Source organism: Triturus cristatus, chromosome 4_2, assembly GCF_964204655.1.
Source record: "Triturus cristatus chromosome 4_2, aTriCri1.1, whole genome shotgun sequence".
NCBI classification, from domain to species: Eukaryota; Metazoa; Chordata; class Amphibia; order Caudata; family Salamandridae; genus Triturus; species Triturus cristatus.
The window spans coordinates 626,761,009-626,877,190 of NC_140586.1; the positions used below are offsets into that span (position 1 = coordinate 626,761,009).

At 46.7% G+C, this 116,182-nt stretch overlaps 1 protein-coding gene and 1 pseudogene across 1 annotated transcript; both read left to right on the plus strand.

Moving 5' to 3' along the window:
• The first annotated feature begins 28,299 nt into the window (after nucleotides 1–28,299).
• LOC146834767 (uncharacterized) lies at nucleotides 28,300–44,467 on the plus strand. The gene is made up of 3 exons (XM_085599944.1): nucleotides 28,300–28,409; nucleotides 32,789–38,480; nucleotides 44,396–44,467. The coding sequence occupies exons 2-3, from the start codon at nucleotides 32,832–32,834 to the stop codon at nucleotides 44,465–44,467; spliced, it is 5,721 nt and encodes a 1,906-aa protein (XP_085456070.1). The 5' UTR covers nucleotides 28,300–28,409; nucleotides 32,789–32,831.
• A 1,943-nt stretch (nucleotides 44,468–46,410) lies between these two features.
• On the plus strand, nucleotides 46,411–65,425 carry LOC146834768 (palmitoyltransferase ZDHHC11-like; annotated as a pseudogene).
• Nucleotides 65,426–116,182: the final 50,757 nt, after the last annotated feature.

Consider the following 116,182-nt stretch of genomic DNA (forward strand, 5'->3'; position numbering starts at 1 on the left):
TACCTCCGGCTTCCTAACATACCCGTTAGCCGGGTCGAAAATATCACCGGTTCATCGGTAAGTCTCTACACGCCTTTTGCTCACGTTACATTTACCTTTTACATTTTCTCTCTGTTTACTGCTTATAGTTTGGTCTGTGCCGACTAGCTTATTTAGTACGATTTTTCATGTCTCCTCTCCCATCTTTAGATTTTCGCATAAACGCTTCATTCAGGTACATTCTACCCCCCTTTTCTCTCTCCACCTGACCTCCCCTTTTCGTGCATGTCGTGTCCCACACTGTTCGTTCCAGCCCCCTGCCCTGCTAGCCCTCCCCGCACGCCTCCTTTGTTCTCGCCTACTGTGAAGCATTGTTGCCACACCATGTTCAGTCCTAGCATCGCTCACAATTTTACTTGCACTTAAGAAAACTTGTGCATGATTTATAACTTTTAATCAGTTTTAATTATATTTTGATCGCATATTATGTCTTGCTACCTTGGGAGGCCATGTTTCAATAGCCGCACTGCTTTTGTGGCACTTGTGTTTATTTTCTCTAACGTAATTTGGAACATTTTACTTGTTGTCATTACTCTTATTCTCTGTTCTTGTGTTTTTATAAGCTATGTCATTCTAACGTGCCCGCATTCACAATTCTTTCACTCCCTCACACTCGCTTTAACGTTTTCGCTTTCTGGTGTTATCATCTCGTTTGATGCGATACATGCGTGCTCTACCTATTATGTTGACCCTTTTCTCCTCTTGGCAAATTTATTTGTTATTTTGTTCTCTCCTAGACCAAGTTTGCTTAGGGTTTCCACTGTTAGTTTGGGTGTTGTGTGATGTTACCGCACTAGTTTCACTGATTGAACATTACATACATGTTTACATTATTATTTTCGTATTTGTCGCGACAAATGCGCATGTGCGGGCAGCCGCGCATGCGCATTTGTGAGGAAGTCGTCGGCGAGAGAAGGAAGAGGGAGCCCCAGGGTGCCGCAGCTCAGGTAAGTTATTTAATTTACTTAAACCTTGTTTTTTAAAAGTTTAACATTATTCTTAATGTATTTTAAAAGCGGGCGTAAGGGAGGTGGGTGTCGCGTAGTGGGGCTACGCGGAGTGTGTGGGTGGGCATAGATTTGCCCCCACTCCGTGATGCTCCGCGTAGCCTCACTACGCCCACTACGCCCAGCCTTAGTTCTTGGTCTCCAATGTGAAAGGTGTCAGTCTGACTCTTTGTATTCCTCCCATGAAGAAGAAGTAGATAAAGTTGAGTGCGGGTTCTTGTTTGCCATGGAGTCTTCTGATGAGTGTGCTGTGGGAGGCTGTATTGAATGCTGAAGAGAGATCAAGCAGAATGAAGGCCGCTGTTTCTTCTCAGTCCAGGTTGGTCCAGATATTGTTGGTGGCTGCGATGAGTCCTGTTTTGGTGCTATTGTTTGTGTATCCTGATTGAGTGTTGTTCAGCAGATGGTGTATTTTGAGATGGCTTGTGAGTTGGTTGTTGATGGCCTTCTCTATCACTTTGGCTGGGTAGGCGAGCAGGGATACTGGACAGAAGTTACTTAGTTAGTTCGAGTCTGCTGACGGTTTCTTGAGAATGGCATTGAATGCTGCATGCTTGCTTCCAGTCTTCAGCTTCAGGAAATGTAGCAGATGTGATGGAGGTGTGAAAAAGTTGTTTATGATTGAAAAGACCTCATTGCAGCTGTTGGCACTCCATTTGATGCATTTAGCTAGCACTTTTATCTTGTTGTCTTTCAGATGCTGGTGGTAGCAGCTGAGTGAAACCGTGTAGTTGGTTCTATCAGTGGTTTTGTGGATGGCTTCTCCCTTTTCAGTCCAGCAGTTTGTTGCCCTGAGAAGAGTTTCGAAGGTCCTCTGTGTACCAACTGGCTTGCTGGTTGTTGTTTTTTTTGCTTGTTGTCATATTTTCAACTTGAACAATATTGCATCGTCTGGTATTGATATTGTTAAGAGTAACATGTCAACACTATATCATGGGCAGATCTATTATGTAGTTTACCTGGATGCTTCAAACACTAAAAAATGGACGTGTTCCTTAGCATTACTTGAATTGCAGTGATTTGTTTCTGCCTTTTAATTTAACACATAAACACAGTTGATGGCCATGAAAGAAGTGACATATACAATGCTGCATTTAGAAAAATTAGAACAGTTCCCATTCACTTTAACTGAAATGCCTTTGGCGGTGTGGTTATTACACAGAGTTATTTCACTGCCTATTTCGACATTTTAATTCATAACTTGCATGAAATATTTTCACTGGTGAAGAATGTGACTCTACTTTCGGACACTCACTTGTTTGTAAACACGTTAAAGTTCATGGCATATGCAATACTTCAGCACCTAATTTGACTTGTTATTTAAAAGGAATTCCATGTCCCACAATTCCCCCTGTCATTACGGTACTCTCTAACGGGAGTAATTTCATTCTTAGTGATCAAGACTTTTGCAGAATGCGGGCTGGAGTCCCATATATTTTGTCCATTTCCCAATTAGTCACTTGTTGCAACAACATCTTGTTTCCCCCTCTGTATGGGACTGTAGATAGCTCATTGTGGCCTTCCATTCCAATTTGAAGGAAGATTTCAAAAATCTAAGCAGTGTCAAATCATTATTGTTTCAGCAAGAAGTAGCTCTTACATCTACTCATGAGACCTTCGAATTGCAGGTGGCTAGAACGTCTAGTGAAATATAGTCATTGTTAAATACTAAACTTTTTCTGCATTCTGGGGGAATTAGTGCCTTAAATCTTTAATGCCTTTAGTATGGCCAGCCTTGCCAGATTTTTTAAGGTTGTAGGCTCCCACCTCGTTAGTTCCTTTCAGACCATCTTTGGAGTAATCCTGACTTTTATCCACTCTATTTTCTCAAGTGTATTCGGCAGATTCCAATTGCTGTTATTCCTCATTTGTGGCATTCTCATCTTGTTCCTGCTTCTCTGCAATGGATGCTTGTTTTGTGGGTGCTCTGGGACTGGCAACGCTCCAACACTACAGTGAGCGTAAGTTTCATATCTTTGAAATTCTTCTATCAAAGGAACTAGATTTTGATTGGTCTTTGACATTTCAGCCTGCCTGGTTTACCTGCATACACCCCATGTTCCACTGCATCTGGTGTCCTTCCTAATGGGCACTGGACATATTCCTGGCTTCGTAGAAATCCGCTGCCTTGGACTTTGGACTGCTAATGCATCTCCTGGCAACCTGTTTTCAGAACTTTCCTTTGGGCTTGTAACTTCTTGAAAATGCGAGGTTTGAGCCTTTGGCCTACGAGGAACAGTGTGCATCAGCACATGGATCACAAGATAAGTGCTCTGGTAACACGGATGCAGGTTGCTTGGTAACTGTCTCAACATTGGCTGAGACCAGAGAGCATGTTTATTCTTTAGAGCTCGTGAATTGGTATGTTGACCAATCAAAATGAGTGGAGTTGGATTCCTTCACAGAGTCTTTGGCCTATGAAATGGCGAGTGACACAATGGATTCCTCTGAAGCACTTTAATTTGATCATTTTTTCCAAATTGAAATTTCTTTCAAATTTTAGGTTTTAGTCATTCACATTTCTGAAATAAGGTGTTGAGTATGTTTACTTTCAAATTACATTCATCATATCTAGTATCTTTCTTTCCAAGTGCTATCATCCTGACAAAATGGAGGGTGTTGTGTGTTTCCTGCATGGTCCATTGTAGTTTTCCTGATGTTAGCCTAACTGTGCACATTACTATATAACATGCTTGCTTTTGTGCCACCTTATACTTTCACACGGAACCTGCATATGCTTCTGCATTATGTTCCTTTCCTGGGGTTTAGTGTGAACACCACCTACAAGGTCAAACAACATTATCCTTTGTTACTTTTTCTGGCCGGGCACTAGCACCTAGACATAACACGAGAATGCAGCTGTTGTTTATGTGCACACATGCCTTGTCATTAAGAAAAGCACATGAGCCAAAAACACACAAATGGAATGAGAGTTCTGAGACAAGAGCGCTGTGTCAACTGAGATGCAGAGCGTCCATCTGTGAATTATAAGGTACGGGGTCTGCCAGTAATCTCAGAGATCTTAGATATATAATTAATTAGCACCAGTAGTTTGGGAGGGAGGTTTAGATTACTCTGTCCTATAAAATGACAGGGCTTTTCATTATTATTATTATTAGACATTTGTACAGCACCCAACGGCCATCTTTGTGCTGGCAACTTATCAGTAAAGGGGACATATAGCTATTAAATGTCACAGAGTCACTCTAATTTAACCATCTAATTCCAGGGAAAGAGTCAAGTTCTTAGGTTCTTCCTGAAGCTCTATATCAATCAAAAAAGGAGACACTGTTCCAAAGAAGTAGAGAAAAAAGGAAACTAAAAAAGCGTAAGAAAAGAGTGTCCTAGGCTAAATAAGACCCAAGGGTTGGAAGGTGGAAGCAGAGCTTATTTTCTCTTGTTGCCCTCACACACCCCGGAAGGTGTCATGCTTCATCATCGGGCGTTTTGCTCCTCGTCGGGCCGGCGATGCTATGCCCTACGGGTCCCCCAAAGGGTCACTTTAGTGGAGATCTTTTTAGAGAAAACGCCGTTTGGTGCATGCGGGTGTTTGGTTCGGGTCCTAAAACTAGTAGTGGTGCAGTCGTGTGTGTGACGTGATAGATTAAAATTGTCTAAGGGTTGCTCAAAAGGTATTGTTTAATAAAGACAAGGGAATGGCACCCTTGACAAGCTAAAAAACCCGTAGGTTGGGTGTTACCCTAGTGGGGTTAATGTCCCATCCGGTAACTACAATGTGGTCAATGTGGTCGACATGTTTCGCGCCCCTGCGGTCCAAACGGATCCGTGGCACTTCCTCAGGACCAACTAAGAAGTGAAGTGTGCATAAAAGTGATCTGGGGGATAGTACCCGCAGTGTATATCCGGGCGTACAAGGACACAATGGCCCTGCTATCTGTTCTGTCAGATTGAAAGTCGCTCCTGGATATAAGCCTAGGTAAACATGAAAAACAAAAGAAAAGAAAAAAGAGAGATATGTCAAGGTTTAGGGTAATTTTGCCCCAAATCTGTCCTTAAACTGAACACAAATAGATAAAGACTGAGTACAAGATGGCGGTGTACATGAAACACAAATTCCACTCACGAGTGACTGGGAAAGTGGGGTCTCAACGGTAAGCGAACCGGATGACCATCCACAGGATAGGCATCCTGGTGTGGATGGCCTCCCGCCGGCGATCGGAGTCACCCACTCATCCCAAAAGTCTCCCGTGGAAGGTCTGATAATATCCAGAGCACTCAACATTGTTATACAGGTGAATATTCAACGGCGATAGAGTGGGGGTGATGACAGCTCATCTCCCATTGATATCTGAGCCACACTACAGAAACCGCACAAGTACATATCACACCACTCACCTAAGTTTAAAGAGTAAGTTGCTCCATAGACTAGGGGACGAGCATTCACACCTTCTTGTGCTGAGAGAGGAATAAATGGAAGCCCCAGTGAGTCATGGCATATTGATAGATTTAGACCCTGTGGTCTAAATATAGGTAAAGTCAGCGACTAGTGCCCTAGATAAGCCTTGAGTATAGTGTTACTTACAGTTTTGCTCTGATGTGGCCTCTGATGAACCTACCCCAACCTTCCTCCTGTCTGGAATGGACCCGCATCTTGATGCAGACTCCATTTGTAGTCCCGGCATGTATTGTTAAGGCGGTACCTGTATCCGGTCAAAATCTGTAACAGGTGTGTGTCCGGGTGTCTTTTGATGATGCGCATGCGCGAAGACCAGACAAGCGGTCTTCGCGCATGCGTGGCCAGTGTGTAACTACGTGATCTCTCGTCTGCCTCTTTAAGAAAGTATGGTTACTCAGTAAATTCAAAATACAATAAAGTGATGGGATTTCCATGAGGGGAGTAGTTCTTAAACAGATGTAGGGAGTCATGTCAATCTAATTTGGGACATATTTTCTGCATGTATAGAAACCTCCCGATTGTGCGCATGTGTAGTGCCTCGGTAGCTGATTCAAAGCACATGCGCGGTAGACGCACGTGTGTATGTGCCCTTGTTTACTAAAATCAAAGTTGCATATTCCAAGCCACATGCCACGTTGGGATTGGGTATGCGGAGAACAATACGAGGAGGGGGAGAGGAAGATGTAAGAGTGGGGCAAATGTGTGTTGTGGTTTGAAACACAATATCTAATTGTGTACAATGCTGCCGGTCATCTAATGCTAGTAGATCTAGATGACCTTGCTCCACGAGCGGGGTCAGGTTGTATTGATAGTCTTTAAAGGTACATGATAATCAGACTAATAATCACGATGAGGTGGTCACCCCGTCTCATGAAGTACTCATGTATAGTGATGAGCTTGTATGTGAAATCCTCGGGGAAATAGCATGATATGACGTTATCTTCCACCCGATCACCAATGTACACAAGACAAAGATCATAAACGGTTAGCCCGCGAACAAAAATGTATGCACCCAGACTCTCATTGTTGAGTATGCCATTATGAAAACTCACATCCAGGGGTGTATCCAAGAAGGGGTAAAAGGAGACCTAGTGTGTTATTCAAGAGGGGGGAATGTGGCTTGTATGTGTGTGGCCAGAGATGTATATAGCTGGCATATCGGCTGAGTGATGTCTTAAGATTGTAATAGATTTACAGTTCAGTCCATGGTATCTCATCATTGAGACCTTGTTCATTTGTTCGGAGGCGGTTTACCCATCGTTGTTCTCGGCGTAGTAAAGAAGTACTACTCCACAGCTGGTTACTCTCCAGTATTGTCCATCTGATGTCATCACATGAGTGGCCTTTCTCGATGTAATGATTAGTTAGTCTCGTGGCCGTTCTGCCCCGCCTGATTGTGCTTCTGTGTTCACTGATCCTCATTTTAACCTGTCGTATAGTCATCCCAACATAGCGGAGTGCGCACGGACAGCTAATGAGGTAAACACAATTCTTGGTGTTACAGTTTGTGTGTTTCCGTTGATCCCATGTGAATTCGTCAAGATTGAGGGATGTGGTGTGTTTGGTGAAAGGGCACACACTACACATCCCGCAGGGGTAGTGGCCCTTCACAGCAGGGAGATCCCATAAGGTAGGTTCCTGTCGGTTAGTCTTGGATCGTGGCCTGGTGTTGATCAATTGGTCACTTAAGTTTATGGTTCTCCTGAACGCAAATCTCGGGCGTTCTATCGTGAGACCACCCGTATTGAGAATCCTCCAGTTGCGATTCACAATGTTCTTGATTTTGTTCGATAGTGGTGTGAAAGTTGTCACGCATGTGATGATGTTATCGGGTTCCTTGGTCCTGTCCTCCAACAATGCTTGGCGATTATTATTCCTGGCTCGTTTACGTGCTTGCTTCACAATCGTCTCCGGGTAGTTCCTCTGTTCGAGGTTCTTCGTCAGGGTGTTGGCCTGGGTTTCATATTCGCGGATGTTACTACAGTTCTGGCGGATTCTAAGAAATTGTCCATAGGGTAAGTTTTCCCTCAGTGCTTTGGGATGATGGCTATGGAAACTCAACAGGCTATTGCGGTCAGTTGCCTTTCTGTAGGTGGTGGTGTGGAGCTTTCCTTCCTCCAAGGAGATGAGGAGATCCAGGAAAGGAATTTCTTTCTCACTCTCTGTTTTACTGAAGCGTAAGTGGGGGTTCAGATTGTTTATCCACTCGTAAAAATCTTGGCAGGTGTCAACATCCCCTTTCCACAGGATGAGCACATCATTGATGTACCGTTTCCAGGTAACCAACAGGTCAGAATTGAGTCTCAAGAAGAGTGGGAGATCATTCTGTAGTAGAGCACCTTTAACCTGGAAGGTTCTGCCTCCAAGTCGTATCTTTTGCAAAAGAGGGAACAGATATTAAGCCGGCATGGGATGATCTTACGGTTCGTGCGGGCCTATAGAGCTCAATTTTCTGTTGATGAGCTTTGAGTCCTCTGTCATTTACTGCCCTATGTAGCATGCACAAAGCTTTAAAGAAGTCCTTCCTTTTCCTGGCAACCAGTGACGTTTTCTGTTGTGTCTCCATTGCAGAGTCTCATCTTCCTTTGTTTAGTGCAAATTTGGCAACCAACACCTGGAGCCTCTGGAACCGTTTGAGCATATATTCTGGGCTACCTAGTATCAGAGAGTTACAATATTCTAGTCTGCTTAATATTGTGGCCTGTACTACAAGTTTCCTATAAGGTTGGGTGAGTAAATGGACTACTTTCTTCAGATTTCTTAGGAGTCCATGGCACACTGCTATCGATTTATTAATGTGAGTTTCCATTGAGAGTCTATTGTCAATTTGGATTTCCAAATTTCGTACTGAGTGTGTTGTGTCATTATCCGAATCTCTTGGCCAAGGGCAAGAATTGGCTGGGAGTTGCGGTTTTATATCTGTCACATTTTAGCACCCCGAAACCGGTCCTAGGATGCTTGGTTCCAGCCCAGGGAGGACCTGGCTTGGCAGTTCGGGCTGGACTGTTCCCATGAGGCACAGGGTCAAGACTGATTTGCATATGGCTGGGTTCAAACTGGAATGGCATGGTGAGCAAAAAAACTATGGATTTAGGCCCAGATCTCTGTACTGGGGTGAATGTATGACATTGTTCTGCATTCTGTCCATCAACTGTTGTTTTTGCATCTGTCACCCCGAGTGGGACGAGTATGCTCAGACGTGAGTCCCGTGCTCTCCATGCCACTGGAATCAAGCTATCCTGGCTGAAGATGGGTGAAATCCCGAAACCGGTCCTCGGATGCTTGGTTCCAGTCCAGGGAGGACCTGGATTGGCAGTTCGGGCTGGACTGTTCTCATGAGGCACAGGGTCAAGACTGATTTGCATATGGCTAGATTCAAACTGGAATGGCATGGTGAGCAAAAAAACTATTGATTTAGGCCCGGATCTCTGTACTGGGGTGAATGTATGACATTGTTCTGCATTCTGTCCATCAACTGTTGTTTTTACATTTTAGCATGTCATCATCCAGCCGCTGGGTCATCACTTTCAAACAGGCGTAAAAGTTGTTTAGTTGGTTAGGGTCTGATTTGTACAGAGATATTATTAATTGCATATCAGCTGCATATTTTACAAACAATATCCTAAAGGATTTAATGAGGGTTAACAGGAGTCTTAAATAGACATTGAACAAATGGGGCTGAGGGCAGAGCCTTGGGGCACCCCATGTTAATTTCCTTTGTATTCTGATGTGAATGGGGAAATGGTTATTGATTGTCGTCTCCTGAAAGATAGTAATCAAACCATTTGAGGTGTGTGCCTCTCACCCAATGTCCTTCAGAAGTGCAAGTAGGATTTTGTGGTTGACGGTGTCAAATGCGGAAGATAGGTCCAACAGGATCAGTACCGTCGTTCGATCACTGTCAACTAGGATCCTTACTTTATTGGTGGCTAAAGTCAATGGGGTCTCTGTTTCATGGGTCTGCTAAAGTCCATGTGTTCTAGTTTCAGCAGATTATTATCCTAAATAATGTCTTCCAGGATCTTACAAAGATACTTTTGAAGTATCTTGACTGGGAAAGGGAGTACTGAGATTGGGCGATAGTTGCTAGGCTCTTGAATGTCAGCCAGGTTTTTTTTTAAAGTGGAGTTACCAAAGTCTTCCAGGCTATTGGAACCAACCCAGTGCCATGAGATTGATTACAAATTAATCATAAGGTGGCAAGGAGTTTGTTCGATCTATATTTCCATATTCCTGTCGCAATGGGGTTTTAGGGGGGAACCCTGATAAGATCGATGAGACAAGAGTCCCGAATTCTGCCACACCCAGCAGATCAACTTTCTCTAGGGTTGTCACATTGGCCTGTTCTTGGCTTAGACGTAGCATTTTGGCCTGGTTGCCAGGGTCATTCTTTTGATTAAGTTTAACCTTGTTTTGTATATCTGCTATGATCTGTTCAATTTTATCATGAAAATATTCAGAGAAGTTATTACATAGAGTGTAAAATATTTTGTTTTATACAGTCAGGAGTGGTTAATTCTTTTACCAAATCAAAGACTTTCTTTATTTATTAGTCGCTATGAGGAAGGTAGCTGAGAATAAAAAGGCTCTAGCCTTCTTTATTTCTATTTTATAATTCTTGTAGGCCAGTTCTAATAGGGCTTTATTATTATCTGTGTAGAATTTCCGCCATTGCCTCTCAAGCTTTCAGCACTTAGATTTTAGATCTTTCAGGGTTTCTGTGAACCATGGTGCTGATTTTCTAGATTTATGTCTGATTGCTTTTAGTGGAACTACCTTATCTAGTCTGTCTACAATAGTCTTTTCATCATTTAAATAGTTTATCTCTACTGTGTTAGAATCTTGAAAAAAGGTGGCAGTGTCGAAAACTGTTTCCCCATTGAGTTTTTTTAATTTAGCCCAGGGTCTTTTCAGCGCTGGATTTCTTATACATTTATCATCATTTTTCTCCTATTGGGTCTTTTAAAGTTGAAAGTGACCATATAATGGTCTGACCAGCTGATGAGGTTAGGGGTTCTAACTGTTACCATATCTGAGGAGGTCCAGAGTGTGCCCGCCCTCATTAGTAGGCCCTTTAACCTGCTGTGTAAAGCTGATACTTTTGTAGGATTTAAAGAAATCCATAGTTTGATTTTGATGAATATCTTCGGCCCCTTTTCATGGTATATGGATTATTAGAACATTGGAATGTTGAGTGCTCCATTGAAGACAATGGAGTGCTCTATGCCTTTATTGGCTGGTAAGAGCCCAGCGTAGCAACATTCCACTGTTCGTTCACAGCTGTTGCTATGAACACATGCCTTACGAAGCCCGAGGGGATTTCAACCCCCTTGGGCTCCATAAGGCCTTTGTTTTACAAATTAGAACATTCTGCCCACTAGAGGCAGAATGTTGTAATAGCCTGAGGGCTCTCCGAAGGGGGCTTTACTGTCCATTAAATGCCCGTTCCCTTTTTACGCTGAAGCAGGCCTTTAGTGGCCAGTAGAGCCTGCTACGTCGCGGGCTCTAGGGCTATATTAAATACACAAGGAGCAACCAGACAACTTACTGCTGTTGAGACCTTCGTCCGTATATTTGAGGGCTCTAAGGGCCTAATTTTTTGCACTTACGCTGTATTATAACACTCACAGCGGCTTTCACCACACACATATCAAACGCTATGGTGTTTGGACCTGGGCAAGGAAGTCTCCCCAGAAAGCTGGGATCGGCTATGGCAAGACATCCCGTTAATATAGGGAATCTGCATATAAGCTTATGACGCGATGGTATTTTACCCAGGTCAAGTACAACAGATGGAACCCAATTTTCCCCCGACATATTGGAGATGTCAGGGTGCTAGAGGGGATTTTATCCATATTTGGTGGTCTTGCCCCAGTCTAACGAAATTCTGGAAAGAAATTCTCAGTCATTTCAAGGACACGGTGGGATTCCCTATTCCTTCTGCTTCAATTGTAACTTTGCTAGGCATTAGAGCCTCAACACTGACTGCTATGACACATTCGGACTGGTGCTTGATATTACAAATGTTGGGAGCAGCGCAACAGTCCATACGCTTATTCTGGAAGAAACCTAACCCTCCCCCTATAGCTGCTTGGTTTCTTCACCTATGGCATGTTTTAGCCCTTGAACTACTTTCCGCATGCATCAACCATACTGATGTCAAATTTACTTGCACCTGGCAGCCACTAATTCAATATTACTCCAAGATGGAACACCTCTGACTGGTCCCCCCTCGTTTACGAGCTCGCAACTATTTGATGACCCCCTTGAACCCTAGTCTAGAGGCCGACAGCCGGTATCTCCAACTTCATCTGAACAGTAGACAAGTCTTTTATCTCCCCCTCCAAGAGACCCCAACCCCCCCACTTCAAGGTGCTTCAAGGACACCATCCCTCCCTCTCTTTCCCTTTTTGGTGTGTTGTTTTACACTTTATTTGTTGAAAGTTTATGATATACTCCTTTTTCTCTCCAGTTTTGATATCAAGAACTTTCAGAGATGAATACAGGCATACCTTTTTTGATGGACATAACTGAACATTAATCACCCAGTCTTCTTATTAGTGACAGACCCACTTGCAGTGGGGCTTCTTCAGCAGAGGCAATATTTTATTACATTCATACCAGCACATATCTTGCTTTCCCTTTTCAGTCTCTTTGCACCTTTAGATTTGGGTTACACTGTATTGTTTATGTTTGGCAGAATTTCAATGCCGTATGCTGCTCCCTGTGACGGACTTTAGTTTTAATTTTTGGGCTGTATATCTCCTACTTGTTTGATTTCTAAATTTTCATTATATTCAATAAACAGATTTGAAAATAAGGCTATATTAACTATGATAACAGTATTTTTGGTATGCATTTGTTTTCTAATTGTGGGATGTATACTGCATTTCAGAGCACAATATTTAAACAAATATTCTAAACTTTCTTCATGTCTCCTAGTTATTTGATTGTGGACAAGTACGAGTGAGAGAGCAAAAGGGTGTATTCTGTAACTGCGATTCCTGAGCGGGTCGAGAATGTTGTGTTCTGGGGTGCCAATTCACTTGTTTCTCTGGTAAGGTTAGGATGGCCCTTGAGGCACTATAGCTAGTCGGACCCAGACTCATAGATAGTGAGGTGACATGGTGACTCAGTCCCTACATACTGATCTTCCATGGTTGCATTCAGAGTTCTGTTCTAGAGCAAAATCCCTGCAACAAAGCCATTGCTGAAACTATTAGTTTATCAAAAACAACCTCTGAGAGAACTTTAGTATGCATTTCAATGCAACCCAAATGTTTTGAATTGCCCTCTTCCTTCTTGAATACTTGAAGAAAAGGACTAGTAACTTTAGACTAAAGATTTTGAAGCATAGACTCCATAGACCTCAGACTTCATTAATAACTTCCACCCAACATAGGCCCTTTTTCATGCTCTCTCTGCTCACTTTTCCACTGGGTCAGACATAATAATTTCCTCCATCAGAAGGGAAAGTTGAACCATTAGTTACACCTGAAAACTGAGAGCTATCAGACACATCAGAAGGAGAAGCACATGACACCCACTCATCATGGAAGACACATGCATTCTACCATCACTCCTAGGGTCTACCAAATGGAAGTGCTCAGAAAGACTAATCCCTAGCTCCTTCTAGCAATAGGCCTAATTGAAATCGAATGGAAGCATTGCTTCCTCTATCTCCACTTTCATGTCTAGGTCTTCTGTCTCCAGCTTTAGGAATGTCAGCAACACACTTCCACTATCTGGTAACATAACCTTATCTCCATTTTGTGCACAAGAACATGCCAGGCGCTTCTAAAATGGAACCCACAAGCCTTCATGACTCTGGTTGACTCATACACACTATGTATAAATCACATAGGCCGTACACATACATACATGCAGAGATGCACTGGATTATTAGCTCTAGGACCTGGGTTAACATGTAACAGCAGAACCCTACACAAGTGGCAGGTAGGCCTCCACTCACATGACTCAGATAAAAAGGTCTAGTTACCAGCACAAATTCATGAAACATGCCTTGCTGCCTCCGCCACCAACGTCATACTAAATCCATTACAGAGCCAATAGTCCACTATCTAACCACTGAAAGCATGCTTTGTGCACCCCTCCAAGTCCAGGATATGTCCAGGACTTCTCTCATGTCCAGGGACCAACCTAATCTTTTGCAAAAACATTAGAATAAAAAAGGCCGACTAGGGCCAAAATCAAAATATGAACACGAGATACTCGCAGTTGGACTCTCAAGGAAGGGAAGCATTACTTTAAAACATGCAGGGGACATTACCATGCCTATATATCATCATATCGGCTCACCTCAGACTTTTTCTAGAGCAATTTTGCCCAGAACAAACACATATACCACAATCATACAGATAAAAACTAAACCCAGAAATGAGTGCCAAATATATTAGTTTGCCATTTATACTGAAAACTTGCTCCGACTAAATTAACATGAATGCACAGACCAGCTTCAACCTCAGGTCTCTTCTGCCAAGCATCCTTTAGGTATAAACAATCGACCATTGGTATTTCATTTGATGCTGCAGTGATGCCTGGAGTTTATCTGTTGAGTCCCTATTTATAAGCACAATGCAACCTTAATTTTCCAAAAAGTGTGCTTTAAAAACTGATGTCCTAAAATGTCACCAAGAATAGAGGCCGGATGATGTGACCTCTTCTACACATATGGTTTTGATGCAATTACATCACTAAATTCAGCCAGCTTAATAATAAACACCTTAAGGTGGAAGGACAGTGTATTCCTCTTGCACAATTCCTGCCTTCTTGCAGCCACAGGTAATTAAAGTTAGAGATTCACAGAACTATGGAGAATGACATCTGGTTCGAAGTCATCTGTAAAGGTTACTAAATGTTCCTCAAACCATGTTTCCATAATCCATATGTACCCAATTTTATTTTAATTAGGTTAAGGATGTCTAATGAATGTTGTTTTGCCCAAGTCATTAAAGGGGATGCATAATCAATTTAGTGTGTGGTTCTGAACATGGTTGATTGTTCAGGCTGGCCCCATGCACCTAACTGTACCGTCCCCAAATAGTGACCAATTCTGTTAGATTAAATATAACAAATATAATGTCAGTTATCAACGATGATAGCATATGTCGGAGGAATGTATGCTTGAAGCACATACATATAAACATAGTCATTCAGGACGTCCTTCTGCAGGTCACAGCTAAAGTACATAATGGGAAAATCACACAGACACTTAAAGAGAATCAATATAATGATAAATCTGGTATGACCTGTATGCTTATACTCATATTCCATCAGTCATGAAATTTCCTCCTCAAAACATTTTTAAGCTCTATATTGTTCATAGTATACCTTATTCCAAGATGATCTATGATATATTGTATCAAAGGATGACGGAATGTATGTATACACAGATATATGGGAAACTCTCATTGAGTACGGTATGTAATTTGTATGCAACTGTTCATAGAAAGCCAAATAAATTAATGCCATTCTAAAACTTATGCCCTACTACAGACAGCGTTATTTGTATCAGACCCCTGAAACACACCAAACCTACATTAAGAAATGAAGTTGGTGGAGGTGGCAACAACAGGAGCTGCTTCCTTGGGATGAAAGTGAAGGATGGGACTGAGGGAAGGAGGGGGGAGTTATGGAGCTAATCAGCTAGCGAGCGGGACTGGACATGAAGGCCTACACATTGGGTGGCATAGCACTATTGCATTGAAGATAACGGGAGTCCCCCTGGGGAAGAGATCAACCGAGGGAAAAAGTATTGCTGTTTCCCTTGCAATTTATCAAAACTGAGGATAATGGTAAAGCAAAGCGACTGTACCATTACATGTTACTGTTATTGTTCTGGCTGTTGTTCTTTCATTACGTGATCGTGATCCATGTATAAATGTATGCCATTGATTCGCTATTTAGTATGCCCACTTGTTGGGCAACTCACTGACCAGTGTTTACTATATAGACAGTGTTAATTCTATACCACACTGTTTGCAACCAGTGAAAATCTCATGAGAAATACACTAGACATTATTCAAAAGATTCGATTAAAAACAGTGAATATTCTTTGCAACAGTGGACAAAAAAGAGACAATTTGCTCAAAATAACCAAGATCTGAAGGTGCTAAAGATCATACTACCTGTCCTCTTCATACTGTGGTTAAAACTTTCAGACAGCCCTTCTTCTGAAGCAAAACATGAATGTGTACATATGTTAGTACCTGGTGCACAAACTCTTTCATGTATAGTATAAATTACCAAGCTGGAACGAGTCTCTCTAATAACTCAAGGCTTTAAAACATAAAAGTTTGCATCTTCTACATAGAATCTTTCTTTTGTTGGACACTTTCTCTGTAGATAAAAAAAATTGTCTAAAGCATAATGAACATAAGTCAACTGTCACCTGCACACAGAGTCACTCTTGAATAGGAAAATGTATAGCACGTTCAGTACCTCTACACAGCTATGGTGCATTACGAGCACATGCATTTTGTAAACACTTACACGCATTAGCTGAGTCCAAGATGTACATAATTATGTAAAAAAGTATATGACAGCTACCCACCACTATGTAAACTATTCAATAAACTAGCACACTCATTGTGCTAGCTAAGGGGTCCATTAGGATGTCGGTCGGAAAACCACCTCGACCACCATGGTAGCGGAAACCAACCATCCGCTGGTACCGCGGAAATACCGGTGGCCCGATTAGGACCACCCCATGAAATTCCTGACCGCGGTGGAACGATGCCACTAAAGACCGCTGGTAGCGGGCGGAGCTGGGGAAAATCCATCCGCGGTGGTCGGAGCCGCAGCGGAAACACACAAAACCGCCACGAGGCCAATGGAGTCATTGCACATAAAATTAGGATTCCATTGAGGTGACAGCGGGACGCTCCTCTGTTTCCAACCGCTGCGATCGCAAACAGTGATGAATGGGAGAGCCGGCTAAGGGCTGTTGCATAGCCACCGCCGCGGATGCTCCGTGACAAATATGGCGGTAGTCGAAAAAAAACACACAAGTCAACCAAGTGCACACATCAAACTAGCTCTGCCCCCAAAAACACCTAACACACCCCAATGAAACACCCCCATGGCAACTAAAAAAATACAAATCCCAGGACAACCCACACAACACACTTGACAGCAATAATCCATTTTGACACACCCACATAGCTGAGTATAAAACCAGCCCCTTCCCCGACCAGAATCCTTTGCACTACTCCAGCCCTGAAGGAACCAAACCCTGCAACACATTGGATAGGCAAAACACCACACATCTCACCAGCACAACAACACACACACACCTCCTACAACACCCCCACCACACTCACTACTGCACCTCAAACCATTTGGACATCACACACCATGGCACAAAATTCAATTCAATTCAATTCAAAATCTTTATTCAGATACAATAAATATCCATAAAAGCACAAATACAGAATCTCACATATCAAATTTTTAGATAAAACAAAATACGGCAATTTCATCATATGTACAAATACAGTAAAAAGAACTCGACAAGAGCTGTCAATAATATATACATATACATTTTACAAGAGGTAAGGATCAATGCGTACACATGGAGTAACAGGCATGTACTGCCACTTTCAAAAAGGATCCTACCCGGAATGTTAGCTCCTCATCTTCCAAAGTGACGATGTGCCCATATGCTGCCTTATAATTAATAATCAGGATAGTCTTAAAAAATGGTATTAAAAACTGTTTTGTATATTTTAAATAAAAACTACGGAAGAATAAAAAATGCGTCATTGTTTGTTTACATTGAGCATTGCAAGGGCAGGGGAGTTGGTCAAGATTGGAGTAGAACCCCAGAGGAAAGCAAAGCAGAAATTTCACAGTATCAACCCTTAGTCTAAAGAGCAGGCTCCTCTCCCATCCACCAATTGGTCTTGAGAGATAACTACAGGGTAGGTGGGTTCTATTCTCAATCGTCATGTATCGGGCTACTAAGGGTTTTTGTGCCTCTATTTCATGCCTGGTTTTGCTGTAAGCCGCGTAAAGTGCCTTCATTAGGCTTTTTTAGGTCTCGTTGAGCCAGCGCATGCGCTGCTCTGCGAGAAATTTTGTGTGTGGGATTTCAAAGTGCTGCCACAGGCTTTTGGTGGCCTAGCGCTGGTGTTCACATGAGCGTGCACGCACGCAGCCACCATCTTTCTTTGATCGCGATCACTTTCACTTTCGCGGGCCGCGCGGCTGTGTCACTTTCACAGCCACGCGGCCTATGCTTGTTACTTTACATTTTGGAGGCGAGAGATAGATGCATACAGCTCCGAGCATTAGCTGAGTGAGCGCTCTAGGGTTTGGATGGTCACATGTTTGATTGGAAATGGCAGCGTTAGGATTTTTCTCAATGTAGTAGTCCTAAGTCTAAACTTAGGACTACTAAATTGAGAAAAATCCTTATTTTAAGACTTTCGGTATTCACAGAAGGCATTTAGGAGTCCTAAAGTTAGGAGTCCTAACTATACTACTACTAAACTGAGAAAAATCCTAATTTTAAGACTTTCGGTATTCACAGAAGGCATTTAGGAGTCCTAAAGTTAGGAGTCCTAACTATACTACTACTAAACTGAGAAAAATCCTAATTTTAAGACTTTCGGTATTCACAGAAGGCATTTAGGAGTCCTAAACTTAGGAGTCCTAAACTTAGGACTACTAAATTGAGAAAAATCCTAATTTTAAGACTTTCGGTATTCACAGAAGGCATTTAGGAGTCCTAAAGTTAGGAGTCCTAACTATACTACTACTAAACTGAGAAAAATCCTAATTTTAAGTCTTTCGGTATTCACAGAAGGCATTTAGGAGTCCTAAAGTTAGGACTCCTAACTTCTGTGAATACCGAAATGAGTAAGTGCCTTCTGTGAATACCAAAATGAGTAAGTGCCTTCTGTGAATACCAAAATGGTAGTAAGTTTAGTATTTTGTCTTAAGTTAGTTCTGTGAATCGGGCCCCTAGTGTTTGGCTGGTCACATATTTGATTGAAACAGTCCAGCCCGAACTGCCAAGCCAGGTCCTCTTTGGACTGGAAACAATCATCCTAGGACAAGTTTCGGGCTGGACTGTTCCAATGGGGCACAGGGTCAAGACTGATTTGCAAATGGCTGGGTCCAAACTGGAATGGCATGGTGAGCAAAAAAATGATGGATTTAGGCCCAGATCGCTGTACTCGGGTGAATGTATGACATTGTTCTGCATTCTGTCCATCAACTGTTGTTTATGCATTTATAGAGAAAGGTGCGGGACGTCGGCTTGCAAAGGCATACGGGGCATATTATCAAGAACGGTGTTAAAATGATCACCGCTTTAGCGGCAGGAAACTGCCACTAAAGCGGCGATAATGGGCTTGATAATATGCCCTTCTGAATTCCAATAGAAGCCCATGTTCTGGTGTGAACATGGGCTTCTATTGGAATTCTCAAGGGCATATTATCAAGCCCCTTATCGCCGCTTTAGCGGCAGTTTCCTGACGCTAAAGCGTGATAATTTTAACGCCTTCTTGATAATATGCCCCTAGGTGCGGGACAGTGATGTGGAGAGAGGAAGCTTAAAGGTGGTATCTCCTAGACAAACAGCTGCGCTATGTTTCCAGTTTTTGCTTCAGAGGTACAACTGCAAGCTGACTCGCAGAGAATGAGCTGCGAGCCCACAGTGCTTCACAGAGGGACACCTACGAGCCAGCGGGCTGGCTCGTACAGGAACATCTGAGAGCCCACTAGCTGGCTCATACAGAGAGAGCTGCGGCCTGGCTCACAGAGGAACAGTTGCGAGACAGCCGGATGGCTCGAAGAGGAAGACCTACGAGCCGTCTGCCTGGCTTGTAGAGGGAGAACTGCTGACCAGCTCACAGACAAATAGTAGTGGGTTGGCGAGCTGGCACTTAGAGAAACACCTATGAACGGACTGACTGGCTCGTCGAGGGATACCTGAGGGCCGGATCACAGAGGAACAGTTGCGGACCGGATCACACAGGAACAGCTATGGGCCGACTAGTATAAGAACAGTTGCAGACCGTCCACTTATAGAGGGATAGGTGCGGGACGGTGATGTTGGGAGAGGGAATGTGAAGTGGGTATCTCATACAGAGACTGCTCCTATATATTCCTACTGTTCGCTTGCAGAGATACAACACTGACCTGGCTCGTAGACCAACAACTGCGAGCCGACTGGTAGTTTGCAGAGGCACAACTGGAAGCCGGTGGGCTTGCTCGTACAGGAAGACCTGTGAGCCGACTGGCTGGCTCATAGACAGACAGCTGCGGGCCGCCTCACACAGGAACAGCCAGGGGCTGACTAGTATAGGGAGAGGTGCGGGCCGTCCACTTGTAAAGGGATAGTTGCGGGACAGTGATGTGGGGAGAGGGCTTACAGAGGGACAGGTATTCCGAAAACCATGTAATCTTTTAAACATATGTCACGTCCCTTTTGTACCATTCAAACTCATTACGACCTTCTCTGTACACTACAGATCCCACCAACTCCCCAATAAAAGTATAAGTGCTATTTTTATTCTATATAAAGCTCTATAACTTAATTTTTATAAACACTACTGTTGAGTGCACAAAATGGAGAAGGTGAGATGAGAAGAGTAAACGGAGGTGTAATTCCTAAACTTTTATTGTACCATTCCTTTAATATACATATATTCATGGCTTTAAGTGGGATAAAAAAATGACGGTTGTCTGAAAGCGGTAGCAGTATTTAGCAGCACCGGTAGGACCCGGCCCACTTAAAGGCCTGTGTATGTTCAGCACAGAGACAAAACCTAACAATTTCCATCACTTATAATAACAGTTACTTTCCTACTGTGAACAAATCTAACAGAAAATTTACTAAAACTTTTTTTTTCTTTTTTATCTCTCACACATTGATAAAATATCTCTTGTAAAGAAACGCCCCTCTCCACCTTTATTTCGTAGCAGTATCTAGTCAAATACAAACACGGTGCGGTATGCCCAATTGTACAGCACAAACAGTATTTAGATTTTATCTTAAAGCATCATCAAATGATTCTAATCATGCAGACATACAGAAAGCAACATGCACATTTGCTTTGTCTATTTACTTTCCATGTAATCTGTGCACATTTTCAACAGGTTCCCAGTATAATACCTGTCTTCACTTATATTCAAATGTACCTCACAGTGTAAAATATAACATCACAATCTATACATATCTAATATTTCCAACATAACACAGTGCAGTTTTATACCAATGAAACTGATTGCACCACTCTCTATATAGTACAAATTATCCACATAACATTTCTGTTTTTTGTTCCATCTCTGTTAAGTTAATAACATATACATTTTCTACTATAACCCCTTCCCCACTATTTCCAGACTAAGAATAATTTGGAAACGTGTGACATTTTGTTTATCTCATCACAATACATTTACAAATCCAAATAAACGCTACATATTTTTAAAACCATACAGTCTTTTACAGAAGATAAGTTACAGTTTTTTTATCTGAAAAACTCCTAAACATATATAAAGTAATTCTTTAACAATTAGTCACACTTTATACATGTTTTAAAACCAATGTGAAACACCACACTTCACTAACACTGTTAATTAGAAATAAAAAATACTTTCAAAGTTAAATATAACACCTCAAATATTAACCACTACTACACAACACATAACACACCTTCTTAATTTCTAACTTACGTTCGTAGTTGGTATGCATATTCCAAATGCAATTCTTTCTTTGTCACACAGTACATATAATGCACCGCTCTCGTCAAGAATGGAAACAGTAATGGCAGAATTTCCCTGTTGCTCCACACATAAATACATGTAAAGAACAAATCAGAAAGGTTCCTTGATTTTTTCTAATTGCAAAACTTCTCTCTATTGGTTATTTTTTAACTTCCCATATAATCTTTTTTTTTTTAAATCTAAGGACACATACGGGTGAGAAGTTTAACGTATTCTATCAACACTTTAGAACATTCTACGGCACGTGCAGGTTAAAAGTTAATCCTTTTTTTTAAACCTAACGATATTTGTTTGCAACATTTTATCGAACATGTAACGGCACATGCAGGTTAAAAGTTCACCATTGCTTTACATTCAAACAGTGCTTTCCATATACAAGTAGCAGTTGTGGTTGAACTGAGCACATTTTATCCTATCATGTGAACTCCACGTTAAAACTGCTTTTTATTAACCAATGACAAAGATGCTTTTCCACAAACTAATGTGCACCCTACTTTTTAGAAAACAATGGTTTTGAATGAGAAAAAAAAGTATTAACCCCATCTTTAAACATATTTCTTATTCTACAAATGGACTGCATGAGCTAAATACATCTATCCATACTTCCCTGCCATACCTTCAAAATGCTAGTGTGGATCGTAGGACATAGATATGTTTTCTGGTACAAGAGGTATGCAGAACATAGACGTATTGAATTAGACCTAGGTTTACAAAATGTGGACAATAAATGGTTTGGACAGAGAGGATTGAAGTGGCCCCAATAGTTGCCTTTAGTTAAAACCTGTTTGTATCTCCAACACCCTGACCTCATGATTGTGCACTGTGGTGGAAACGGCCTAGGCACATTCACTGGTGTAGGTTTGCAATTGCTAATGAAGTACACCTTTCGACAACTGATGTTGCTTTTGCCTCAAACTGTCTTTGTATATTCCAATATATGCCAAAGACAGAAGTGGAAATGGTCAAACCAATTTTGTCCTTAGATTGATAAATCTAGGAAGAATGTCAACAAAGCTGTGTCTGCATACCTCAGAGACCATAGAATGGGGTCGATCTACAACAACAACATACATTTTGATATGGCTGATATCTACAGAAGTAATGGAGTACACTTCACAGATCAGGGAAATCGAGTTTTTGTGAATAACCTGAAGCTGTGCATCCTGCACTTATATGTAGCTCCAACTAATAAACACAAGGGCTCTTTTTAGAGCCGCCTTATATTCCCAATATCGGTTCGCAGATTGACAGCTGTGATCCGGATAGCACAGGGAGACCTGCGGGCTGTCGGGCAGGCTCGCAGACGGAGAGCTGTGGCTCGTGGGCTCGGCTCGCACAGGGAGAGCTACAGGCCGTCGGCTCGCAAACGCACACCAACGTGCTGGCTCGCAGAGGGAGAGCTCGGGTCTGACTCGCAAAGGGACACCAACGAGCCAACGGCCCTGCTAGCAGAGACACATCTATCACCTAATGGACTGGCTCGCACATGTACAGCTAGGGACACGACGGCTCGCAGACGCAGACCTGCGAGCCAATGGACTGGCACTCTTTTAAGCTTTATAGTAGTACAGTGGTGTTTGTGTACTGTAGGGGGTTGTGCTGCGGGTACTGTTTTAGGATTTAGAGTACTGCAGTGTGTTTGTGTAGTGTTTGGAGGTTTGTGCTGGGAATAGTGTTTTAGGGTTTTGAATAGCGCAGTGGTGTTTGTGTAGTGTAGGGGGTCATGCTGGGGTAGTGATTTAGGGTTTAGGGTACTACAGTGGTGTTTTGGTAGTATAGGGGGTTTTAGAGTTTACGACAATGCAGTAGTGTTTGGGTAGTGTAGGGGGTCATGCTGGGAGTAGTGTTTTAGGGTTTACGGCAATGCAGTAGTGTTTGTGTAGTGTAGGGGTTGTGCTGAGAGTAGTGTTTTAGGATTTAGGGTAGCACTGTGGTGTTTGTGTAGTGTAGGAAGTCATGCAGGGAGTGCTGTTTTAGGATTTAGAGTAGTGCAGTGGTGTTTTTGTAGTGTTTGGAGGTTTGTGCTGGGGGTAGCGCTTTAGGGTTTAAGGTAATGCAGTGGTGTTTTTGTAGTGTTTGGAGGTTCGTGCTGGGGTAGTGATTTAGAGTTTACGACAATGCAGTGATGTTTGGGTAGTGTAAGGGATAATGCTGGGATTAGTGTTTTGGGGTTTAGGGTAGTGCAGTGGTGTTTATGTAGTTGAGGGGGTCGTCCTCGGAGTGGTGTTTTAGTGTTTACGGTACTGCAGTAGCGTTTGTGTAGTGTAGGGGGTCATGCTGGGGGTAATCTTTTAGGGTTTGGGTAGATCAGTGGGGTTTGGGTAGTGTAGGGGGTCGTGCTGGGGGTAGGGTTTCAGGGTTTAGGGTAGTGCAGTGGTGTTTGTGTAGTGTAAGGGGTCATGCTGGGGATAGTGTTTAAAGGTTTAGGGTAGTGCAGTGGTGTTTGCGTAGTGTAGGGGTTCCTGCTAGGGGTAGCGTTTTAGAGATTACCACAGTGCAGTGGTGTTTGGGTAGTGTAGGAGATCGTGCTGGGGGTAGTGTTATGGAGTTTACGACACTGCAGTGGTGTTTGGGTAGTGTAGGAGATCGTGTTGGGGTAGTGTTTTAGAGTTTACGACACTGCAGTGGTGTTTGGGTAGTCTTTGGGTAGTGTAGGGGATTGTACCGACAGACTAACTCACAGAGCTCCCAGCCGACGGATGGGCTTCTAAAGGCATAGCCACGACCTTGTGATATGAGGAGAGGCAGCGTTAAAGGCATATCTCAAACAGACACAGATGCCAGTGTTGACTACGAACCTGATGGCTTCTACATGGAGAGATGCGAGCTGATGGAGTAAATTACAAAATGGCTGCCAACACTTCCTGGCTTCAACTGGTCACAGCCAATGAGCCACAAGCTCGTGCTCGTAAACCCTCAGCCAATCAGATGTCAGAATTCTCAAATATCGATATCGTAAAATTTGATATTTCTCAAAAACTACTGAATGGATTTACACCATTTAAACAAAAGCGTGCTTTCTGGACCATCACCTTTCTCCCTGTCAAATTTGGCGTATTCCATTCAGCAGTTTCACCTGTAGTCTTCTGTAAAGTCTTGTATGGAAATTGCATGGAGAAAACACGTTTTGGGACCCCCTTTTTTCTCAGCCCCTCCAACACCATTCACCACCAAACATTCAATACAGGAGCTAATCAAAAAAAGAGAAACTTTTTGGATGATTTCATAAAGATTCGTTAAACGACACCAAAGTTATAAGCACATAGAGGGGTCCAGGAGGGGGGCCACGCAATCCCCCTCCCAACATGAATGAAGCCCCGGGGCTGCGTGGAACCCAGCAGGCCCCCGCAATCACTGCAAGTCCCTGCTATTATTTTTTAAGAAATGCCCCCGGAACCTAGCCAACCCAAAGCCCTCATTAAAATAAAACGCGGGAACCCACGACCCTAGCGCAAATTGCGACGATTTCTTTTAAAAAAAAATGATTTTTGGTGCCCTGGGGGTCCTTCTGTGACCCCCTGAGCAGGTCTAGGGGGTCAGGATTTTTCTACCCTGCCCCCTTCTCTTGTTTTATACCTATGTTTCTCTGTTTTCAGGTGACTCGCTTCTACCGAGCCACAAGATGGCTGCCAACACTTCCTGGTTTGGACTACTAGCAGCCAATCACAGTGAAGATCGCGCACGCGACTTAGGCTCCGCCCAGATATCGAAACTTTTATTTTTCTAATCTCTCAGCAACTACTGTACGGATTTACACCATTTAAAAAAAAGGTCACTTTCTGATCCAAGCACTACAGTTCTGCCAAATTTGGGGTAATTCCGTTCAGCAGTTCGGGCTGTAGCTCGTCGCAAAATTTCCTATGGAAATTACCATGGGGAAAACAAGTTTTGGGACCCCCCTTTTTTCTCAGCCCCCGCTTGACGATTACCCCCAAACTTTCTATATATATATATATATATATGCCAAGGTGTATTGAAGAATGAGTGGGTGTATGTGTCTGAATAGATGATTTAGTAGGTATGTGACTGACTGTATAAGTGAGTGATTAATAGTGTCTTACTGAATGCATGGGTTAGTGACTAAACTGTGTGACTGTCTGTATTAGTCTATCAGTTGGTATGTAAGCAGCTGCATGGGTTCATGAGTAGCTACATGAGTGTCTATATGGGTTATTGATTGGTTGTCTGAGTTTCTGTATGATTGCCTGAGTGTCTCTGTGGGTGGGTGGGGGTTAGTTTGACTCTGTGCATAGATGTGTGAGTAGGTGATTCACTGGGTGTATGGGTTCAAGAGTGCATCTGTGAAGGGCTGTATGGGTGGGTGTGTGTGTGTATGGGTGTGTTGGGGAGTGAATGGATGTCGCAGTGGTACATGTGTGAGTAACTACATATGTGAAAGGGAGTATATGTGAGTGTTTGAGTATATAAATGACTATATATGAGAGTGTTTAATCGTGAGAGTGGCTGTGTGGATGAGTGTGTGCTTGTGTCAGTAATTGTAGAAGAGAGTAAGTATGTGTTAGTATCTGTATGAATAAGTGAAGTGGTGTGTGTATAACTGTATATGTGAGTAAATGGGAGTGTGATTGATTCTTTGCATGACTGACTAGGGGTGTGAGTAACTCTATGGGTGAGTGGTGGTGTGTGGGTGTCTGTATTGATGTATGAATGCATATGATAGTGCTGTATTGATGAGTGCCTGCATGTATGAGTAACTGTATGGATAAATGAGTGGACATGTGTGTAGACCTAGGAATCAGTGAGTGGGTATGTAGTAACTGCTATTGGTGTGTGTATGGTTTAAAAAATGGTAGTCTGCATTTTAAAGTGAGTGTATCAAAGGTTATATTAGGGTGTGAGGAGGTGCATCAGAATATCACGTGGATGATGTCATCAGTGATATCATCAGTGATGTCATTTGAAAAGTCATCAGTGATGTCATCAGTGATGTGACTGACCATGTCATGAATGATGTAATATGTGATGTCATCAGCAGTGTATTGCGGGGCGCGAGTCATAGTTAGCTCAACTAACAATAACTGGCGAATTTCTCTTTTTTGTACTAGTCAAATGACCAACTAACTATAACATCCCTGAAACCTATGTTTTTTTCAGTGAATTACTATGGTTTTTTAAAGGCTAATTTCTAACTATAACATCCCTGAAACCTATAGTTTTTTCAGTGAATATTACCTACTGGCGGTCGCCAGTAGGTAGTTATAGTTAGGACCACGTTTCCATAGGAAAACCTCAACATTCTATTTTGAATAACTTTGGCGCCGGTCGACGAATCCTCGCGAATTTCTCAAAATAGGTGGGGCGCTACGCTCCGCTCCTACCCTGAAAGTCTCGGGGGGATCCGTCAAGCGGGGGCTGAGATAAAAGGGGGGTCCCAAAACGCGTTTTTCCCATGCATTTTTCCATAGGACCTTTAGACAGGGCTACAGCCCGAACGGCTGAACAGAATTACTAGAAATTTGGCAGAGAGGTAGTCCGTAGGTCAAGGAAGTGCCTTTTGTAGGTTTGGTGTAAATCAGTTCAGTTGATTTTGAGAAAATAGCCTTTAAATCAATATATATATCTGAGCCAGCTTACGGTACGCTTACCGTACGCTTACGGTAAGCGTACGGTGGCGTGCGCGAGCGCGATTCTGATTGGCTCTTAGATCTTAGTAAACATTCGAATCGGCCGAAACCAGGAAGCGGCGGCCGCCATTTTGTGTATTTCACTCTGAAAAAAAAGAGTGAAAACAAGGAAAGGGGGCAATGAGGAGAGTTACAGACCCCCTAACAATTGTAAGGGGGTCAAAGAAGGACAGAAAAGTACAAAAAAAACATTTATTGATTTTAAAAAAAATCACGGGGTACGCGTACGGTAAGCTCACGGTAAGCGTACGGTAAAAAAAATAAAAATAAATAAATGAAAATCAGATTTAAGAGTTTAGAAATTAGGGAGCTCTAAAAAGAGCTGTTGTGTTTATGGAGTCATTTTTTTAGTGGTACCTACAAGTAAGTACCGATGCAGAGTCTAAGGTTCAAGAGGAAGACTCTGTTCCCTTCATCATTGAAGTGCACACCATCTCCTCTATAAATGTCTTGCATGTCGTAACGCAAGTTGTTGTGGTAAATGGCACCCATACCATAGTCACGGAGGAAAGCAGAAACAGATTTGTTGACGTGCTTTCTTGCTTTGTCAATCTGTGGACAGAAATGATTGGACCAGTTCCATTTTTGCCTTTGGCATATGTTGGAAAACACAAAGGCAGTTTTAGGGAAAAGTGTAAACAGTTGTGCAAAGGTGTCCTTCATAAGCATTTCCAGACCTACCCCAGTCAAAGTGCCTAGGTCATTGCCACCACAGTGCACTATTATGAGGTCAGGGTGTTGGATTTGCATGAAGGATTTCACCAATGGCATCAATTGGTGCCACTTTAACCCTCTCTGACCAATCCATTTAATGTCTACATTTGGCAAAGCAAGGTCTCTCACCATATCTGTTTTCTCTGCAAACTTTTCACTCCAGAAGACATAGCTGTGCCCTACAATCCACACTGTGAACATCTTCAAAGGAGAACTGGATGCACTCAGGAGGTGTCTTTCAGTAGAATGGCAATATGAAAAGAAAGACAGTTTGGAAATGGAGGCATACATATTTTTTACAAAACAAAAAGAACTGATTGGCTGTTTCATACCATTCTAGAAAAAAAACTAGGCTGTATGTGAAAATTAATAGAAGCATGTTTTGTATTGGTACAAAAAAATGTGTAACCAAAGAACAGTACTATGGATTTGCAGTTAGGTTTGAAAAGTCAAGCACTCTTGCTCTGTGGAATTGAAACATTGTGTGTCGAACTTCTGACCTAACTGCACACAGCAGTGTTCCATGAGCTGTTGCTATGGTAGCAGGCAGAAGTCAAGTTGGGGGAAGGGTACTAGGCAGAAGTCAAGTTGGGGGCAGGGTACTTTTGGAAAAGGGTTGGTTTTCAACCAATAGAAATGTGTCATTACATTTGAAAAAAAGGGGGAAGCACTGAGATTTGAAACTTACATGTATATGTGTGGAAAAATAGAGGGAAAGTTTGCCATTATCTGGTTCTGCTGAGAGGAGAGAGGTGTACAGAACAGAGATCCTGGCTCTGATAATCTGCTGTTTGAGTGACACATTTCTTTCACAACTAACTAATTTTAAAGGTGAGTTTACAGTTTGAGAGGGGATGTATGTGGTAACTTAAGAAATGAATAATAGAAATGGGAATTGTTTTTGTTGTAGTTACACATGGTGGATTCATAATGTGTCAGTCTGTAAAAGAGATTTTCACTTGGCCCGAAAAAAAAAGAGCAGTAAGTGTGCTTTCAAATTGGCAAAGAAATTTCGTTTTGGCACTAATGTGAAAACATGACTGTGTGTGCATAGAAGAATTATAGGCAGAAATGTATTGCGTCTTGCTCTGGTGATTTCACAGTTGCAGTAGATGGAAAAGAGGAGCGAATTTTTGGGGGAAGAAGCAGAGGTTTAGCACACACCCATGTGCTTGCCATGTATAGTCATGCACAGTAATTAGAAGCGAGTGGGGTTTTCAGGTTTAAGTCTGTAATGCAAATACATTCAGCATCACTAAGGCTGGTTGCCCCTGCTGGAGTGTAGGCAGTCACAGAGAATGCACACGGTGGTGGTCTGAAAAAAAAACAGCTTGGACATGTGCATTTAAATAAATTTAAAAAAAAAGGTTTCAGAATGTGTCAGTCTGTAAAAGTGATTTCAAAGTGTAAAAAGAGATTTTCACTTGGCCCGAAAAAAAAAGAGCAGTAAGTGTGCTTTCAAATTGGCAAAGAAATTTCGTTTTGGCACTAATGTGAAAACATGACTCTGTGTGCATAGAAGAATTATAGGCAGAAATGTATTGCGTCTTGCTCTGGTGATTTCACAGTTGCAGTAGATGGAAAAGAGGAGCGAATTTTTGGGGGAAGAAGCAGAGGTTTAGCACACACCCATGTGCTTGCCATGTATAGTCATGCACAGTAATTAGAAGCGAGTGGGGTTTTCAGGTTTAAGTCTGTAATGCAAATACATTCAGCATCACTAAGGCTGGTTGCCCCTGCTGGAGTGTAGGCAGTCACAGAGAATACACACGGTGGTGGTCTGAAAAAAAAACAGCTTGGACATGTGCATTTAAATAAATTTAAAAAAAAAGGTTTCAGAATGTGTCAGTCTGTAAAAGTGATTTCAAAGTGTAAAAAGAGATTTTCACTTGGCCCGAAAAAAAAAGAGCAGTAAGTGTGCTTTCAAATTGGCAAAGAAATTTCGTTTTGGCACTAATGTGAAAACATGACTCTGTGTGCATAGAAGAATTATAGGCAGAAATGTATTGCGTCTTGCTCTGGTGATTTCACAGTTGCAGTAGATGGAAAAGTGGAGCGAATTTTTGGGGGAAGAAGCAGAGGTTTAGCACACACCCATGTGCTTGCCATGTATAGTCATGCACAGTAATTAGAAGCGAGTGGGGTTTTCAGGTTTAAGTCTGTAATGCAAATACATTCAGCATCACTAAGGCTGGTTGCCCCTGCTGGAGTGTAGGCAGTCACAGAGAATACACACGGTGGTGGTCTGAAAAAAAAACAGCTTGGACATGTGCATTTAAATAAATTTAAAAAAAAGGTTTCAGAATGTGTCAGTCTGTAAAAGTGATTTCAAAGTGTAAAAAGAGATTTTCACTTGGCCCGAAAAAAAAAGAGCAGTAAGTGTGCTTTCAAATTGGCAAAGAAATTTCGTTTTGGCACTAATGTGAAAACATGACTCTGTGTGCATAGAAGAATTATAGGCAGAAATGTATTGCGTCTTGCTCTGGTGATTTCACAGTTGCAGTAGATGGAAAAGAGGAGCGAATTTTTGGGGGAAGAAGCAGAGGTTTAGCACACACCCATGTGCTTGCCATGTATAGTCATGCACAGTAATTAGAAGCGAGTGGGGTTTTCAGGTTTAAGTCTGTAATGCAAATACATTCAGCATCACTAAGGCTGGTTGCCCCTGCTGGAGTGTAGGCAGTCACAGAGAATACACACGGTGGTGGTCTGAAAAAAAAACAGCTTGGACATGTGCATTTAAATAAATTTAAAAAAAAGGTTTCAGAATGTGTCAGTCTGTAAAAGTGATTTCAAAGTGTAAAAAGAGATTTTCACTTGGCCCGAAAAAAAAAGAGCAGTAAGTGTGCTTTCAAATTGGCAAAGAAATTTCGTTTTGGCACTAATGTGAAAACATGACTCTGTGTGCATAGAAGAATTATAGGCAGAAATGTATTGCGTCTTGCTCTGGTGATTTCACAGTTGCAGTAGATGGAAAAGAGGAGCGAATTTTTGGGGGAAGAAGCAGAGGTTTAGCACACACCCATGTGCTTGCCATGTATAGTCATGCACAGTAATTAGAAGCGAGTGGGGTTTTCAGGTTTAAGTCTGTAATGCAAATACATTCAGCATCACTAAGGCTGGTTGCCCCTGCTGGAGTGTAGGCAGTCACAGAGAATACACACGGTGGTGGTCTGAAAAAAAAACAGCTTGGACATGTGCATTTAAATAAATTTAAAAAAAAAGGTTTCAGAATGTGTCAGTCTGTAAAAGTGATTTCAAATTGAAAAAAGAGATATACACTTGCCCCCGAAAAAAAAAGAGCAGTAAGTGTGCTTTCAAATTGGCAAAGAAATTTCGTTTTGGGACTAATGTGAAAACATGACTCTGTGTGCATAGAAGAATTATAGGCAGAAATGTATTGCGTCTTGCTCTGGTGATTTCACAGTTGCAGTAGATGGAAAAGAGGAGCGAATTTTTGGGGGAAGAAGCAGAGGTTTAGCACACACCCATGTGCTTGCCATGTATAGTCATGCACAGTAATTAGAAGCGAGTGGGGTTTTCAGGTTTAAGTCTGTAATGCAAATACATTCAGCATCACTAAGGCTGTTTGCCCCTGCTGGAGTGTAGGCAGTCACAGAGAATGCACACGGTGGTGGTCTGAAAAAAAAACTGCTTGGACATGTGCATTTAAATAAATTAAAAAAAAAGGTTTCAGAATGTGTCAGTCTGTAAAAGTGATTTCAAAGTGTAAAAAGAGATTTTCACTTGGCCCCGAAAAAAAAAGAGCAGTAAGTGTGCTTTCAAATTGGCAAAGAAATTTCGTTTTGGCACTAATGTGAAAACATGACTCTGTGTGCATAGAAGAATTATAGGCAGAAATGTATTGCGTCTTGCTCTGGTGATTTCACAGTTGCAGTAGATGGAAAAGAGGAGCGAATTTTTGGGGGAAGAAGCAGAGGTTTAGCACACACCCATGTGCTTGCCATGTATAGTCATGCACAGTAATTAGAAGCGAGTGGGGTTTTCAGGTTTAAGACTGTAATGCAAATACATTCAGCATCACTAAGGCTGGTTGCCCCTGCTGGAGTGTAGGCAGTCACAGAGAATGCACACGGTGGTGGTCTGAAAAAAAAACTGCTTGGACATGTGCATTTAAATAAATTTAAAAAAAAGGTTTCAGAATGTGTCAGTCTGTAAAAGTGATTTCAAATTGAAAAAAGAGATATACACTTGCCCCCGAAAAAAAAAGAGCAGTAAGTGTGCTTTCAAATTGGCAAAGAAATTTCGTTTTGGCACTAATGTGAAAACATGACTCTGTGTGCATAGAAGAATTATAGGCAGAAATGTATTGCGTCTTGCTCTGGTGATTTCACAGTTGCAGTAGATGGAAAAGAGGAGCGAATTTTTGGGGGAAGAAGCAGAGGTTTAGCACACACCCATGTGCTTGCCATGTATAGTCATGCACAGTAATTAGAAGCGAGTGGGGTTTTCAGGTTTAAGTCTGTAATGCAAATACATTCAGCATCACTAAGGCTGGTTGCCCCTGCTGGAGTGTAGGCAGTCACAGAGAATACACACGGTGGTGGTCTGAAAAAAAAACAGCTTGGACATGTGCATTTAAATAAATTTAAAAAAAAAGGTTTCAGAATGTGTCAGTCTGTAAAAGTGATTTCAAAGTGTAAAAAGAGATTTTCACTTGGCCCGAAAAAAAAAGAGCAGTAAGTGTGCTTTCAAATTGGCAAAGAAATTTCGTTTTGGCACTAATGTGAAAACATGACTCTGTGTGCATAGAAGAATTATAGGCAGAAATGTATTGCGTCTTGCTCTGGTGATTTCACAGTTGCAGTAGATGGAAAAGAGGAGCGAATTTTTGGGGGAAGAAGCAGAGGTTTAGCACACACCCATGTGCTTGCCATGTATAGTCATGCACAGTAATTAGAAGCGAGTGGGGTTTTCAGGTTTAAGTCTGTAATGCAAATACATTCAGCATCACTAAGGCTGGTTGCCCCTGCTGGAGTGTAGGCAGTCACAGAGAATACACACGGTGGTGGTCTGAAAAAAAAACAGCTTGGTTTCATAATGTGACAGTTTGTTATACAGATTTTCACTTGCCCCAAAAAAAAGAGGAGTTTGTGTGCATTCAAATTGGCAAAGAAATTTCGTTTTGTGACTATTGTGAAAAGAAATGTAGTAATATATTTAAATTCAATAAAGAATTTTTTTTTTAGTTTTTTTGCAGGTATTGCTGAAGAACAGTGAACAAAATTTAAGATGCCTACAAAATCTCGAGTTCAAAAAACGCTAAAAAAAAAACTATATTTGAGGACAACTGGAGGACCAAAGTTAGTAGAAGATGCTGATGTTGGGAAAAAGAAAAAATCTTCTGGTAAGCAAAAAAGACAATTCCTAAACAAAATATTGAAAACAAACAAAAATGTACAAAATGTCTGTTCTCGGAAAAATGTAACAAAACCTACAGAACAGCAAAAAATTGAGGATTTAGTTAATGCAAATATACCTTCTGCAATTGAAAAGTTTAACATAAACAGAAAAACAGCATTTAAAGAGATACGTAGAAAAATGTTTCAGAGAAGAGTTATGTCCAATTTGATAAAGGATATAAAGAAATATAAGCAAAAGGCTAAATATTATAAGAGAAAAAAAGAAATTGAAGCCATTGCAGCAAAGGCATTAGAATTAAAAAGGAAACTATTCATATTAATTTTGAATAGGATGCGTACATTAGATAAAATGGTTAATGTACTGAAATCACAAAGCAAAAGCAAAAGAGTAGTGAACAGAACAAATTTTTGTAAAGTGTTTTTAGGAAAGTGGATGCATAGCTCAAGTAGTGAACCTTTTTTTAATGAAGAGAGCTATTTTCAAAGTAATAGTTTGCTGCATGCAGTTGACACCAGAGGTCGTTCATACGAAGTAAAAAATGGTTGCATAATGGAGAAGGAGATAATGGTTCCAAGAGATGAGGTACAAGTGATGGCAGATGAGGCAATGGGGAGACGTCCTAAAGCCCCAGTGTACACTTGGAATTGTAGTAGTATTTGCACTGTGCGTCAGGAATCTATTGACAGATTTCGAGAGTTTCTAAGAGAATATAGTAAAAAAAGTGTAAAACAAAAGATTAAGGTGCTTCAAAGTCTGGATCCATGCAGAGTGAGAGAGAATACTGGTTTGCAGGGTCATTCTCTTGCTTGTCTATCTAGAAAAGTGTGCAATAGTGTTTTCCATCATTTTAGGATGCTGGCTGTTCATCATACTGAAATGAGAAAGTTTGTGAGACGGTTGTATTTTGCCAAAAGTCCAGCAATAAAGTTAAATGAATTGAATAGGGCTCTGTTCCGAGGAACGGTATCAGATGTAGAGAAGGTTGTTGATGAAATTCAGTTTTGTTACTTTGGTCCTGAACAAAACAGTGCAGAGAAGGACACAGTAAATGAGGCAGAAGTGGAAGAGAATGTAGAACCTTGTGTAAGTAAGACATTTAATGATCACATAACAAAATTTGCAATAGTCTCTAATGAAAGACCAAATGTTACTTGTATTTGTTGCCGCAGAACTCATTATAGAAAACAAACTAGGAATGTTGATCTCTACAGAAAGAGTGAAAATGAAGATAATTATAAGTGGATGGATTTTGCAACATATATATTTCTTGAAAATTGTTTTGAATTGGGTGAAGATCAGCGTATTTGTAAATACTGCTACAACAAGTTAGAGGAAAATAGAATGCCGACCAGAGCTGTACATAATAATTTAGAATTGGATGCTATTCCTGCTGAACTTTCTGAATTAAATACATATGAGTCTATACTCATTCAATGTGTTCATCCGTTCCAGACCATAGTACGTATGGAGCCCAAAACTGGTAAATTACCTCCTTCAGATTTAGTGAGAGGTTTAAAAGGTAGAGTGGTGTATTTGCCCTTGGATTTGAAAAAAAATATGGAAACTATTGATGCGGATACTTTGGAAACTGAACCATTAATTATTCTGGTTAATGGTGTACCTACAAAGAATAAGAAGATTTGGCAGGAGCTGGTAGATGTGCGGAAAGTACAAAGAGCAAATTTGTATTTGAAAAAAAATAACAAATGGTATGAATCAATTTATATAGTAGAAGAAGAAGAAGAAGAAGATTTACAAGGAGATACAGAAACACCAAGTGGACAAATTGAAAAAGTGGACAAGTCAAAGGAAGAAGAAATTTATGAACATTTTAGCATACATCCTCTCCATTCGAAAGAAGTTATGGGAGACAATATTGATCTCTTTCAGATGAAGAAAGCAAAAGGAAATCCCGTGAGTGTATGGGAGGAGAGCTTGGAAGCTCGATGTTTTCCCCAGCTGTTTCCTAAAGGAAAAGGAGGACGATACGATGAACGTCCGGAACAGATTCCAGCTTCTGAGTATCGGACTACAAGACTATATGCTGAAGATCCCAGATTTCGACAAAGTATCCCTTATTTGTTCCATCTTTTATTTGAAAGCGACTTGTCTGCACTGTCTTATGCAGTAAATCACATTTTAAAAAGTGGAGTACATTTACAAAATGTGTCTGCTAAGGATTTTATGGAGAAAGTGCAGCACCGAGATGATCATTTGGAAACACAACTGATCAATCTGATGGCTTGTCAGCGTGGGACAAATGAATATTGGTACCGACGCCATGGTGAACTAAAATGCATGTTACGCAATTTAGGAACACCAACATGGTTCCTTACCCTAAGCTGCGCCGAGTACGCTTGGGATGATTTACTGGATTTTCTACGAGAGGCCAATTCAAACATTGAAAACATCGAATACAAGACAGCAGGAGAACTGTGCTCATTGGATCCGGTTAATGTTTGCAGATATTTCAATCATAGATTTGAGGCTATGATGTCCTTCATCTGCAATAAAAAAAATCCACCCCTTGGAGAAGTAGTGGATTTCTTTTGGAGAAAAGAGTACCAGGCAAGAGGTGCTCCTCATATTCATATGCTGCTGTGGATCAAGGATGCCCCAAAGTTTGGAACAGATACTGATGAAGCAGTGTTATCTTACATTGAAGAATATGCAACATGTGCTATACCTAAAAGCACAGAAGAGTACAAGTTAAAGGAGCAAGTTCTACGTTTCCAAAGTCATCGGTGTGGAAAATACTGTCGACGGAAATACAAGAGCAAAGAAAAATACTACACTAAATGTCGATTTGGATTTCCTAGACCTGTTCTTACAAATGGAAGAGTCAACAGTTTTATGTCAGCTGTGAGACATACTATCACAAGAAAATCACCTAAGAATACCTACAACCTTAAAAGAAAAGAAGAATCAAAAAATATAAATGACTACAACCCAGTCATTTTATCCATGTGGAACGCTAACATGGATATACAGTATGTTGCTGACAATTCCATTGCTGTTGCTCGATATGTAACGTCTTACATTACGAAATCAGAAAAAACAGAATTGAAGGAAATGTGGGAAGAGATTTCTCACGAGAAGACTGTCAGTAAGAAGCTGTACAGTTTCAGTTTGAAGATGTTATCGCATCGAGAAATTGGATCCTACGAATGTTCAGATAGATTATCTTCTGCAAGTCTCTACTCGAAGTCAAGAAGAATAATTTGGGCAAGTTTAGGCCTTGCAGCAATGAGAAATCGGGTACTGAAATCTGTTGGAGAAATTGAATATTTGGCACAGTTCGAACCTGAAAGTACAGATATATTGAAAACAAACATGTTGGACACATATTATCCCAAGAGAAGTCATCATCTGGAGAACATGTGTCTCTATGAAGTGCTGCAGAACTACATTTATTCACGGAAAGCTGCAGAAGACATCAATAATGGAAAATATAAAGTCGTTGGTGAAGAAGGATGTTTGGTGAAGCAAACCAAAGGAAGTTTGATAAATCACCGGAAGCTGAGTTGCGACACTACCGACAAGAAAGAATTTTACTACTTGGCTCTTTTACAGTTGTTTAAACCATGGCGTTCAGAGGATGAACTACTGGGAGAATTCCAGAGCTATGAAGATTCTTTTAATGCTTGCAAAGACAGCATACAATGCAGTACATTCTCAACTTATCTGCAAATGTTAAATGAAGAAATTGAACAGGAAACTACAATTGCAGCAGAAATTGCTAGAGACAGTTCTCAGGACAGCCAAAGTTCAGGAACATACAGTCAAGATCCCCTAGGACAACCAATCGTTGAAAATGAAGCATCAATAGCCATGAATGAAGTGGAAACGGCTATGAATCAAGCTCAAGAAGAATTTATAGACTTAGAAAATTTGGAAAGACAACTGAATCAAGAGCAGCAACAAATTTATGAAGAGATCAAAAACAAAATTGAACACGGATTTCTACATGAAAAAAAAGAGTGCTCATGCACATCATTTCATCCAATCAGGATGTATGTAAGCGGACAAGCTGGCACTGGAAAAAGTTTCCTAATTAAAGTCATCAGAAGCTACCTAAAGCAAAAAACAGATTCTACTTTGTCTTGTGTGGTTACTGCTCCAACTGGGTTAGCAGCATATAACATAAAAGGAATCACCTTACATCGTTTGCTAATGTTACCAGTGGAGCATGAGAACAAAATACAATTCAACAAGCTAACTGGAGAAGCATGCTTGGAAGTTTCAAGAGTATTGAAGAAGATGCAAGTTCTCATTATTGATGAGGTGAGCATGGTATCAAACTTAATGCTTGCCTTTGTGCATTTAAGAATGCAGCAAATTTTGAAGACAGACTATGACGTGTTATTTGGTGGAAAACACGTCATCGTTTTTGGGGATCTTTTGCAACTTACTCCGGTTAAAGGACAACCAGTGTTTAATACTGTGACACATGAAGACACGAAGAAGTCATTGGGAAGCATCGGTAATACAAATATTTGGTCCTTCTTTGAGTACAAGGAACTTACAACTAATATGAGGCAAGCAAACGATGAAGAATATGGAAGTATTCTGAAAGATATCAGGATTGGACTACTCACAGAAGCTGGCAAAAAAGCATTACAGACTCGGCTGCTACATAATTTATTTCCAAAGGAAGAAATAGTTGCAGAGAAGATATACAAGAACATTGCAGAAAACAAAAGTGTCATCTGCTTAATGCCAACTCTACGTGAATGCTCAATATTCAATGAGGAGCTTTTGAAATTGGAAAAGGAAGAGATCATGAAATTGGAAGCAGTGGACAAAATTGAGGATGGAAGAATTACTGTCACAGTAACAGGCAAACTGAAAAATAAATTGGACTCACTAGAGAAGAACATCTCCAAAACAGCAGGATTAGAAAAAAATCTATATGTTTGCATGAACTGTAGAGTGTTTTTAAGGAGAAATTTGGATGTTGAAAAAGGCTTAGTAAATGGAGCGATGGGAAGAGTTGTGGGTTTTATTAATTATCAGAAAAAAGATGGAATTGAATGGTTAAAAATAAAATTTGATCAGATAGAGGAAGTTAAAGACATTTGTCGTTGTTCAGTTCGTTTCATGCTTGTGAAAGACTTATATGTACGTAGGAAGCAGTTTCCGTTTTCTCTAGCATATGCTGTAACTATTCACAAGTCTCAAGGATTGACTGTAGATTGTGCATTTGTGAACATTGGATCTAGTGTGTTCAAAGAAGGTATGGCATATGTTGCTTTGTCACGAGTCAAAACATTATCAGGTTTATTCATGATAGACTTCGATGACTCAAAAGTTAGTGCTGATACAAACTGTGTAAAGGAGTATAATAGATTAAGAAGAAGCTATGCTCCTCATTTAGGTCAGTATCCTGTGTTGGAGAAACGTGTAGTTTCTCGTAAAAGGAGAAATGAGAATATCTGTAATGAAGATGTAGAGAAGAGGAAAAAAAAGAGGAGTGATGTAATTGCAAGCAAAAAGAATAAGGAAAATGAAGAACAGGTTGTAGGATGTCATTTTGAAAATAGCTCTGGTGTCAACTGCTACGCAAATGTAGTGCTGAATGTTGCTTTTTATCTGGAAAGTTTGCAAGAGCAGATAATAATAAATCAGGGAAAAAGATTCTGTTCAGAGCTCAGTCTCCTTTTTCAAAAGCTGAGTAAAGATAAAACTCAAATAGAAAGTGCTACTGATATTAGAAAACTTTTAGATGTATGTTCAGGACGAACACAGTTTTCTCAAAATGAACAGCAAGATGCTCACGAATTTTTGATGTATTTTCTTCAGGTAGTGGAAGAAGAAGGAGTTCCCATTGACATTTTTTTTGGTCTCTCTTATAAATGGGAACATAGTTGTGATAATTGTTATAATATAAGTGGTTCTATTGTTGATAATGAAAGGTTTATTTATTTGACATTGCCAGAGAGTAAAACAGTCACTTTTGCAAACTTAGTTAAAGATGCTAATCATAGCATGAAATGTGGTGAGTGTAATTCTGACATGTTATCAACATTAATTTTAAGGGAATACGGACAGTATGTAATTTTAATGATGCAACGATGTAGAGCTGATGGATCAAAATTGGATACTTTAATAAAGAAGTTTACAGGACAGCAATTATCAATTTCAGGAAAAACTTTTGTAACTGTTGCAATAATTTTCCATGATGGACCTACTGTTACTTCTGGACATTACACAGTTTATCTAAAATGTGAAAAAGGATGGACACTGTGTAATGATTCCCAATTGATTTTCAAACAACGTTTGCCTTTTGATTTAGCAAATTCCTATCTAATCTTCCTGAAACCTAAATTTTAGAGAGACTTGGCAAGATCTGGACAAAATAATTTTACCATTTTACAGGATTACCATTGCAATTTTGTTGAAAAAAGATTTTTAAAATTATCATTTGGCCTAAAGGAAAGATAACCAATTGTAATGTGGACTTTTTAAATTTTTAATGCAATTTTGAAAAACCAATAATTTAGAGATTATCGGTAACTTCTGCACATTTTAAATTTTGGAATGTTATTGGACTGCCACTGGAAATTTTTTCAAAAATAATTTCAAAAATTACTATTTGGCCATGTGGAAAAGTAAGCAATTCTATTGTGGACTAAATAAATTATTCGAAAAATTTTCGTGAACCAAAATGTTACAGAGAATCGGTGAGATCTGGACAGATTAAACTTTAGAATTTTAATGGTTTTCCCTTGGAAATTTATTCCAGGGAAAGAATAAAAAATACTATTTGGCCTAAAGGAAATAAAATCAGATGTATTTTGGAGTTATTTGAGATATATTATTGTGAATGTACTTCTGAAACAAAAATATCAGACGGTATTTTAAAGAAAAAAGTATTGTTTTTAGATGACATTTTTTAAGAATAATATGCATTTCTGTAATGATAAGTTTAAGTGAGAAGAGATTCTGGGCTTTTTTAATACAATCTTTGAGATTGTTATTTTTTTTTGCCCGCTGTAAAATGATGAATGCAATTGCTTTCACAATTTATAGTGAAATGCAATATATTCTGAAAACAGCAAAAATAAGGCAAAAATATTTTTTGGGAAAAAATGTAAATATGTGTACTGTATTATAAAATGTTTTAAAAATATTAATACTTTTTTCTTTTTTTTCAGATCGATATAGAAAATTTTCGTAAACTACAACCATTTTAAAAACTATTTTTTAAAAAAACAAATGAATAAATATTTTTTTCAGTGAGTATGGTAAGTCAATAGTAATAATTGTAGTCTTTCAAGGACCTTGTAATGTGAAAAATGATTTTTAGTGTTTTTTTTAAAAAATAAAAAAAAAGGTACGCTTACCGTACGCGTACGGTAAAAAAAAAAAGTTTTTTAAAAAAAATGTAAAAAAAAGATGAAAGATAAGGTTGGCTCTTAAAAGAACCGTTGTGTTCATGCAGGGACAGAGGAAAGGAACCATGGGAAAATCATTCAAAGCTACAAATGTGCTGATCTATTTTGTTATTCACTAGGGAAACACTGGTCTCCCTATAACAAATTAGAGCTTTACAAAATGTGCAATGAATATCAACCTTCCGAAATCGAGGGTTCATTTCCAGAGGGCCAGCAAAAGGAGATTCTCCCCCCACAGATGAAGGGCTCACCTGAGCTGCAGAAGAAGGAGTAAGCTCTGCAGGTGATGGTCCAGGCTGAGCTGCTGTGGATGTACTGGCTCGTCTTTCTGAAGAGTTACCTCCAAAAAGTTGAGCATGTGTCCTTTTGTGTACATCCTTGAGGTGCCTCATCATGGTGTGATTCCAAAAAGAATACTTCCTGTCAGGATTACCTCTAGAAAGTACACGCTGACACAGCTTGCAAGTAACTAAGGGTGCATTCACCTTTTGCTGGCCTTCTGGAAAAGTAAAATAATCCCAAACATAAGAAGGTTTTACTTTCCTCGCTCTCTGCCTCAAGACAGTGCTGCTGGTGCTAGCCTCACTCTCAGAAGAGCTCTGCTGTTCTGCCATCGTATCCCAAAGACAAACCAGCTCCTTCTCCCAAGGGATCACAAGCAGAAATGAGGGGAATGGGTGTGGTGTAGGAGAGTTCTAGAACTGAAAGTAGTTTCAACCAATCAAAAGTTGTGTTTCAAGATCACATGACCTACCGTACGCTTACGGTACGCTTACGGTGCGCTTACGGCAAAAAGTACGCGTGCGCGTAAAAAAGACACGCGCTTGCGCACATGCGCATAACAGTCATTTCCCGGCACTTCCGCGTAACGTGCGCGTGTTGCGTAAGCGCGCACGCGTCCCACGCGCAGTACGCGCGGCTACGCAAAGTGCGTAACTATACGCAAGCAGCGTAGATAGATTACGGACGTTGCGTAAACCGTACGCTTACCGTGAGCTTACGGTACGCGTACTATAAAAAAAAAAAAAAAAAAATCTGGAAATAAATTTTACATGTTTATTTTAAAAAATATATATAAAAAAAATATTTAAGGATTTTAAAAATTAAAGCATAGTCTTTATAAAAGATAAGAAAATTAAAATAAAAATATGTTTGAAAAAAATGAAGAATATAAAAAAAAAATAGCATTTAAAAAACCTTGCAAATTCACTGAAAAAACCATGGGTTTCACACACGTTATAGTTAGGAATTAGCATTTAAAAAACCTTGCAAATTCAATGAAAAAACCATGGGTTTCACACACGTTATAGTTAGGAATTAGCATTTAAAAAACCTTAGAAATTCACTGAAAAAACCATAGGTTTCACACACGTTATAGTTAGGAATTAGCATTTAAAAAACCTTAGAAATTCAGTGAAAAAACCATAGGTTTCACACATGTTATAGTTAGCTGGACATTTTACTCGTAAAAAACCAATGAAATTGCCCCGTTATAGTTAGTTCAGCTAACTATAACTCGCGCGCCCGCAATGCACTGCTGATGACGTCACATATTACATCACTCATGACATGGTCAGTGACATCACTCATGACATCACTGATGACATCTCAAATGACATCACTGATGACATCACTGATGACATCATCTAGTGAATGTGTGTTATTCTGAAAATTAAATATGTTTTATATATGTATATCTCATGGTCGATGGAAGAATAAATGGGTATATAAGTGTCTAAATGGATGATTTGTTTTTGAAAAATTGATTGTGTAACTGACTGATTAAGTGTATCATAGTGAATACATGGCTTAGTGAATAATGTTTAAATATGTAAATATCTGTATCAGTCTCTCACTTTGTGTATAAGTGGCTGCATGGGTTGGTGAGTAGCTACATGGGTGCCTATTTAGGTTATTAGTTGTTTTTTTGAGTATCAGTCTGAGTGTCTGCATGGTTCGGTGGGGGGTATTACGTAGTGCATCGGTGCATGAATGAGTGACTCACTGTTTGTATGTGTTGAACACAGCATGTGTGCAGGACTGTATGGGTGGATGAGTGTGTGTATGGGTGTGTTAGTGAGTGAATGACTGTCTCAATAGTGTCTTCAGGAGTAACTACATACGTTTTAAACTAGTATATGTGACTATTGGTGTATATATGTGAGTATATGTGAAAGTGAGAGATTGAAAGAGTTCCTGTATGAATAAGTATGTGTTTCTATAAGTGATTGTTTAAAAGACTAAGTATGTGTAAGTTTCCGTAGAAGTAAGTGTGGTGGTGTGTGTATAACTGTATATGCAAGTAAATGTATGTTTGATTCTTTATTAGCATGAGTGACTATGTGTGTGAGTAACTCTATGGATGAGTGGCATTGTGTAACAGGATGTATAGATGTATGAGTACATATGATGAGTGAGTACATGTATGAGTGACTGTATAGGACTGTTGGTGAATGAGTGGATGTGTATGTGGATCTTAGAATTACTGAAGAGGTTGTTGTAACTGGTATTGGTATGTCCATTGTTTTGAAATTTTTAGTCTCTATTTTTGAATGTGTGTATCAAAGCTTATATTAAGGTGAGAGGAGGTCTGCCACTCTATCACAAGGATGATGTCATCAGTGATGTCATCAGTGATGTCATTTGAGATGTCATCAGTGATGTCATGAGTGATGTCACTGACCATGTCATGAGTGATGTAATATGTGACGTCATCAGCAGTGCATTGCGGGCGCGCGAGTTATAGTTAGCTGAACTAACTATAACGGGGCAATTTCATTGGTTTTTTACGAGTAAAATGTCCAGCTAACTATAACATGTGTGAAACCTATGGTTTTTTCACTGAATTTCTAAGGTTTTTTAAATGCTAATTCCTAACTATAACGTGTGTGAAACCTATGGTTTTTTCAGTGAATATATATATGAATATACATATCAATAACACTCCGATGAATGCATGTCGGCTATAAGCCTTTGTCAATGTCAGGTAAATCGGCATTCAAAAGATATTTATCCTATGTTTGCCATTTCGATTGGTTTACTCAGCGCCAATAGTTCACATCCCCGTAATTTACAGTATATCCTATGGGGAGTTGCTGCGTGCTAAACGCAATTGCAGCACCGAATTGACATTTAGAGCTGAAAAAGAGGTTATGTGTAAACGCTTCAGTGAGTGGGGTACAGCCAGAAAACCATCACTGAAGCCAGCAGAAGAGTGGAAGAGGTTAGTAGAAATGAGCTATTACACCCAGTGAGACGAGAGGATGAGTCAGAGACTATGAGATTTATAACTACTTTCTCTGGTCAGGCACAGGAGGTGTGTAAAATACTGAACAAACACTGTCATGTTTTAATGACAGATGATAACCTGAAGAGAAATTTAAACAGCAATCCTCAGCTTACTTTCAAGAAAAGTTGTTCACTGAGTGACAAAATGAGTCACAATTTAATAACTAGGTGTGAGAGGGTAAGCAATGTTGGCCGCCCGGGATTCCGTTGTTCTAAAAACTGCAAAGCTTGCAGTAACAGTATTGGATGCACTAAGCTGGTAATATTAAATTCAAACAGGGAATTCGTGATTAAGAAACCCCTAACTGCAACACCATGTACTGCGTGTACGCTCTAATTTGTCCCTGTAATAAGTTATATATAGAGAGCACGATACATCGTGTGCAAAAAAGAGTGTTAGAGCATGTTCGTGCCATGCGACACAATAATAGGCGATATCCTGTAGCACGCCATTTTTATGATTGCCACTTTCAGAATGAGAAGTTATTGAGAATGGTTGTAATTGATGCAGTATTACCTAATGTGAGGGGTGGCAATCACGAACTCCTATTGCGCAAGCTGAAATCAAGATATATTATTGATTTTGAGACTTTGGTACCTAATGATTTGAATTCGAGTGAAGAATTGGCTATCCATTTGAACGGTTGAATTCACTGTTTGTTGTAATATATAGTGCGGAATCGTTTGTTGGTGATCTTCCTTTTTTAACTGGATTTTAAAAATGTAATATTTTCTATTTTTTTGTAGGTGCAGGCCCTTTTTCCTTCTACAATGGCAGCAACTTATGTGGAAATGTTCTTTGAAATGTGTTTTTCATAACTTGCTTTGACCATTTAGCTGATTCTCTGACAATGTTCTGTAGCTTATGCCCACTAGGGCAGGATTGCTATAATAGGCATGAGTGTCACTCATATATGATAATCTTGACGTGTGAAACACAATATGGCATTCCCATACGGTATTATCGTGCAACTAGATCACCCACTGGGACTTGACAACTACCCATAGTTTTCGTGCACTTGCGCGCTATTGAATATTGTGCTTCAAGATTATCAGGAGCTAATTTCAATGAATTTGTATTGAGAAATGTGATGTTGCATTATTGTTATTTTGCTTGACCATTAACACATTGGATGAATTTTTACAATGCGTTGTGGTTGCTACAGAATCATTATACCAGAACGAAGAATTGCTAAATTATTAGGCTTATTCATATGCAATCTGCTTTCGGTCATGCTCTTATATCAATTTTGGGCATTAAAAATGGTCATTTGTGAGTTTTTATACCACTATACATAATGTTGGGTATACATACCATGAATTTTACAATATGTTAAAATGGCCGCCATAGTATATATTGTTTTGAACACACTACATGGGGGATTATTTTTCTGTGCAAACTGGCTTTGAAAAAGACCTTGAGGTCGAAACGCATTGCCGTTGAATCAATAAGAAGATCCTGGAGTGCAAGTCTTTCTTTGTTGATGAAAGGTGATACGAAGATTTTCTCAAATACACACATCGGGTCCAGACACCCAATCCTTGCACCGGTCCTGAGTGGAGGAAGTGGTCAGACACTGTCGGAGTCCTTCTTCTCAAGCACGGAATACTGACTCCTGCCGCCGACCCCATCCCACGTCCTGGTGATCACGGAAATGCAGAAGTAGTAGAGCAGATTATGAGCGGCAAACGGGTGAGTGCAGACAGAGGCGTGTGCGATAAAGCTGCCCACCGCCTGAGACGCCATCGCCTTGAGGGATTGTTTTACAAGGATTTGGCAGGGACACTGAACTAGCTAAGGATAGCAGCTTTGCGGACAGGTTCGAGTACATTTTATTTGCATAACCAAGGACCCGGGAGGTGCGCGGGTGCCTCTGTGGTCTGACCGACACCCGGAGTTGAACTATGAAGAGAGCAGGGAGACCAGAGGCGGCAAAATCTTCCTTTTGCGAAACGGATAATGATGAGGGCAGTGAGGAGTGCACAGGGTGTCAACAGGCTCAGGGCAACAGCAGAAAACTGAAACAAATGTTGGCACAGTATGAAAGACTGCTGTGTAAGGAAATACATTGGTGGTGGGAAGTGTCCTCCCTGGACAATTATGTAGAAGCAGGGAGAGTGCCCTGTGGTTTACGGATCTTTAATTACTCCTACATATCAGAACCCTAACCCCAAACTGTTGGAGGAGTAGTCTGTCCTGATGGTGGTGACCTGCAAAACAATGTGGGAATTACTTTCAAAAAACGCCGGGCTGGAACAGGAAGTAACTTACAAGGAGATTGAAAAATTAAAAGGGGAACTGGACAAACATCAGTCACAGGAAGAAATCAAGGAAGCTTTAAAACAGATGGAGATACACCTGGATAAGTACGAGGAGGAAATAAAACAGAAGAAACGGCGGAAGGTCTTGCGGGACAAGCAGGACTATGCCTGTTGAAGAATTCTAACATTTGGTAGAAGATACGATGGTGCAATAAGGCAGTTCAGGCAGGTGGGAGCCCTGAGAAACACAAGAGCTGGTGACATTGGAATCTGGCTCAGAGACCTACTCAGATCTGGAGGATGCAACATGGAACACATCAAGGGATATACTACCATTCACTCCCCTAGAGGAATATCATTTTTTACAGTCAAACAAGACTCTGAGACCGAAACCACCAGATGCAGGAAGAGGTAGATCAAACAACGCAAGAGGAGGAAAACAAGGAGGGGAGCACGCACATGCCCAAGACACAGTGCTGCATGGGAGAACAACACGGCAAATGAAGAGGAAGTATTGGGTAAGGAAAACCTCACTGTAGTGAACTTATCCTCGCATGAAGTGACGGAAGCAGAACAATCACTTCTTGAACTAGGCTTCAATTTTTGCCCAGCATCTAACTTTGACAATAGTAGGACTAGAATTGATGGGTTTTTTTTTTTGTAAGAAAGCTCAAGCTTTTCAAAATGTTCCTTTTAAAGAAAAAAAAGACTAGGAATCAGTTGAATGTTGCTAGCAATACTGTTGATGTTGAGCATCTATGAGATATTGATCTCCTTAGGTAGTAGAATGGGAGAGGGAAGATGACCTATTAAAACAGCTGGGGTTTGATACAGGAGGGACAGTAACCCCTAATTCGAAGCCGAAATCCCGATTTAACCCGAACATGCCACATGACAATCTAGATACTTACCATGAGATTACTGTATGTGAGCTCATGGGAATCTGGATCAATACAAAGAACAGGCATGCACAGAACCTTACACCAACACAAAGAGAAGCCCTGGGTACCCTCAATAAGGACTTGAGTTCTTTTTATCAAGCCGTCCGACAACGGGGGAAATTTTGTATTATGGGACATCAGTAAGTACAAACATGAGGCCAACAGACAATTGATCTTGTCGGGGAGCTGCATACAATCATACAAGGGTGCATTTGACAGAGAAACGGATAGCTTTTACTCCAAACTATTGGACTGGAGGAGAAGAGATTTGTTAACGGAGGATGAGTTCCGTTTTCTCCAAGGGAAAAAACCAGTGGCACCATGTTTTTACATGTTGCCTAAAATTCACAAGGATAGGCTAGACCCACCTGGCAGGCCTATTGTCTTGGCCAATAGAAGCCGCCTTGAACATGCATCAATATTTTTAGATTCTTTCCTGTTTCCATATATTCATAATCTCCCGTCATACTGCAGAGACAGCACTGATTTTATAAATAAAATTGAGGGAATACATTGGCAGGGTAACTTTGTACTGGTAATCATTGATGTGGTTGCATTATATACATGTATTGAACACGCTAAGGAAATTGCAGCCTGTAGACACTTCTTAAGAGACAAATCAATTCTCTTATATGATCATTCAATGATGTTGTTAGAAATGCTCACATTCTGTTTAGAAAATAATTTATTTCTATTCGAGGACAAATGGTTCAAACAGGAGCTTTTTACTGCGATGGGAAGCTGCATCACACCCAGCTATGCATGTATGTTCATGGGTTGGTGGGAGCAGCAGGTAGTGTGGATTGAGGAAATGATGACCTGACAAAGAATATTATGTTTTGGACCTGCTTTATTGACGATATATTCATGATCTGGAGTGGCACCAGATCAGATCTGGAGAGTTTCTTTAAACATATAGCGGACAATGACGTCAATTTAAAATTCACCCCCAAGTGTGACCAGGTGCGAATAGAATTGTTGTATGTGTGTGTGCAGATTGAGCACAGTGTAATTGTTACTGCCTTGTATAGGAAGGAAACAGCTGGTAACAGCATATTACATGCCTCCAGTTACCACCCACCCAAACTGAAGTGGAGTATTCCCTACGGTGAGCTTATAAGGGCAAAACGTAATGGTAGTACCTCTGAAACCTATGAGAAAGAAAGGAGAGATTGTTTGAAAGGTTCAGGATAAGGGGTTATCCCATGAAAGTTTAAAAAAAAGCTGGGAGGAAGGTGGCAGTCTTGAATAGGGCCAATCTAGTTTTAAAAAGAACCAAAGAAACACAAGAGGTGCATACCTTTAACACTGAGTCAGTTGCCATTAGAAAAACCCTCACCAAACAATGGCACATATTGAAAGGAGATCCAGTAGTGGGATCGTATGTATCACCGCATCCTATGGTGACCTGTAGACGAGCACGATCCTTGAAGGACATGTTTGTACATAGCTATATGGGTAATACAAGAGAGCAATGTTGGATTAAACAATAAAGAGGGTTCTTCAAGTGTGGTCGGTGCAAGGCCTGCGTAGGGAGTAGAAATAGGAAGACATTCCCCCTGCCTACAGGTAAACGAGGGACATCAAGAGATTTATGAATTGTAATTCGGATTTCTGTGTATATGTGGTGGTCTGCCCATGTGAGAAATTGTATGAGCATGCTACCTTTGTACAGAATAGGAGTGCAACCAAACACTGTTTGGTCGCATCCTAATTGGTCAGTCGGGACCACTGACAGGAGGTCGGCGGTCCCACGACCGAGATAATGTCGGGCGGACATTGTAATTAGACTCCAAGTGTTCTTGAAATTATGGACTTCTTCTCTCTTCATTCATGGTACAGGTTTAGAGATGAATGGAAAGCAATTTGGATAAGAGTGGGAGTTTCAGGACCTCATAATTCCTGAAGGTATTTTTAATTTTCATCTATCACTCTTTCCTCGCCTTAAGACAGCATTACTCTTTTTGTGTATATAAATATGTAAGGTGTTGCACTAATGATCCCACAATACCTGGGCATAATACAAGCAAACAAAAAATACGGCTTATTGTTGGAAAAGATCGCATATAAGGGGGTGATTATGATGGCGGGCAGGAATCACTGACACAATATCGAGAGTCAGAATATCAACCTACAGAAATATTGATGCAAAAATATCGTAGTCATGATTATCGACATCCTATCTACATTATGGTAAGTACAAAAATATTGAAAAAATAATATTGATGTAAAAATGTCGTTGTTAACAATATCGGTTTATTTTAAGTTACAAAATAAAGTAAATAATACATATAATAAAAATAAAAAAATATTGTAACATGTTTAAAAATTCTAACTAATATATATAATGTACAAATAAATTAAACATATACATATAGGTGCCGATTCCGATCCTGTAAAACCCGGGTACGAATGGTCGGACGGAGCTTTTTTTTCTGTCCGACTGGTACCCGGGAAAAACACCTTACAAACTCGCAAGTACGATTTGCACAGAAATACCATTACCGCCCGAGTCGGAAAAAACACCGACCGGCAAAAATTTACATACAAATCTCTTTCGGGATGGCGCACATGCGACGTCCGGATGGAGTCAGGCAGCGTTACATGGACCAGCAAGTACGATTTATGCCGACGACACTCCGCACGCAGCAGTTTTTACGGGAGCCAAATACTGCCGGGAAATTGAGGACGACACGAACAAGGAGCCCCGGCACGCCAGGGACAGCGATGGACCCCAACCTACGCGTCATCCCGGCCCTCATAGCCTACCACCTCGTATACAGAAACCGACGCAGATGCCGCAGAAGGTCAGAACAACCCCCAGGGGCAAAGGGGGGGTGTGTGTGTGCAAGGGTCAGGAAGCATAACCCACACCCCACAAATAACTACAACATCATGCACAGTAATTACAACCATGGACTGGTCACTTCGGGGGGCGTGTCCACCAATCCCACGTCCCACCACAACGGAAGTAGACGTGGACGCGTACCCGTCACTACCACAATGGTGGTACGGCACATACCACGCCCCACCCCTACGTCACACCAACAATGGCGGTACGGCCTGTACCCACGTCCCAAAGGCATGGGTACGGGCCGCACACCCAAAGTTGGGGTGCCCTAGGGGTACGGGCCCCACCCAGGCCATCAGCGCGTGTGTACGGCACATACCACGCCCACCCCTACGTCACACCAACTACGTCGGTACGGCCTGTACCCACGTCCCAAAGGCATGGGTACGGGCCGCACCCCCAAAGTTGGGGTGCCCTAGGGGTACGGGCCCCACCCAGGCCATCAGCGCATGGGTACGGCTCGTACCACGACAGTGGACAGATACATAGGGGTGTGTGCCTATCACTCCCAGCAGTGCCCAGACATATGAGGGGTGGGTGCCCATCACTCCCAGCAGTGCCCAGACATATGAGGGGTGGGTGCAGAGGACTCCCAGCAGTGCCCAGACATATGAGGGGTGGGTGCCTATCACTCCCAGCAGTGCCCAGACATATGAGGGGTGGGTGCAGAGGACTCCCAGCAGTGGCCAGACATTTGAGGGGGGGTGCCTATCACTCCCAGCAGTGCCCAGACATATGAGGGGTGGGTGTGCATCACTCCCAGCAGTGCCCAGACATATGAGGGGTGGGTGCAGAGGACCCCCAGCAGTGGACAGAGACATGGGGAGGTGTACATCATTATCAGATGACCACAGCTCCATGGGTGAATGTACGTATCCCTAAATTAGGACAATGATGATAGTGCCATAACAACACATCACTGACAGCAGTGTCCCACTCCCATGAGGATGGACGTCCTTCCCCCACTTCATGACACACCACATGTGGGTGTGAGGACAAATTACACATGCATACCCACCCCTGGCGGAGGCAGCACAATACACACACTGAGATCATGCCACAAGACTGCACCCTCATGTCAAACACCACTAAACAAAGAGCGCCAAAGGGAACACACACTGTCACCCACATTCCAGGAATGATAGGAATGTACAGGTGCCGGGGCAGCCAACAAGTCGTTGCCTCCCATGGAAGTAAAAGGGTGGAGTACACACAGATACAATGCCCACAATTGTCATGCAGGTGCCCAAATACCCTGCAGAACATGTAACACATGTGTGTGAGGCAGGGAGTACACACATGCAAAGTGCGGAAAAGGGAAAATGTCCACATGAAGTCATGTCAATATATTCCATACACAAGTACAGTGTCCACCAAGGATGCCACAAACGATGCAGGTGGAGACATTGCAGAGCATGCATGGCCAAAGTCGAAGGGATGTGTCACACACCGAGGAAATGTTGACACAGCTCAGCACAACAATTGGGAAACACCCTGCAGGGAAGATGACAGGTGCCACAGAGGAAGGAACACACCTTGGGACAATGTCACCATGCAGTAAGAGCTAACATGACCTGCGAATATATGCAGACACCTTGTGACGGCATGCAGATACCAGGGTCCACCCCATGAGCAGGACACAACAACATTTACCAGACACCCAACACATCATCACCACCCCAACTCAGGGAGCAGCAGCACCAGCAGCAATACCAGGATAGAAATAGTGTGCAAGCGATAAAATAACAACCACATTCAGCATCTCGAAGAAAAGTAGCTACAGTACACCATTCAACAAGCTCATAGGCCACGCCAGATGCGAGGTCCTGGGGAGGGACACGTTGGGACGCGTCTCCCCAAGCTCGCCTGCACAGTACACTGTACCATATCATCCACAGATGGGGGGGCATCATGTGGGGGGGAAGAACCAGGCACCGCAGGGACAGGAGGGGCACGGGGAGGTGTCGTGGGTGCAGCGACGGACGACTCCCCCACAGGGGGTGGTGCAGCACCAAAGGAGGAGGGCAGTATGGCGCTGCACACGGCCGCAAGCTCTTCCAGTGTCTCCCCTGCACCCGAAGGCACCACAGGCCCCAAGGAGGGGGGGGGGTCGGAAGGATGGGCCGCAGGGCAACTGGGGGAGGGTGTGGACAGGGGGGGACTCAACTACCCTGCCCGGGGAATCCCTCAAACGCTTGCGGGGTGGTGTCACACTGGGGCTGAGGGACGGACTGGCCATGAAGGAGAGTCTGTCCGACTGTTGGGCAAGAGAGCCAAGGGGAGTGGTATTGGAGGTGGTGGGTCATGAGGAATGCGGACTCCTACTGTGACAGTGTGGCTGCTGTTTGCCCCCCGACCCAGTGCCTGTGCCTTCTCCCCCTGTATGTGCGTGACAGGAGGTGTGCGCTTGGCCTTCCATGGTTGTGTGCTGCCTGTGTCCGGTGGGGTGCGTGCATGGGGACGTCTGGGTGTGCATGGGACAGGCATGGGAGTGGGAAGTGCGGATGGTGCCGGGGTAGGGGGGTGGACGGAGCGCTGCAGGAGACCCACCGCTGCCGTCAGTGACGAGTCCATGGACCTCAGCAACATCCGGTGGTCAGACATTGCTGATGACATGCCCTCCATGTACGACACCATCCGTGTCAGCAGTCTGGTGTGGCCATGGAGGACACGCAGCAGCGATGTCCGAGCACCCTGCAACTGGCGCTGAATGTCCACAGACTCTGCATTGATGGCAGCAGGGGAGACAGGGGCAGGGGGTGCGGTGCCTGGCACGAAGGAGACATGTTTGGTGTACCACAAACTCCCCTCAGAACCCAGAACCCCTCATCCGACTAGCTAAGTGTCCCATTCGTTAGCCGAGGTTGAGCTCGGCGGTCCCAATGTATAGACAACCCAGAACAAGTGACTTACAACATTCTCAGGAATGGTGGGAATCAGACATACCTGTTCGTAATTATTCTCAGATCAGTCCACAACAGAATAGACACAGACAAGGTAAAGTTGAAAGAGTTCATTCAATGAACCTCCCGTCCTTAGATGCAGGACTGTGGCTAACATAGGCAGACAAATGGTTAAGGTCAGAAGCATCAGCATTGTAGCAATATCATAGACAATGAAAGGAGCAATCATAAGAAACTGATAGTGGAAACAGCAACCTTCCTGTCACCAGGAAACTAATAGTAGTATCAGTCGACTAATAGAAGGTCTCTAAGCTTGAACGGGGGACCCCCCACCGTACAGATCAGCTCAGTGGAATCACATCACAGGATCAAGCTTGTCCCATCTCCTGCTAAAGTCCTCCATCACAATGAAACGAAAACGTGCTGCACTGCAATATGGCAAGCACTCGTCCATCAGGTATCTGCAGCTGCGTGCATGTCATTGCTAAATAGTGGGACGATCAACCTGCACACAACAACATGCACCGTCTAGTCACCCAGACTGTGTGTGTACACAATGTACAGTACAAGCTCACTGCTCACTGTGAAGGATGTCAATCAACAGACAGTCCTCATGTGAAGTAAACTCGAGTAGGCATTTCAAAAGTAATAACACGAAACTACAGTGTCGCGTGCAAAAGCAGCAAAATTGGCAAGATGGCGTACTAACAACTAACGCGGTGGTGCCAACTTAGCATTGTACATAGGGAGATAGGAATCGTCACTACACCCCCCCCCTTGTTCGTACCACTAACCACTAGGGGCGCAAATTCGAGAACGCAGAGTTCACGTGTGATAGAACGGAACCAAGGGCATGAACTGGAAGTCCATAGAAGAGAAGCGAAAAAGTCAGGAAAGAAATGTCAATTATGAACGATGTTGAAGGGCAATTACCCATGTAAAAGGGGAAAAATATCACATCGACGGATGCACCATGAAATGAGCAGGGCTTAAGTCAATCCATCAAGGTATAAGCACAATAAGTTGCAACATCTTCCAAGAGGAAATCATCTGAACGTTCAGCAAAATTGTCTGCCATCCAGTTCAGCAGGGGGAAAGAACACACGTGTTCCTCAACAATCGGGGCATCCAGCACAATTTGTGGACAGCAGGTGGGGACATCAAGATAACTTCTGGATGAGAATTCATTTGCAGCCGTTCCGATGTCCCAATTGCCTAGGACTCCATGTGCAGCAGCACAGGCCATGATGCTGACGCCAGAACAGTCCAACTCATGAGCCACTAAGGGGCTCATCAGTCGATCAAAATCCGGGTCAGGAGCCACCGAGTTAGACAGGCACAAATCCAGAGCCCATTCGAATGGACAATCTAGGCAATGAAAGACAGGTTGCACGCAGGTAAAGAACGGAAACCGGAAGGACAATCCATAGGCACTGCTTAAGGTTGCCAGCGGCAAAGTGCCGTAGCATTCAAGCATCTTGTTCCGAAGATGGAGCAGCCAGTGCATGCTGTCTTGTAACGCAAGTTGTGAAGCCACAGCGTAGTACGCAGATCAATTATGGTACCCCAGCTACGAGGGCGAGAAGCAAAGGGACACCTCCGAAGACGCTAGACAAAATCGAATGATGAAATACGGGGATCACACCAAACCGAGTTTGGAAGGAGGTCACGAGGCCGGAGACCACAATGTAGAAAAAAACAGCCAGGCCACCTGTTGACGAGGCATGAAAGATAGTCTGAATCCGAGTCCAAAATATGTAGTGGGAGATCAGTGTTAAAAAGCGCTTGCACCTCTTTGCACGTGTGAGCTACGTGAAGGACAAATGTTTCTCGGGATGAAGTCAACACGACTTGTTTTTGAGACAATGGAGGCCTTATTCTGCTCATCTTTTCGGACTCTGCTTTCAAGGTTGGAATGGAAGGCCAGATGGATACATCCAGCCAGCCATGCGGGGGTGGAAAACGACGGAATGACAGAAAACCGATGTCAGGAATTCCCGGAAGCATCCCACAGCAAGCTTCATCATTGAATAGCACATAATTACCGTTAGCAAGCAGCGTACAAGACGGGGTCATGACTGGCACACGAATCCCTTTCAGAATACAAGCCACATCATGAGCGTGCATGTAACAAGCACCATGCAATTGAATGTGCCTACACACCACAGAATGATCCGGAGTGGAAGTGCACCCTTCACTCTTAAATACACCTCCTTGCCGTCTCTCACGCACCTGTTGTCGCCTAGCACGGACACAAGGGACCCGAGCAACTGGGAGGGCAGTGATGAGAATGGAGGGTGCGGCGACAGATGGAGTGCTGCTTTCAGCTCTGGGAGCAGCCTCCGCCCCCTCTGGGAGCTCAGCCTCGGACCCGTCAGCGTCATAGTCGGTGTTGGGACTGGACAGGTCCTCCGCCTGACTCCCCTCGGCCTCCGTGCCACTTGCTGCGCCACACTCCCCAGCACTGGTGGCCCCGGTGCTGGCTACCTCCCCCACGTCCGTGCCAGTGTCTCTCTCGGTTTCCCCCGACGATGCTGTGGCCAAGGTGAAGAGAGAGGAAATGACCAGACACCTGTATACATATGACACATGAGTCCAAACTACATAGGACACAGCGCATAGCATGACCAGCAACATGAGTGACATCTACAATACTACAAACATATGTAGGCCCTGCACCACACAGTTGGTTTACCCACCATGCCACTGGGAAACAATGGGGAGCATGATACAACAGCAAATTACTTGTTCTAAATCGATACAGAGGAGCTACTCACTGGGGACAGTCGAGCACTGCATCACTGGCATGGCACAGTCACCTACACCCGCAACTGTCCCCCGATGCCAGGGACACGGATAATGACACCTCACATGTAACTACTGGCGTTGCATGTTGTGACTATGTCATGTGAGTGTCATGTGTTCCCATGAGCTAGCTGTATTTGTTCTGTAACATGCATCTGCATTTGCTGCATCCAACATGTGTGTGCGTGTCGATGGGCATGGCACACTATTACGCACACCAGGCCACATGTGGAATTAGACGTAACGGGTGTATGTATGCATTGCACATGGACTTGCGAGACAAGGACATATCTGCGTAGTCTCAATGTATGTGTCATCATTCCTGACATGTACCCCTTCATGGCAAGGTGTGTGGACTGTCCTGTTTCAAGAACATGCGACCTGTGCCTCTAGTGTCCCGCAACCGGTCTGTGTGATAATACACCCTTCTTATGCACATATGTGGATGTCTGTCACTCCTGTAATGCGTCAGCCTCTTCACTTACACTGGCCCACAGCTAGTTCCATGGCATGTCATGTTGACCTTGTGCACCCACGTGTGTAGCTGACTGTTGTTAGGGGTGTTACCTGGCTGGCATACGGTTCCTGGATGCATTGCACAGTACAGACTCTGTATGTAGCATATGTGTAGTAGCTGTTGAACATTTGCTCAGTCCATTGACAGTGGTGTAGTGCTGTACTCAATCTTCGTTATTCCTTCCAAATTTCTGCAGGGCACAGCCTCTCCCCCAACCAATGCCAGACTTGGCTGCCATGAGGGAACGTGACTGTATACGCCGCTACCGCTTCTCCCAACCGTTGATTGACAACTTGACCACTAGGCTTGAGCCACACCTCCAACCGCTACACAGGTATCCTACTGCACTGACCCCCAAGATGAAGGTGATGGCAGCCCTACATTTCTTTGCCAAGGGTACGTTTCAATTGACCATAGCTGATGTAGGTGGCATGTCCCAGACCATGTTCAGCCGTGTCCTGCATGATGTGTTAGAGGCCATGTTGTTACACCTGGATGAATTCATAACTTTTCCAACTCGCGAGCAGTTGACAGGTGTCATGGGTGAGTTCTATGCCCTGGGAGGGATGCCCCATGTCATTGGGGCCATTGATGGGACACATGTGGCTTTGGTGCCACCACACGCACAGGAGGTAGCCTTCCGTAACCGCAAGCATTACCACTCCATCAATGCCCTTGTGGTATGTCTTGCTAACATGATGATATCCCATGTCTGTGACCGTTTTCCAGGATCAGCACACAATGCCTACATCATGAATCGTAGCAGGGTGCCTGAAATGATGCTGCAGCTGCGTAACGAACGTGCATGTCTTGTTGGTGGGTATACTCTGTTAGTCCTGTATTTAGCAGTTTCTTCATATCTTACTGCTTCTCCTGACCCACTTCTGTCCATGATGTTTCCATGTAGGGGACGCTGGCTATCCCAACATGCCATGGCTGATGACGCCTCTCCGCAACCCCAGAACAGCCGCAGAACACCAGTACAACGACACCCATGGGCAGATGAGGCGCATGATTGAGAGGGCGTTTGGACTCCTGAAGAGCAGATTCCGGTGCCTCCACAAGACCGGCGGCGCCTTCCCATATGCCCCGGTGAAGGTCTGCAAAATTTTCCTTGTGTGCTGCATGCTGCACAACATGGCAGTGGAGAAGGCCGTGCCACTCATCCTGGATCCTGATGAGCAAGATCATCCACCCGTGGAGGATGAAGGGCTTGGGCACAGGGCAAGTGAGGATGAGGATGAGGACATCCGGAGTCAGCTGATCCGCAACTTCTTCTCATGATGGTGAGTCCCTGTGTCTGAGTGTGCACGCTTAGTGCCTTGTGTGGCATGTGTTGCAATGTGTGTGTCGAGCTGACTGCGTGCCAAGTGACTTGGAGGTGTGTTCTGATGTGTCATACAAGTGAGAATGTCATTCCCCATATTTGTGCAGGAACACAAAAATCATTATTTCCATGGTGACAACATCAATCCTGTAGAGTGCATGTACATGTCTGCGGATTACTAGCTCCTCGCTTACTTGTTGTGTGTCTGTCCTCCCCAGGTTCCTGCGGCTGTCGTCTGTTCATGTCATCATTGCACTCCTGCTATTCCTCATGAGTATTGCAACGTGTGCTGGATCAGAGTTACATGCACAGAGATGGTGAAAAGTCTTTTTGGGTAAGGAGTGCAGCAAGGCGTTTTGTGGGTGGTACGTGTTTGTGATATGTGGGGACTGCTCCTGTGCATGTTGTGTTACCATGCATACATGTCGACTCACCATGGGCCACGTGACGTGTTGCATGGCTCCCATGAATTGATAGTCACCCTTCCTGACAGTCATCTGTCATGGATTGTGGATTCTGATGAAGGCATCAATGTGTGTATAACGTCCCTCAGGAACATACGGGATGGTCATGGTGGACATGGTGTGGGACATCTCCATATGAGGCTCAATGTGGAATTGTAGACTCGCCGTGTGCAGCAAGGGGTGTGAGGCTCAACCCCTTCACTTGTGTTTCAGCTCAGTAGGATTTACCACATCTGTGTGTTGCAGGGCGTGTCCAGTGTAGGTCACACATGTTCAGCCGAATGACCTGTGATTCTGTTCCAATGGATGCAATTCCATTAGTGTGAGGATGAGTAATAAAGGTGTTCGTCATACTCCAAGGTGCCTCGTCTCTGTCAATGCTGGTCTCTTGCCACTTGGCATGCGGCATCTCTGGCATACTTGCTGTAGATAATGCATAGGAGTCCATGTGTAGTTTAGCGACATGGATGCAGTTGATCATGGATTAGGCTCCCTATTGGGCATGTAGTACATGGTCGTGTATGTTTTTTGGCGAGGTCAACCACACAATGGGCCATCACCAGTTGCTGAGGGTGTGTCTCCAGTGCGCAGGTCGGCCTTCAGTTTCCTGATCCGGTGTAATGGTTCTTTGGTGATTGTGCATGCATTGTCTCTGGGTGTGCCATGTGACACTGGACACTCCTCACTTTACACACGCGCCTGTTGCAGTTGTCCTACTGACATCCTAGTCTTTGTGTGCAAGATGGGCCATTTGGCAGGGAGATGGTGCCTGCTGCTGCAGGCCCTGCACAAGCACCCAGTGGCCACACACACAAGATGTTGTGCATCATGTTTGGCTCGCTCACATATGCCATGCTAGTCCACTGCATCTGTACCTCATGCTGCAACGCCCTCTGCATCATGCACATGATCCACAGATAGATCCACTCCAAGTTACGACAGACCATCCCCCAGGTCCATGACGACATCCATCTCATATATTGCCCTGCCCTCTATGGAGCAAGTACATCCAAACTCCAAGGACACTGGTCCACTTCCAGGGGGCATCTGCACACCTCAGCTACTACACCCTGCGCCCCAGTCACCTCACCGTCCACCATAGATAGCTGCAATGGATCACTGTCTGCTGCAGGATGTCCTCCACACACCCCACCCACACTCAGGAGGCAGTCCACAAACCCAACCCCACACCAACCTTGTACGTCTGTCTTCCTAGATCACGTTGGTCCATCTCCGTGCATCCAACCTTGCCCTGGCCACCGTTCTTCACATCCACCGTACTCCAGCATACAGGACATAGTTCTCCCACCTGGCCAAAAATACCTGGGACTCCCTCCCTGGGTACCTCCACATAGGCCATGGCCTCTACGCCTTGATGATGATCTCCCAAATAGGTCTGTCCGCACAGTTTAGCAAGCACCCCCTCAGCAGCCAGAGGCCATCACAGGTGAGTGTTGTGCTCCATGCCTACATTGAATGATACTTGTGACCCATGTGTGTCCTGTACCAGACTCTGTTCCCAGGGGATGGATGGCTGGAGTTGGTTCAACACTCAGGCATAGTTAGACATTTCCACACACATGTCGTAGAATAATGCAAAATGACAGCAACATCTCCTGTGCAGAACAATGTGAATTTATTTTTGGTGGGGTGAGTCTTTTGGTACATTTGCTAAGGTGCTCAATCGGGGGAATAGAATCCAAAGTTCACTGGGGGAGTTGGCATCCTTGGAATTGGAAGGCATCAGAGTCCAGACCACAGTGTTGGTCATCATTGGTCAGACTGTGACCAGCAAGTCCATGTGGCAGAGAATGTCATTGGGTGAGGTGCTGCTGTTGCGCCAGAGGGCCAGGTGCCAGGCCAGGTGACCTGGGAGATGGGGATGGTCTGCTGACTCTCACGGTCTTTTACGTGGACGACCCACCTTCCTCCGGGGACCCTCAGATGCAGGCCTTGACGATGCTGGGGACGCTCCATCAGATGATTCCTCCTCCTCCTCCCTCCCTGTGTCTGGTGCTGGTCTACGCCTGGTGGCACAGGGAGGGTTTGCCAGACTTTGGGCGATCTGACGGAGTGATTGGCTCACATACCTGTGCACCGCCAGGAGCTCAGCCAGTCTTGCCTCCATCCGTCCTTGGTGTTGTTGGTGACTGGCATGATGCTCGACCTGCAGGTTCTTTATCTCATTGAGGGTCCCCTGCATCCTGGAAAGTCTGGACACGACCTGGTCCATGCCTCTGGTGTCACACTGGTATGAGTCCAGGATGTTGCGTATGTGTGACATACCGGGGTCCTGAGCTGGCTGGTCAGGTTCGCGCCTCCACCTGCCTCCACTCCCACCACCCCTGCCCACACGAGCCTGGCCTGCCGTTGTGGGCACATCGGGTCTACGGGACCCCTGAGGGATGGCATTGGCAGGGTTGTCTGCCTCCTCCTGGGTGCCCGCAGAACCTTGTCCCTCCTGGTCAGACTGGCTGTGTTGTTCAGTGCGATCAGGGATCCTGGGTTTGTCCTGGGATGTGGCGGGAATGGGGGTGGTGGTTGGCACAGATGTACCTGACGCAGGTGCTGCAGGTGCTTTTACACCAGAGGAGCCAGGTTGGTCGGGGTCATCCACGGAGTGGTGAGAGTCGTCGCTGCTGGTGGGATCTTCTACACGCGGTGCCTGGGACTGTGATTCTTCCCCCCCAGTGTTGGGGGAGATCGTCGACGTTGCCCTGTGTGTGAGAGAGAGACAATGTTAATGCTGTTTCATGCCACATCCATGTTTCATACATATTCAAGTTGACACAGTTCCCCCAGGTAGTTGGATGTCCCTGGCATTCCTCTCAGTGTCCACTTGGGGATGGGTATGTTGCGGGGGACAGATTGGGATGTTCTCCTGAGTGTGTGACCTGTAGATAGTTGGCTCTGATCAGGCGCGCAACACCCATTGGGCTCACCGGGCTTCTGCCCCCCCGTCATGTGTGTCAGCCCGGCTAAGACAGCCTCGCGGGCTGGCGTCCGTCTAATTGCAGCCAGACCCGAGTACTTCACAGGTGTATGGTAGACCATTTACTCGTTAATGAGGCTTTTGTTGTGTTTTCACCCCTTCTTACAGCCACTCTGCCTGTGGCTGGAAGATTTAGCCCCCCCAAAATCTTTTTCTGCCCCCCCGGAAATTGGCTCTAGTTGCCCGCCTGGCTCTGATGCTTACTTGGCTCCGGATTGGTCTTGTTGTGTCACATGTCCATTGTGGGAGTGGGTGTATCCGCTGCCTGCCCCGGGGGTGTGTGCTTGTGTTGGTGGGGGTGTGACCGGGCGTGCTGCTGTGTGTTGTGTGAGTTGTAATTGGGTCTCCCAGGTGATGTGTGTGTCCCCTCATGGTGTATGCTGGCATGACAGTGTGCGTGAGTTCCTGTGCTAGATGCCTGTGCTTGTGGAGTTGGTGTTTGAGTGTACAGTGGTCCCAGGAGGGCCTTGTGCTGCATACAGCAGGGCCCAGTGTCAGCGACCTTGTTAGTAGTTTGCCAGTCCCTGTGCATTGTGCATGGGTATGTCCCTATGCCATATGGGCTGAGGACATTGGTGTCTGCGTCTCATTTTCACGATGTGTTGTGTGGGGCCCACCCTCCCGGACATCCAGTCTTGTGTTTGTGGTTGTTGTAGCCTTGGACATGGCCTTGCCTTGATTTGTGAAGGGTGAATGGTGACGTTCGTGGCATGGGCGTAGTTATTGAGTGTGGTTGTGTGCGGTGAGTGCTTGGGGGTAGGTGCGTGCATTTGTTGTTGTTGGGGTGTGGATGCCATTCCCCCCATGTTACGTGAGTTGTTTGTGTACTCACCAGGCTCTGCGACTCCTTCCACTCCGTGTAGTCCCACCGGCGGTAGCATGGCCATCACCTTCTCCTCCCAGGGATGGTAGTGTACGGGTCTGCGGGCGGCCCACCTCCAGTGATGTTGGTCTGGGCATGTTCTTCATTCATCTTCCTCTTGACCGCCCTGCGTAGATCGTACCACCTGGCTTGGCATTCATGCCTGGTCCTTCGAACGGGCGCAACAGCATTCACCTTGTCGACGATCCTCTGCCACATGGCAGATTTTTCAGATATGCTGGTCTGTCTGACCATTGTTCCAAACAGCTGTGGCTCAACTCTGATGACTTCGTTGACGAGGAGCTCCAGCTCCACCGTAGTGAACTTTGGATTCTTGTCTGTGGGCATGGTGTGGGGTGTGGGCGGTTGTGGGTGTGTGGGTGTGAATGTGTGTGTGTGAATGTGAAGAGGTGGATGTTTGTGGGGGAGGTTGTGTGAAGGTGTGTGAGTGGAGGTGTAGCTAAGGTATGAGTTATGTGGGGTGGTTTGTGTGTGAGCTCTGTCCGCAGTAGGTATGTTGCAAAGGCTCATGGTTTGTGTGTGTGGGCCCTTTTTATTGGTCAATTTGTGGGTGTGGCTGTGTTTGAATTTTGGTGGGTGTGTTATAAGAGGTGGTTGTGTTTGGGGCATCTGTTGGCCAGTTTGGATGTGGCAGGTCAGTCATTGAGTTGTATTTTGTCGTGTAGACGTGTTTTGTGTTTTTGTGCGAGTCGCTTTGGCCCTCCTTGTGCTGTTTTACACTGTCCTGGTTCTGTATGTGTCTTTTTCGCGTAGGTACGATCCGTACATTCGCGATGCTGTGTGAGGGTGCTGGGGTACGGTGTTGGTGTGCGGCAAGTAAATGCGGTGGGGGGCTGGGGGTACAGTGCGAACAGGGTGGTGTACGGTGCAGACATATTTGGGGGTGGGGGGGCTGTACGGCTCGTACACGGGCATGAGTTTACCCGTGTACATGTCTGCTCCAGCGTTGGCTCCGTACGGGCCTTTTTACGTGCGATTGTGTATTCGGACGGATGGTCGGGATCGTACTTGCGCGCTCGGACTTGTGTTTTACGATTTGCACGTAAAAATGTCCGGATCACTTCCGTACACTTTTCCCGACGATATTCGGACGTGAAAACTTTCCGATGCACTCTCGTAGACTTTTCCCGACGCTATTCGTAGATATTTTTCACAAACGAATCGTACTTGGCTGTTTGTACGGTGCTTCTACGACTCGTACGTAAAAAAATACGGATACGAGTTGTACGCAAATTATTTTTAACGGATCGGAATCGGCACCATAATGTATAATATATATACTTACTTAATATGTTTTAATAATTATTTTAATAACTTATAAATTGTTTAAAAATATCTTATAAATTACAAATACATCTCTATACATAAAACAATAGTATGAATAAAATTAAATAAATATATATAACAAATTAAAAAAATGACAATTATTTTTAATATTTTTAAAATTAATTATATATAGGCTTTCCTGTTTTCAGTTTCTATTTTTGGTAAATTCTGGTGGTGTTTTTTCAGTGTTTTCCAGTGATTTCCATACCTGAAAAAAACAGTGCTTTTCAGTGTTTACTCATTTTCGCGCCATAGGAAACAAATGAAACAGTGTTTTGCCGGTGTTTATGGAATGCTTTGCTTTTATGATTGATTTTTCCATTTTTCTTCAGAAATTGTATATTGCTCTACATTTCAGAAGCTTAATACAGTCATTAAAAAATTTCCATTGTCCTTTGATTCTGTAGCTCAGATTTAACAAGCATTTGCAATGCAATAGGTCTCACATTTATGCGAGTTTAAGCTATTGGCATTGTAAATGACAAAGCCTTTTATTTATGTTTTAAAAACAAAAACAAAAATAAAAGGCATTGTTATTTGCAATGTCAATAGCGTAAATGCAAGACCTATTGCAGATGCTTGTTTAAAATGAAAGCGTGAATTGGTCACTCAGCAAGTGTTTGTCAATAAATATACGTAGAGAACTTTTTTTTAATGCTATTATGAAATTGCAGTCTCCCTGCTGAATCCGCTGCCAGGAACGCAGCTCACAAGACACTAGTGTGGGCTCTGCATACATACCTCTGCTGCTTCATGGGTGTAAGGATGCAGCCTATGTGGTCACTGGGATACTCTTCGCTGGACACTTTGTCACACAACTTGTCGCCATCACGGTGGACCCCGCAGACCCCAATGTCCTGGCCAAGAAAAGTTACAGCCGCCCCATGCCGGTGAAGAACCAGAACCAATTGGGCCTGGCGGCGCAGGGTACGCCTTAATCTCCTGGGTTTTCCTGCTTAGCTACACAGAGACACGGGGACACTCTGTCGGCGTAAAAGATCGGATTTATTAGCTGCAGCTAGTACAGTTGTCCTAGAAGTACACACGGTATGTTCTCAGGAGACTGCCACTTCACTCCGTGGCGCACAATCTTATATAATACATAGGTGACATATACATTAACCAAAAACACACCTAAAACATATAAAAAGAGCCAATAAGAAAGGTTGGAAAACAGAACAGAACCAATAGGAAAGGTTTGAATATAAAGTATCGAGTAACTCGAAGAAGCCTCTCCTCCAACTGTGTTTGTCACCCCTCCCCACGAACTAATTCATTAACAGGTTTGTAACCGACTCGCAGGTGGCGAGATATGTTAGTGTGTTTTGGAGGACAGTTGTGAAACGAGAGAATACGAGCAGAGGACAGCGAAGGCCAGACGATAAGATTAAGTCAGAAGAGAATAGTGTGAACCAACAGATAGTAAAGACAGGGATTAGAAAAACCAGACAGGGATTAGTGTATTCGGCCAGCTTTGTAAACAGAGGCACAAGGCTATTTCGACACAATATTGCAGGAAAAGCAGAAAAGACTTCGATCGTCGTGCTGCCTGAGTGAGGGCAACACAAAATGGCGGCGGAGCACAAAATGGCGGGTCGATTCGATCACGATCGAAAATCGAAGTTCCTCACCGGTTCTGGACCGCTCCAAGCACAAGCACGTCATTCAAAACCTTCACTGCTACCTGTGCCAAGTCGACGTGGCGCTGTAGCGCCTGCAACAAGTGCATCTCCGACTTCGACCACCACTGCTGAATAATTGTGTGGGAGGAAAGAACTACTGTTTTTTCTTCGGCGCGGTGGGGTCTGCCGTCCTAGGAGTCTTTCTCTTGACGATGGTTGTGAACCCGGCGGACCTCCGCACAGCGCCGCAGTTTGAGGGAGTGACCTCAAACACTACTTGGTTAGTCTTTCTTCCGGCTGCTCCAGTTGAGACGACTGCAGCAGGAATTCTGGCCATAGCAGTTATCACTGTGATATTGGGCATCATACCTATTTTGCTGCTTGGACACTTGCTGGTATTCCATCCAGAGGCGCAAACTAGAGGCAAATTTCGGGGGGGCTAGGAAAAAAATTCGGGGGGGGTTGATTATTCAAGCAAAAGGCAGAGTGGAGCTGCAGGGGCTCTAAGCAGGGGTGAAAACCATAAAAGCCTCATTAACAAGCCAAAGGTCTTTTAAAGACCTGAGAAGTACTCGGGTGCGGCTGTGTGTGCGCCGGGAAGCTGTCTCATCCCGGGCTGCCAAACACGACGGGGGGGCTGAAGCACCTACGACTATATGGTGCACCAGCGAAACAACCAGAGCATCAGAGACAGGAAGAACATCGAGGAGGCGCAAGTGACGTCAGATGGAACATTGGCTGATACAGTAGGCACCCCCAAAGAAACAGACCTCCCTCTGTTCGCTAGATCAAGAGGCCTTCTGTATCATGATAGCGGACTTATTTCTCTTGGGCAACCGGATGGAATATGTACAGATGTCGTTGATGCCACGTCTCTCGCCTGAACCTAGACCTGCAGATGCTGCAAACCAGGAGTGAACCCAGCAAATGTGAAAGTTCAGGAACAAAGCAGTACAATAACGACATTTGTTTGATTATGGCTTAATCCCACATTTGAATTTTATAGAGGAATTCCCTTTATGTTTAATCTAACCGCCTAGAGATTTTATTTGGATGTGTCCGGCATGTACAGAAGTTGTTGTATCCTGCCCGAAAGCCATTAGGTGCCTCCGTAGAAGATAGTAGTTGACACTGTAGGGCTAACTAGGGCAAACCGCCATTCCCAAAGCGGGGATCTCGATATGTATCGAAAATCAATACAGTAAAGTTATTTCCGGATTCATTGAGCGTTCCAATAGGTCGCTACTGGCATAGTCACTGGATCGATGTTCCGACCTACCAGGGAGTTATATTCCATTTGTTCCTATAAGCAATGACTGTATTGTATTGCTTTGGCTCTCTCAAGTGGCCAAAAGGTGCAAATGGCCAATCCAATCCAATTTGAAAAATTCAGCGATACTCGGTTTAAACCGGGTCTGCTGATTTGCAATCGGTAGGGTAATCTCGGGCAGAGTCGGTTTTAACCGAAAACCGAAAACCGGACAGCCTAATTATATACTACATTAACTAAAATAATACAAAAAATATTAGATAGCAGAGGGAATAAAATTACTATTCCAACTCCAAACAGTGCAACAGTAGGGAAAGTGTTGGATAGCGTAGGGTTAAAAATCACTATTCCAACTCCAGTGAGTGCAACAGTAGGGAAAGTGTTGGATAGCATAGTGGTTAAAATTACTATTCCCTCTCCAGTGAGTTCAACAGTAGGGAAAGTGTTGGATAGCGTAGGGGTAAAAATTACTAATCCCACTCCAGTGAGTACAACAGTAGGGAAAGTGTTGGATAGCGTAGGGGGAAAATTACTATTCCCACTCCAGTGAGTGCAACAGTAGGGAAAGTGTTGGATAGCGTAGGGGTTAAAATTACTATTCCCACTCCAGTGAGAGCAACAGTAGAGAAAGTGTTGGATAGCGTAGGGGTTAAAATTACTATTTCCACTCCAGTGAGTGCAACAGTAGGGAAAGTGTTGGATAGCATAGGGGTTACATTAAAATACTTATTAAATAAATAACATATTAATAATTAATTAGCAAACAAATTAATAATAATACCAATAAAATTAAATAAATATTTACTTCAATAACATTAAATTACTTCCCACCCTATTGCCCTCTAAATGCACAACCCGCTATACATAAAACATAACACAATTAATTACATTATCAATTAATCAATCAATAAAAATTATTTACAAAATAATAATTAAATAACAATAAATTAATAATCAATATCAATTAATAAAAATTAAAATGTACTTAATTATAATAAATTACTTCCCACCCGATTCCCCTATAAACTCACAGCCGGCTAAACATACAAAATAACACAATTATATTAATTATCAATTAATAAAAAATTATTACCAATTAATAATTAATTGGCAATAAATTATTAATCAATACCAATTAATAAAAATTCAAATGTACTTAATTATAATAAATCTCTTCCCACCCTATTCCCCTATAAACCCACAACCCGCTACACATAAAAAATAACACTTTTAAGTTGATTATCAATTAATTGATAAAAATGAATTACCAATTAATAATTAACAATACATTAATTAAAAATAACAATATAAAATAGTAATAAAGTTATCATAATTAATATGATTATAAATGAATCAATTAATATAAATTAATTACCAATTAATAATGAACAATAAATTAATAATCAATACAAATAAATATTAATTGATTAATTATAATTAAATTACTTCCCACCCAATTCCCCTATGAACCCACAAACCGTTCTGATACTAAAACGCAAAACTAATTTATAAACATTGAATACATACATTTAAAAATAATTTAAAAACATTACAAAAAATGTTAAACACATACATATAAAATACATACTAATATAAATAACACTATTATAAATAGTGATATTATTAACCCCTTCAGCGCTGGGCGAATTCCGCCGCGGTGCTGAAGGGTTCGAGCGCGGGCGGGCTCATGACGGAACGGTTCCGTCATGAGCACAGCTCAACCGTGGCTCATGACGGAACCGTTCCGTCATGAGCATGGAAGGGGTTAACAATGATATTTTTGCTAATAATATTACTTACTTCGATATTACTTACTTCGATATAAAAAAAAACGATATTACTTACCTTAAGGTCGATATTCTGGTCTACGATATTCTTGACTTCGATATTCTGTCCCTACGATATTTAAAACTCGAAATTAGTGTAGGTCGATAATAAAAACTCGATATTATGTCTGCATACCGGCGGGCAGACTTGCATCCGCCACCACCCTATCGGAAAATCGAACCGCCCATCAGGGTGTCGGCGGTCCTGAAATAGGCATTACAATGCGACTACCACCACGCCAGTCGCAATGCCTACATTTTGTATTGCTAGGTATGAACAGAAACAGTGCTTCTTGAGGAATAATATGGCAATCTTTGATTAATTATTTGTGCAATCGCAATGAGAATGGGTTAAGTTGATATCAAAGGGAGAAGAAAGCATATACACCTCTGTTTATAGCAATCATAGTTTATATATGAAAGAATATACATTTTTTCAAAACAACAAGATAGTAGTGCATAGTGTCCCCAGTGAACATGGAACCTAAAACATTAGTGACATATTAGTGGTATATATACATGTGGTTTCCAATACTTCATAAAATCGACCATCATAAATAATGATAAATGTAACAACGTCCTTTTAGAATAATAGGCGCTGATTGACGGTTCGCTTTAGTTTATGTCGACGGCGTTTCCACCCTATGTTTAATAAAGGATCTCTTCAGGACCTGTAGATGTAGGCACATCTAAAATTAAGTAAATGGAAACTATAAGTGTTTGACCTGAATATTGGCAGTGTTGATGAAAAGTGGAGCGTCAGTTGGGGCCTATACCTGAGGAGGTGGTTGTACAGCAGCGTGATGAACGTGTGCCACAAGGAAGTGAAAAGGAGAGGGGTGCTCACATGGAACCCAGCCGGGCACTGCGCATGTAAAGGAAGAAAAGTACAGAAAAGTAGAGGAACACTCCAGAATTAGGCATACATGATGTTATGTTATGTTATCCGGATTTGTAGAGCGCACAGCTGCCCCAGCAAAGGGGCGTCCCGGCGCTAAGAGGACAAAATACCGGACACAGGCGATATCAAAGCACAAGCACAACAATACACCGTGGTACAGTAAAGTCTATTGATGAGAAGACTTACCCCAATGTGAGGGTAGGGAAGCTGACAATGATGGATGGCACTGATTGAGAAATCTGGTATAGTGTGCTCAAGTATTTCAAGGAAGCACAACAGTCTGTGTATCCTTATGGGTTCTCTGTGAAAGTGAATCGTTTTTGAGCAGTGCGCATAGTAATGGTGATGACATATTCTCTGGGAGTAGGATGTGAGAATCTTACCAGGAACATGAAGCATGCCTCAGGAGGTGCGGTCGCTACGACCTGCGGTGGGTGACTGATCCAAGACATACAGTCAATTAGTCTTAACATTACGTGTTTTTAGAATAACCAAAAACATGGAGAGAATGAAGCACTTAAAAAGTGTCTGGTCTGTGTGACCTGGGCGTTGTGAGGAAGGGGAAGGATGATGGTCTCTTACCTGATTAATGGACGTTCTCTGACACCACAAGGCGCGTGCAGCCGCTAGGTGCTTGTGTAGATCTGCTCCAGTCTGTCTACACTGGTCAAGTGACAGGGGATCAGGAATCACATCCCCATTAAGTGCTTTGTGATCCCGCTGAAACCGGAATGGGAGGCAGGCATCACTATCGATTAACGCCATGGATTGGAATCCAGTTATCTGTTGTCCGGAAAAGAAATAGTGGAAAGACCATAGGGGGATAGAGCAGGAATGAAGAAGAAATAGAGAACAGAATATTGAGACAGTGTGTGTCAAGCCTCAGGGGGCTAACACTAAGGCATACTTTGTGTATCAGGCATGGCGGGAATTGCAGTTAGGGCGAGGGATATGTGGCGTGTGTACAAAGCAGCGGGGATCTATTCATGTTTTATCACTTTTATTTGTACACAGCTATCACATCATTGGAACTTATGGTATAGACACCATGGGGCCGATTCCAATCCTGGAAAAAGGTCGTATGAATCGTCGTACGGAGAGTTTTCTCCGTACGACTTGTACCCTGTAAACTTTCCGTACAACCTAGGAAGTACGATTCATACAGAAAGCCTATTTCCGTACGTTTCGTACAAAAGACCGTACTTGTCAAAAAAACCTACGATTCTGATCCGGAACAGCCAGTACGCGACGTCCGTACGTATTTAAGCAGCGTTTTACGGCCCAGCAAGTACGATTCGTCCCTACATCACTCCGTACTGCTCTTTTTTTATGGGAGCCAATAACAGCCGTAAAAGCTGAGTCCCCAGGGGTACGAGTCGTACAGGCATACACCCCCGTGCGTTGTGTATGTACGGTGCATACCCCCAGCGTGTATGTACGGTGCGTGCCCCAGCACGTATGTACGGTGCATACATACGCGCTGGGGGTACGCACCGTACATACACGTTGGGGGTACGCACCGTACATACGCGATGTTGTTGTAAGGTGCGTACATATGCATGGGTGGCCTGTACGACTCGCCCCCCGTCAACAACTTTTCCCGGGATACGAGTCGTAAAAAACTTCGCTTCGTAGCGGGTAAAGTCATTCCCCGTGTACGGGACGTTTTCCGTACGAATCGTAAATCGGAAAGCCGGTCCGGATCGTACTTGTACGCTCCGCCTGTATTTTTACGATTCGTACGGAAATGTGTCCGGGTCCGTCTCGTACAACTTTTCCCGATACAATTCGTACGGATCGGGCCGATCCGTATGTATTTTTCCCATGCGAATCGTACTTCACGGGTCGGACGTGACTTGTACGATTCGTACAGAAAAAAATACAGATACGAGTCGTACGGACACAAAAAAATACAGGATCGGAATCGACCCCCATGTGTGTGAATGCTAGAACACAACATAATGGACAGATGAGTGCTGTTGTTATTTATAGTTAGGTGGACATAATACATATTATCCAACCACATCGGAGAACAAAACGGCCAATATTATTGAACATAAGTGGACATAGTGCATATTATCCAACCACATCAGAGAGCAAAACAGCCAGTATTATCAAAAATAGGTGTACATGATACATATTATTCAACCACATCAGAGAAAAAAACGGTCAGTATTAATGAACAAACATAGGATCTATTTGGTGAATAGGAACGAGGTACAAATTATCCAACCACAGCAGAGAGTAGTACAGCCTGTATTATTAAACAAACATGTAGTCCATTCTGTGGATAAGAACAATGTACAATGAATGTTAACAGTATGTATATGACGACCATTGGATCAACATATAGACTTATACATTGTATATCTGAATAAACAATGGAATGTGGTGAATGCTGTAATTTTGGCCATGGCATATTTGTGAGCAGGTGCTGTGGTTATTATCATGAATACAAAACAATTCTTGTGCATAAAGGGCAGATAATACAGTGCACTAGGACCAATGGACATGTGATCTTAGGTGATCACAGTGTGTCAGAAGTTATTCAGTGTGAGATTGTCAGTTTTTCAATGAGGTCACAGCACACGACGCAAGACAAAAAGGGGTGACTGCACATATTCCTGCACTACGTGACAGGCACCATGTGGTGCCTGCCACATGGTGCAGGGATCTGTAGGGGGCACCATAGGTGCCCCCCTGTGCCCACTGATTAGGGCCAGGGGTTAAGGGCGGCCCGCTACGGGCCTCCAAAGTCCTTTTCTGCCCGTCTTTTCATGGCAGGTTAACCGCCATGAAAAGGCCGGTGGGAAAAGAATCCCACCGGCACCACCACCATGGTAAGGACTACAACCCTCTCCGGTGCACCAGCGACTTCAAGGAGCCCGCCGGATGCGTGGTGGTCGGTCTTTCAGACCGCCACCCCTCTGCCCGCCATCCTAATGTGGTGGGTGTTGAAAATGGTTCTGATGGTGGTGAGACAACCACCGACAGCATGTCGGTGGCAGTCTCACCGCCATCGTAGTCAGGCCCTAAGTTATTTACACAATAAAAACTTAAACTGGTCACTAGTATTTGTGTCTGATTTCAAATTAGGTAGCATATTTTGCTTTTTACCTGAGTAACAATCTTCTCTCTTGGTAAAGGTACCTGGAATGTCTTTTTTCTATGTATATAAAACTAATCAACATTTAAAAACACATATAAACAAAAAAGGTGAGAAGAAAAAGTACAAGTGATCACTGATCTTTTATACAATGACATGAATGTCACAAGAAAATAATTTTAGTCTTCCAGTTGGTTAAAATGAAGTGGCTCTCTTCCTTATTTAGCTGCTGTTCCCAAGGGAGTTAGTCCTTTGAAATGGCATCACGTAAGATAACAATCATGTCCTCTGTAGCTTTAATGGGTGTCCCGCTTGTAGTTTGGGGGATTTAAGGTTGGGTGGCTCCTCCGAGGAAAATGTTGACGCGTTCCGCCCCTTGTAACTGTGGCCCTCTTCAGGACAGTGGGGCCTGGTTTGTACTATGCAGTTGAGATATCCAAAAGAGTCTGATTGCTGGACCTGGAGGGTGGATAGAGGTTGAGGTTTTGAGGCTGTGATGTTTGTCCACAACCGAGATGTTACAGCAGCTTTACTTCAATGGAAGAATCAGCTGGGTGCACCGCGGGGGCATTGCAGTGGCACGGAGGATGCGATTATGACTTTGTAATATTACTTCTGTGGCCGAATCCTCGAGCCAGGAAAGCAATCGCCGGCGAGGCGTGGGCTGCATGGGCGAGTCACATAGCCTTGCCGTGTCTGTGGCTAGAGTACTATTTTTGTGTGACACCACTTTAGTCTGTCTTTTTAACATGTTTCTCATCTTAAGCAATCTCCTTGAGCCCCGTCACTATCATTCCTTGGCACTTGTGTCTTTCTAACTATTTTCTTTTTCTATCTCATCTCTTTTTAACCCTGTCTCCTATCACCTTGCTTTCAGCTATGTTATCTTTCCATCTCACATTAAGCAGTCTCCTTGAGCCCTCTCACTATCATTCCTTGGCACTTGTCTCTTTATCTATTCCTGAAAGCCGCCATGGGAAGGCTAACGGGGAGTTGCTTTGGGGGCCTGTTGCAGGTCCCCTGGGGGATAGGGTAGGTGGGGGGTACCCATAGTACCTCCCTCCATTTCCATGCACGGAGAGGCAGGCACCGCGCGGTGCCTGCCACGTTGTTCATAGAAATGCACAACATGGCAATTTGACATTGCGGCAGGTGCTGCTGTAAGCAGCACCCGCCGCAATGTTGAACTGCCGAATGTGTCCGCCAGGGTGGCGTTCGCATCCTAATTCGTGGTGAGGGACCGCCGCATGTCTGGTGGCTGGTCCCAACACAGCGAGGATGGCGGGCGGACTCAGGTCCTTCCGCCATCCTAATCGACCCCTCTGTTCCATTCTACTCTCTTACCATCTCTTTATCGGCCTATTTTTTCTCTCACCCATGCAATGTGCCTCTTCCCTCAACCGAGCAGTATCTCAGTGTCCCAGTGAGTCCACCCTTTTATATTTTTCTTCAGTCTTTGGCAAACTTCCTACTTTTTTTACTAGCTACTCCATATGTCTGTCTTTCCCTTTCCACCTGGCATTCTCTCTCCATTTCCTATTTTTCTAGCCCCTCTTCCTTTCTAGCACTTCATCTCGCTTCCCATGTGTTTTTCTTTTCTTGCCCAGTTCTTTCTCATTCTCTCTACCTCGCTCTCCAGCATCCATCACTAGTCACTGTCTGTCTTTCTGTCTCTTTCCCTGTTTTTTAATTTCTATCCCAATTCATCTGTGTTTCCCAATAAATATGCTGATTTTTCATATATTGTGTCTATGCACTATCATAGTCTTTTGCTCTGACCTTTCATAACCTATTCTAGGTTGTCTTCCTTTCTTCTCTCTAAATGGTTAGACCCATTTATTTAGGTCTCCCCTTTTTCATCTTGTTATTTCAGCTCTCTTCCTGGCAGCTTGTTTGATTTACCGTCTCTATTTCTGTGTCCTAGCTCTCTCTCACCCTCTGCCTATCACACACGTGTTTGGCTAATAGTCTCAGAGTCACTGAATTCAATCTGCCTGCCTTCTTATTGCTAGGACAGTGATGGTAGGAAACCAGTGAACAGTGGTGGTTTAGAATAGGGCTTGGAGACATTAGGCTGCAGGTGAAGGGCAAGGCTGTGGTCTGGATGGGAGGTGCTCAAGCTAGATGGAATGACTTCCCTTGATGCTGGCACACACCAGGGTGGGGACTAAAGGGAGTAGTAGGGCAATGGATCTGCGCTGACTAGATACATAGGCATGAGGCCTGGTTATCAGTGCCAGATAAGATGTAACTCTGTCCTGAAATAGTTATTTGCAGGCTGCATTTCAAGAATTGCTTTTGCTTCAGGAAGACACCAGAGAATTGTTCTAGGATCAAACTGTGGGTTGGAAACGTCTCTAACTAGTTGCATGGGTGAAATCCCCAATGTTCTTGTGGGAAACTATAACAGGCCCATGGAACAGGTTATTGTGCTAGAAAACTGGTGCATAGGCTAAGCTGGCAAGTTTGCAGATGCTGCATGTTGGCACTTAGAGAGCCAGGTATAATGGAATGGATCTCTGGGTTGGAGCTGTGGTGTGCAGTGGGTGGATCGATACAGGGCATTAATCAACAGGCAGTGGGAGAGAGACTGTACTATATGCCTGCCTTTAAAAAAAGGACATGCGGGTTGGAAAAATGACCAATGTGGGAATGTGTGCAAGCCATTTAGGAAGGACATGCGGGTTGGTCAGGGGAAACACTTTGGTGCCAATTACGATCCGGTAAAATAATTCCCCGTGCGACTCGCATCCGGTCTTTTTACCGTACGAATCGTACAAGTGCCGTACGAACTGGCAATCACGATTCGCATGGTAAAAAGTCCATACGAACCGCATCGGGAATGGTTTCCCACACGTCCTCGGGTCGGAAAATGTGTCCGACACGTCCTTGGACGATTTACCGTCCAAATGTGAAAGGTGAAGTCCGACCGAGGAATCACGATCCATCCCGTGCGTCCGATGTTACAACCGTATGGAAAAAACACAGTCCGCACCGAACTCCCATAGCAACCATGGAGACATGTGTCCGCATACGCGCCCAACACACCCCCCGCCCCCGTACGTCCGAGACGTACCCCCCGTGTATGTACACCCCCACCCGTGTATGTACACCCCTGTACGTCCGAGTCGTACCCCCACCCCTGTACGTGTCGTACCACCGTCTATGGACACCCCAGTACGTTCGAGTCCTACCCCCACCCCTGTACGTGTCTGACCCCCATGTATGTACACCCCAGTATGTTCGAGTCCTACCCCCACCCCTGTACGTGTCCGACCCCCATGTATGTATACCCCAGTACGTTCGAGTCGTACCCCCACCCCTGTACGTGTCGTACCACCGTCTATGTACACCCCAGTACGTTCCAGTCGTACCCCCACCCCTGGACGTGTCGTACCACCGTCTATGGACACCCCAGTACGTTCCAGTCGTACCCCCACCCCTGTACGTGTCGTACCACCATCAATGTACAGCCCAGTACGTTCGAGTCCTACCCCCACCCCTGTACGTGTCCGACCCCATGTATGTACACCCCAGTACGTTCCAGTCGTACCCCCACCCCTGGATGTGTCGTACCACCATCAATGTACACCCCAGTACATTCCAGTCGTACCCCCACCCCTGTACGTGTCCGACCCCCATGTATGTACACCCCAGTACATTCGAGTCGTACCCCCACCCCTGTACATGTCCGACCCCCATGTATGTACACCCCAGTACGTTCGAGTCGTACCCCCACCCCTGTACGTGTCGTACCACCGTCAATGTACACCCCAGTACGTTCCAGTCCTACCCCCACCCCTGTACGTGTCGTACCACCGTCAATGTACACCCCAGTACGTTCCAGTCCTACCCCCACCCCTGTACGTGTCGTACCACCGTCAATGTACACCCCAGTACGTTCCAGTCGTACCCCCACCCCTGGACGTGTCGTACCACCGTCAATGTACACCCCAGTACGTTCCAGTCATACCCCCACCCCTGGACGTGTCGTACCACCGTCAATGTACACCCCAGTACGTTCCAGTCGTACCCCCACCCCTGTACGTGTCGTACCACCGTCAATGTACACCCCAGTACGTTCCAGTCGTACCCCCACCCCTGTACGTGTCTGACCCCATGTATGTACACCCCAGTACATTCGAGTCGTACCCCCACCCCTGTACGTGTCCGACCCCCATGTATGTACACCCCAGTACGTTCGAGTCATACCCCCACCCCTGTACGTGTCGTACCACCGTCTATGTACACCCCAGTATGTTCCAGTCCTACCCCCACCCCTGGACGTGTCGTACCACCGTCAATGTACACCCCAGTACGTTCCAGTCATACCCCCACCCCTGGACGTGTCGTACCACCGTCAATGTACACCCCAGTACGTTCCAGTCCTACCCCCACCCCTGGACGTGTCGTACCACCGTCAATGTACACCCCAGTACGTTCGAGTCCTACCCCCACCCCTGTACGTGTCCGACCCCCATGTATGTACACCCCAGTACGTTCGAGTCGTACCCCCACCCCTGTACGTGTCGTACCACCGTCAATGTACACCCTAGTACGTTCCAGTCGTACCCCCACCCCTGTACGTGTCGTACCTCCGTCAATGTACACCCCAGTACGTTCGAGTCCTACCCCCACCCCTGTACGTGTCCGACCCCCATGTATGTACACCCCAGTACGTTCGAGTCGTACCCCCACCCCTGTACGTGTCGTACCACCGTCAATGTACACCCCAGTACGTTCCAGTCGTACCCCCACCCCTGTACTTGTCCGACCCCCATGTATGTACACCCCAGTACGTTTGAGTGGTACCCCCACCCCTGTACGTGTCGTACCACCGTCAATGTACACCCCAGTACGTTCGAGTCCTACCCCCACCCCTGTACGTGTCGTACCACCGTCAATGTACACCCCAGTACGTTCGAGTCCTACCCCCACCCCTGTACGTGTCCGACCCCCATGTATGTACACCCCAGTACGTTCCAGTCGTACCCCCACCCCTGTACGTGTCGTACCACCGTCTATGTACACCCCAGTACGTTCCAGTCGTACCCCCACCCCTGTACGTTCTCTGACACCACAAGGCGCGTGCAGCCGCTAGGTGCTTGTGTAGATCTGCTCCAGTCTGTCTACACTGGTCAAGTGACAGGGGAGCAGGAATCACATCCCCATTAAGTGCTTTGTGATCCCGCTGAAACCGGAATGGGAGGCAGGCATCACTATCGATTAACGCCATGGATTGGAATCCAGTTATCTGTTGTCCGGAAAAGAAATAGTGGAAAGACCATAGGGGGATAGAGCAGGAATGAAGAAGAAATAGAGAACAGAATATTGAGACAGTGTGTGTCAAGCCTCAGGGGGCTAACACTAAGGTATACTTTGTGTATCAGGCATGGCGGGAATTGCAGTTAGGGCGAGGGATATGTGGCGTGTGTACAAAGCAGCGGGGATCTATTCATGTTTTATCACTTTTATTTGTACACAGCTATCACATCATTGGAACTTATGGTATAGACACCATGGGGCCGATTCCAATCCTGGAAAAAGGTCGTATGAATCGTCGTACGGAGAGTTTTCTCCGTACGACTTGTACCCTGTAAACTTTCCGTACAACCTAGGAAGTACGATTCATACAGAAAGCCTATTTCCGTACGTTTCGTACAAAAGACCGTACTTGTCAAAAAAACCTACGATTCTGATCCGGAACAGCCAGTACGCGACGTCCGTACGTATTTAAGCAGCGTTTTACGGCCCAGCAAGTACGATTCGTCCCTACATCACTCCGTACTGCTCTTTTTTTATGGGAGCCAATAACAGCCGTAAAAGCTGAGTCCCCAGGGGTACGAGTCGTACAGGCATACACCCCCGTGCGTTGTGTATGTACGGTGCATACCCCCAGCGTGTATGTACGGTGCGTGCCCCAGCACGTATGTACGGTGCATACATACGCGCTGGGGGTACGCACCGTACATACACGTTGGGGGTACGCACCGTACATACGCGATGTTGTTGTAAGGTGCGTACATATGCATGGGTGGCCTGTACGACTCGCCCCCCGTCAACAACTTTTCCCGGGATACGAGTCGTACAAACTTCGCTTCGTAGCGGGTAAAGTCATTCCCCGTGTACGGGACGTTTTCCGTACGAATCGTAAATCGGAAAGCCGGTCCGGATCGTACTTGTACGCTCCGCCTGTATTTTTACGATTCGTACGGAAATGTGTCCGGGTCCGTCTCGTACAACTTTTCCCGATACAATTCGTACGGATCGGGCCGATCCGTATGTATTTTTCCCATACGAATCGTACTTCACGGGTCGGACGTGACTTGTACGATTCGTACAGAAAAAAATACAGATGCGAGTCGTACGGACACAAAAAAATACAGGATCGGAATCGACCCCCATGTGTGTGAATGCTAGAACACAACATAATGGACAGATGAGTGCTGTTGTTATTTATAGTTAGGTGGACATAATACATATTATCCAACCACATCAGAGAACAAAACGGCCAATATTATTGAACATAAGTGGACATAGTGCATATTATCCAACCACATCAGAGAGCAAAACAGCCAGTATTATCAAAAATAGGTGTACATGATACATATTATTCAACCACATCAGAGAAAAAAACGGTCAGTATTAATGAACAAACATAGGATCTATTTGGTGAATAGGAACGAGGTACAAATTATCCAACCACAGCAGAGAGTAGTACAGCCTGTATTATTAAACAAACATGTAGTCCATTCTGTGGATAAGAACAATGTACAATGAATGTTAACAGTATGTATATGACGACCATTGGATCAACATATAGACTTATACATTGTATATCTGAATAAACAATGGAATGTGGTGAATGCTGTAATTTTGGCCATGGCATATTTGTGAGCAGGTGCTGTGGTTATTATCATGAATACAAAACAATTCTTGTGCATAAAGGGCAGATAATACAGTGCACTAGGACCAATGGACATGTGATCTTAGGTGATCACAGTGTGTCAGAAGTTATTCAGTGTGAGATTGTCAGTTTTTCAATGAGGTCACAGCACACGACGCAAGACAAAAAGGGGTGACTGCACATATTCCTGCACTACGTGACAGGCACCATGTGGTGCCTGCCACATGGTGCAGGGATCTGTAGGGGGCACCATAGGTGCCCCCCTGTGCCCACTGATTAGGGCCAGGGGTTAAGGGCGGCCCGCTACGGGCCTCCAAAGTCCTTTTCTGCCCGTCTTTTCATGGCAGGTTAACCGCCATGAAAAGGCCGGTGGGAAAAGAATCCCACCGGCACCACCACCATGGTAAGGACTACAACCCTCTCCGGTGCACCAGCGACTTCAAGGAGCCCGCCGGATGCGTGGTGGTCGGTCTTTCAGACCGCCACACCTCTGCCCGCCATCCTAATGTGGTGGGTGTTGAAAATGGTTCTGATGGTGGTGAGACAACCACCGACAGCATGTCGGTGGCAGTCTCACCGCCATCGTAGTCAGGCCCTAAGTTATTTACACAATAAAAACTTAAACTGGTCACTAGTATTTGTGTCTGATTTCAAATTAGGTAGCATATTTTGCTTTTTACCTGAGTAACAATCTTCTCTCTTGGTAAAGGTACCTGGAATGTCTTTTTTCTATGTATATAAAACTAATCAACATTTAAAAACACATATAAACAAAAAAGGTGAGAAGAAAAAGTACAAGTGATCACTGATCTTTTATACAATGACATGAATGTCACAAGAAAATAATTTTAGTCTTCCAGTTGGTTAAAATGAAGTGGCTCTCTTCCTTATTTAGCTGCTGTTCCCAAGGGAGTTAGTCCTTTGAAATGGCATCACGTAAGATAACAATCATGTCCTCTGTAGCTTTAATGGGTGTCCCGCTTGTAGTTTGGGGGATTTAAGGTTGGGTGGCTCCTCCGAGGAAAATGTTGACGCGTTCCGCCCCTTGTAACTGTGGCCCTCTTCAGGACAGTGGGGCCTGGTTTGTACTATGCAGTTGAGATATCCAAAAGAGTCTGATTGCTGGACCTGGAGGGTGGATAGAGGTTGAGGTTTTGAGGCTGTGATGTTTGTCCACAACCGAGATGTTACAGCAGCTTTACTTCAATGGAAGAATCAGCTGGGTGCACCGCGGGGGCATTGCAGTGGCACGGAGGATGCGATTATGACTTTGTAATATTACTTCTGTGGCCGAATCCTCGAGCCAGGAAAGCAATCGCAGGCGAGGCGTGGGCTGCATGGGCGAGTCACATAGCCTTGCCGTGTCTGTGGCTAGAGTACTATTTTTGTGTGACACCACTTTAGTCTGTCTTTTTAACATGTTTCTCATCTTAAGCAATCTCCTTGAGCCCCGTCACTATCATTCCTTGGCACTTGTGTCTTTCTAACTATTTTCTTTTTCTATCTCATCTCTTTTTAACCCTGTCTCCTATCACCTTGCTTTCAGCTATGTTATCTTTCCATCTCACATTAAGCAGTCTCCTTGAGCCCTCTCACTATCATTCCTTGGCACTTGTCTCTTTATCTATTCCTGAAAGCCGCCATGGGAAGGCTAACGGGGAGTTGCTTTGGGGGCCTGTTGCAGGTCCCCTGGGGGATAGGGTAGGTGGGGGGTACCCATAGTACCTCCCTCCATTTCCATGCACGGAGAGGCAGGCACCGCGCGGTGCATGCCACGTTGTTCATAGAAATGCACAACATGGCAATTTGACATTGCGGCAGGTGCTGCTGTAAGCAGCACCCGCCGCAATGTTGAACTGCCGAATGTGTCCGCCAGGGTGGCGTTCGCATCCTAATTCGTGGTGAGGGACCGCCGCATGTCTGGTGGCTGGTCCCAACACAGCGAGGATGGCGGGCGGACTCAGGTCCTTCCGCCATCCTAATCGACCCCTCTGTTCCATTCTACTCTCTTACCATCTCTTTATCGGCCTATTTTTTCTCTCACCCATGCAATGTGCCTCTTCCCTCAACCGAGCAGTATCTCAGTGTCCCAGTGAGTCCACCCTTTTATATTTTTCTTCAGTCTTTGGCAAACTTCCTACTTTTTTTACTAGCTACTCCATATGTCTGTCTTTCCCTTTCCACCTGGCATTCTCTCTCCATTTCCTATTTTTCTAGCCCCTCTTCCTTTCTAGCACTTCATCTCGCTTCCCATGTGTTTTTCTTTTCTTGCCCAGTTCTTTCTCATTCTCTCTACCTCGCTCTCCAGCATCCATCACTAGTCACTGTCTGTCTTTCTGTCTCTTTCCCTGTTTTTTAATTTCTATCCCAATTCATCTGTGTTTCCCAATAAATATGCTGATTTTTCATATATTGTGTCTATGCACTATCATAGTCTTTTGCTCTGACCTTTCATAACCTATTCTAGGTTGTCTTCCTTTCTTCTCTCTAAATGGTTAGACCCATTTATTTAGGTCTCCCCTTTTTCATCTTGTTATTTCAGCTCTCTTCCTGGCAGCTTGTTTGATTTACCGTCTCTATTTCTGTGTCCTAGCTCTCTCTCACCCTCTGCCTATCACACACGTGTTTGGCTAATAGTCTCAGAGTCACTGAATTCAATCTGCCTGCCTTCTTATTGCTAGGACAGTGATGGTAGGAAACCAGTGAACAGTGGTGGTTTAGAATAGGGCTTGGAGACATTAGGCTGCAGGTGAAGGGCAAGGCTGTGGTCTGGATGGGAGGTGCTCAAGCTAGATGGAATGACTTCCCTTGATGCTGGCACACACCAGGGTGGGGACTAAAGGGAGTAGTAGGGCAATGGATCTGCGCTGACTAGATACATAGGCATGAGGCCTGGTTATCAGTGCCAGATAAGATGTAACTCTGTCCTGAAATAGTTATTTGCAGGCTGCATTTCAAGAATTGCTTTTGCTTCAGGAAGACACCAGAGAATTGTTCTAGGATCAAACTGTGGGTTGGAAATGTCTCTAACTAGTTGCATGGGTGAAATCCCCAATGTTCTTGTGGGAAACTATAACAGGCCCATGGAACAGGTTATTGTGCTAGAAAACTGGTGCATAGGCTAAGCTGGCAAGTTTGCAGATGCTGCATGTTGGCACTTAGAGAGCCAGGTATAATGGAATGGATCTCTGGGTTGGAGCTGTGGTGTGCAGTGGGTGGATCGATACAGGGCATTAATCAACAGGCAGTGGGAGAGAGACTGTACTATATGCCTGCCTTTAAAAAAAGGACATGCGGGTTGGAAAAATGACCAATGTGGGAATGTGTGCAAGCCATTTAGGAAGGACATGCGGGTTGGTCAGGGGAAACACTTTGGTGGCAATTACGATCCGGTAAAATAATTCCCCGTGCGACTCGTATCCGGTCTTTTTACCGTACGAATCGTACAAGTGCCGTACGAACTGGCAATCACGATTCGCATGGTAAAAAGTCCATACGAACCGCATCGGGAATGGTTTCCCACACGTCCTCGGGTCGGAAAATGTGTCCGACACGTCCTCGGACGATTTACCGTCCAAATGTGAAAGGTGAAGTCCGACCGAGGAATCACGATCCATCCCGTGCGTCCGATGTTACAACCGTATGGAAAAAACACAGTCCGCACCGAACTCCCATAGCAACCATGGAGACATGTGCCCGCATACGCGCCCAACACACCCCCCGCCCCCGTACGTCCGAGACGTACCCCCCGTGTATGTACACCCCCACCCGTGTATGTACACCCCTGTACGTCCGAGTCGTACCCCCACCCCTGTACGTGTCGTACCACCGTCTATGGACACCCCAGTACGTTCGAGTCCTACCCCCACCCCTGTACGTGTCTGACCCCCATGTATGTACACCCCAGTATGTTCGAGTCCTACCCCCACCCCTGTACGTGTCCGACCCCCATGTATGTATACCCCAGTACGTTCGAGTCGTACCCCCACCCCTGTACGTGTCGTACCACCGTCTATGTACACCCCAGTACGTTCCAGTCGTACCCCCACCCCTGGACGTGTCGTACCACCGTCTATGGACACCCCAGTACGTTCCAGTCGTACCCCCACCCCTGTACGTGTCGTACCACCATCAATGTACAGCCCAGTACGTTCGAGTCCTACCCCCACCCCTGTACGTGTCCGACCCCATGTATGTACACCCCAGTACGTTCCAGTCGTACCCCCACCCCTGGACGTGTCGTACCACCATCAATGTACACCCCAGTACGTTCCAGTCGTACCCCCACCCCTGTACGTGTCCGACCCCCATGTATGTACACCCCAGTACATTCGAGTCGTACCCCCACCCCTGTACATGTCCGACCCCCATGTATGTACACCACAGTACGATCGAGTCGTACCCCCACCCCTGTACGTGTCGTACCACCGTCAATGTACACCCCAGTACGTTCCAGTCCTACCCCCACCCCTGTACGTGTCGTACCACCGTCAATGTACACCCCAGTACGTTCCAGTCCTACCCCCACCCCTGTACGTGTCGTACCACCGTCAATGTACACCCCAGTACGTTCCAGTCGTACCCCCACCCCTGGACGTGTCGTACCACCGTCAATGTACACCCCAGTACGTTCCAGTCATACCCCCACCCCTGGACGTGTCGTACCACCGTCAATGTACACCCCAGTACGTTCCAGTCGTACCCCCACCCCTGTACGTGTTGTACCACCGTCAATGTACACCCCAGTACGTTCCAGTCGTACCCCCACCCCTGTACGTGTCCGACCCCATGTATGTACACCCCAGTACATTCGAGTCGTACCCCCACCCCTGTACGTGTCCGACCCCCATGTATGTACACCCCAGTACGTTCGAGTCATACCCCCACCCCTGTACGTGTCGTACCACCGTCTATGTACACCCCAGTATGTTCCAGTCCTACCCCCACCCCTGGACGTGTCGTACCACCGTCAATGTACACCCCAGTACGTTCCAGTCATACCCCCACCCCTGGACGTGTCGTACCACCGTCAATGTACACCCCAGTACGTTCCAGTCCTACCCCCACCCCTGGACGTGTCGTACCACCGTCAATGTACACCCCAGTACGTTCGAGTCCTACCCCCACCCCTGTACGTGTCCGACCCCCATGTATGTACACCCCAGTACGTTCGAGTCGTACCCCCACCCCTGTACGTGTCGTACCACCGTCAATGTACACCCTAGTACGTTCCAGTCGTACCCCCACCCCTGTACGTGTCGTACCACCGTCAATGTACACCCCAGTATGTTCGAGTCCTACCCCCACCCCTGTACGTGTCCGACCCCCATGTATGTACACCCCAGTACGTTCGAGTCGTACCCCCACCCCTGTACGTGTCGTACCACCGTCAATGTACACCCCAGTACGTTCCAGTCGTACCCCCACCCCTGTACTTGTCCGACCCCCATGTATGTACACCCCAGTACGTTCGAGTGGTACCCCCACCCCTGTACGTGTCGTACCACCGTCAATGTACACCCCAGTACGTTCGAGTCCTACCCCCACCCCTGTACGTGTCGTACCACCGTCAATGTACACCCCAGTACGTTCGAGTCCTACCCCCACCCCTGTACGTGTCCGACCCCCATGTATGTACACCCCAGTACGTTCCAGTCGTACCCCCACCCCTGTACATGTCGTACCACTGTCTATGTACACCCCAGTACGTTCCAGTCGTACCCCCACCCCTGTACGTGTCGTACCACCGTCAATGTACACCCCAGTACGTTCGAGTCCTACCCCCACCCCTGTACGTGTCCGACCCCCATGTATGTACACCCCAGTACATTCGAGTCGTACCCCCACCCCTGTACGTGTCCGACCCCCATGTATGTACACCCCAGAACGTTCGAGTCGTACCCCCACCCCTGTACGTGTCGTACCACCGTCTATGTACAACCCAGTACGTTCCAGTCCTACCCCCACCCCTGGACGTGTCATACCACCGTCAATGTACACCCCAGTACGTTCGAGTCCTACCCCCACCCCTGTACGTGTCCGACCCCCATGTATGTACACCCCAGTACGTTTGAGTCGTACCCCCACCCCTGTACGTGTCGTACCACCGTCAATGTACACCCCAGTACGTTCCAGTCATACCCCCACCCCTGGACGTCTCGTACCACCGTCAATGTACACCCCAGTACGTTCCAGTCCTACCCCCACCCATGGACGTGTCGTACCACCGTCAATGTACACCCCAGTACGTTCCAGTCGTACCCCCACCCCTGTACGTGTCGTAACACCGTCTATGTACACCCCAGTACGTTCCAGTCCTACCCCCACCCCTGTACGTGTCGTACCACCGTCAATGTACACCCCAGTACGTTCCAGTCGCACCCCCAACACAACCTCCTAAGTACGGAGCGCACCCCAGGCCCCAACATCACAACCGCATGTACGAGTCGTACCAAGCCACACACAAGGACAGCACCGTACAACCAAATGGCCCATGTACACACCGTACACATGCTCAAAACGCACGTACACAACCAGGACAAAACAAAACAACACAAGAATACACTATTCGAATGGCACAAAGCCACTAAACATGGCCAACAAACACTAAAAAAACACATTCACTGACCTGCAACTGCCAAAAACAAACAGAGGCCCAAAACACCACCACTCCTTATAACACACCCACCCAAACTTCAAACACAGCCACACCCACCAATGGACCAATAAAAAGGGCCCACACACACAAACCATGAGCCTTTGCAACAGACTCACTGCTGCCAGACACCACAGAACCATACTACAAGCTTCACCACACCTTACACTTGCACACCTTCACACAACCACCTTCACAAACACCCCCTCATCACATTCACACACACACACCTGCACAACCACACCCACACACCCACAACCATCCACACACCCCCCCACCATCCACACCCACACCCCTCACCATGCCCACTAACAAGAATCCAAAGTTCAGTAACCGAGAGTTGGAGGTCCTTGTTGATGAAATCCTCAGAGTCGAGCCACAGCTCTTTGGAACATTGGTCAGACAGACCAGCATGGCAGCAAAAACAGCCATGTGGCAGACCATCGTCGATGCTGTGAATGCTGTTGCGGACACCAGAAGGACCAGGCAGGAATGCCAAGCCAGGTGGTACGATCTGCGGAGGAGGGTCCGAGCCAAGATGCTGGAGGAACACAACCAGGCCAACGCCACTGGAGGAGGGCCCTCCCGCAGACCCGTACACTACCAGCCCTGGGAGGAGAGGGTGATGGCCATACAGCTGGTGGAGGCAGTCGAAGGATTAGGAGGACTCCGAGACCCGGGTGAGTACACAAACAACGCATCTCACATGGGGGGGACCTCATTCACAACCAAACTCACAAACAGGCACGCAACCACCCCAACCTATCGCATGACTCAACCACACTCCATGAACACGCACATGCCACTGCCGCCACCATGCCCCATGCACCCAGCTGGACAATGTCAAGTCACAGGCCACGGAAGACACCAACACATGACACGGTAACCCGGATGGCGGGAGGGTGGGCCCCAAAAATCACATAGTGCGACTCAGAAGCAGACAACAATGCCCTCTGCCCATATGGCCCAGGTCACAGCCAGACAAACAGTGTGTCCCCACACAGGAAAGACTCGCCAGCAAATGGCGGACGCCTTGCATCAACACATGGGGGTGAAGGCACTGTTTTGCACATGACAGCAGCTAATGAACAGCCAACACTGTGAAAGAGTGGCAGCACACACAACCACAGCAGCAGCGCACACACAGACACTACACCCAATGGGTGCCTGGAGATCAGAAACAAACTCACATCAACAAGCCAAGGGCCATTCAAAGGACTGGAAAAAGTGTGTGTCTAGGAAGCTGGGCTGAGGTGACAGAGGGTGACACACAGAGGGAGGGAGAGGGGGACAGAGAGGGAGGGAGAGGGGGACAGAGAGGGAGGGAGAGGGGGACAGAGAGGGAGGGAGACACAGGGACACGGACAGAGGGAGGAGGCTGACACACGGAGGGAGGGAGAGGGGGACAGAGAGGGAGGGAGACACAGGGAGACGGACAGAGGGAGGAGGCTGACACACAGAGGGAGGGAGAGGGGGACAGAGAGGGAGGGAGACACAGGAAGACGGACAGAGGGAGGAGGCTGACACACAGAGGGAGGGAGAGGGGGACAGAGAGGGAGGGAGAGGGGGACAGAGAGGGAGGGAGAGGGGGACAGAGAGGGAGGGAGACACAGGGACACGGACAGAGGGAGGATGCTGACACACAGAGGGAGGGAGAGGGGGACAGAGAGGGAGGGAGACACAGGGAGAGCAAATCAGCCGTGTGGTGTGTGGGAATGTCTGCTCGTCAGCAGGTAGACGGCGTGCATGTAGCCAAGGGTGGCCAGTGCCAGAACCCCCCCTCTTCACCATGGCAAAACACAGGGCCATGTCACAACCTGGTCACGAGCACAACAACAGCTACCTGCATTATATAAGTGTGTGGATCCACTCCATGTGCACATGTATAGTGCAACACGAAAGGCGCCAATGCATGGCTCGCCACACCTGCCCACTCCACTGCTGACTGCAGTCACACTTGACGCAGCAAGTAAGACTGTGCCACACATAGTTAAAGGGACCAAAGTGGTGCCCAAGGGACACACCCATGCACAAGTGCACTGTGAGTGGAATGCAAGACAGATCCTAATTCCAAGAGGAAAAGTGCCAACTTTGAAACTGATGAAACATGGATGTTGCATGGACCAAAATTAACATTGTCTCTCTCACACACAGGTCAACGTCGTGGTTCTCCCCCCAAAACTGGGGGGGAAGACTCACAGGACCCGGATCTGCGGGAGCCCGATCCCACCGGCAGCGACGACTCTCACCACTCTGTGGACGACCCCGACCGACCTGGCCCCTCTGGTGTCCAACCACCTGCAGCTCCTGCGTCAGGTACAACTGTGCCAACCACCACCCCCACTCCTGCCACATCCCAGGAGACACCCAGGATCCCTGCCCCACCACCACAATGCAGCCAGGCTGGCCAGGAGGGACACGGTGTCCCGGGCACCCAGGAGGAGGCAGGCGACAACGCCAATGCCACCCCTCAGGGGTCCCGGAGACCCGATGTACCCACAAGGGCAGGCCAGGTGCAAGTGGGCAGGGGTGGTGGGAGTGGAGGACGGCGGAGGCGCGAGCCTGACCAGTTGGCTGGGGAACCGGTATATTCCCATGTCCGTAACATCCTGGACAAATACCGGCAGGACACCACGGGCATGGCCCAGGTTGTGTCCACCCTCAATGAGATCAAGGGGAGCCGCGATGAGATAAAGACCCAGCAGGCCCAGCAACATGCCTGTCTACTGCAACACCAACGGAGGATGGAGGACAGACAGGCTGAGCAAGTGACGGTGTTCCGGGGGATTCACGATACACTCCGTCGGATGGCCGACAACATGGGCAACCCTCCCTGTGCCAGACGGCGTAGAACATCACCACCCACAGGGAGGGATCAGGAGGAGGAGGAGACATCCGACGGAGCATCCCAAACATCGTCACGGCCTGCTTCTGAGGGTCCCCGCAGGAGGCCGGGTCGTCCACGGAAAGGACCGTGAGGGTCAGCGCTACATCACCATCTCCCAGGACACCTGGCCTGGCACCTGGCCCACTGGAGCAACAGCATCACAGCATCAAGAGACATTCTCTGCCACATGGCCCTGGTGGTCACTGTCTGACCAATGTTGACAAAGACTGTGGCATGGACAATGAGGATTTCCAATGGCAAGGACACCAACTCCCCTACTGAACTTTGGATTCCAAACTTCCGGAAAGCCCCTCACTTTATCCCCCCCCCCCAAAATAAAATATCACACCATGAAGAGAAGATGCCTGCTGGTTGCATTATTACCTTACATGTGTGTTGTAAAGTCTAAACATGCCTGAGTTCTCTTTTGACTTCAACCATCCACACCCTGGGGCCTGAGTCTGGCACAGGACACACGGGTCACAGTGTATTAGGCAAGACAGACATGGAGAACCATACACACCCGTGATGGGCCCAACCAGCTGAGGGGGTGGCCGCACAACAGTGCTGACAGACACATTGAGTACAGCAACAGTCATGCGCAGAGGTCAGGGATCATGTGGAGTGTCCTGGGGGGCACCCAGGTATGTGTAGACAGGTGGCAGAACCATGTCCTGCAAGCATGAGTCCGGTGGATGCAGAGAATGGGGGCCTGGCCAACGTTGGATGCATGGGGATGGCACATGTCACAATATCCACACAGTCATGGACATCATGCCCAATACACAGTCTCAGCCCACACACACAGCTTGCATCTTGCTACTCGACACATCAACACATAGCCACTATCCGGGAAAACCATGCCAGACATGCTGGATGCACCGTGGCAACACACCAGCATTGACTGAGAAGAGGCACCTTGGAGGCATAGGGACACCTTTATTAGTCATGTTTTCGTGATTGCAGAGGCAACTTGAAGTACACATGAACACATCATGTGGAGTGGCATGTGGGTCCAACACTGGCACCCCCCTTCTGCAGCACAAATGCGTGATAGCCATGGAAATGGCACACAATTGTCGGCCAACAGCTAAACACCCACAGCTGCTCACGGAGAGACTGCCATACACCATTGATCCGCTGATGTAGAAGTCCCACACCATCAAGCCAATGCAAACCGTATGTGTCCGAGGGCAGTGTTACACACATTGATGCCATCATCACAATCCACTATCCCATCACTGATGACTGTCAACAAGTCTGACCATCTATTCAGGTGTACCCAGCTGCATGTTATGTGTACCATGGTGATGCTACATGTCTGCAGAGGAACCAAACATCGACAGGGGCAGTGTGCATACATCGTGAACAACTGCCACACCCAATACACCCCTGATGCATCCCTTACCCTATGGAGACTTCCAAACGTGTCCGTGCCTGTAACGCTGAGTCAGCCCACGATGACGTGTCCATGAGGAATAGCAGTGCCACAACAATGCAACCAGCAGACGGCATGCGCAAGTACCTGGGGAAGAGAGACACACAAGAAGTCAGCCACAAAAAGCACAGCCACTTGCATGTGCATTTACTCGACACATGTATGGATGACAACATGCTAGGTCTCAATTATGACTGGGGAAATACAACCATCACTCCCACCATCACTCCAGTGACACACCCACACACACCTTTGACTCACGTGCCATACATGCAGGTGGAGACACACATCACAACACATGCCACACGGGGACCAATGCGTGCACACTCAGACACTGGTACTCACCACTAAGCAAAGAAGTCGCGTATGAGCCGAGTCCGGATGTCCTCTTGCGGCTCCACATCCTCCACATCACTAGCCCCATTGCCAAGCCCTTCGTCCTCCACGGGTGGATGGTCCTCGTCATCTTGATCCAGGATGAGTGGCACAGCTTTCTCAACTGCCATGTTGTGCAGCATGCAGCAGACCATGAAGATCTTGCAGACCTTCGCAGGGGCATATGGGAGTGCGCCGCCGGTCTTGTGGAGGCACCGAAATCGGCTCTTCAGCAGGCCAAACGTCCTCTCTATCACTCGCCTTGTCCGGCCATGGGCGGTGTTGTAGCGGAGCTGGGCCGGCGTGATGGGGTTGCGGAGAGGTGTGAGCAGCCATGGCATGTTGGGATAGCCAGCGTCCCCTACATGGGAAGCACATGGACATCGTTAGAAGTGGTGAAGTGGTCGTGCTGGTAGGCTATGCAAAATACAGGACAGACAGACTGTACCCACCAACAACACATGCTCTTTCGTTGCGCAGCTGCATCATCATTTCAGGCATCCTGCTACGCCTCATAATGTAGGCATCGTGTGCTGATCCTGGAAAACGAGCACAGACATGTGAAATCACCATGTTGAACAGACACACCACAAGGGCATTGATGGAGTGGTAGTGCTTCCGATTGCGGTACGCTACCTCCCGTGCGTGTGGTGGTACCAAAGCTACATGTGTCCCATCTATGGACCCAATGACATGGGGCATCCCTCCCAGGGCATAGAATCCACGCTTGACCGCAGTCAACTGTTCAGTGGTTGGGAACTTGATGAAGTCATCCAGGTGAATCAACATGGCCTCTAAGAAATCATGCAGCACACGGCAGAACATGCTCTGGGACATGCCACCAACATGAGCTATGGTATATTGAAAGGTACCCGTGGCAAGAAAATGTAGGGCAGCCATTACCTTCAGCTGGGGTGTCAGTGCCGTAGGATACCTGTGCTGCGGTTGCAGGTGTGGTGCCAGTCTCGCCGTCAACTCCAGAATCAACGGTTGGGGGAAGCGGTAACAGCGGATACTGTCATTCTCCCGCATGGCAGCCAAGTCCGGAATTGGTCGGGCAAGAGGCGGCGCTCTGCAGTAATTTGGAAGTGACAAGGAAGAGTGAGTGCACTACGACAACAATTCATATGTACTGAGCACATGTTAATCTGTCAATACACATATGCTACATAGGGAGTCAGGTATGTGCTACATGCCCTGGACACGTATGGCTGCCAGGTGACACTCCTACCAAGACCCAGCTACACACGGAGATTGAGAACCTCCCCATGCCATGCCATGGGAATAGCTGTGTCCCAGTGCAAGTGAACAGCCAGACGCAAGACAGGAGTGACATACGCCCACACATCAGCAGAAGTAGGATGCCGATTGCAGAGACTGGTAGCGGAACACTAGAGCCACAGGTCACATGACATTACACTAGGACAGCCCACACACCTTGCCATGAAGGTGCACATGTCATGACTCACCACACATTCATTGTGAGGATGCAGACATGTCCTTGTCACGCTACTCCGTGTCCCATGCATACATGTGCACCTCACATCCGATACCACATGTGGCATGGTGTGCGGAACAGTGTGCAATGTCAATCTACACACAGACACATGTTGGTTGCTGCAACAGCTGCAGCTTTTGAGGGTGCTCCAACATCAACCTGATGGGAAGCCCCCACACATACATGACATAGTCACATTGTGCACCGTGGGTAGTGACAAGTCAGGTGTGGTAACCCCTGTACCGGGCATCAGGGGACACTTCCGTGTGTTGGTGTCCGTGCCATGCCAGTGACGCGCATCCCAAGTGTGCAGTACGACATGCACACATGTCAAAGGAGTCAAGGGCATGCCTGGCACACATTGCACCGTCACACAGTACATCTGTACACATCTCATCATACATCTGGTGCCTTTTTGACTCAGGAGTAATGTTCCACATCACAGCCTGTCACACCTGTGCCCCACACATGTAGTAATGCACAGACGATGCCTTGATGTCCATTCATGGACAAGTATGTCCATCCATGGACAAGTATGTCCGCCCTATTCCTACCTGTGTGCCGCCTGTCACCACTGTGATGTGTGAAAACCGCCGTACTGCTGCTAAGAGGGCCTGTGTACGTTCCCATATCACTATGGGAGTGCTGCCGTATGTGTACCCATCGTGATGGCGAGCGTACAGGCATGTGTACGGTCCGTACCACTACGAGTACGCATACGCAAGAACACCCATAGTGGTAGGGCCGTACGCACGCCTGTACGCTCCCTATCACTATGGGTGTCCTCGCGTATGCGTACTCGTAGTGGTACAGGCCGTACACACGCCTGTATGCTCCCTATCACTATGGGTGTCCTCGCGTATGCGTACTTGTAGTGGTACGGGCCGTACACACGCCTGTACGCTCCCTATCACTATGGGTGTCCTCGCGTATGCGTACTCGTAGTGGTACGGGCTGTACACACGCCTGTACGCTCCCTATCACTATGGTTTTCCTCGCGTATGCGTATTCGTAGTGATAGTGAGCGTACAGGCGTGTGTACGGCCCGTACCACTACGAGTACGCATACGCGAGGACACCCATAGTGATAGGGAGCGTACAGGCGTGTGTACGGCCCGTACCACTACGAGTACGCATACGCGAGGACACCCATAGTGATAGGGAGCGTACAGGCGTGTGTACGGCCCGTACCACTACGAGTACGCATACGCGAGGACACCCATAGTGATAGGGAGCGTACAGGCGTGTGTACGGCCCGTACCACTACGAGTACGCATACGCGAGGACACCCATAGTGATAGTGAACGTAGGCACGCGTGTACGGGCCGTTGCAATGCATTTGGGGTGCCCTAGGGCCCCGGAACGCACCGTACCTGTGTGTGAAGCTCCAAATTACATAGGGGACACATGAGGGACAAGTATTAAGGCCTACATGCATGCTGGTTGTCATGGAGACCAAGTTCAAATTTTGAATTTGTTCTGGAAGGTGCACAGCAGAAGTCAGTTGGAATGAATCTACTTTGTTGCAATGTGTTTGTGGGGCTGACATCATGCAGGAGAAAAAAACCGATAGAGAACCCACAGACTGCTAGGTTTGAAGGGATTGGAGGAAACATAGGATGCAAATGTGAGTGACCAATCACTCTGTACTCCTTTGCATGAGATGGGCCAGCAAGGCAGATATAAGGAGCCAGGTCCCATGAGGGAGCACTTGCCTTCACATCTCTGTATTCCACGACCCAGCTGCTGCTACTGATTCCCTGGAACCATGTCAAGGGCTGTGGAGAGGTCACAGCCATTCACCCTGGAGGAGAACATGGCTTTGGTGGAAGTGATCCTCCCACGGTACCCCATGCTGTATGGGTGACCAGGTTATCAGGTGAGTGCAGTGTCCACTGGCACAGACTGTGTCCCTTTTTTGTGACCGTGACTTCTGCCATTGTGTCCAGGTGTGACACACATGCTATGTACTGTAGGGGGGGTTCCAGGGGGGGGAATGCCTGATGTCTCCCAGCAGTGCCCTGAGACAGGAGGGGTGGGTGCAGAGTCCTCCCAGCAGTGCCCTGAGACAGGAGGGGTGGGTGCAGAGTCCTCCCAGCAGTGCCCTGAGACAGGAGGGGTGGGTGCAGAGTCCTCCCAGCAGTGCCCTGAGACAGGAGGGGTGTGTGCAGAGTCCTCCCAGCAGTGCCCTGAGACAGGAGGTGTGGGTGCCTATCACTCCCAGCATTGCCCTGAGACAGGAGGGGTGGGTGCAGAGTCCTCCCAGCAGTGCCCTGAGACAGGAGGGGTGGGTGCCTATCACTCCCAGCAGTGCCCTGAGACAGAAGGGGTGTGTGCAGAGTCCTCCCAGCAGTGCCCTGAGACAGGAGGGGTGGGGGCCTATCACTCCCAGCAGTGCCCTGAGACAGGAGGGGTGGGTGCAGAGTCCTCCCAGCAGTGCCCTGAGACAGGAGGGGTGGGTGCCTATCACTCCCAGCAGTGCCCTGAGACAGGAGGGGTGGGTGCAGAGTCCTCCCAGCAGTGCCCTGAGACAGGAGGGGTGGGTGCCTATCACTCCCAGCAGTGCCCTGAGATAGGAGGGGTGGGGGCCTATCACTCCCAGCAGTGCCCTGAGACAGGAGGGTTGGGTGCAGAGTCCTCCCAGCAGTGCCCCGAGACAGGAGGGGTGGGTGCCTATCACTCCCAGCAGTGCCCTGAGACAGGAGGGGTGGGTGCAGAGTCTTCCCAGCAGTGCCCTGAGACAGGAGGGGTGGGTGTGATGCACAGTGTGAGCCTGGCTCATTGATTGTGTAGTTGCCCTCATTCCACCTGTGTCCTTTCAATGGCACGTACTGCTTTTGGCCTTCCCCCAGAGGATCATGTCCATATGACAAAGTTGCAATGCGTTGGATGCACACTATGCCTTGTTGTAAACAGCAAATGTGTTCTAATCTGTGTCCCTGTGACATGTGCAAGGTGTATTGATGTAGTGTCACTTGTTCATCCTCACAGGTAGACGCCTCTGCCAAGGAGCAGATATGGCTGGACGCTGTCAGCGCCGTGAGGAGTGCGGATGGTCGGAGGCGGCACCTGTCCCAGGTGAGGAAACGCTGGCAGGATATCCGGTGCTGGACGCGGAGGATCGCACGGGTCCTGCTGGGGGACTCACCTGAGAGCCACAAGAACCGCGGGCGCCGCCGTCTCTCCCACATCCAGAAACGTGTGCTGGCGGTGGTCTTTCCTGACTTGGACAGGCGTCTACAGGACATGCAGCAGCCGGAAGGGGGTAGGTACATGTGTGTGTTTGTTGCATTTGTAAGTGCACTGCTCCATGGATACACTTCCAGGGTTTATGGTGCTGTGCAGATCCTGTTTCCCACAGTATTGCAGTGCTCTCCTGCCTCCCTTCCCCTCCTTGCAATGTGTTCCCTGGTCTGTGTGTAGTCACTCCATCACAAGGTTATGTAGCCTGACACCTTCTCCAAGTGTACAATGCCTGCAGCATCATGTGTGGGGGTGGTGTGTAACAGGTTTTGTGACCTTGCCTGTGCCCTGTCCAGTTCTGGACTTGTGGGTTCCATGTCAGTTGGCACTAATGCTGAGTCCAAACATGAGAGTTAATCTCTCGAGTGCCAGGTCTTCCAGCAGGCATGTCCCATGTGGTGGCCTGTGACATGATGTGCATGAGTGTGCGTTACGCATAGTGCAGGGATGTTAGCGTGTGTTGCTGTCATTCCCATTCAGGAGCATGGAGTTGTGTGGCCACTACTGTCCCCAGGGGCATATTTTCCTAGGTATCATGTGTGTAATCCGAGAATGTCGACAATCTCTGTGTCTACAGCATAGGTTGTGCTCTGTGCCATTGTCCCCTGGCACCATGTTTCTTGACGTGAGATGTATTACAAGTGTCCACTGTCCAGCCTGACCTGATTTTCAAAGTACATACTCACGGTGGCCATTGCCTGTGTGTCTTGTTGCAATCCCACCCCCTACCCCTGCTCCTTCCACAATTCCCACTCCCATGCCTGTCCCACATACACCCAGACGTAAGCATGCACCCACCACAACAGACACAGGCACCACACCAGCAGGGAAGGTCCGCCACACACCTCCTGACACGCACACACAGGGTGCAGTAGGCACACCCACTGGGTCGGGGGGCAAACGTGTGACACGCAGCCAGAGTGGGAGTCCGCATTCCACCCAATCCACTCCCTCCAAATCCCCTCCCCTCAACTCTCCTGGCCACATCTCCCCCAAAGACTCCTTCATGGCCGCTCTGTCCCTGAGCCCCACAGTGACACCACCCCGCAAGCGGTCAAGGAGGTCCCCGGTCAGGGTGCTTGAGTCCCCCCCCTGTCCACACCCTCCCCCAGTGGCGCTGCGACCCATCCCTCTGACCCCCCCCCTCCTTGGGGCCTATGGTTCCTTCGGGTGCAGGGGAGTCTCTGGAGGACCTTGCTAAGGTGTGCAGTGAGATCCTGGCCTCCGCCTTTGGCCCTGCCCCACCCCCTGTGGTGGAGTCCTCCATCCCTGCACCCACAACGCCTACCCTTCACCCTCCTGTCCCTGCGGTGCCTGTTTCTTCCCCCCCATATGATGCCCTCACCCCTGTGGAAGACAACGGATTGTAACTGTGCAGGCAAGCTAGGGGATACGCATCCCACTGTGTCCCCCATCCAGCTGGGACTCCTGGACTGCCCTATGGCCTTTGTTAATATTGGACTTACGTCATACTAGTTTTTTGCTCATGCTGAATAAAGCTATTTATTTTTTGCCCTTGGAACACTCCTGTATTGCTGGCATTGCTGTTGGTGGGGCTGCTACATGGTTGTGGGTGTTGGTCATGTGTTGGGTGTGTGGGAAATGTAGTAGTGTGCTGCTCATAGGGGGACCCTGGGATCTGTGTGCCATCACACGGTGTTAGCTACCTTTCTCCATTCATGTAGGCAGTTGCTGCATGTTGCAATTGTCCCAAGGTGTATTCCTTCCTCTGTGTACCCTGACTTCTTCCCTGCAGGGTGTCCCCTGACTTTAGCACAGAGCTGTGTGTCCATTAGCTGGGTGTGTGACGTAGTCCTTCACCTTTGCACATGCATGCTGAGCGATGTCTCCACCTGCATCATTCGTGGCATCCTTGGTAGTCATTGTACTTGTGTATGTGGCCTATTGACATGACTTCATGTGTACATGTTTTCTTTTCTGCGCTATGCATGCGTATACTCCCAGCCTCGCACACATGTGGTACATGTACTGCAGGGTCTTTGTGCACCTGACTGACATTTGGGGGCATGGTATCTGTGACTACTCCACCCTTTGCGTTCCATGGGCACTGCTGGGAGTGATGGGCACCCACCCCTCCTGTCTCTGGGCACTGCTGGGAGGACTCTGCACACACCACTCTTGTGACTGGGCACTGCTTGGAGGACTCTGCACCCACCCCTCCTGTGTCTGGGCACTGCTGGGAGTGATAGGCCCCCACCCCTCCTGTCTCAGGGCACTGCTGGGAGGACTCTGCACACACCCCTCCTGTCTCTGGGCACTGCTGGGAGTGATAGGCACCCACCCCTCCTGTCTCTGGGCACTGCTGGGAGGACTCTGCACACACCCCTCCTGCCTCTGGGCACTGCTGGGAGGACTCTGCACACACCCCTCCTGTCTCTGGGAACTGCTGGGAGGACTCTGCACACACCACTCTTGTGACTGGGCACTGCTGGGAGGACTCTGCACCCACCCCTCCTGTGTCTGGGCACTGCTGGGAGTGATAGGCCCCCACCCCTCCTGTCTCAGGGCACTGCTGGGAGGACTCTGCACACACCCCTCCTGTCTCTGGGCACTGCTGGGAGTGATAGGCACCCACCCCTCCTGTCTCTGGGCACTGCTGGGAGGACTCTGCACACACCCCTCCTGCCTCTGGGCACTGCTGGGAGGACTCTGCACACACCCCTCCTGTCTCTGGGCACTGCTGGGAGGACTCTGCACACACCACTCTTGTGACTGGGCACTGCTGGGAGGACTCTGCACCCACCCCTCCTGTGTCTGGTCACTGCTGGGAGTGATAGGCCCCCACCCCTCCTGTCTCTGGGCACTGCTGGGAGTGATAGTCAACCACCCCTCCTGTCTCTGGGCACTGCTGGGAGTGTTAGGCCCCCACCCCTCCTGTCTCTGGGCACTGCTGGAGTGTTAGGCACCCACCCCTCCTGTCTCTGGGCACTGCTAGGAGTGTTAGGCACCCACCCCTCCTGTCTCTGGGCACTGCTGGGAGGACTCTGCACACACCCCTCCTGCCTCTGGGCACTGTTGGGAGGACTCTGCACACACCTCTCCTGCCTTTGGGCACTGCTGGGAGGACTCTGCACACACCCCTCCTGTCTCTGGGCACTGCTGGGAGGACTCTGCACACACCACTCTTGTGACTGGGCACTGCTGGGAGGACTCTGCACCCACCCCTCCTGTGTCTGGGCACTGCTGGGAGTGATAGGCCCCCACCCCTCCTGTCTCTGGGCACTGCTGGGAGTGATAGTCAACCACCCCTCCTGTCTCTGGGCACTGCTGGGAGGACTCTGCACCCACCCCTCCTGTGTCTGGGCACTGCTGGGAGTGATAGTCAACCACCCCTCCTGTCTCTGGGCACTGCTGGGAGGACTCTGCACACACCCCTCCTGTCTCTGGGCACTGCTGGGAGTGTTAGGCACCCACCCCTCCTGTCTCAGGGCACTGCTGGGAGTGATGGGCACCCACCCCTCCTGTCTCAGGGCACTGCTGGGAGTGATAGGCCCCCACCCCTCCTGTCTCAGGGCACTGCTGGGAGGACTCTGCACACACCCCTCCTGTCTCTGGGCACTGCTGAGAGTGATAGGCACCCACCCCTCCTGTGTCTGGGCACTGCTGGGAGGACTCTGCACACACCCCTCCTATTTCACAATATGTACACTCATGGCATACACGGATGTGGGTACGCTCCATGCATTCGAGGTGGGGGTACATGTCGTACTTACACTGTTGGGGTGGGGGTACGCTCCATGCATTCGAGGTGGGGGTATGTGTCGTACTTACACTGTTTGGGTGGGGGTACGCTCCATGCATTTGAGGTGGGGGTACGTGTCGTACTTACACTGTTGGGGTGGGGGTATGCTCCATGCATTCGAGGTGAGGGTACGGGTCGTACTTACACTGTTGGGGTGGGGGTACGCTCCATGCATTCGAGGTGAGGGTACGGGTCGTACTTACACTGTTGGGGTGGGGGTACGCTCCATGCATTCGAGGTGAGGGTACGGGTCGTACTTACACTGTTGGGGTGGGGGTACGCTCCATACGTACGCGGGTGGGGGTACGTGTCGTACTTACACTGTTGGGGTGGGGGTACGCTCCATACGTACGCGGGTGGGGGTACGTGTCGTACTTACACTGTTGGGGTGGGGGTACGCTCCATACGTACGCGGGTGGGGGTACGTGTCGTACTTACACTGTTGGGGTGGGGGTACACTCCATACGTACGCGGGTGGGGGTACGGGTCGTACTTACACTGTTGGGGTGGGGGTACACTCCATACGTACGCGAGTGGGGGTACGTGTCGTACTTACACTGTTGGGTTGGGGGTACGCTCCATGCATACGGGGTGGGGGTAGGGTCTGTACATATCCGTCCCCACGCTATGTGATGCTTGTGTGGCCCGTACCCAGGCCTTTGCCACGTGGGTACAAGCCGTCCCGCCATTGTTGGGGTGACGTGGGTGTGGGCGTGGTACGACTCGTACCCACGCTCTTCAGGCGTGGGTACGGGACGTACCTGTCTGGTTGAGTTGCCGGTTCGCGTCGTGACGGACTTCCGTTGTGGCGGTCGCTGGCTTAGCTGGACACGCCCCCACCCCCTCGTAGTGACCAGGGCATGGGAGTCAGGTATGTCCAGGGCATGTGTGCTGTGTGACTTTGGTGGGGGGTTTGTGGAATGCCCTGGTCCTGCCACCCCCACCCCACCCCACTTTCCCCCCTCCCTTAGTTGTTCTGACCTTCTGCGGCGTCTGCGTCCGAACCTGTAGAGGAGGTCGACTGCTATGAGGGCCGGGATGACACGTAGGTTCGGGTCCATGTCTGTCCGTCGCGTACGGGTCCTCCTTGTTCGCGTCGTCCTGTCTGTCCGTCGCGTACTGGTCCTCCTTGTTCGCGTCGTCCTGTCTGTTCGTCGCGTACTGGTACTCCTTGTTCGTGTCATCCTGTCTGTCCGTCGCGTACTGGTCCTCCTTGTTCGCGTCGTCCTGTCTGTCCGTCGCGTACTGGTAGTCCTTGTTCGCGTCGCCCTGATTTCCCGGCAGTTTTTGGCAGCCGGAAAATATTCACCGTGCGGGATGACGTCGGTGCGAATCTTAATTCCTGGTTCGTGAATGGCAGGCTGCGAGCGTCCCGACGTCAGGTCGGCGCTTTCCCGGATCGCATTTGTAGGTTTATTTTGTTCGGTCAGGGTTTTTTACGATTCGTACGGAAATGTTGTTCCCGTGCGAATCGTAATTCCATGTTTGTATATTTTGACGACCGGGTACGCGTCGGACGGAGAATATGCGCCGTCCGACGGTTCGTACCCGGTTTTTACCGGATCGTAATCGGCACCTTTGTGGGATGGGGACCCCAAGGGTTCTGAGTTCGGGTCATGTGCATAAGAGTCATATCATTGATTTATTGTAGGGCAGGTTAGTCACTTTAATAAAGTGTTAGTGATCAAGCAGCATTTGAGACTCCTGCAAGTGCTGTCCAGCACAACTGTCATGCAAAGGCAACCTAGGTGGTATGCACAAAGATAATTTCACCTCTTTTTGTTGGACCGCTGGTATTCAGCTGTTATATCATGGTTTTCTGAAATTGTAATGTGGATGCGTGGAAAATGGTGGTGGTGATGATGAGGTCGGTTATAATGTGGCTTCCCGGCTTATGATTATTTTAGTACAGAATTAAACACATTTTGTCTCAGGGTACTCTGTTCAATTTTGGGGATAGTTCCACACAACAACTATACTTCATGGTCTCCCAAAATCATTAAATAGGACACTATAAATAAAGCAAATCTACCCACAGAAACATATATCCCCTATAAAATCTTACCCTGCTCTCTGAAGATACTGTTGTCCTGTGCAGTGTCAGAATGGCTCATGATGGACAATAACATGTATTCCACCCAAATTGAAAAACTCTTTGCCTTTTTCCATAAGCATAAAGAATGTAAGATTGCATGCTGAAAATGAAATGAATACAATCAACAGAGAATCAATCTACACTTAATGGAGAATGTTTAAGTACCAAACTTGGTTGATAAATGGGGAATTGTTTGAACATTCAAACACAATGGAAGTTGACTTCATCAGGTTAGAACATGGCAATAAAACCGCATGACACCAGAACAATGCCTCCTGATCTGGCTCCTCGTTGTTTCTATGCATGCCAGGTTACCATAGTAACTTATTACATAATCCATATCTTGCTTGCTTGCCTTGGTAAGCATGGCACATTTATACATTTTAAAAGGATTAGAACGCATTTAACAAAAGGAACATTATGTTCCATGTGCTACTTTTAAAAGAACCTGTTTGCAACCTCCATATTAAAGTCACTGGCATTGTTCAGCCTGATATTATTTTTTTTATTTCATCACGTATTATTCCCCATAACTGTTTGATTCTGATTGCAGGTACTGTGTGCACTTTATAATGAAATAATAATGAAAGGGAAAGTTCAGGCTAAAGAGGTTGTTTCGTCCTTGGCAGACTTTAGTAAAAGACTTATCATTTTAGAAATACAACTGGTGGAGATTGCAGAGTGGGGCTACCTGTTACCCAAAGAGGAGATTGACATCAACTGGAAGCCACTTACTTTATGGCTGTAGGGCTTCTGAGTTATTAGAAAGGGCTAAGGGTCCCCTGCCTCCCCCAGGCATTTCCAGAAATTTGGCCGAAAAGGCAAGCTGTTTTAATTTAGAATTGGGCTTAATTTCAGCGCAATGATGTATTTCATATACTTGAGGATAGTGGTTTTTACTTCCTTGATATAAGAGAAATGAGAGCAAATGAGCAGTCTGGAACTGACATAAAGTAGGCCCATCCTGATGGCTCTTCGATCTGGGAACTGGCCTCAAGGGTAGACGTGTGGCTGTTGTGGCTAAGGGCAAACTGGTGCCAAAACCTGTAAAGTTATCCAAGCTTATTACATTTGAAGTTATTGCCTGTAAATACACCACCTCCTGACAAACAACACTGACCGCAGCAGCTTTAGACATGCCAACTGGGAACTGGGAACATTTTAAAATTGGAACTCACTGAACTATAATAATAATAACAACCCGGTATTTGTGAAGAGCAAACTAATCACCCCTAAGGGTCTCAAGGCGTTGGGGGCCGTCGGGGAGATTAAGCAAGCTATTGCCCAGAGTCAAGTGGTGCTGGGCTCAGCTGCCGCCAGCGATCGAACCTTGAGCCCTGTGCTCTGGAGTCAGCTGCCCTGGCCGCTGCGCCACACCTCTCCCATATATGGCTCTGTCATTGGTGGAACGTGCCTAGTATGTTTTAATTTTGGGTGATTTCAATATCAGGGCAGGTTAAAAATTGCCCCTGTATGTTTGATCTTTACTGTAGGAAGCTGGCACTTTATATAGTGGATCAAAAAGAGGTGCACTGTGTGAATAATCCAGGAAAACCCCAAAGGAATTGCAGAGGCACAAATGACACCCAAATGCTCTCTTTTGTGGTCGTGTGGGCAAGCAGTGAGACATATCAGAGGGTAATGCTAAGCGTTTATCGCACACACAAAGGCAGTAAGTGAGACACACTCAAGAAGGGAATTCGACACCAATTTATAAAAATAACACTTACTTTTATACAAATTCAGATACCAAGATCATCAGAATCAGGTAAGTACTTTTCGAGTTGTGAATTTTTACAGTTTTCAAAAGTTGACACTGCAATTTTTGGGAGTGGTAATGATATCCTATGGGGAAAAAACATGTACTGCATTCGGCCACTTAACAGCGATTTATAGGACTGTTCTTCTCGACTGAAGGTGAATATTGGGCAAGGTCCAAGGCCACACCAACAAGTCACCGTGGGAGGCTTTGGGGCGTCCGGATGCAGAGGTGTGTTATGGCGTCGGGTGTCCCATTCACTTCAACGGGAGAACAGTCCAGTTGGAAAGAGGCTGCAAGCTGGGACTGGGGAGCCAGACCAGCAGAACCCACAGTGGGGCTCGACCCTTAAAATGCTCAGGCAGATTGGGACACCATTGGTCCACTTCTCCTTGGGCTTTGCCTTCCGGGGGCAGTGGTGTCTTTTGGCGTCAGGTTTGGTGCGGTGCTGGAGTCACTCACAGTTAGAGGGGGCCTGTAGAAAGAGGCTGCAGTGTGCATCTGGATGTCCAGTCTTGGTAAACCCAAGACTCGGGCTGTGGGGCGCGGGTGCAGAGGCACTTGAAATGGCAAGTGGTGATGGTCAGAGGCTCTCTCTTTGTCTGTCTTGGTTTCTGCTGCTTCCCTGTTCCTGAAGTGCTGCAAGGGATCCCGTACCCCAGGTATTAGTACTGTGCGGTTCCGGTCAGTCCGGTATCCCCACACTTGGAGGGAGGATAAATGTGACCTGTAGAAGCACTGCCACCTCTTCCTGGGCATCTGCAAAGTTGGTGACTGCAGCTGCAGGGGAGTAGCTCCTCTATGCCAAGGGAGTTTCTTTGGCAATTGATAAACCACAGGCAGCCCTCTGGGTTTCTTGGAGTCCCCACAGTAGCAGGACAAGTGGTTGCTCCATGAGGGTAGGCTGCAGCAGGCAGGCTCGCAGGGTTGATGTCAAGTCAGTCATGCTCCTCGGTTCTCTGGTCAGCAGTCTCTTTTCCACTTCTTGTTTTGTGTCCATTGAAATATGAAGTCCTAGTATCAGGGGGTCCCTCAAATACTCAATTTATGGGTGTTAAAGGGAGTAAGGGGTGGTAGCCAATGGTCTTCTTACCCCTGGGGACACTGCACCCCCTAAATAACCACTTCCTTTGCGGAGAGGGCATCAACCAGTCCCCATTTTTAAATAAACTGCACCATGCACTTAGGGCCTTCCCCAGGGATGACTTATATGTATTAAAAAGAAAGGTTTAGTCCTGGCAGGAGGTTTATTTTGCAGGTTGAAATGGCAGTGTAAAACTGCACACACAGGCTGCAATAGCAGGACTAAGATAGTGTTTAGACAAAACATTAGAAACAAAAATACCGTGGGACAAAATATTGTGTCATGAATATTGAGGATAAAACAATTGTGAAGGTAAGTCTCTATAGGTAAGCAACGTTTTATTGTATATAATTCCACATATATGTATCTTGACGATATTATCTACTGGCGGTCGCCAGTAGATAGTTATAGTTAGGACCGAGTTTCCATAGGAAATCTGAAAATTCTATTTTGAATAACTTTGGCGCCGGTTGACGAATCCTCGCGAAATTTTCAAAACTAATGGGGCGCTCCGTTCAGCTCCTACCCTGAAAGTCTCGGGGTGATTCGTCAAGCGGGGGCCGAGAAAAAAGGGGGGTCCCAAAACGCGTTTTCCCCATGCATTTTTCCATAGAACCTTTAGTCGAAGGTACAGCCCGAACGGCTGAACAGAATTACTTGAAATTTGGCAGAGAGGTAGTCCTCAGGTCAGGGAATTGCCTTTTGCAGGTCTGGTGTCAATCTGTTCAGTAGTTCCTGAGAAAATAGCATTTAAAAGCATATAAATATCTATAAGCGTGCACCGTGCGCGCACCGTGCGCACACCGTGCGAGCACCCTAACGTGCGCGAGCGTAATTCTGATTGGTGGTTACATGTTAGTGAACGTTCGAATCGGTCGAAATCAGGAAGTGTCGGCCGCCATTTTGTTTGTTTTCAATGCGAGAGTGAAAAAAGAAGGTGGCGAACGTGAAAAGGGGGCAGGGTCCCTGAAGGACCCCGAAGGCAGAAAAATTTTTTTTAATTTTTTTTTTTTTTTAAATCGCGGGGGTGCGCGCACCGTGCGCACACGGTGAAAGAACCCCCAAAAATATTTTAATACATAGTTTATTGTAAAAGAAATATATGAAAAAAAAATAATACATAAATAAATTAGCATTTAAAAAAACGTACAAATTCACTGAAAAAACCATAGGTTTCACACACGTTATACTTAGGAATTAGCATTTAAAAAACCTTCCAAATTCACTTAAAAAACCATAGGTTTCACACATATTATAGTTAGGTGGATATTTCACTCGTAAAAAACCAATGAAATTCCCCCGTTATAGTTAGTTCGGATAACTATAACTCGCGCGACCGCCACTCTATCACAAGGATGATGTCATCAGTGATGTCATGAGTGATGCCACTGACCATGTCATGAGTGATGTAATATGTGACGTCATGAGCAGTGGATTGCGGGCGCGCGAGTTATAGTTATCTGAACTAACTATAACGGGGGAATTTCATTGGTTTTTTACGAGTGAAATATCCACCTAACTATAACATGTGTGAAACCTATGGTTTTTTAAGTGAATTTGGAAGGTTTTTTAAATGCTAATTCCTAACTATAACGTGTGTGAAACCTATGGTTTTTTCAGTGAAAATATATATATATATAAATTCACTGAAAAAACCATAGGTTTCAGAGGCGTTATAGTTAGCTGGACTTTTCACTCTTACAAAACTATTGAAATTCCCCCGTTTTAGTTAGTTCAGCTAACTATAACTCGCTCGCCCGCAATGCACTGCTGATGACGTCACATATTACATCACTCATGACATGGTCAGTGACATCACTGATGACATCTCAAATGACATCACTGATGACATCATCCAGTGAATGTGTGTTTTTCTGAAAATTAAATATGTTTTATATATGTATATCTCAAGATCGATGGAAGAATAAATGGGTATTTAAGTGTCTAAATGGATGATTTGTTTTTGAAAAATTGATTGTATAACTGACTGATTAAGTTTATCTTAGTGAATACATGGCTTAGTGAGTAATGTTTAAATATGTAAATATCTGTATCAGTCTCTCACTTTGTGTATAAGTGGCTGCATGTGTTGGTGAGTAGCTACATGAGTGTCTATATAGGTTATTAGTTGGTTTTTTGAGTATCAGTGTGCGTGTCTGAGTGTCTGTATGGTTCGGTGGGGGTATTACGTAGTGCATAGGTGCATGAATGAGTGACTCACTGTTTGTATGTGTTGAAGACAGCATGTGTGCAGGAATGTATGGGTGGATGAGTGTGTGCATGGGTGTCTTAGTGAGTGGATGACTGTCTCAATAGTGTCTTTATAAGTAACTACATATGTTTTAAACTAATATATGTGACTATTGGTGTATATAAGTGAGTATATGTGAGAGTGAGACATTGGAAGAGTTCCTGTATGAATAAGTATGTGTTTCTATAAGTGATTGTTTAAAAGACTAAGGTGCCGTTCACGATCCGGTAAAAAAATTCCCCCGTGCGACTCGTATCGGGTCTTTTTACCGTACGAATCGTACAAGTGCCGTACGAACTGGCAATCACGATTCGCATGGTAAAAAGTCCATACGAACCGCACTGGGAATCAATCCCCACACGTCCTCGGGTCGGAAAATGTGTCCGACACGTCCTCGGACGATTTACCTTACAAACGTGAAAATCCAAGTCCGACCGAGGAATCACGATCCATCCCGTGCGTCCGAGGTTACAACCGTATGGAAAAAACACCGTCCGCACCGAACTCCTACAGCAACCATGGAGACATGTGCCCACATACGCGCCCAACACTCCCCCCAGCCCCCGTACGTCCGACACGTACCCCCCGTATATGTATACCCCCACCCGTCTAGGTACACCCCAGTACGTTCCAGTCGAACCCCCACCCCAGTACGTGTCATAGCCCCGTCTACCTACACCCCAGTACGTTCGAGCCCCACCCCCACCCCAGTACGTGTCATACCCCCCGTGTACCTACACCCCAGTACGTTCCAGTCGTACCCCCACCCCAGTACGTGTCATACCCCCCGTGTACCTACACCCCAGTACGTTCCAGTCATACCCCCACCCCAGTACGTGTCATACCCCCCGTGTACCTACACCCCAGTACGTTCCAGTCATACCCCCACCCCAGTACGTGTCGTACCACCGTGAACCTACACCCCAGTACGTTCGAGCCCCACCCCCACCCCAGTACGTGTCATACCCCCCGTGTACCTACACCCCAGTACGTTCCAGTCGTACCCCCACCCCAGTACGTGTCATACCCCCCGTGTACCTACACCCCAGTAAGTTCCAGTCGTACCCCCACCCCAGTACGTGTCGTACCACCGTCAATGTACACCCCCCCACCCCAGTACGTGTCGTACCACCGTCCATGTACACCCCCCACCCCTGTACGTGTCGTACCACCGTCCATGTACACCCCAGTACGTTCCAGTCGTACCCCCACCCCAGTACGTGTCGTACCACCGTCAATGTACACCCCCCTACCCCAGTACGTGTCGTACCACCATCAATGTACACCCCCCCACCCCTGTACGTGTTGTACCACCGTCCATGTACACCCCAGTACGTTCCAGTCGTACCCCCACCCCAGTACGTGTCGTACCACCGTCAATGTACACCCCCCCACCCCAGTACGTGTCGTACCACCGTCCATGTACACCCCAGTACGTTCCAGTCGTACCCCCACCCCAGTACGTGTCGTACCACCGTCTATGTACACCCCAGTACGTTCCAGTCGTACCCCCACCCCAGTACGTGTCGTACCACCGTCAATGTACACCCCCCCACCCCAGTACGTGTCGTACCACCGTCCATGTACACCCCCCACCCCTGTACGTGTCGTACCACCGTCCATGTACACCCCAGTACGTTCCAGTCGTACCCCCACCCCAGTACGTGTCGTACCACCGTCAATGTACACCCCCCACCCCAGTACGTGTCGTACCACCGTCAATGTACACCCCCCCACCCCTGTACGTGTCGTACCACCGTCCATGTACACCCCAGTACGTTCCAGTCGTACCCCCACCCCAGTACGTGTCGTACCACCGTCAATGTACACCCCCCCACCCCAGTACGTGTCGTACCACCGTCCATGTACACCCCAGTACGTTCCAGTCGTACCCCCACCCCAGTACGTGTCGTACCACCGTCTATGTACACCCCAGTACGTTCCAGTCGTACCCCCACCCCAGTACGTGTCGTACCACCGTCAATGTACACCCCCCCACCCCAGTACGTGTCGTACAACCGTCCATGTACACCCCAGTACGTTCCAGTCGTACCCCCACCCCAGTACGTGTCGTACCACCGTCTATGTACATCCCAGTACGTTCCAGTCGTACCCCCACCCCAGTACGTGTCGTACCACCGTCAATGTACAACCCCCCACCCCAGTACGTGTCGTACCACCGTCCATGTACACCCCCCACCCCTGTACGTGTCGTACCACCGTCCATGTACACCCCAGTACGTTCCAGTCGTACCCCCACCCCAGTACGTGTCGTACCACCGTCAATGTACACCCCCCCACCCCAGTACGTGTCGTACCACCGTCCATGTACACCCCCCACCCCTGTACGTGTCGTACCACCGTCCATGTACACCCCAGTACGTTCCAGTCGTACCCCCACCCCAGTACGTGTCGTACCACCGTCTATGTACACCCCAGTACGTTCCAGTCGTACCCCCACCCCAGTACGTGTCATACCCCCCGTGTACCTACACCCCAGTACGTTCCTGGCGCACCCCCAACACAACCTCCTAAGTACGGAGCGCACCCCATGCCCCAACATCACAACCGCATGTACGAGTCGTACAAACCAACACACAAGGACATAATCGTACAACCAAATGGCCCATGTACACACCGTACACACGCTCAAAACGCACGTACACAACAAGGACAAAACAAAACAACACAAGAATACACCATTCGAAAGACACACAGCCACTAAACATGGCCAACAACCACTAAAATAACACAATCACTGACCTGCAACTGTCAAAAACAAACAGAGGCCCAATACACCACCACTCCTTATAACACACCCACACCCACCCAAAATTCAAACACTGCCACACCCACCCATGGACCAATAAAAAGGGCCCACACACACAAACCATGAGCCTTTGCAACAGACTCACTGCTGCCAGACACCACAGAACCAGACTACAAGCTACACCACATCTTACACTTGCACACCTTTACACGACCACCCTCACAAACACCCTCTCATCACATTCACACACACACACAACCATCCACACCCCCCCCAACATCCACACACCCCCCACACCCACACCATCCCCACCCACATCCCTCACCATGCCCACTACCAAGAATCCAAAGTTCAGTCACCGAGAGTTGGAGGTCCTTGTTGATCAAATCCTCAGAGTCGAGCCACAGATCTTTGGAACATTGGTCAGAAGCACCAGCCAGGCAGCCAAAACAGCCATGTGGCAGACCATCGTCGATGCTGTGAATGCTGTTGCGGACACCAGGAGGACCAAGCAGGATTGCCAGAACAGGTGGTACGATCTGCGGAGGAGGGTCAGAGCCAAGAGGCAGGAGGAACACGACCAGGCCAACGCCACCGGAGGAGGGCCCTCCCGCAGAGCCGTACAGTACCATCCCTGGGAGGAGAGGGTGATGGCCATACTGCCGGTGGAGGCAGTTGAAGGAGTAGAAGGACTCCGAGACCCGGGTGAGTACACAAACAACGCACCTCACATGGGGGGAACTGCAACCACAACCACAACCAAAATTAATAACAGGCACGCAACCACCACAAGCCATCGCATGACTCAACCACACTCCATGAGCAGGCACACGCCACTGCTGCCACCATGCCCCATGCACCCAGCTGGACAATGTCAAGTCACAGGCCACAGAAGACAACAACACATGACACGGTAACCCGGATGGCGGGAGGCTGGGCACCAAGAATCACATAGTGCGACTCCAAAGCAGACAACAATGCCCTCTGCCCATATGGCCTAGGTCACAGCCAGACAAACACTGTGTCCCAACACAGGAATGACTTGCCAGCAAATGGCGGACGCCTTGCATCAACACATGGGGGTGAAGGCACTGTTTTGCACATGACAGCAGCTAATGAACATCCAACATTGTGAAAGAGTGGCAGCACACACCACCACAGCAGCAGCGCACAGACACACAGCAGACAAAATGGGTGCCTGGAGATCAGAAACAAACTCACATCAACAGGCCAAGGGCCACTCAAAGATCTGCTAACAGTGTGTGCCCAGGAAGCTGGGCCAAGGTGACAGAGGGTGACACACGGAGGGAGGGAGAGGGGGACACAGAGGGAGGGAGAGGGGGACTGAGAGGGAGGGAGACGGACAGAGGGAGGAGGCTGACACACAGAGGGAGGGAGAGGGGGACAGAGAGGGAGGGAGAGGGGGACAGAGAGGGAGGGAGACACAGGAAGATGGACAGAGGGAGGAGGCTGACACACAGAGGGAGGGAGAGGGGGACAGAGAGGGAGGGAGAGGGGGACAGAGAAGGAGGGAGACACAGGGAGAGCAAATCAGTCCTTTGGTGTGTGGGGATGTCTGCTCGTCAGCAGGTGGACTGCGTGCATGTAGACAAGGGTGGCCAGTGCCAGAACCCCCCCTCTTCATCATGGCAAAACGCAGGGCCATGTCACAACCTGTACACGAGCACAAGGACAGCCACCTGCATCATATAAGTGTGTGGATCCACTCCATGTGCACATGTACAGTGCTACAAGGAAGGCGCAAATGCATGGCTCGCCACACATGCACACTCCACTGCTGACTGCAGTCACACTTGACGCAGCAAGTAAGACTGTGCCACACATAGTTAAAGGGGCCAAATTGGTGGCCAAGGGACACACCCATGCACAAGTGCACTGTGAGTGGAATGCAAGACAGATCCTAATTCCAAGAGGAAATGTGCCAACTTTGTAACGGATGAAACATGGATGTTGCATGGATCAAAATTAACATTTTCTCTCTCACACACAGGTCAACGTCGTGCTGCACCCCCCAACACTGGGGGGGAACACTCACAGGACCCGGATCTGCAGGAGACCGATCCCACCGGCAGCGACCACTCTCACCACTCTGCGGACGACCCCGACCGACCTGGCCCCTCTGGTGTCCAACCACCTGCAGCACCTGCGTCAGGTACAACCGTGCCAACCACCACCCCCACTCCTGCCACATCCCAGGAGACACCCAGGATCCCTGCCCCAACACCACAATGCAGCCAGGCTCGCCAGGAGGGACACGGTGTCCCGGGCACCCAGGAGGAGGCAGGCGACAACGCCAATGCCACCCCTCAGGGGTCCCGGAGACCCGATGTTCCCACAAGTGCAGGCCAGACGCAAGTGGGCAGGGGTGGTGGGAGTGGAGGACGGCGGAGGCGCGAGCCTGACCAGTTGGCTGGGGATCCGGTATTTGCCCATGTCCGTGACATCCTGGACTCATACCGGCAGGACACCACGGGCATGGCCCAGGTTGTGTCCGTCCTCGAGGGGATCAAGGCCCAGCAGGCCCAGCAACATGCGGAGCTAATAGCCTGTCTACAGGTACACCAACGGAGGATGGAGGACAGACAGGCTGAGCAAGTGACGGCGTCCCAGGGGATTCACGCTGAACTCCGTCGGATGGCCGACACCATGGCCGACCCTCCCTGTGCCAGAAGGCGGAGAACATCACCACCCACAGGGAGGGATCATGAGGAGGAGGAGGAAACATCCGACGGAGCATCCCAGATGTCGTCACGGCCTGCTGGTGAGGTTCCCCGCAGGAGGCCGGGTCGTCCACGGAAAGGACCGTGAGGGTGGCTGCTACATCACCATCTCCCAGGACACCTGGCCTGGCACCTGGCCCACTGGAGCAACAGCATCACAGCATCAAGAGACATTCTCTGCCACATGGCCCTGCTGGTCACTGGCTGACCAATGTTGACAAAGACTGTGGCATGGACTCTGAGGATTTCCAATGGCAAGGACACCAACTCCCCTACTGAACTTTGGATTCCCTAATCCCGGAAAGCCCCTCACTTTGTCCCCCCCCCCCCCAATAATAAATCACACTATTAAGAGTAGATGCCTGCTGGTAGCATTATTACCTAACATGTGTCTTGTACAGTCTAAACATGCCTGAGTCATCTGTTCACTTCAACCATCCACACCCTGGGGTCTGAGTCTGGCACAGGACACATGGGTCACAGTTTATTAGGCAAGACAGACATGGAGCACCATACACACCCGTGATGGTCAGAACCAGCTGAGGGGGTGGCCGAACAACCGTGCTGACAGACACATTGAGTACAGCAACAGTCATGCGCAGAGGTCAGGGATCCTGGCCCGTGTCCTGGGGGGCACCCAGGTATGTGTAGACAGGTGGCAGAACCATGTCCTGCAAGCTTGAGTCCGGTGGATGCAGAGAATGGGGTCATGGACAACGTTGGATGCATGGGGATGGCACATGTCACAATACCCACACAGTCATGGACATCATGCCCAATACACAGTCTCAGCACACACACACAGCTTGCATCTTGCCACTTGACACATTGACACATAGCCACAATCAGGGAATACCATGCCAGACATGCAGGATGGACCGTGCCAACACACCAGCACTGACTGAGAAGAGGCACCTTGGAGGCATAGGGACACCTTTATTAGTCATGTTTTTGGGATTGCAGAGGCAACTTGAAGTACACATGAACACATCATGTGGAGTAACATGTGGCTCCAACACTGGCACCCCCCTTCTGCAGCACAAATGCGTGATAGCCATGGAACTGGCACACAAGCGTCGGCTAACAGCTAAACACCCACAGCTGCTCACGGAGAGCCTGCCATACACCATACATCCGCTGATGTGGAAGTCCCACGCCGTGTCAAGACAATGTTAACCGTATGTGTCCGAGGGCAGTGTCACACACATTGATGCCATCATCACAATCCACTATCCCATCACTGATGACTGACAACCAGGCAGCCCATCTATTCAGGTGTACCCAGCTGCATGTCGTGTCCCATGGGGATGCCACATGTCTGCAGAGGAACCAAACCCCGACCGGGGCAGTGTGCACACATCGTGAACAACTGCCACACCCAATACACCCCAGATGCATCCCTTACCCCATGGAGACTTCCAAACGTGTCCGTGCCTGTAACGCTGAGTCAGCCCACGATGTCATTTCCATGAGGAATAGCAGTGCCACAACAATGCAACCAGCAAACGGCATGCGCAGGTACCTGGGGAAGAGAGACACACAAGAAGTCAGCCACAAAAAGCACAGCCACTTGCATGTGCAGTTACTCGACACATGTATGGATGACAACATGCTAGGTCACAATTATGACTGGGGAAATACTACCATCACTGCCACCATCACTCCAGTGACACACCCACACACACCTCTGACCCACGTGCCATACATGCAGGTGGAGACACACATCACAACGCATGCCACACGGGGACCAATGCGTGCACACTCAGACACTGGTACTCACCACTAAGCAAAGAAGTCGCGTATGAGCCGAGTCCGGATGTCCTCTTGCGGCTCCACATCCTCCACATCACTAGCCCCATTGCCAAGCCCTTCGTCCTCCACGGGTGGATGGTCCTCGTCATGTTGATTCAGGATGAGTGGCACAGCTCTTTCAACTGCCATGTTGTGCAGCATGCAGCAGACCATGAAGATCTTGCAGACCTTCGCCGGGGCATAAGGGAGTGCACCGCCGGTCTTGTGGAGGCACCGGAATCGGCTCTTCAGCATGCCAAACGTCCTCTCTATCACTCGCCTTGTCCGGCCATGGGCGGTGTTATAGCGGAGCTGGGCCGGCGTGATGGGGTTGCGGAGAGGTGTCAGCAGCCAAGGCATGTTGGGATAGCCAGCGTCCCCTACATGGGAAGCACATGGACATCGTTAGAACTGGTGTAGCGGTCGTGCTGGTCGGCTATACAGAATACAGGACAGACAGACTGTACCCACCAACAACACATGCCCGTTCGTTGCGCAGCTGCATCATCATATCAGGCATCCCGCTACGCCTCATGATGTAGGCATCGTGTGCTGATCCTGGGAAACGAGCACAGACATGTGAAATCACCATATTGGACAGACACACCACAAGGGCATTGATGGAGTGGTAGTGCTTCCGATTGCGGTACGCCACCTCCCGTGCGTGTGGTGGTACCAAACCTACATGTGTCCCATCTATGGACCCAATGACATGGGGCATCCCTCCCAGGGCATAGAATCCACGCTTGACCTCAGTCATCTGTTCAGGGGTTGGGAACTTGATGAAGTCATCCAGGTGAATCAACATGGCCTCCAAGAAATCATGCAGCACACCGCTGAACATGCTCTGGGACATGCCACCAACATGAGCTATGGTATTTTGGAAGGTACCCGTGGCCAGAAAATGTAGGGCAGCCATTACCTTCAGCTGGGGTGTCAGTGCCGTAGGATACCTGTGCTGCGGTTGCAGGTGTGGTGCCAGTCTCGCCGTCAGCTCCAGAATCAACGGTTGGGTGAAGCGGTAGAGCCGGATCCTGTCATTCTCCTGCATGGTAGCCAAGTCTGGAATTCTTCGGGCAACAGGAGGCGCTCTGCAGTAATTTGGAAGTGACAAGGAAGAGTGAGTGCACTACGAGAACAACTCATGTCTACTGAGCACATGTAAATCTGGCAATACACACATGCCACATAGGGAGTCAGGCATGTGCTACATGCCCAGGACACGTATGGATGCAAGGTGACACTCCTTCCAAGACCCAGCTACACACGGTGATTGAGAACCTCCCCATGCCACGCCATGGAAATAGCTGTGTCCCAGTGCAAGTGCACTGCCCGACGCAAGACAGGAGTGACATACACCCACACATCAGCAGAAGTGTGATGCCGATTGCAGAGACTGGTAGCGGAACACTGGAGCCACAGGTCACATGACATTACACTAGTCCAGCCCACACACCTTGCCATGAAGGTGCACATGTCATGACTCACCACACATTCCTTGTGAGTTTGCTGACATGGCCTTGTCACGCTACTCCGTGTCCCATGCATACATGTGCACCTCACATCCGATAACACATGTGGCATGGTGTTGGGAACAGTGTGCAATGACAATCTACACACAGCCACATGTTGGTTGCTGCAACGGCTGCAGCTTTTGAGGGTACTACAACATCAACCTGATGTAAATCCCGGACACATATATGACATAGTCACATTGTGCACTGTGGGTAGTGACAAGTCATGTGTCATGACCCCTGTACCGGGCATCATGGGACACTTCCGTGTGTTGGTGTCCGTGCCATGCCAGTGACGCTCACCCCAAGTGCGCAGTCCCACATGCACACATGTCAAAGGAGTCAAGGGCATGCCTGGCACACATTGCACCCTCACACAGTACACATGTACACATCTCATCATACATCTGGTGCCTTCTCCACTCAGGAGGCATGTTCCACATCACAGCCTGTGACACCTGTGCCCCACACATGTAGTAATGCACAGACGATGCCTTGATGTCCATTCCTGGACAAGTATGTCCATCCATGGACAAGTATGTCCGCCCTATTCCTACATGTGTGTCGCCTATCACCACAGTGATGTGTAAAAACCGCAGTACTGCTGCTGAGAGGGCCTGTGCATGTTCCCAAATCACTGTGGGAGTGCTGCCGTATGTGTACCCATCGTGATGGCGAGCGTACAGGCATTTGTACGGTCGTACCACTACGGGTACTCATACGCGTGCAGACCCATAGTGATGATGAGCGTACATGCGTGTGTACGGTCCGTACCACTACGGGTACGCATACGCGTGCAGACCCATAGTGATAGTGAGCGTACATGCGTGTGTACGGTCCGTACCACTACGGGTACGCATACGCGTGCAGACCCATAGTGATAGGGCCGTACACACGCATCTACGATCACTATCACTATGGGTCTGCACGCGTATGCGTACCCGTAGTGGTACGGACCGTACACACGCATGTACGCTCACTATCACTATGGGTCTGCACGCGTATGCGTACCCGTAGTGTTACGGACCGTACACACGCATGTACGCTCACTATCACTATGGGTCTGCACGCGTATGCGTACCCGTAGTGGTACGGACCGTACACTCGCATGTACGCTCACTATCACTAGGAGTACGCATACGCGTGCAGACCCATAGTGATAGTGAGCGTACATGCGTGTGTACGGTCCGTACCACTACGGGTTCGCATACGCGTGCAGACCCATAGTGATAGGGCCGTACACACGCATCTACGATCACTATCACTATGGGTCTGCACGCGTATGCGTACCCGTAGTGGTACGGACCGTACACTCGCATGTACGCTCACTATCACTAGGAGTACGCATACGCGTGCAGACCCATAGTGATGGAGAGCGTAGGCATGCATGTACGGGCCGTTGCCATGCATTTGGGGTGCCCTAGGGCCCCGAAACGCATCGTACCTGTGTGTGATGCTCCAAATTACATAGGGGACAAGTATTAAGGCCTACATGCATGCTGGTTGTCATGGAGACCAAGTTCAAATTTCGAAATTGTTCTGGAAGGTGCACAGCAGAAGTCAGTTGGAATTCTTCTACTTTGTTGCAATGTGTTTGTGGGGCTGACATCATGCAGGAGAATGAAACCGATAGAGAACCCACAGACTGCTAGGTTTGAAGGGATTGGTGGAAACATAGGATGCAAATGTGAATGACCAATCACTCTGTACTCCTGTGCATGAGACTGGGCAGAAGGGCACATATAAGGCAGCCAGGTCCCATGAGGG

Coding starts and splice junctions, on each gene's coding strand:
- LOC146834767 (XM_085599944.1), top strand. CDS start 32,832: ATGCCTACAAAATCTCGAGTTCAAAAAACGCTAAAAAAAAAACTATAT. Junction 38,481..44,395: donor ATAAGGAAAATGAAGAACAG/GTTGTAGGATGT, acceptor ATTTTTTTGTAG/GTGCAGGCCCTTTTTCCTTC.